At 47.4% G+C, this 144179-nt stretch overlaps 2 protein-coding genes across 2 annotated transcripts in view; one reads left to right on the forward strand and one right to left on the reverse strand.

Annotated features, from left to right (window-relative positions):
• LOC115461785 (left-right determination factor 2-like) overlaps positions 1-10719 on the forward strand; it is a 12320-nt gene extending 1601 nt beyond the window's left edge. The window contains exons 2-4 of the mRNA XM_030191830.1: positions 2668-2911; positions 4660-4899; positions 10380-10719. Coding sequence (XP_030047690.1) covers positions 2668-2911; positions 4660-4899; positions 10380-10719 — 824 coding nt within the window. The remainder of the gene's footprint in view (positions 1-2667; positions 2912-4659; positions 4900-10379) is intronic.
• Positions 10720-40229: 29510 nt separating this feature from the next.
• On the reverse strand, positions 40230-96971 carry TPH1 (tryptophan hydroxylase 1). Its single transcript, XM_030191873.1, has 10 exons — positions 96883-96971; positions 83637-83820; positions 71806-71906; positions 70495-70562; positions 69617-69813; positions 60287-60422; positions 55726-55852; positions 53548-53643; positions 43181-43314; positions 40230-40800 (listed from the first exon to the last, which is right to left on the reverse strand). Exons 1-10 carry the CDS (start codon positions 96919-96921, stop codon positions 40626-40628), a joined length of 1257 nt encoding a protein of 418 aa, XP_030047733.1. The 5' UTR covers positions 96922-96971; the 3' UTR covers positions 40230-40625.
• Positions 96972-144179: the final 47208 nt, after the last annotated feature.

A 144179-nucleotide genomic window follows, 5' to 3' on the forward strand; every position in this document is an offset into this window, starting at 1 on the left:
ATGCAAAATGTTTGTACATCAAAATTCATGGACATTATCTGACCTACTATTCTTATTTACCTTGTTGTTTCATATGTTTCATATATGAGTCTATCCTGCTATTACACTGTTTAATTGCATTGTAATGAACTGTAACATGCCTTATAGTATTGTGTAAGGTTATCTAGATTGTGAGCTCTTTGAGCAGGGACTGTCTTTTTGTGTATTGTGTACAGCGCTGTGTATGCCTTGTAGCGCTATAGAAATGATAAATTGTAGTAGTAGTGTAAGCCACATTGAACCTGCAACTAATGGGAAAATGTGGGATATAAATATGTTAAATAAATAAATATTTGCAGAATATCAAACGATCGACTTATTCAGAGAGATGCAAAATGTTTGGTGAAGGGGGTGGGGGGCTTATTAGGTAGCTGGACAGACAGATATGCAAAATGTTTGGTGAAGGGGGTGGGGGGGCTTATTAGGTAGACGGACAGACAGATATTTGCAGAATATCAAACGATCGACTTATTCAGAGAGATGCAAAATGTTTGGTGAAGGGGGGTGGGGGGTCTTAGCACAAAGACGGACAGACATATATGCAAAATGTTTGGTGAAGGGGGTGGGGGGCTTAGTAGACAGACGGACAGACAGATATGCAAAATGTTTGGTGAAGGGGGTGGGGGGCTTAGTAGATATACAGACAGGCAGATATTTGCAGAATATCTAACATAGTAACATAGTAGATGACGGCAGAAAAAGACTTGCACGGTCCATCCAGTCTGCCCAACAAGATAAACTCATATGTGCTACTTTTTATTCAGAGAGATGCAAAATGTTTGGTGAAAGTGCAAAATGTTTGGTGAAGGGGGTGGGGGGGCTTAGTAGATGGACAGACAGATATGCAAAATGTTTGGTGAAGGGGGTGGGGGGCTTAGTAGATATACAGACAGGCAGATATTTGCAGAATATCTAACATAGTAACATAGTAGATGACGGCAGAAAAAGACTTGCACGGTCCATCCAGTCTGCCCAACAAGATAAACTCATATGTGCTACTTTTTATTCAGAGAGATGCAAAATGTTTGGTGAAAGTGCAAAATGTTTGGTGAAGGGGGTGGGGGGGCTTAGTAGATGGACAGACAGATATGCAAAATGTTTGGTGAAGGGGGTGGGGGGGCTTAGTAGATATACAGACAGGCAGATATTTGCAGAATATCAAACATAGTAACATAGTAGATGACGGCAGAAAAAGACCTGCACGGTCCATCCAGTCTGCCCAACAAGATAAACTCATATGTGCTACTTTTTATTCAGAGAGATGCAAAATGTTTGGTGAAGGGGGTGGGGGGCTTAGTAGACAGACGGACAGACAGATATGCAAAATGTTTGGTGAAGGGGGTGGGGGGGCTTAGTAGATATACAGACAGGCAGATATTTGCAGAATATCAAACATAGTAACATAAACTCATATGTGCTACTTTTTATTCAGAGAGATGCAAAATGTTTGGTGAAGGGGTGGGGGGCTTACTAGATAGACGGACAGACAGATATTTGCAGAATATTGAAGGATCAGAGAGATGCAAAATGTTTGGTGAAGGTGCAAAATGTTTGGTGAAGGGGGTGGGGGTCTTAGTAGACAGACGGACAGACAGACATGCAAAATGTTTGTACATCAAAATTCATGGACATTATCTGACCTACTATTCTTATTTACCTTGTTGTTTCATATATGAGTCTATCCTGCTATTACACTGTTTAATTGCATTGTAATGAACTGTAACATGCCTTATAGTATTGTGTAAGGTTATCTAGATTGTGAGCTCTTTGAGCAGGGACTGTCTTTTTGTGTATGGTGTACAGCGCTGTGTATGCCTTGTAGCGCTATAGAAATGATAAATTGTAGTAGTAGTGTAAGCCACATTGAACCTGCAACTAATGGGAAAATGTGGGATATAAATATTTGCAGAATATCAAACGATCGACTTATTCAGAGAGATGCAAAATGTTTGGTGAAGGGGGTGGGGGGCTTATTAGGTAGATGGACAGACAGATATGCAAAATATTTGGTGATGGGGTGGGGGGCTTACTAGGTAGATGGACAGACAGATATTTGCAGAATATCAAACATAGTAACATAGTAGATGACGGCAGAAAAAGACCTGCAGGGTCCATTCAGTCTGCCCAACAAGGTAAACTCATATGTGCTACTTTTTATTCAGAGAGATGCAAAATGTTTGGTAATTGGGGGGGGGGGCTTATTAGATAGACGGACAGACAGACAGATATTTGCAGAATATTGAAGGATCAGAAAGATGCAAAATGTTTGGTGAAGGGGGGGCTTATTAGATAGATGGACAGATATGCAAAATGTTTGGTGATGGGGTGGGGGGCTTATTAGGTAGACGGACAGACATATTTGCAGAATATTGAAGGATCAGAGAGATGGAAAATTTTTGGTGAAGGGGGGGCTTATTAGATAGACAGACAGATATGCAAAATGTTTGGTGAGGGGGGCCGGGGGCTTATTAGATAGATGGACTGACAGATATTTGCAGGATAGGGTTATTAAGCGGGGTACTGAGGTGGGAAGGGTTTGGGCTGTGGGGACCTCTGAGAGTGCCATGCACAATGCACAGCTCCCAGTAGTGGTGTTCACACCCCCATCTTTCTCCCTTTCTTATTTAGACATTTCCGGAGAAGTGCTTTACTCGGACTCCAGCCGACAGAAGCTCTACTTTGACATGGAGGGGAGGATCCCCGAAAACAGCGAGGTGACCATGGCCGAGCTGAAGCTCTTCAAGAAGCCCCCCCACCGCATGAACCTGCCCGACAGGAGGCACCAGAGACCCGTCAACAACGCCCGGGTCAGCATCTACTGGGTGGAGATCCTGGGGGACGGAGCCAACAAGACATCCCTGATCGACTCCAGGTACCCAGAAACATTTGTGCAGCCAGGAGGCAGGGGTGGAGATAAAGGCACTTCAGGCAGGGATAGGCCTGGAACCCATTTCTGCCAATCAGTGTACATTAGTAGGGGTCTGAACCCTTTCCTTTGCACATGTCCCCAGGAGCTGCCACAAATGCATGGGCATATTTTCTCCGATTATTTTTCTTTTTTCTTTTTACCTCACATCAGGTAGTCAATAGAAATCAAACAAAATAAAACATGGAAAAGAAAATAAGATGATACCTTTTTTATTGGACATAACTTAATACATTTCTTGATTAGCTTTCGAAGGTTGCCCTTCTTCGTCAGATCGGAAATAAGCAAATGTGCTAGCTGACAGTGTATATAAGTGAAAACATTCAAGCATTACTATGACAGTCTGACAGGGTGAGAGAATGGGGGTGGGTCGGAGGTATGCATGGGGACATCAAAGCATATCATTGATATTCTAACAGGATGGGTGTGGATAGGTGAGGGGTGGGGTGATCAACAGAAACATACAGCTTTATGGTTTATAATGCGCTAGGAACCCCAGATCCTTGTTAAGTCCTTTCTGTTGTGTGTTAAAATATTCAATCATTCTGACTTCAAAGGTCTTACGTTCTTGTATGTTTTTAAAGTTACCTTTCAGGATTCTCACCTATCCTGTTAGAATATCAATGATATGCTTTGATGTCCCCATGCATACCTCCGACCCACCCCCATCCTCCCACCCTGTCAGACTGTCATAGTAATGCTTGAATGTTTTCACTTATATACACTGTCAGCTAGCACATTTGCTTATTTCCGATCTGAGGAAGAAGGGCAACCTTCGAAAGCTAATCAAGAAATGTATTAAGTTATGTCCAATAAAAAAGGTATCATCTTATTTTATTTTCCATGTATTTTGTTTGATTTCTATTGATTACCTTTAAGAGTGGACTAACACGGCTACCACACCTCTCTACCTCACATCTGAAACTGGATTTGTTATTGTTTTGTGGAAAGTATCCAGGCTTGTGTGGTTTTCACCTTTGCCTTTCAGTAGCAGCCATCTGCTTGTTTTAGTAAATGTATTTATTTATTTATCACAGTTTCTAGACAGCAATATCCCTGGTTCTAGGTGGTTTACAATATAAAAACATTCAAACCACCCCACCTGCCTCCCCTCACCCTCTGCCTGAGACAGAGTTTGCAAAGGTTATTATTAATTTACACAGGGTTTCCACATCTGAGCAGCACTGGAGCTCAGTCAGAAAGGAGGTGATGGACAAGACACCCCTTGAAATAGCAGGCTTTGAAATATGAACAGAGTCTAGTGTTTATGGTCTGTGACTGTTTTTGAGTGATGGGGGAGGGGGGGGATTGTGCTCTGCCCTTCAAAAGCACTTCAAACTGTGAACTTCCCCTGCTGACCCCTGGATAACTAGACAAAATTGGGTTTCACATGTATTAGTTTAGCCTAATAAGAAGGTTTCATCTTTACTTTTGCTTGTTTAATTAGATTAACTTTGTAAATACACTATATTCAATTTCTCTAAATGGATTTTCATTTCCTTTGTTTTTTTGTCTATATTCAGCGTTGATTCAAATAATTGTTGCTTGATGTTTTTCACCACTATTTTACGACAAAAAATACATTTTAATTCAGTTAAAATCGGAACATCTGTCTGCATGTTGGCAAAGTGGCTGGTTTGTAATGCAGTCATGGCAGAACAGGGTAATGAGGATTCCCCTCCATTCTTCTGCAGGTTGGTTGCAATTATGGAATCTGGCTGGAAGAGCTTTGATGTCACCCAGGCTGTGCATTCCTGGCTGAAGAACAAGCGACAATCTGCCCTGCACCTGGAGGTTAGGATTGAAGGGGAGAGACATGGCAGCTATGCTTCTGACATGGCCAAGTCTGTCCGATTCACATCCCAGGACCCTTCGGATAAAACCCTGGGGAAGCCGGAGCTGGTGCTGTACACCCTCAACCTGGAGGCACACGGGTAGGAATCCAAGTGAAGCCCCGTTTGGTTGGGATGTGCTCAGGGAAAAATAGATTGCAGTTTAGTTTGGGATTTTTCTTCATTTCAAATTTTTGTTTATGTTTGTTTCACACATTCAATATATTGACATGTTAGAGTTTGCAAATTGTACACATGTGAATGCATAGGTTAAACACAAGGTTTCTCAGCCCAGTCCAGTCTGGCTTTCAGGATAGAAAGAATGAATATGCAGGCACTTCCTCCATTATATGCAAATCTCTTGTTGATGTCCTGAAAACCTGACTGACTAGGTGTGTCCCACAGACTGGGTTAGCACCATTAAATCAATTTTGAACATATTCAGGCTTGCAGAGGAACTGAATGTAGCTAAGAGATGCACAACCCTACTGTTTTGTGTGATGTGTTTCAGGGTGGATGTTATCAGCATGGCTTACTGTTGTTATTTTACTGTTAGCCCCAGTGATTAGTAATTAGGTCTCACTGCATTAAATGGAACCTGAGCTACAATAGCACAAGGTAATGGTAAAATAACCTGTCTTAATGGTAGCTCATATTAATCACTTCCCCCCTTATTGTGAAGAGTTTCTGGTAGGCAGAGCTGATATTGTGATGTCATAATGCCTTATTCCACCAATAAGAGCCAACCTCATCAGTGATGTCACAATGGCTTGATTATCCTATACTTGGCTCACTTCTGATATTGTGATGTCATAATGCCTCATTCCACCAATAAGAGCCAACCTCATCACTGATGTCACAATGGCTTGATTGCCCTATACTTGGCTCACTACTGATATTGTGATGTCAGACCACTGACAGACCACAGTGGTGCTGTCCAGACAATATTGTCAAGAAGACAGTATGAGCTGTTCTCCTTACTTTCGTAATCTAATACCACGATACTGGGGAACAGCAAAAAAATGAAACCCAAAGGGTAAGATAATTTACAGATCTTAATGTATATAGGTAAAGCCCTCAGAGACCAAGGATTAACCAAGGTCTGACCTGCAAGACTCTAATATCAACGAGAGATTGTAGTGTCTGCGGTCCTATCTCATTCATAGGGCTGTTTTTTACCCATATTGATTTGCTTATGAACAAAAAAGTCGTTTTAGAAATTATGTCAAAACAATCAGTCTTTTTGCTGAATATTTGCTAAATAATACAGTCTAGATAAACAACAGAAAAAACTTTAAAACTTAGCTTTCACTGAGGTAGTGCAATAACCCCTCTGCTTGAATAAACAACGGGGCCCATATCGTTTCGCCGTGTTACAGGCTTCTTCAGGTTTTGCCTAATAAGGTTATTGAACAGGGGTATCACTTCGCCGTACTAAGACGTTAATCTTGGGACCGATTCTTAACAGGCCCGAAATTTTTCAAAGAAAAATGCACGCTGACTAGGGTTTCATTTTTTTGCTGTTCCCCAGTATTGCTGTCCAGACAATGCCAGAGCAGATTGCCAAGACCTGTCGTTTCTTTCTTTACAACATCCATAAAATCCGCCCCTTTCTTTCCGAGCACTCTACCAAAACCCTCATCCACACCCTTGTCACCTCTCGTTTAGACTACTGCAATCTGCTTCTTGCTGGCCTCCCACTTAGTCACCTCTCCCCTCTCCAGTCGGTTCAAAACTCTGCTGCCCGTCTCATCTTCCGCCAGGGTCGCTTTACTCATACTACCCCTCTCCTCAAGACCCTTCACTGGCTCCCTATCCGTTTTCGCATCCTGTTCAAACTTCTTCTACTAACCTATAAATGTACTCACTCTGCTGCTCCCCAGTATCTCTCCACACTCGTCCTTCCCTAAACCCCTTCCCGTGCACTCCGCTCCATGGATAAATCCTTCTTATCTGTTCCCTTCTCCACTATTGCCAACTCCAGACTTCGCGCCTTCTGTCTCGCTGCACCCTACGCCTGGAATAAACTTCCTGAGCCCCTACGTCTTTCCCCATCCTTGGCCACCTTTAAATCTAGACTGAAAGCCCACCTCTTTAACATTGCTTTTGACTCGTGACCACTTGTAACCACTCGCCTCCACCTACCCTCCTCTCCTCCTTCCCATTCACATTAATTGATTTGATTTGCTTACTTTATTTATTTTTTGTCTATTAGATTGTAAGCTCTTTGAGCAGGGTCTGTCTTTCTTCTATGTTTGTGCAGCGCTGCGTATGCCTTGTAGCGTTATAGAAATGCTAAATAGTAGTAGTAGTAGTAGTAGTAGTAGAGCAGTCCTTGAGCAGCACACGGGCAGTCTCAGGAATTATATGGATAACAGCAATAGTCGCTCTGCTACCTGAACTTATCTGAATAACTTCCGAAACTCACCACCGTTCCGATAATGCTGCTGGTGCCCCTGTATCCAAATTCTTTTATCCACTGGGGCTGGTGCTTTAAAAAAAACGTTGGTCACGGAAGCTGAATAGTGACCTGTATCAGTAGCTAAATGGCTAAGCTGTGCATCTGAAGTTTGGGCTGCTACCCAAAGTGGTCTGTTGCCCTGGCAAACTGAATCCTAGAGGTAACACAGTAAGACTGCTGCTAGGGGTCACCAGCGCCATTTTGAACCCTATGTGGATTTGCTGCTGCCCCATAGACACCAAGAATTTCTACAGGTGGTTCCTGGAGGCGAGTGCCTATGGGAGGGTAGGTCTTTGGGAGAAAGGGGAGGGCTTTTCAGGAGGGGGGGATTTGTGATGGGGCTCTTCAGCAAGGGGGGAGTTTGAGATTTAATATAGGGGAGCCTTGTGGAGAAGGGGAAAATACCTCTCTTATGGGCCGCAGCTCCGCGCTGTTCCAAACAGCGCTCTAAAAATAACGCCAGAACAGCGCGGGGCTATAACGCCTCTATGATCAAAGCTAATAGCATGCAAATTTATGTGTGCTATTAGCTCTGATTATAGGGGTGCTTCTGCGGGAGGTTTCAGCCTGGGAAGGCGCCCAGGGCACAATCCTCCCGCAGTTGTTTGACAGGTCCGGGCTGTCAAAAGCCCGTATCTGTCAAACAGCAGAAGAGGCATTTTTGTTCGATGTGGGAGGGGTTTTTGTGCTTTGGGGGTGGGGGGCGGCAGTGGCGTTCCTAGCCTGGCTGACACCCGGGGCGGATCGCCGATGCGGCCTCCCTCCCGGCGAAACTACACCCCCCCCCGCGTGCAGCGCGACCCTCCCCCCCGGGTGCATTTTTACCTGCTGGGGGGGTGCCACGCGCCTGTTAGCTCTGAGTCCGCTTGTTCCCTCCCTGCTGCTCCCTCTGCCCCGGAAGTAACCTGTTCCGCGCAGAGGGAAAAGCAGGGAGGGAACAAGCGGACTCGGAGCCAACAGGCGCGTGGCACCCCCCCAGTGGCGTGCACCCGGGGCGGACCGCCCCCACCGCCCTCCCCGTTGGTATGCCACTGGGGGGCGGGCTTAGGTTTGACACAAACCTCTTCAGTGGGTCTTCCTCATTCCTCCCTCACTAGCTGCGATCTGGTGTAAGGTATGCTGTGGCAGCAGCGCCCTTGTTTGGCACATTCCCACTGATCATGAGGGATGGATGCGGGAGCCCCTTGTTTTAATGCATTTGCATGCAATTAGTGTTCAGAGCTAGCAAGCGCGTTATTACACGCACTCACCGGCTCTGATCACAGGCACTTCGATGATGCTATTGATCTATAGCGCCCGTGTTGGCTTCTGATCATCGGCCCATTAATGCCCGGCCCCTTGAAGATACATCTGTTGCTCCCAGGCAGTAAGACATTGACTTTATAGAAAATACTACTACTACTACTTAACATTTCTAGAGCGCTACTAGGGTTATGCAGCGCTGTACAATTTAACAAAGAGAGACAGTCCCTGCTCAAAGAGCTTAAAATCTAATAGACAAGTGAACGGTCGGTCCGATAGGGGCAGTCAAATTGGGGCAGTCTGGATTCACTGAACGGTAAGGGTTAGGTGCCGAACGCAGCATTGAAGAAGTGGGCTTTAAGCAAAGAGACGGGCAGGGAGGGGGCTTGGCGTAAGGGCTCAGGAAGGTTGTTCCAAGCATAGGGTGAGGCGAGGCAGAATGAGCAGAGCCATGAGAACATGAGAGCCATGCCTTAAACAGCAAAAAATGCTCCAGCTGCAACATTGATCTTGAAACGGGTGCCTTGAGAGAGGGGAACACCCTGGCAGTCCCAGATATTAAAAATGCAGAGAATAAACCTAGTCTGCAGACATTCAAAGACTCTGGTCCCCAGATAAATGCCACTGCTCAGGGCCTTTATGCAGACAGTAGCTCTGAAAATCATTACAGGAGCCCACATTGATAACTTCCCCCCTTAAAGAAAAAAAGACATTTCTCTAGAAAGTGAAATCACTGCTGTATGTAATAAAAGAAAGCCAAGTGTGGGGCAATCAAGCCATTGTGACATCACTGATGAGGTTGGCTCTTATTGGTGGAATGAGGCATTATGACATCACAATATCAGAAGTGAGCCAAGTATAGGGCAATCAAGCCATTGTGACATCACTGATGAAGTTGGTTCTTATTGGTGGAATGGCATTATGACATCACAGTCTCAGCTCTGCCTACCAGAAACTCTTCACAATAAGGGGGGAAGTTATTAATATGAGCTACCATTAAGACAGGTTATTTTACCATTACCTTGTGCTATTGTAGCTCAGGTTCCATTTTATGCACTGGGCTAACAGTAAAATAACAGGTCTTAACCGTAACCCATGCTAATAACATCCACCCTGAAACACATCACACAAAACAGTAGGGTTGTGCATCTCTTAGCTACATTCAGTTCCTCTGCAAGCCTGAGTATGTTCAAAATTGAACTCTTCAGACTATCAGATAACAGGTGCTGCTCTCGGGTTAAGTGTCTCTGAATATTGACCTGGCAGGCGCTGGTTCTGCCTTCCCTCTGCTTCCATGCCCGCCATTTTTATGTACATTAGATCTGCCCATTATGGCTTATTATAAACTGCTTTTCCTACATTGCATAGCAAGGCGGTGTACAATATTAAAAGTATCAAGAAAAGGAAAGGAACACCATAAATATCAGGAAATGAAGAAAATGAGAGCTAGGGAAAAAATGTACATGCAAGAACCAAACATTGAGACATTCATCATCCGAACATCACTTTTAAAGAACAGGTGAATTGTAAGAGTGACTGGACACTGCCCTTCATCACGTTTAACTAAAGAGCTCACGGTGGATCTTAAAACATAGTGCAAAGAATATTTTTCAACTGTGATGAACACAGCAGTTATCCAAAGCCGATGGTGTGGCCGAGGTTTCAGGACTGCAGAGATTCTTTCTTCTGTGTGGTCTGAGAGGCTCTTATGCATCATTATCTTTCCATAATTCATGTCAGATTGAATGTTGTAAGCTCCTGGAGGCAGGAACACATTGTACTTGACCTATTGCAAACTGAAATGGAAGTTACACATGTCCTGTTGAGCCTTTTCTTCTCCTATTCCAAGGTATTTAATTGCCCTTTTATCTTTCTGCAGCGCTCGTGGAGACTGCGAGGAGAAAACAGCCCAGCAAGACAACATCTGCTGCAGACAGGAGTATTTCATCAATTTTCGGGAGCTGACCTGGACTCAGTACTGGATTATCGAGCCCGCTGGATACCAAGCCTTCCGTTGTGTGGGTAGCTGTAGGCAACCCAAGAGCTCGCTGCGCCATTACGGCTATGGGGAGAGGACCTGTACAATAGTGGAAAGCGCTCCCCTGCCTATGATGTACCTGGTAAAGAAAGGAGACTACACCGAAATCGAAGTGGCTGAGTTCCCAAACATGATTGTAGAAAAGTGTGGCTGTACCATGGACAACATCTCAGTAGTATAACCAGAAGCGAACTCCTAAGTACATCTGCACACAGGACACTGAGCATCAAAAGCTGATGGGACATGGGAGAGAGAGGGAGGGAACACTTGAGGGCCGGTAATCCTGACGGAGGTGAAATCCCATGACTGATGATCATACGGAAGACGTCAGCAGCATTTCCTGCATATGTATCGACCCATAGTACAACAGACTCTTACAAGCACTTACGTGTACAAAGTATAAATAAAAGGTGTATATTATTTTTGCATTAGCCTTTCTTGCTATGTGCGAAAAGCAATTTGCAGAAGCATAATAGTCCAATAGATTTATTTTTTACTTTTATATCATCCCTGCAAGCTGTGACTTTTTTTTTTTTTGATATATGGGGATTATTAGTAAATCAATAAAATGTAATGTTTACATCTTGGCTTTGGCTCCTTTTGTGTTTCCGGATGTGAGGCTGGATTCCGTATATGGCGCCAAAAAATCGGCGCTAAACAGTATTCTATAAAGGCTGCCTAAGGATGGGTGTCCTTTATAGAAAGACGCAGAACACCGGAATCCACGGCCAACTGAACCCAGGGGTAAATCTCATCTCAAGCTATTCTTGATCCACTTCAATCTGGCTTTCGTTCCCTTCATTCAACCGAAACAGCGCTTGCTAAAGTCTCCAATGATCTGTTCCTGGCCAGATCCAAAGGTCTCTATTCTATCCTCATCCTTCTCGATCTGTCTGCTACTTTTAACACTATTGATCACAGCCTACTCCTTGATAACGTTGTCCTCACTTGGATTTCAGGGCTCTGTCCTTTCCTGGTTTTCTTCTTATCTCTCCCAGCGTACCTTTAGTGTATACTCTAGTGGATCCTCCTCTACTTGTATCCCACTGTCAGTTGGTGTACCTCAGGGATCTGTCCTGGGACCTCTTCTTTTCTCCATCTATACTTCTTCCCTTGGTACTCTGATCTCATCCCATGGTTTTCAGTATCATCTTTACACTGATGACTCCCAGATCTACCTCTCCACACCAGAAATCTCAGCCGAAATCCAGGCCAAAGTATCAGCCTGCCTGTCTGACATTGCTGCCTGGATGTCTCAGCACCATCTGAAACTAAACATGACCAAGACTGAGCTTCTCATCTTTCCCCCTAAACCAACCTCTCCTCCTCCCCCATTCTCTATTGCTGTGGTTAACACTCTCATCCTTCCTGTCTCATCAGCTCGTAACCTTGGGGTCATCTTCGACTCCTCCCTCTCCTCCTCTGCACATATTCAGCAGACTGCTAAAACCTGTTGTTTCTTTCTCTATAATATCAGCAAAATTCGCCCTTTCCTTTCTGAGCACACTACCAGAACCCTCATCCACACTCTCATCACCTCTTGCTTAGACTATTGCAACTTGCTTCTCACAGGTCTCCCACTTAGCCATCTCTCTCCTCTTCAATCTGTTCAAAATTCTGCTGCAAGGCTAATATTCCACCAATGTTGTTATGCTCATATTAGCCCTCTCCTCAAGTCACTTCACTGGCTTCCTATCCATTTCTGCATACAGTTCAAACTCCTCTTATTGACCTATAAGTGCATTCACTCTGCAGCTCCTCAGTACCTCTCAACTCTCATCTCTCCCTACATTCCTCCCTGGGAACTCCGTTCACTGGGTAAATCTCTCTTATCTGCACCCTTCTCCTCCACCGCTAACTCCAGACTCCGTTCCTTTTATCTTGCTGCACCATATGCCTGGAATAGACTTCCTGAGCCGGTACGTCAAGCTCCATCTCTGGCCGTCTTCAAATCTAAGCTAAAAGCCCACCTTTTTTATGCAGCTCTTAACTCCTAACCCTTATTCACTTGTTCAGAACCCTTATTTTATCATCCTGACTTTACTATTCCCTTATCTCTTGTTTGTCCTGTTTGTCCTAATTAGATTGTAAGCTCTGTCGAGCAGGGACTGTCTCTTCATGTTCAAGTGTACAGCGCTGCGTACATCTAGTAGCGCTTTAGAAATGATAAGTAGTAGTAGTAGTAGTAAATCCCAGCATCTTAAGGGAACGCCCTGATCCACCCATGTCCCTCCCATCGTTACGCCCCCTTTTCAGATCCACACGGAAACACTTAGGCGCAATTCTGTAACTGGGTGTGGAAGTGTACTTCCATGTGGATCTGCTGGTTTTAGCCATAAGTACATAAGTATTGCCATACTGGGAAAGACCAAAGGTCCATCGAGCCCAGCATCCTGTTTCCAACAGTGGCCAATCCAGGTCACAAATACCTGGCAATATCCCCAAAAGTACAAAACATTTTATACTGCTGATCCCAGAAATAGTGGATTTTCCCCAAGTTCATTTAATAACAGTCTATGGACTTTTTCTTTAGGAAGCCGTCCAAACCTTTTTTAAACTCCGCTAAGCTAACCACCTTTACCCTTCTATTACAGCGCGTTTCCATGCTGAAAAATCAGTGTGAAGACAGTGCATAATGCTAGCACCAAATATAGAATGCTCCAGATGATGTCTTCAGTCATATAACATGGACATCTTTGAGGATGATACCAACAAATGCAATAGGGTAGATATGCTCCTGAAGGTGAGGTAACAGGAGGAAGAACCTAGCAAAGATTAAAGAATTAGTCTGGAATTTGGCAGCTAAGATTTAATGCTACAAAATGCAGGGTCATGCATTTGGACTGAAAAAATCTGATGGCACAGGTGAAGAGAACTGATATGCACGAAAGAAGAGCAGGGCCTGAGTGTGATTGTATGCGACGATCTTAAGGTGGCCAAACGGGTAGAAAAGTTGACGGTGAACGCTAGAAGGATGCTTAGGGAGAGGAATGGCCAGTAGAAAAAAGGAGGTGATTATGCCCCTATATAAGACTCTGCTGAGACATAAGTACATAAGTATTGGCATACTGGGAAACACCAAAGGTCCATCGAGCCCAGCATCCTGTTTCCAACAGCGGCCAATCCAGGTCACAAATACCTGGCAAGATCCCCAAAAAGTACAAAACATTTTATGCTGCTTATCCTAGAAATAATACACAACCACCTAGTGGTAGAACAGATAGTACTATGTGCTTATAATTGTTAATTAGTGATGGGGAAGTCTCATAGGTCACTCAGGCAACTTTTATATCACCAAAAGGTGAGCCTGTACTTCATGCAGTGGCGTTCCTAGGGGCGCTGACACCCGGGGCGGATCGCCGATGCGCCCCGCCCCCCCCCGGGTGCAGCGCCCCCCCCCCCGGAACAGCACGACCCCCCCCCCAATGAAATAACCCCCCGGGTGCAGCGCGACCCCCGGCGAAAGAACCCCCCCCCGGGTGCACGCCGCTGGGGGGGGGGGGTGCCGCGCGCCTGTCGGCTCTTCGTTTCCATGCTCCCTCTGCCTGTTCCGGGGCAGAGGGAGCATGAAAATGAAGAGCCGACAGGCGCGCGGCACCCCCCCAGCGGCGTGCACCCGAGACGGACTGCCCCCACCGCCCCCCCTTGGTACGCCACTGACTTCATGACTATTATAATCATCGACTGCCCCCAGCCTTCCACAGTGCAATTTTAAAGTGCAAAAGTGTCAAGTGCTCTATACTGTATTTGCTTTATATCTCTCTTTTGTTATTCACAAGAAAAAGTATTTAAACATGATTTAGCAATTGTATCTCACGATCCTTGTACTTTTTTCTCATCTTATTGTAACCCACTTAGACTCTTTGCTGTTAGAAGCGGGATATTTTTTTTTTTTTGTTACATTTGTACCCCCGCGCTTTCCCACTCATGGCAGGCTCAATGCGGCTTACATGGGGCAATGGAGGGTTAAGTGACTTGCCCAGAGTCACAAGGAGCTGCCTGTGCCTGAAGTGGGAATCAAACTCAGCTCCTCAGTTCCCCAGGACCAAAGTCCACCACCCTAACCACTAGGCCACTCCTCCACTGTTGCTACTATTTGAGATTCTACATGGAATGTTGCTATTCCACTAGCAACATTCCATGTAGAAGTCGGCCCTTGCAGATCACCAATGTGGCCGCGCAGGCTTCTGCTTCTGTGAGTCTGACGTCCTGACGTCAGACTCACAGAAACAGAAGCCTGCGCAGCCTCCTACATGGAATGTTGCTAGTGGAATAGCAACATTCCATGTAGAATCTCCAATAGTAGCAACATTCCATGTAGAATCTCCAATAGTATCTATTTAATTTTTGTTACATTTGTACCCTGCACTTTCCCACTCATGTCAGGCTCAATGCGGCTTACATGGGGCAATAGAGGGTTAAGTGACTTGCCCAGAGTCACAAGGAGCTGCCTGTGCCTGAAGTGGGAATCAAACTCAGTTCCTCAGGACCAAAGTCCACCACCCTAACCACTAGGCCACTCCTCCACTGTTGCTACTATTTGAGATTCTACATGGAATGTTGCTATTCCACTAGCAACATTCCATGTAGAAGTCGGCCCTTGCAGATCACCAATGTGGCCGTGCAGGACGTCAGACTCACAGAAACAGAAGCCTGCGCAGCCTTCTACATGGAATGTTGCTAGTGGAATAGCAACATTCCATGTAGAATCTCCAATAGTAGCAACATTCCATGTAGAATCTCCAATAGTAGCAACAGAATCTCAATAGTAGCAACATTCCATGTAGAATCTCCAATAGTATCTATTTAATTTTTGTTACATTTGTACCCTGCACTTTCCCACTCATGTCAGGCTCAATGCGGCTTACATGGGGCAATAGAGGGTTAAGTGACTTGCCCAGAGTCACAAGGAGCTGCCTGTGCCTGAAGTGGGAATCGAACTCAGCTCCTCAGTTCCCCAGGACCAAAGTCCACCACCCTAACCACTAGGCCACTCCTCCACTCCATATAAATGCCAAGAATAGAATAGAGGGAATCTTTTACTAAGGTGCGCTATCCTTTTTAGCATGCACTAAACGCTAGAGACATCAATGTATTCCTATGGGCGTCTCTAGCATTTAGCGCATGAAAAACATTAGCGCACTTTAGTAAAAGACCCCCCAGAATCTGCATAAACTGACATTTATATTGCAGAAATATCTAACTCCCAAACTTACAAAGCTGGGATACACACATCTAAAACCTAAAACATGCAAATGGCAAGGTGGTGTGGTGTAGGAGTGGGACTAGGGCAGGGCTGAAGGATAAACATATATTCCGCATTTAGCATCATCATCTTTATTATTATTAGCATTTGTATAGCGCTACCAGACGCACGCACGCAGCGCTGAACACCTGATACAAAGAGACAGTCCCTGCCCAAAAGAGCTTACAATCTAAATAATACAGACAGACAAGACAGTTACGGGTGAGGGAAGTAATGGGTGAGAAGGGAGGAAGGAAGGGACAAGGGGAGGGCAATTAAGTAGTGGCTAGGAGCTAAAAAGCAGCAGTGAAAAGGTGGGTTTTCAGCATAGATTTTTAGGTTTTATACCTCCTACCGGAACATCTAGGTTTCTCAGGAATTGTTCGTAGTGAACAGCATTGGTCTGCAGGGATCAGGGAAGGTCACTTCCTTAGTTCCCTAGAGATGAATGTCCACCTCCGGCTGAGAAAGTGACAAGGGAAATCAGACTCCGTGACTGCTTAGGAAAAATAAAGATTGACGTTGGCATTTTAGAAGGTTTGTGGCTTTACAATTAGGGTTACCATATGGCTCCAGAAAAAGGAGGGCAGACTGAGCCAGTCTGGGTTTTCCTTCCGTTGCTTCCAGTGGAAGCAAAACCCGGACTGGATCAATGTGTCCTCCTTTTTCCCTGCTCCTGTAATAGAGAAATGGCGCATTAAATGTCCATTTCTCTCCACATCAGCAGATCCAGTTCCGACCTGCATTTCTTGATTCTGATTTAAGGCTTCTGGCATTTACTTGTCGAAGCTGCTGAGCGATTCTGTCCTTTTTTCCGTATGCGGCTTTATAAAATATCAGCTCTGGCAGAACATACTGCTACGTACTGTACACGTGTATTGTACTGGTGTCTGCAGTAACGTAAACGAGGAGGCCTTGGGCCAGGACAAACTGGAGCCACACAGCGGGTTAGAGAGAAGAAAATAACATTTATTTTCAAGTGACAGATAGTCACAAACTAGTCCTTTCATAAAAGAGAGTGTCCCCCTAAGGCCTGCTGTAGCATAGCCTGCTGAACCCTGGTCTGGCTCCCCACAGTGTTAGCAGTTCACCTAGACTAGCCTACAATCCAGCTAGGTCAAAAGTTCTCAGCATAGTCTATTTGGATTTCAGCAAGGCCTTTGACACAGTTCCTCATAGGAGGCTCATGAATCAGGGGCGTAGCTACGGGTGGGCCTGGGTGGGCCCAGGCCCACCCAATCACAGCTCAGGCCCACCCAGTTTTCCCTACTCCTCCAACCAATCAGTGCACAGCCAACAGGAAAAAGAGCAGCTCTCGAGAATGCCCAATTGCCCCCCCCCCCTAAACAAACTGAAGCAGCATCCATCTTTCTCTCTTTCCAGCATCGCAGCACCCGGTATTGCTCCCCCCCCCCCCGCCCCCGAATCCTCCAATCCCCTGAGCCGCCGGCAGCCTCAACGAGAAAGCAGTACACACGCTGCTTTAGACCTGCCCCCAGAAGCCTTTCTTTCTGCTTCAACTTCCTGTTCTCGCGTAGGAGGAATCAACTCGGCTTAGGACATAAAGTGGTGAACTGTATTGGAAACTGTGGGAAATGGAAAGTTAAGTAGTAGACTGCAGTTTGAGTAAGTAGAATAGAATCGTCCCCAGTAGCGAGATTTACGTTCCAAGATGTATGAAGAGAGACTTGCAGACCTGAACATGTGTACTCTGGAGGAAAGGAGGAACAGGGGTGATATGATACAGATGTTCAAATATTTGAAAGGTATTAATCCGCAAAAAAATCTTTTCCGGAGATGAGAAGGTGGTAGAACGAGAGGACATGAAATGAGATTGAAGGGGGGCAGACTCAAGAAAAATGTCAGGAAGTATCTTTTCACGGAGAGAGTAGTGGATGCTTGGAACGCCCTCCCACGGGAGGTGGTGGAAATGAAAATGGTAACGGAATTCAAACATGCGTGGGATAAGCATAAAGGAATCCTGTGCCGAAGGAATGGATCCTCAGGAGCTTAGTCAAGATCGGGAGGCGGGGCTGGTGGTTGGGAGGCGGGGATAGTGCTGGGCAGACTTGTACGGTCTGTGCCAGAGCCGGTGGTTGGGAGGCAGGGCTGGTGGTTGGGAGGTGAGGATAGTGCTGGGCAGACTTATACGGTCTGTGCCAGAACCGGTGGTGGGAGGTGGGGCTGGTGGTTGGGAGGCAGGGATAGTGCGGGGCAGACTTATACGGTCTGTGCCCTGAAGAGCACAGGTACAAATCAAAGTAGGGTATACACAAAAAGCAGCAAATATGAGTTATCTTGTTGGGCAGACTGGATGGACCGTGCAGGTCTTTTTCTGCCGTCATCTACTATGTTACTATGAGATCCGTGAGGCAGAGGTCTTTCTTACAAAACAATCCTTGTCCCAGGCTTCACATATCAGAGTACCAAACTTTGGAATTCTCTACCCAAGCAATGAAGGTACTTAGAAGATTATCTGAGATTCCACAAATGACTAAAGTACATATCTTATCAAAAGACAATAAACTAATGTTGCCGTCTCTCTTCTATGTTTCAACATAACCAATACTCTTGCCCGGCTTCATGACAAACACACAATTATTCCCAATATCCTAAATGTTATAATTAATGATCTGACTGTACTGTACTGTATTTTTGATGTTTTTTCTTGAATGTAAGCCATATTGAACCCAGGGGCATATCTGCGTGGGGCCACAGGGGCCTGGCCCCCGCAGATTTCGCCCTGGACCCCCCTACTGCCGCCGTGGGTACCTTTGCTGGCGGGGGACCCCAACCCCCACCAGCCGAGGTCCGCTTCCTCCTGCCGCTGCGAGGTTTTTTAAGTTAATCGGGATTCGTCCTCCGTCACTCTGTGCTGCTGTTCAAAGAAGCTGCTAGCTGAATGCAGTTTCGGTTGAGTCTGACGTCACTGCTGCACGTTGTACATGAGTCTGACGTCCTGCATGTACAACGTGCAGCAGCGACGTCAGACTCAGTCCGAAACTGCATTCAGCTAGCAGCTTCTTTGAACAGCAGCACAGAGTGACGGAGGACGAATCCCGATGAAGAACTCAAAAAACCTCGCAGCGGCAGGAGGAAGCGGACCTCGGCTGGTGGGGGTTGGAGTCCCCCACCAGCAAAGGTACCCACGGCGGCAGGGGGGGGGGGTCGGAAATGGCGGCGGCTGGGGGGGGCTATAATGTGCCCCCTCACTCTGGCTTCGGCCCCCGCTACTGCTGACTTTCAGATACGCCCCTGATTGAACCTGAGCTTGTTTGGGATAATGTGGGATGCAAATGTCATATTTGTGAGTGGTATTACTGAAGGGTTAGAAGGAAACGTTTGCCTTTTTGCACAGGTTTATTGTTTACAAGGTACTTGGGTAAACCATTGGATGAGGGGACGCTCAAAGTGGTTTACAAATCTAAACTAGAGAGGAAAAGAACGCCATCAATTACAAAGGAAAGTTAAAAAAAAACCCAACAGAGAGAGAAAAATAAGTCAGGCCATTGCACCGACACCACTACCACTGGAAACGAGGATCAGTGATTACTTGTGGGGTTCAGGGACCCAAAAGCTTGTTGAAAAAGACACCAACATTTGCAACAGGGAGGAAGTAGACAACGTGAAAAGAGATCTAGAAAAATGAGAAGAATGGTCGTTCTACCGCCTTCCCATCTCTGGAAAAGATTTTTTTACGGATTAATACCTTTCAAGTATTTGAACGTCTGTATCATATCACCCCTGTTCCTCCTTTCCTCCAGGGTATACATGTTCAGGTCAGCAAGTCTTTGCTCATACGTCTTGGAACGCAAATCCCATACCATTCTCGTAGCTTTTCTTTGCACCGCTTCAATTCTTTTTACATCCTTAGCAAGATACGGCCTCCAAAACTGAACACAATACTCCAGGTGGGGCCTCACCAACGACTTGTACAGGGGCATTAAAACCTCCTTTCTTCTGCTGATCACACCTCTCTCTATACAGCCTAGCAACCTTCTCGCTACAGCCACCGCCTTGTCACACTGTTTCGTCGCCTTCAGATCCTCGGATACTATCACCCCAAGATCCCTCTCCCCCTCAGTACCTATCAGACTCTCACCGCCTAACACATAAGTCTCTTGTGGGTTTCTACTCCCTAAATGCATCACTTTGCATTTCTTCGCATTGAATTTTAATTGCCAAACCTTTCTTCTAGCTTCCTCAGATCCTTTTTCATGTTTTCCACTCCCTCCCGGGTTTCCACTCTGTTGCAAATCTTAGTATCATCCGCAAATAGGCAAACTTTACCTTGTAACCCTTCGGCAATGTCACTCACAAATATATTGAACAGAATCGGCCCAGCACCGATCCCTGAGGCACTCCACTACTCACCTTTCCCTCCTCCGAGCGAACTCCATTTACCACCACCCTCTGTCGTCTGTCCGTCAACCAGTTCCTAATCCAGTTCACCACTTCGGGACCTATCTTCAGCCCATCGAGTTTATTTAAGAGCCTCCTGTGGGGAACCGTGTCAAAAGCTTTGCTAAAATCTAAGTAGATTACGTCTATAGCACGTCGATGATTCAATTTTCCAGTTACCCAATCAAAGAATTCAATGAAATTCGTTTGGCACGATTTCCCTCTGGTAGAACCGTGTTGTCTCGGATCTTGCAACTTATTGGCTTCCAGGAGATTCACTATCCTTTCCTTCAGCATCGCTTCCATTACTTTTCCAATAACCGAAGTGAGGCTTACCGGCCTGTAGTTTCCAGCTTCTTCCCTATCACCACTTTTGTGAAGAGGGACCACATCCGCCGTTCTCCAATCCCTCGGAACCTCTCCCGTCTCCAAGGATTTATTAAACAAATCTTTAAGAGGACCCGCCAGAACCTCTCTGAGTTCCCTTAATATTCTGGGGTGGATCCCGTCCGGTCCCATGGCTTTGTCCACCTTTAGCTTTCCAAGTTGTTGATACACACTCTCTTCCGTGAACGGTGCTTTATCCACTCCATTCTCAGGTGTACTTTTGCCAGTCCCTCGCGGTCCTTCTCCAGGATTTTCTTCAGTGAAAACAGAACAAAAGTATCTATTTAGCAAATTGGCTTTTTCTTCATTATTATCTACATAGCGTTTCGCTGTATTTTTTAGTCTCACAATCCCCTTTTTAGTCTTTCTCCTTTCACTAATATACCTGAAGAAGTTTTTGTCACCCCTCCTTACATTTCTAGCCATTTGTTCTTCCGCTTGCGCCTTCGCCAGACGTACCTCTCTCTTGGCTTCTTTCAGTTTCATCCGGTATTCCTCCCCGTGTTCCTGTTCTTGAGATTTTCTATATTTCTGGAACGCCAAAGCTTTAGCCTTTATTTTCTCAGCCACTTGTTTGGAGAACCATATCGGTTTCCTTTTTCTCTTGCTTTTATTTACTCTCCTTACATAAAGGTCTGTGGCCCTATTTATTACTTCTTTCAGCCTGGACCACTGCCCTTCCACTTCATGTTCGTCCTCCCAGCCCATGGGCCTGGGTCCGCCTGCCTGAGGTATACTGCACCCACTAAACCTACTCCAGGGACCTGCATACTGCTGTCATGGACCGGAGTATGACATTTGAGGCTAGCATAGAAGCTGGCAAAAAAAGTTCTTAAAGTTATTTTTTTGAGGGTGGGAGGGGTTAGTGACCACTGGGGGAGTCAGGAGAGGTCATCCCTGATTCCCGCCGGTGGTCATCTGAGCAGTTCGGGCACTTTTTTGTGACTTGGACCTAAAAAAAAGGGACCAAAAAAAGCGGACCAAATTCTCGCCAGAGACGCCCATTTTTTTCCATTATCGGCCCCAGCCGGCCATCTCTTAACTACGCCCCGGCACACCCGCCTTCGCTACCCTTCCGACATGCCCCTGGGAACTTCAGCCGTCCCAGCGACAGAAAGCAGTTGGGGACACCCAAAATCGGCTTTTGATTATGCCGATTCTGGCGCCCCTGAGAGAAGGGCGCTCATCTCCCGATTTGTGTCGAAAGATGGGCGCCCTTCTCTTTCGAAAATGAGCTGGATATTGTCCCAAGAATGCATCATATTTGCATGTATGTGGTTAGCATGATGGAAAATTGCCAACCAGTGTTGAAGCATGAACAACTATAACCTGCACAGAGTGGTGGGTATGGCTCTGGCTGCCTTGTTGGTCAGACTGGATGGACCGCGCAGGTGTTTACCTGCCGTCATTTACTGTGATATGATAGATCTCTACCAAATCACAAATGAGACAGGTTACTTATGCTGTCAAAGTACACCAGGACTATGGGACACACCATGAAATCAACAGGTAGCAGATAGAAAAACAGAAAATAAATCACTGGATGAAAAATCAAGCTGGGAGTTTGTTGCCAGAGGAGGTGGTCCGTGGATTAAGCATAAGTGGGTTTAGAATGGGTTTGGACACATTCCTAGAGGAGACGTCCATAAACAATCAGCCAAGTAGATCTTGGAAAGAAACTGAAGCGAGTGGATCTATTTTATGGGATCTGTGTGCTCTTCCTAATGATCCATATTGGCCACTGTTGGATGCTGGGTTTGATGGACTTTGTCCTGACCCAGATTGCCATATCTTACCTTCTGAAATGGGAGTGAGAGCACAGGCTCAAGTCAGGAGGTTCGGGACATGCTGGGTCATGTTCTGGGGACCAGAAGCTGTGAGGTGCCTGCAAATAATTGAAGGGAGAAGAATGAATGGAAGTGACAGAAGGGCAGAGTCTGAGAAGCAGGCGTTAAAAATGATTAAATGGACCTACTCCCTGCATCAGTGTTTCCATTTCTTTAGCTAGAGGCACTTGTATGAATATTTCCGCCTACACAAGAGAGGAACTATATTCCTGCAAACCATGGTTGCTTCAGATGTTTCCTTTGACTGGGGCTGTACTATGGATTTTTATGTGCTGGCACAGAAACTTCAGGATGCCCCATTTGGCATCACTTCCTTCCCTCTCCCACCTGCCTCTTGATGCTCTCTGCTACCACCCTGTATCTCCCGATTCTGGGACTGCAGAAACACTAAGGGGTCCTTTTAACAAGGTCCTACGCCAGCGGCCGTTTTTCCCGCATGCCAGGGGGTAAAAAGCCCCCAGACAAACGTAGCCATGCGGGAACAGAACTCTTACAGTGTGGCCATGAGGCAGGGAGCCCTCACCGCCACCCATCGAGGTAACTGGGCAGTGCACAGTGATGCCCGATTTCTGCCGCGCTGGTCATTACTGTGGGTTTTCCATTTCCCCTGGAAACAGCGCCCTCTGGTGGCCGCATTGGGCTGGTGGTAGTCCTGATTTAGCATTCGGTAAGCCTGCATTGGTGTGTCCTCACAGCTTCTTCATTCACAAGCTTTATTTCTGAACCTGCAGCTTCCTCTTGGAACTAAGGCTGGGACATGCCACCATGAACTTCAATCCCACCTATCCAGGGATTTATCCCCTTATCATGCTTTCAGTGGGGAGCCATGAACCCTGCAATCACAGGTCCTAATCAGACCACTAGGTGTCACTATTGTACAATGGCTGGAGCCTCTCATTTTGTAGGTGTTAAGGTCCCTTGTATTTTACTGTTTTCTTCATGTTCTAACTCATTTTGATTTTTGCCTTTTCCCTGCATTTCCCCCCCCCCCCCCCCCCAGTTCTTCCTTCTTATCCTAATCAAGTTTCTCCTCTACTCTTTTCTCAGTGGCCAGATCTTCAAACACACATGAGGAAGTGTTGTCGATGCACAACTGGAACATAAGTGAAATTGGGCTGCGATAAACTGAAGCCGGTGCTTGAGGAGGGGGAGACTCCTAAACTGAGAAGCATAAAAGCTGCATCACCCCACAAGGGAAATTCCACAGTAGGGGGAAGGGGATAGGTAAACCTTAAACTGTATTTCCTAATCATTTCTAATTATTATAATAGGACTAAACACAGATGGTAACAGAATTCTGAAAATAAACACGGTATTAAGTGTGGATTCGGTTGGATATGCTTTTCTCTATACAATGAAGTTCTTTTCTGGCTTTATTATTATTATGCTGTAAACCGCCTGGGCCATTTTTGATAGGTGGTATATCAAGTTTATTAAATCGTAATTGTAGAGAGGATCCCTAGGGGCAAACAAATGCGAAGGGAAAGCCAGCTGGAGTCTGTGGTTGCCTTGTACCAGGAATGGAAATGGGCGTTCCAGATGTGCCCAGTGCTTCTTATCCGTCCTGGGAGGCTGCAGTCTTGCAGGGAGCTGGCACTTCACTCTTTAATGAGCAGAGGCAAAGGAAAAGAGAATCCAAAGGGATGAGACTGGAAGCAGGATGCTCTAACGTGAACAGAGTGAGAGGGGTTAGATACCAGCCAGGAATGACACAGGGACTATGGAGGTCAGATGTTTGAACGGTAACTTCATGAATTTAGGTAGCTGTTTGGATAATTTCCGGAATTGGTGGTGGGACATATGGGGGAGGGGGGGGAAGGCAGAGCTGGGTGTGAAAATAAATTCCTGAGAGAGGGAAATGTGAGGTCATTTACCTAAAACGGTGGAGAATGTACAAGGAGGTGATTCTATCACAGCTCACGTAAATATCGTGCCTAAACGCACACCTGGATAGATGGCAGTGTCACATGTACAATTGGGGGGGGGGGGGGGTTAAATGTAAGCAACCTGTCATGAAATGAGGGGTGATATGGATAAAGCGAAGTTACTTACCTGTAGCAGGTGTTCTTCGAGGACAGCAGGCCAAGTATTTTCACACTAGGGTGAAGTACCAGTCAGAGCCCGGTGCGGATACAGCTAATAGAAAGTTCTAGCAGCGTCCCACCACTCATGCACGGGTGCCTTCCCACCCAACTTGCAAGCGCAAGTTCCTCAGTACAGTAATATAGCTGAAGGAATACAGCTCCTAGGGAAGGTGGGAGGGTATGCAAGAATATTTGGCCTGCTGTCCTCAGAGAAAACACCAGCTATGAGTAACTGGACGGAGGAGTGGCCTAGTGGTTAGGGTGGTGGACTTTGGTCCTGGGGAACTGAGGAACTGAGTTCGATTCCCGGCACAGGCAGCTCCTTGTGACTCTGAGCAAGTCACTTAACCCTCCATTGCCCCATGTAAGCCGCACTGAGCCTGCCATGAGTGGGAAAGCGCAGGGTACAAATTAAAAAAAATAAAAAAAAAGCAGGCCATTCGTATTCTCACATCTGGGAAAACCTAACTACCAGGTTCACCAAAACCAATAATGCTAGAATAATAGGGACTCAAAAGATCGAGGCCTTAAAGTCAACCAACCTTAAACTATATACATAGTAGTTGTGAAGGTGCAGCCTGGAACACATCAAAACTGGGCCTAGGAGGGTGGAGTTGGATTCTAGACACCAAATTCTGCAGGACTGCCTGACTGAACCGCCTGTCACGTCAGATATTCTGCTCAAGACATTTGTTGTCAACACCTTATGAGTAGATGGGAAGCCAGAGTCCATTGGGCACCTCTCAAATGGAGGCAAGCCATGGGAATGACATGCACCGTGGAGGCCATGTGGCCTAATAACCTCAATATCTGCCAAGCTGTAACCTCCTTGCTGCTTCGGACTTGCAGGGCAAGCAAGCACTATCAAGGTATCTACTCTCGTTAGGTGCAGAAAAGCCCCAGCTTGCACCATATCAAGCAAAGCTCCTCTGTATGCCAGTTGTTGAAGTGGGAGAAGGTGAGACTTGACTAGGAAATCCAGCACCCGAATAGTTCTCCGCACTGACTCTTGCGATGTGCTCTTGACCAGCCAATTGTCCAGGTAGGGGAAAGACAAACCCCCATGCTCCTGCAACTACTGCTAGACACTTGGTGAAGACCCTGGGAGCTGATACAAGGCTGAAAGGCAGAATGCAATACTGGTAGTGGTGTTTCCTTACTCGGAATCTGAGATACTTCCTGTGGCTAGGAAGTATTGAAATGTGGGTATAGGCATCCTTCAAGTCCAGACAGCATAGCCAATCTTTTTCCTGAATCATGGGAAGGAAGGTGCTCATGGAAATCATTCAATGTTTCTTTGACCAGGAATTTGTTCAGGGCCTTTAGGTCTAGGATGGGACAGAATCTCCATGGTTTTTTTTGGGCACAAGGAAGTACCTGGAATAGAATCCCTTCCCTTCCTCCCCTGGTGGAATGGGTTCAACCATATTGGCCTGTAGAATGGTGGAGATTTCCTCTACAAGTACCTGCTTGTGCTGAGAGTTGATGGAAGATGCTGTCGGTAGGCAATTTGGTGACACCAAGAATTCTGATGCCAATGAAGAGCGTAACCGAGATTAACTATTCAGCCTTTCTGCCACTGGTAGGCTGACCAGGGTGGATACTTGGATTGCAGTTATACTCTCCTGGAGCCAGTCGAAAGCTCATCCTATGCTTTGACTGGGGAGCCGGCTGGGGCTTCTATGGACAGGAATGACTTGGCTGGGAACATTGGGGCTAGGGCTGCTGGGTAGAGCGGGAAGGCTTCAGAAACCTATGCCTTTGAGATTAATAGGCCCACTCGAAAATCTCCTAGTAGAGGACATAGCTGGAGCTGCCAAGAGAGGGACTGAATGGTGTCAGTGTGTTTCTTGATGAGATCCGCGACTTACTCCACCTTGTCCCCCAAAAGATTGCCACCTCAACATGGTATGTTCACCAACGTCTCTTGAACCGCTGTTTCTAGGTCAGAGACATGCAGTCATGAGAGTCTACGCATCCCCACACCCATGGCAGAAAGCCTGGATGCAATATCAAAGGTGTCATAGGTGCCCCTGGCCACATATGGCCTACACTCCAGTTGCTTTTTGGCCAACTGGCAAAGCTCTGCTCCTGAGGGAAGGAGTCCATTAAACTAAGTGTACTGCGCACCAGAGACTTCAAGTATATGTTCATGTAGAGCTGGTAGGTCTGGATGCAGTTAATGAGCATCGAGGCCTGAAAAACATTCCTCACAAATGAGTCCAGGGTCCGAGCCTCTCTAGCCCAGGGAGCCGAGGCATGAGTCCTGGAACTTTTGGCTCGTTTGAGGGCAGAGGTGAAGTAATTGCACCCTCTAGAACTCAGGAGCCTTCTGGATATGATATTGAGTATCCACCTTCTTTGGAACAACCTGCACTGAGAGGGGAGAATCCCAATTCATCATCAGCGCATCTTTAAGGATAAGGTGTAATGGAACCATGACCTCTTCCTTGGGAAGAGATTCATAGTCCAGGACAGATAACATCTCTGCCCCCCCAAGGTCGCCGCCGCCCCTCCCGCCCCGGATTCGCTGCCACCGCCCCCCTCCACCTGGGCCGGGCCCTGTGTTCACCATTGAATTTACAGCGCAGAAACCACAGCAGGCAGATCAGCTCCCGTCGGCCTTCCTTCCCTGCCTGTGTCCCGCCCTCGTGTGACATAACGTTGGCGAGGGCGGGACACAGGCAGGGAAGGAAGGCCGACGGGAGCTGATCTGCCTGCTGCGGTTTCGGCGCTGTAAGTTCAATAGCGAAGAGAGGGCCTGGCCCGGGTGGTGGGGGGGGCGGCGACTCCAGGGGGGAGCGGTAGCGGCGACCTCAGGGGGGGGAGCGGTAGCGACCTCGGTGGTTCCCTCCCTCCCCTTCTGCGCAGTTTCCCTCTCTGTTCCATCATCACGTCTTGACGCGGGGGCGGGACAGAGAGGGAAGTCTCTACTGCGCATTTGCAGGTGAGTCGGTCACTTTCCATTTATATGTTTGATGTGATCATTCATTTAGGGCCCTATAAGAATAGCCATACTGGGTCAGACCAATGGTCCATCTAGCCCAGTATCCTGCTTCTAGCAGTGGCCACCAATTCAGGTCACAAGTACCTGACAGAAACTGAGATAGTAGCAAGATTCATGCTACTGATCCCAGGCACAAGCAGTAGCTTTTTCCTATGTCTGTCTCAATAACAGACTATGTACTTTTCCTCCAGGAACTTGTCCAAACTTTTTTTTTAAACCCAGATACACTAACTGCTGATACCACATCCTCTGGAACGAGTTCCAGAACTTAACTATTCCTTGAGTGAAAAACTATTTCCTCCTGTTAACTTCCTTGAGTTAGTCTTTGTGCCGAGCTCTTTTGCGCCAGCACAGAAAAGACCTACAGACTTCGAGCCTGCTGACTTTGGTCTGCAAGCTAACCTCAGTTAGGAATCCCTTTCACAGCCCCTCATATGTATCTGCAGAGGCCAGACTGTTCCCATTTACTACCTCTGACCTCTCAGATTCAAGAAACTTTATTGCCACAGGCACACACAGAAAGTGGATCTCACACAGGGGTGCAAAGAGTGTCTGACAGGAGGTTTTCAAACCCCTCTGCTAATAATGTCTGTGATTGGGAAAGTAAACCTGCAATCCACATGGAAAGAAAGGGAGGCATCTGCAGAAACAGCTGGAGGTCGGCTTTTGGGAAAAGGAGCCACAGGGCAGGGAGAGGAACACCCGCCCTGGTAGTTGTGAGAGTGCAGGTGAAAGGGGATCCGGGAAGGCACGAAGAAAGGGGGTACAGGGAGCCGGGGAATCCCAACGGGGCAGATTTCACGTGCACAACACCCACATTCAGAAAGCTGGGCTACCGGAGGCAGAGAGGTTGGCTGGGTTAAGGAAGAAGGGGAGGAACTACCAGTTCCAGAATCCTTCTCTTCCCCACCCGGCTGTGCAAGAGTTAGGGGAGGAGATAGAAGATTGGGAAATGGTCTCTGAGGAAGGTGATGAGGGCCAGCTGGAGAGATTGGGGGCGGGGGAAGTTGGAGAGGAGGATAAAATGGAGATTACTGAAGGGCTAGGGGGGGAACAGATGGAGATTGGAGCCCTGGCTCAAACCCAAAAAGCTGCTGTAAGAGGGTGACTAGCTGTACCTTGGAGAGACTGGTGGAAGACCGGAGGAGAGAGGCTGAGGCACTGGGGGAAATCTCTACTAAAGAGGAAACAGGTGCAGCCTGTGGGAGAGAAAGAGAGCTGGGCACAATTGAAACCCCAGCCTGAACCAGGTGGGAATAAAGCTGTGTAACCGTGCTGTAAGAAGGTGCAAGAAAGACTGTGTAGACTGTTGCATACTAAAAAGGTCTGGGCTGCAGCCTACTAAGCTATTGGGTTTTTCCCTCTGATAATGTACTGTTCCCTAAGTGACGTAATCTGAGCTAAAGTGAAGTGAAGTTATATGGACTGTTTTTGAACCTGAATTTGAAGTTATATGGACTGTTTTGGAGCCTGAATTTGACTGTGTTGAATCTGAATTGGACTCTGGGCTGCTGGCCTAAACAACCTGGAGTGAAGGGTGTTTTGTTGATTTGAAGCAAGAAAATAAAAGCTCTTACTTATAAACAGTGGGCTTTGAATATGCCTCTGTGAAAGGAACGGAGGGAGGAGGAAGTCCTGGGAGTTCGCAGGGCCTGGAGCCAAAGCTCAGAGGAGCCAGATTGCTGTGGAGTGAAGGCAACAGTTGTGTGGAGGAAGAGGCAGCTAAGCAGGGTCAAGCCTGGCTGGGTCCTGGATGGGTGACCCAGCTACATAGTGTAGTCTCCCTGAAACAACCCCCACCCGTACCCTGTAGTGATGAAGAAGGGAATAGCACTCCCTCCTTCCAGTGCCACTTCCAAAATGGGATACACTGGGTGGGACTTAAGCCCCCTAATTCTGTATATGGTGAGCAAAATTGCAAATGCAAATTTGAGCACATACCAATTTGCACATGTAATTTAATTGCTTAATGGTCCAATTATTATTATTATTATTATTTATTACATTTGTACCCCACGCTTTCCCACATAATGCAGGCTCAATGCGGCTTAGATAGTAATACTCCCATCTGGAGTATTGTGTTCAGTTTTGGAGGCCGTATCTTGCTAAGGATGTAAAAAGAATCGAAGCGGTGCAAAGAAAAGCTACGAGAATGGTATGGGATTTGAGTAACAAGACGTATGAGGAGAGACTTGCTGACCTGAACATGTATACCCTGGAGGAAAGGAGAAACAGGGGTGATATGATACAGACGTTCAAATATTTGAAAGGTATTAATCCGCAAACGAACCTTTTCCAGAGATACGAAGGCGGTAGAACGAGAGGAAATGAAATGAGATTGAAGGGGGGCAGACTCAAGAAAAATGTCAGGAAGTATTTTTTCACGGAGAGAGTGGTGGATGCTTGGAATGCCCTCCCGCGGGAGGTGGTGGAGATGAAAACGGTAACGGAATTCAAACATGCGTGGGATAAACATAAAGGAATCCTGTTCAGAAGGAATGGATCCTCAGGAGCTTAACCAAGATTGGATAGCAGAGCCGGTAGTGGGAGGCGGGGCTGGAGGTTGGGAGGCGGGGATAGTGCGGGGCAGACTTATACGGTCTGTGCCAGAGCCAGTGGTGGGAGGCGGGACTGGAGGTTGGGAGGCAGGGATAGTGCTGGGCAGACTTATACGGTCTGTGCCAGAGCCAGTGGTGGGAGGAGGGACTGGAGGTTGGGAGGCGGGGATAGTGCTGGGCAGACTTATACGGTCTGTGCCCTGAAAAGGGCAGGTACAAATCAAAGTAGGGTATACACAAAAAGTAGCACACATGAGTTGTCTTGTTGGGCAGACTGGATGGACCGTGCAGGTCTTTTTCTGCCGTCATCATCTACTATTTGAAATACAAAGTTAATAGAATTTTAATAAAACAGTAGTAAAACAATGTAAAGTTGGGCTCAGTAGTGTATGATAAGTTGAGCTAGATAATATATGACTAGGCAGTGGGGGTTGGGCGTCCAGGAACACCATGTGCTTTCAGTGTTCTCTATCTCCACCTGCTGGTAGGCGGATACAACCCCTAGAGCATTCCTGGAAATTTGCAGGCTGTGTTACAGAATAAGGTTGATCCACACCTAATGGAGACACTTGGTGTAAATTCTCACGCCTAAAATTCGGCGCAGATCCTGGTGCCAACTGCTGTTCTGCATGGATTGCCCTTTATAGAATGGCGCTTGGTGCTCATTTTTTCGGTGACAGTTTTTTGGCGCCATATACAGAATCTAGCCCAATATGTTTGAATGTAAGTATCGATGCAGATTGAGAAGAGATGGAAACATTGCAAGTTGTTTACCTTATTTATTTATTTCTCATTTAATTAACTGTTTTATTGACATATTTATAGTCCATGCAGGAACGAAGGATTATTTCACAGGTGCATGGAAAATTAAATACAACCCATCGTATAAACAAAGCAACAAATTCTCAGAAACTTAATACACAGAAAGGAAGTATTTCTTTACCTAACAATATACTCTCATAGGAGGCCATTATCTAATGTAATAATTTGCAGCTCCAACGTTCTATTTGAGGCTGCGTCGGTTCGTAACATCTCCTGACGTCAGCTAGTTTCCAGCGTTCCAATCCCCCTCACTGCCCCGCCCTCGTGTCAAGGCGTAATGACGTCAGAGGGTGGAACAGTGAGAGGGAAGGGAACGCTGGAGGCGAGCTGACGTCAGGAGGGATGTTACGAACGGAACGGAAGCCAGACCCTTCCAGCCAGAGAACGTTCAGGTACAAATCGAGGGGAGGAGAGAATCACGGGACATCGAGGGGAGGGCAGGGCAGAGGAGAATTGATGGACATGGATGGGATGGGAGGACAGTAGAGGAGAAAATCGCGGGACACAGAGTGGAGGGCAGGGAAGAGGAAAATCGTTGGACAGGGAGGGGGGAGGCAGGGCCGGTCTTAGGCCGAGGCAGCCGCATAGGGCCTCGCGCTTAAGGGGGCCCCGCGTGGCGTGCCTCAACTCTGCCTCCTCTGCTCCATCCCCATGGGTGATATACTCCGTGTCAGCAAACAAGATATTTTGTTTTTGTTGTCGCATTTTTGGAAATGATGTGAAAAGTGCCTTGACTAGTACTGGAGTCAACCAGTGGTCCAATGTCAATATAAGATTGGCAGAACACGAAAAATCAAAAGGACATTTAGTGGCAATGCTAAATTGAACTGAACTTCAGAGACGACTCAGTGCTGAAGAAACTATTGACAAGGTTCAACGGAAACTGATGAATGTAGTAGTAAAGAGAAAAAGCGATGGCACCAAGTTATGGAAAGACTAGTAGCTCTAGTTCACTTTTTATCAGAGCGTAATTTATTTATTTATTATTTATTTGTAGCATTTGTAGCCCACATTTTCCCAACAATTTGCAGGCTCAATGTGGCTTACATTTGCCGTAATGGCGGTTGCCATTTCCGGGTAACAGAATTACAAATGGTAATGTGTTAAGTAACATACATGTAACATAACATACGTGAACAGATCATGGTATAGATATATATGATGTGCATATATATGTTAAGGAAGAATAAATTATGGTAATACATGAACGTTCGAAATTGGGTTGTATCATTCTTTAGGTCATCGACTATGGAGAGACCATGTTTGGCATAGAGACTGAAGTGGTTATGCTTATTCATGAGTGGTAAGGAGGTTGATCAGTCAAGTGATAAGATTTCAATTACGTCTATATCGTGTAAAGTCTTATTTTTTGGTGTTTAAGATGGGTGTTTTTGGTATGCCTTCTTGAACAGATCTGTTTTCAGTAGCCTTCGGAAGATAGTTAGGTCTTGCGTTATTTTTATGGCCTTCGGTAGTGCGTTCCATAGCATTTCGTGGCTCTGTTGAACAGTTAGGAAGTTAACACAATGGCAACTTCCTGGGATTTATAGAATTGTTGGGAAAATTTGACCCAGTAATTCAAGAGCATCTTCGAAGAATTTCCTGTAAAGAAATTCATGATCACTACCTTGGCAAACATTTTCAAAATGAGCTAATCCGAATCATGGGAAATGCAGTTCTGGATAACATAATTCATCGAATAAAAGCAGCAAAGTATTTTGCTGTAATTCTTGATTGCACTCCAGATATCAGCCATCAAGAGCAATGTCCTTGATAACTAGATACGTGTCTGATGGTACATTACCCAGTGGAGAAAATTTGTACAATGTACTAAAGCATAAACTTGAAAAAATTAGGATTAGACCAGTGGCGTTCCTAGGGGGACGGACACCCGGGGCGGCGCCCCGCCCCCCGGGTGCAGCACCCCCCCCCCCGGGTGCACGCCGCTGGGGGGGGGGTGCTGCAGCACGCGCCTGCTTAGAGTTCCCTGACTTCGCGCGTTCGCTGCAGCTCCCTCTGACCCGGAACAGGAAGTAACCTGTTCCAAGGCAGAGCAGAGGGAGCTGCAGCGAACGCGCGGTCAGGGAACTCAGAGCAGGCGCGCGCCACGGCACCCCCCAGCAGCGTGCACCCGGGGCGGACCGCCCCCCCCCCCTTGGTACGCCACTGGATTAGACATTAGTCACTTCAGTGGCTCCCTATCTGTTTCCACATTAAATTCAAGCTTCTCTTATTGACCTACAAGTGCATTCACTCTGCCGCTCCCCAGTACCTCTCCACTCTTGTCTCTCCCTGCGCCCCCCCTCGGGTACTCCATTCTGTAGATAAATCTCTCTTATCCGTCCCCTTTTCCTCTACTGCTAATTCCAGACTCCGTTCCTTTTATCTTGCTGTACCTCACACCTGGAATAGACTTCCCGAGCCTGTACGTCTAGCCCCGTCTTTGGCCGTTTTCAAGTCCAGACTAAAAGCCCACCTCTTTACCACTGCTTTTGACTCCTAACTCACTTGCCCTGTCCTTTATCCTCACCTCTTCATTCTTCTGTCTGTTTCCCTGTCTTATCTAGATTGTAAGCTCTTTGAGCAGGGACTGGCTCTTTTGTGTATGGCGTACAGTGCTGCGTATGCCTTGTAGCGCTATAGAAATGATAAATAGTAGTAGTAGTAGTAGGATATGATAATGGAGCTAAAATGAGAGGAAAGGAATCGGGTGTTCAGGCTCGACTTTTACAAGAAAATCCAAGAGCATTTTTTCCACCATGTGCTTGTCACAATTACAATCTAATCCTAGGAGATACGGCTAAAACCTGTCCTGATGCAATCACCTTTTTTGGAACACTGCAGCGTCTTAATGTGATTTTCTCTGCATCCACGAAGAGGTGGGCAGTTTTTCACAAGCATGTGAGGAGTCTGCAAAGCCTCTCTCTGACACAAGGTGGCAGTGTCGAATACAAAGTGTAAGGGCTGCAAAGGCATCAAGCTGGCAATTTCTATGATGCACTGACAGAAATAGCTGAAGCATCAGAGGACCCACAGGCAAGGAGTGAAGCTGAATCATTAGCTAACCAAATGAAAGATTACAAATTCATTGTTTCTTTGGCTTTCTGGTATGACTTGTTGTTTCAAGTTAATCTTGTTGGGCAGACTGGATGGACCGTGCAGGTCTTTTTCTGCCGTCATCTACTACGTTAATTTTGTCAGCAAAGAGCTACAGAGTAAAACAGTAGATCTTGTCAAGCTCTTTCTTCATTTGAAAAGCTCTTGCAATGGCTGAAACAGTATAGAGAAACCGGCTTTGAACAAGTCTTGGTTGGTGCAACTGAGCTTGCAAATGACTTGGAGGTAACTCCAGAATTCCAAACAAACCGACTGCGGAAAAAGAAAACGACACTTTATGTATGAGTCTGCTGATAATCCCATTACTGATCCCAAGGAAGCTTACAAGGTAAATTGCATAGCTTTGTCTAAGACTTGGTTGAAGCAGTCTTTGGAGCCACGGTTTAAGCAACTGAAAAAAAATGTCGATTTATTTGGCTTTTTAAATACATTTCAACAAATTCCAAAACAGGAATTACAAAAATATGCTGCGGAACTGGAAATTGTGCTAACTGATGTCAAACTCATTCAGGAAAATGATGATGATGTCAATTCATAAGTACACAAGTAATGCCACACTGGGAAAAGACCAAGGGTCCATCGAGCCCAGCATCCTGTCCACGACAGCGGCCAATCCAGGCCAAGGGCACCTGGCAAGCTTCCCAAACGTACAAACATTCTATACAATCAAGCCATTGTGACATCACTAATGAGGTTGGCTCTTATTGGTGGAATGAGCCACTATGACATCACAATAGGTTAAATCACTGCTCTATGTAATAAAAGTGAGCCAAGTAGAGGACATAAGTACATAAGTAATGCCACACTGGGAAAAGACCAAGGGTCCATCGAGCCCAGCATCCTGTCCACGACAGCGGCCAATCCAGGCCAAGGGCACCTGGCGAGCTTCCCAAACGTACAAACATTCTATACAATCAAGCCATTGTGACATCACTAATGAGGTTGGCTCTTATTGGTGGAATGAGCCACTATGACATCACAATAGGTTAAATCACTGCTCTATGTAATAAAAGTGAGCCAAGTAGAGGACATAAGTACATAAGTAATGCCACACTGGGAAAAGACCAAGGGTCCATCGAGCCCAGCATCCTGTCCACGACAGCGGCCAATCCAGGCCAAGGGCACCTGGCGAGCTTCCCAAACGTACAAACATTCTATACAATCAAGCCATTGTGACATCACTAATGAGGTTGGCTCTTATTGGTGGAATGAGCCACTATGACATCACAATAGGTTAAATCACTGCTCTATGTAATAAAAGTGAGCCAAGTAGAAGACATAAGTACATAAGTAATGCCACACTGGGAAAAGACCAAGGGTCCATCGAGCCCAGCATCCTGTCCATGACAGCGGCCAATCCAGGCCAAGGGCACCTGGCAAGCTTCCCAAACGTACAAACATTCTATACATGTTATTCCTGGAATTGTGGATTTTTCCCAAGTCCATTTAGCAGTTGTTTATGGACTTGTCCTTTAGGAAACCGTCTAACCCCTTTTAAAACTCTGCCAAGCTAACCTCCTTCACCACGTTCTCCGGCAACGAATTCCAGAGTTTAATTATGCGTTGGGTGAAGAAATCTTTTCTCCGATTTGTTTTAAATTTACTACACTGTAGTTTCATCGCATGCCCCCTAGTCCTAGTATTTTTGGAAAGCGTGAACAGACGCTTCACACCCACCTGTTCCACTCCACTCATTATTTTATATACCTCTATCATGTCTCCCCTCAGCCGTCTCTTCTCCAAGCTGTATAGCCCTAGCCTCCTTAGTCTTTCTTCATAGGGAAGTCGTCCCATCCCCGCTAACATTTTAGTCGCCCTTCGCTGCACCTTTTCCAATTCTACTATATCTTTCTTGAGATGCGGCAGATTTAGATGGTCATATGCTGGTTGAGGAAATGGAAGCACTAAAGCCAATTCTTCCTTCTTCGTCTTTTGGAAAAGCCATTGAAAATATTGGAATTCCTTGCAGTGAATGAGAGAGCGACTGGATTTCCACACTTATTTTATTGCTCTACGCATATTTTTGACTATTCCAGTCACAGTGGCATCAGGGGAAAGGAGCTTTTCCAAATTAAAAGTGATCAAATCATATCTAAGGTCATACGTGCTCCAAGATAGACTGAACAGCCTTGCAATATTATCCATAGAAAGTGAAGAAGCTAAAAAATTAAAGTTCAACAAAATATTGAGGGCCTTTGCAGAAGAGAGAGCAAGAAAGGTTACTGTATAAGTATTGTTTTGTTGTTTTAACGTTCTGTAGGCCAGCAGAGACTTCTGTTTCAGCTGGTATATTTCCTCCAGTGGCGTAGCAAGGGGGGCTGCCACCCGGGGCGGTTCGCCGTTGCACCCCCCCCCCAGGTGCAGCACGATAACATCCCCCCCCATCAGCACATCAACACCCCCCCAACCCAGTCCCTACCCTCCTCAACTCCGTCCAACCAGCTCCCGCACCCTACCTTTAAAGAAATCTCAGAAGCCGTGGCGAGGCGCAGCGCCTCGCGCCTGCATGTAAAAGAAGTGTGGATCGTCTCATCGGGCCTTCCCTCACTCTGTCTGTCCCGCCCTTGCAGAAATAGGAAGTTGCGTCAGCGGAGGGCGGGACAGACAGAGTGAGGGAAGGCCCGACGAGACGATCCACACTTCTTTTACATGCAGGCGCGAGGCGCTGCGCCTCGCCACGGCTTCTGAGATTTCTTTAAAGGTAGGGTGCGGGAGCTGGTTGGATGGAGCTGAGGGTAGGCACTGAGTCTGGGGGTGTTGATGCGCCGAGGGGGGGAGTGTCATCGTGCTGCACCCGGGGGGGGGGGGGGAGCTGGTAGGGAGCACCCCCCTTGAGCTGACACCCGGAGCGGACCGCCCCCCGCCCCCCTTGCTACACCACTGATTTCCTCTCACAATTGGAATTTGGGAATCGGAAGGGAAGACAGTCCCTGTTAGACCTCTGAGGAGACAGACGGTGGACCCTTTTGACTCTTTTTTCTTCTCAGGAGCAGTATGCAGAGAGAGAATGGGACAGGAGCAGTGCCTGCAGGGACCGAAGATAATATGAAGCCCTGACCCAAGGCCCTCACCCTTGCAGCCGTGGGCCTCAAGTTCTCCTAACCCATGGAGTAAATAGCTCTCTGGCTGAAGGCCAGCCAGAACCATCCGTGATAGTCCTTTTTTCACTAGACACACTAATGGGTATTTTTTTTTTTTCAATAACAGTCCTTCAGATGTTGGCCAATTTACTTGGTCATATGCTGGTTGAGGAAATGGAAGCACAAAAGTCAATTTTTCCTTCTTCATGGAAGATTCGCGGCAGCAGGGGGAGCTGATTTCAAAGCAGCACACCCAGGAGCACGAGGACTAGCTTTATGACAGTCAGTCAGTCCATCTCTAATATAGCTGATTTATGGAAACATTTGGTACTGAAAATGTGTTGTGGTTTTGTCTTTAATGGGAACCTTGCACTTACTTACATCTTTTTTGGCTACTTTGGGTTGGTGATCTCTGTGTTGCCTCTCTGGTTTGATGGGTTACAGAGTAATAGGGGAATTTGAAAGTACTGGATCTTTTCTTAATTAATATTTTTCCTTTATTCTCCTTTGTTATGAGAATTGGAACTACTAATTGCAGTGGTGTTCCTAGCCTGGATGACACCTGGGGCGGATCGCCGATGCGCCCCCCCCCCTGGGTGCAGCGCGCCCCCCCCTGCGAAATGACACCTCCCCCCAGCGAAATGACACCCCCCTCTGGTGCACGCCGCTGTGGGGGGGTGCCGCAGCGCGCGCCTGTCAGCTCCGAGTTCGCTAACTTCACTCATTTGCTGCCGCTCCCTCTGCCCCGGAACATGAACCTGTTCCAGGGCAGAGGGAGCTGCAGTGAACGAGCGAAGTTAGCGAACTCGGAGCCGACAGGCGCGCGCCGCGGCACCCTCCAGTGGCGTGCACCCGGGGCGGACCGCCCCCACCGCTCCCCCTTTGTACGCCACTGACTAATTGTAGTGGACTTGAACTGAATAATTTCGGGGAGAGGGGGGTTTCATGATAGCATTGTTATTTCAATCAGTTTTTTTGTACAAGTTTAGCTTCATTTGTCTTTATTTGACATTTCATAAATAAAACATTTTCTGAACATTTAATAATCTTATCAATGGGGTGGAGCTAGGGTGGGGGCGGGGCTTGGATGGGGCCCCACCAAATTGGTCTGCACAGGGCCCCACACTTGCTAAGACCGGCCCTGAGGGGAGGGGAGGGGAGAATCGCAGGATATGGAGGGGAGGCAGGGGAAAGAGAAAAAAAACAACTTACATGACAGCCTTCCTAGCGCCCGTTTCATTGTTGAGGAAATGGGGCATGGTCCACTAGTTCATGGAATATATATAATACTATAAATTTTCAGGAATGAAAGTTTCATGCTTTGAACAATAGAAGGACTAGATAATCTACTACTACTACTATTTAACATTTCTATAGCGCTACAAGGCGTACGCAGTGCTGCACAAACATAGAAGAAAGACAGTCCCTGCTCAAAGAGCTATGTAATAAAAGTGAGCCAAGTATAGGACAATCAAGCCATTGTGACATCACTGATGAGGTTGGCTCTTATTGGTGGACTGAGGCATTATGACATCACAATATCACCTCTGATTACAAGAAACTACTACTACTACTATTTATCACTTCTATAGCGCTACAAGGCGTACGCAGCGCTGCACAAACATAGAAGAAAGACAGTCCCTGCTCAAAGAGCTTACAATCTAATAGACAAAAAATAAAGTAAGCAAATCAAATCAATTAATGTGTACAGGAAGGAGGAGAGGAGGTTACAAGTGGTTACGAGTCAAAAGCAATGTTAAAGAGGTGGGTTTTCAGTCTAGATTTAAAGGTGGCCAAGGATGGGGCAAGACGTAGGGGCTCAGGAAGTTTATTCCAGGCGTAGGGTACAGCGAGACAGAAGGCGCGAAGTCTGGAGTTGGCAGTAGTGGAGAAGGGAACAGAAAAGAAGGATTTATCCATGGAGCGGAGTGCACGGGAAGGGGTGTAGGGAAGGACGAGTGTGGAGAGATACTGGGGAGCAGCAGAGTGAGTAGAAGAAGTTTGAACAGGATGATCATTTAACAAAACAATTTAGGCCGCAGTAAATCAAATAAGTGGAACATCACCTGGTTTGTATCTAGAGTTAATTCCACAGGCAAAACAGATTTTGCTCATCTCTTTGAATTATAACATGTTAGATTAGAAGAACTGACCTTTCTGATCAGGCATAGAGGTCTCCCTATGTCTTAATGCAACAGTAACTCTCAAACATAGAGATGAAAATGGAAGCAAATAGGTTGCAGTCACTAATACCCCTGTTTACTAAGCTGCCCGGTAGTGCTGACAGAGTTCATTCAAAGTGAACGGACTGTGTGGGCAGCACACAGTAAATCAAATAAGTGGCGTAGCCAAGGGTGGGCCCAGGCCCACCCACTTTGGGCTTAGGCCCACCCAGTAGCAGCACACCTATGATGTGGCTGGCAGGGATCCCCTAGCCCCACCAGCCGAAAACTCCCAACTGTCCCTCCTGCTTACCTTGTAAATAGCAGACCTTCGCCTGCAGCGAGCAGCGACTGATACATACTGTTTGCACCGGCCCCTCAGTCTTCCCTCTGATGTGTTCCCACCTATGCGGAAACAGGAAGTTGCATCAGAGGGAAGGTTGTGGGGCCAACACGAGCAGTGTGTATTAGTTGCTGCTCGCTGCCAGTGAAAGTCTGCTATTTAAAAGGTTAGGGGGGGTGTCTGAGAGACCACATAGTATAAAGGCGAGAGAGGGAGAGACCAAGGCACTTGTGGGATAGGGCAGAGCAGTGGCGTAGGAAGGGGGGGGCGGGAGGGGCGGTCTGCCCCGGGTGCACGCGCTCGGGGGGTAACGGCCCCGCTGGTTCCCTGCTCCCTCTGCCCCGGAACAGGTTACTTCCTGTTCCGGGGCAGAGAGAGCAGGGAACCAGCGGGGCCGACGCAGCTCCGAGTGACGTGCACTCGGGGTAGATCGGCCCTCCCGCAGGTAAGAATGCGGTCCAGGGGGGTGGTGCACCGCAGAGGGGGGGGATCGCGCCGTGCTGCACCCGGGGGGGGGGAGGTGCGCAGCGGCGACCCGCCCCGTGTGCCATTAGCCCTCGCTACGGCACTGGGGCAGAGTTCTTCTGCCCACCCATACTGGGCCAAAATTGGGTGTCTGGCTACGCCCCTGCACAGCGGGCCTGCTAGCACAGCTTAGTAAACAAGGGGATATAAGCTTGTTCTCGCAAAACTCAAATTATCAGCCTTTAGTAAAAAGATCCCCATTTCTTCCCAATTCTACTAAGTTGCAAAAGAATATTAGACTGTAAAATTCTTTGAGATCTGGACCACTTGGTTTTGGTATTCAAAACTGCCGGGCTTTATGTTCACGTACAATGAAGAGTTTTAGACGTGACGCTTGAAATCAATAACAAATCAATGTCCTTCCCAAGAATGCGCCATGAATCAATTTGTACGGACCGATACATTGTAGTAAATAGATGCCACCAGCCTCCTTCCTTAAAGGCTTCAGTTTTAACGGGACATTGTCTCTCGGACTTTTAGAAGGACGGTGAAAGCGTCGATGAAGAAAGTCAGACCCCCAGCCGCTTGTTCATTTTACTAAGGGCATCACTGACGATGTCCAGTTCATGGCGCAGCTCGCTCACCACGCTAGAGATGCTCTTCGTATCCTTTAGGATTTGCATGCTCTGTGTGTACGGATTATACTTCAGGCCGAAAGGACGCTTAATTGTTTTTGCAAACTCCCTGTAGGAAAAAATAAAAACAAAGAATGAAACAGAAATCTAACGGATCGTAAATAACAGCAATAAAGTCCTAAGCTCTTGCAACATTTCTTTACGAGGTAAGGTGGTTAGGTGAATAATCTCAATCAATGCCCCATACCCTTTTTAGAGCTCAGATACTTTTCAGACAATGGTTCTCAACCTAGTCCTTGGGATTACGCCTAGCAAGTCAGATTTTCAGGATATGCACAGTGGATATACACAAGAAAGATTTGCAAACCCAGGAGGCATTGCCATGGAAATCTATCTCATATGTCTTCATTCTCTATATATACTCGGGTCTAAACAATTACAATAACTGTATTTTATATTTATCATATATTCATCCAAACAGTTATAATGAGTGTTATTCTTTATTTATCCAAATATTTAACAAATTCACAAACTCATAAAACCCTAGGTCTCTCAACCACACTCACGCATACACATACACATGTACATATACATACCCTGACTAATACATCAAATCCTGACTACCATTTAACACATCTGAACAGCCTGCCCGCCTCAACGATTCCATAACATTCAAATCTGTTCACAACAGCATCAATTTTGGATCGGAAGACTCTCCTACTGCAGTCACAAGCCCTTCTTGTCCTCAGTGCTCCTGAGGCCTTCACCCCTTAGAGCTATGGTAGTGTTGTACATTTGTGGGTAGTGGGTTTTGGGGGAGGGGGATTGGGGATTGGGGGCTCAGAACCCGTGGTAAGGGAGCTATGTATGTGGGAGCGTTGTCTGAAGTCCACCGCACTGACCTCTAGGGTGCCCAGTTGGTGTCCTGGCATGTCAGGGGGGCCAGTGTACTACGAATCGTGGCCCCTCCCACGACCAAGTGGCTCGGATTAGGACGTTTTTGAGCTGGGCGTTTTTAGTTTCCATTATCGCTAAAAAAAACAAACGCACGTCAGACTCACAGAAACAGAACAAAGCCTTGCGCCGGAAGAAGAGGACCTCGCTGCAACAAAGCCTTGCAGATCAGCCAGCGAGGTCCTCTTCTTCCGGTGCAAGGCTTTGTTCTGTTTCTGTGAGTCTGACGTCCTGCACGTAAAATGTGCAGGACGTCAGAAACGGAACGAAGAAGCCCTGCGCGGGAAGCAAGAGGGCCTCGGCCGCTGGGGAGGTGTCGACTCCTCTGGTTCCCTGCTCCCTCTGCCCCGGAACAGGTTACTTCCTGTTCCGGGGCAGAGAGAGCAGGGAACCAGCAGGAACCGACGCAGCTCCCAGCAGGTAAGTGCACTCCCGAGGGGGTGGTGGTGGTGGTGTCATGCTGCACCCAGGGGGGGTGTCGTGCTGCACCCGGGGGGGGGGGGGGTGCGCAGCAGCGAACCGCCCTAGGTGGCAGCCGCCCTTGCTACGGCACTGCAGGCCAGCAGAGCCTGGCTGTGAGTGTTGCAGCACACGGCTCTGTACCGGCAGATAGGTTGATAGAGATTGACTGCAAGGCCTTATTTTTAAATGAATTCTTCCCCATTCTGTGCTTACGGAAAAATATATTCTTACATTTATGTTTCAACTGAGTTGGGTTCCACTTTGATTTTTTTGACATTTCTTTCTTTCCACACCTCTGCTTCCTGGATTTTCTTCGTGTTATTTTGGAGAAGACATGACCAGGCAGTGTTTAGAGCCAACAGCTTCACGTGCAACCTAACTGGTAGGGTTACCATATGTCCGGATTTACCCAAACATGTCCTCTTTTTGAGGACATGTCCGGGCAACCGGGCAGATTGCTAGCTTCCCCTCCCCTTACTTACTACTGCCCTGGTGGTCTAGTGACCTCTTCCGCCTTCGGGGCAGGAAAGAGCCCCCTCTTTCCTGCCCAGAGCGCTGCCCTGCATGCATCTTTCCTGTTGCTGATGGCGGAGCCGATTCAAAATGGCCGCTGTGAGTTGACGTGGCCCCGCGAGACTTCAACTCTCGGCGGCCATTTTGAATTGGCTCCGCGATTAGCAACAGGAAGGAAGCATGCAGGGCAGCGCTCCGGGCAGGAAAGAGGGGGCTCTTTCCTGCCCCGAAGAGGTCACTAGACCACCAGGGCAGTAGTAAGGTAAGGGGAGGGGGGGTGACGGGGTGTGTGAGAGGGGGAAGGGGAAAATGTGACAGGGGGCGGAGCGAGGGCGTGACGGGGCGGGGCGTGACAGGGGCGGGGCATGTGTCCTCCTTTTTGGGGGACAAAATATGGTAACCCTACTAACGGGTCCTGCTGCACAATCCGGCAAATACATATGTGCCCCCTGCAGGTATTTTAGATCCGTTTCTAAAATACCATCGGAAATGAGCATGTCCTGACCTGGATATCTCGATTCTGATCTCTACTTTCTATGTAAAACAGTGTTTTCACATACCTCATCTTCTCCTTGGCCTCTTCAAAGCTTTCCGAAACAAAGTAAACGTCCTGGAAAGTTGTAATGAGGCATTCCTGCTTGCAGGTGATGTTAGGATCAAAGGGCTTTACTTTGGCACTGCCAGAGATAGCGTGCTGTATACAAAGAGCAAAAGAGTTATGAGGGAGCTCAGTGGAATCACATCTAAAGCACTCAGGGGCCCTTTTATTAAGTCACAGCAAAATCTGGGCCTACTACTACTACTTATCACTTCTATAGCGCTACAAAGCATACGCAGCGCTTCACACCATACACAAAAAGACAGTCCCTGCTCAAAGAGCTCACAATCTAAAAATGGAATGTTACTACTGGAATAGCAACGTTCCATGTAGAATCTCAAATAGTAGCAACATTCCATGTTCCACTGCACTAACCACTAGGCTACTCCTCCACTAGCAACATTCCATGTAGAAACACATTACTACTACTACTACTTATCACTTCTATAGCGCTACAAGGCATATGCAGCGCTGTACAACAAACACACAAAGACAGTCCCTGCTCAAAGAGCTTACAATCTAGATAAGACAGGCAGACAGACAGAACAATTAAGGGTAAGGGAATAAAGAGGTGAGGATAAAGGACAGGGCAAGTAAGTTAGGAGTCAAAAGCAGTGGTAAAGAGGTGGGTTTTGAGTTTGGACTTGAAAACGGCCAAAGACAGGGCTAGACGTAGAGGCTCGGGTAGTCTATTCCAGGCGACTATTGCCTATTGGAGATTCTAGATGGAATGTTGCTACTATTGAGATTCTGGTGCTACTATTGAGATTCTACATGGAATGTTGATGTTGCTATTCCACTAGCAACATTCCACGTAGAAGCCTGCCCTTGCAGATCAGCAACGCGGCCGCGCAGGCTTCTGTTTCTGTGAGTCTGACGTCCTGCACGTACGCGCAGGACGTCAGACTCACAGAAACAGAAGCCTGCGTGACCGCGTTGCTGATCTGCAAGGGAAGGCTTCTACTACTACTACTTATCATTTCTATAGCGCTACAAGGCATACGCAGCGCTGTACACCATACACAAAGACAGTCCCTGCTCAAAGAGCTTACAATCTAGATAAGACAGGTAAACAGGCAGAACAATTAAGGGTAAAGGAATAGAGAGGTGAGGATAAAGGACAGGGCAAGTAAGTTAGGAGTCAAAAGCAGTGGTAAAGAGGTGGGCTTTAAGTTTGGACTTGAAAACGGCCAAAGACGGGGCTAGACGTACAGGCTCGGGAAGTGTATTCCAGGCGTGAGGTGCAGCAAGATAAAAGGAACGGAGTCTGGAATTAGCAGTAGAGGAGAAGGGGACGGATAGAGAATTGTCTACAGAACGGAGTACCTGAGGGGGGGGGGGGGGCGTAGGGAAAGACAAGAGTGGAGAGGTACTGGGGAGCGGCAGAGTGAATGCACTTATAGGTCAGTAAGAGAACTTTGAATTGAATGGGGAAACGGATAGGGAGCCTGTGAAGTGACTTAAGCAGGGGGCTAATGTGAGCATAGCGACTTTGGCGGAAAATGAGTCACACAGCAGAGTTTTGGACTGATTGAAGGGGAGAGAGATGGCTAAGAGGGAGGCCGGTGTGTGCTAATGCAGGACTTTCCCATGCGCTAAGCCAAGATGCACTGCGGCATATTTTAAAGGCTTTTTTAGTTTTTTAAAAACTTTCTGTTAACACGTGTTATTAACAAAAAATTAATGCAGGTATCACTAAAGTCCCCTTTTATCAAGCCGAACTAGCGGCTACGGTAATGCCGACAAAGTCCATTCAGTTTGAATGGGTTCCATCGTCATTGCCACGAGGTTTGTCCGCTATACTGCAGGGCCAGCGCAACATATTAAATGGGCTAAGAATGAAAGGGGAGCACAGACATTTGGGGGGCGCCAGAAACTGCCGATGCTTAACTGGTGCACCGACCCTGGATCGTGACACTCCACTGGCTTTATTTTTTTTTAATTTTTGTTTCATTTGTACCCCGCACTTTCCCACTCATGGCAGGCTCAATGCAGCTTACATATTGTATACAGGTACTTATTCGTACCTCTCTTTGGACTCTTTGGAGTCCTTAGCAGAGCGACAGAACAGTCTCTTTACTGCTTCCGCTCCTGCCTCTAGCCAAATAGGTCTGGACTGGTGCTACACAGATTAACTACTTCTGGGGCTAGTAGATGGTCTGATACTGGGGGTAGATGCCAGAAGGAGACTGATGCTAGGGTTGGAGCAGGAAGAAGCGGGAGGGGGGGGGGGAGGGACTTAGAGTTATCAGACTTGGGATGAGATGAGAGAACAGATCCAATGCTAGGCCTGAGAGAGGGGGCTGGGAGAATGGAGAAGCAGGGAAAGGTGAAGATGGAGTAGATGAATGGTACTGAGGTGGAGGAAAGACAGAGTAAAGGAATATTGGAGAAGGAGGCAGATGGACATATGCCGGAGAAGTTGAGAAGGAGGTATGGGAGAAGAGGCAGAGGCCAAAGATGATGGAGAAAGAAAAAAAAAAAAAGGAGAGCTATGAAAAGGGTGAAGGACAAAGATCTTTGAAGAAAGTGAAGAAGGGTGGACATAGGGAAGGTAGAAAGGGAAATGGGAGCCTGAATGTTGGTGTAAGACATGGTCAGGCTCATGAGAGAAGGACGCCCATCTTTCGACACAAATCGGAAGATGGGCGTCCTCACAGGGTCGCCCAAATCGGTATAATCGAAAGCCGATTTTGGGCGTCCCCAACTGCTTTCCGTCGCGGGGACGACCAAAGTTCACGGGGGCGTGTCAGAGGTGTAGCAAACTCGGGACTTGGGCGTGCCTAACACATGGACGTCCTCTACCCATAATGGAAAAAAAAGGGCGTCCCTGATGAGCACTTGGACGACTTTACCTGGTCCTGTTTTTTTTACGACCAAGGCACAAAAAGGTGCCCGACCTGACCAGATGACCACCGGAGAGAATCGGGGATGACCTCCCTTTACTCCCCCAGTGGTCACTAACCCCCTCCCACCCTAAAAAAATATCTTTAAAAATATTTTTTGCCAGCCTCAAATGTCATACTCAGGTCCATGACCGCAGTATGCAGGTCCCTAGAGCAGTTTTATTGGGTGCAGTGCACTTCAGGCAAGCGGACCCAGGCCCATCCCCCTCCCTACCTGTTACACTTGTGGTGGTAAATGTGAGCCCTCCAAAACCCACCACAAACCCATTGTACCCACATGTAGGTGCCCCCCTTCACCCTTAGGGCTATGGTAGTGGTGTACAGTTGTGGGGAGTGGGTTTTGGGGGCCTCAACACACAAGGTAAGGGAGCTATGTACCTGGGAGCAATTTATGAAGTCCACTGCAGTGCCCCCTAGGGTGTCCAGTTGGTGTCCTGGAATGTGAGGGGGACCAGTGCACTACGAATGCTGGCTCCTCCCACGACCAAAGGCCTTGCATTTGGTCGTTTCTGAGATGGGTGTCCTTGGTTTCCATTATCGCCGAAAATCAGAAACGACCAAGTCTAGGGACGACCATCTGTAAGGACGACCTAAATTTCAGGATTTGGGCGTCCCCGACTGTATTATCGAAACGAAAGATGGACGTTCATCTTGTTTCGATAATACGGGTGGACGTCCATCTTGTTTCGATAATACGGGTTTCCCCACCCCTCCACCGGGACGTCTTGCGAGGACGTCCTCAGCAAAACTTGGGCGCCCCTTTCGAATATGCTCCCCAAAGTGCTGAAGCTAGAGAAGGAATAAGTGACAGGGAAGTAACTGGGATTGGTGAAGGGATGAGAGGCAGAGCCACGTAAGCTGGGGAGGCAATTAATACAAGGAGTGGAAATGGGAGACTAGAAAATGGATGAAAGACAGGAAATAGGGGACTGGGGGAAGAACAGGACAAGAATGGAAGACCTAGGGAGGTAAAAGTGAAAAGCTAATAAGCAGGCGAATGAGAGAGACAGGATTACAGGTGGGTAGGGGGAGAGCAGAAGTAGCTAGATAAAAAAATAAAAAAGCAAATGAGAGAAATGGAGAATAAATGAAACAAGGATTACAGTCCGAGCTAGATATAAGGGAGGAAGGGAAACAGATGGACAGTGAAAAGCAGAAACTGGAAATTAGATCTTGGAAAAGGATTTAGGAGAAAATCAGCAAGCGGCTGTAGGTAAAGAGAGATCAAGAACAACCCACAGCGAAAAATAAAATGATCGGACAACAAAAGTCCACAAAATTGTGATTTGTAATATGTTGTTCTATACAGGAGAAAATCTCTTTTTATCCCTCTTTTTTCAATATTCTGAAGTATATACTACTACTACTACTATTTAGCATTTCTATAGCGCTACAAGGCGTACGCAGCGCTGCACAAACATAGAAGAAAGACAGTCCCTGCTCAAAGAGCTTACAATCTAATAGACAAAAAAATAAATAAAGTAAGCAAATCAAATCAATTAATGTGAACGGGAAGGAAGAGAGGAGGGTAGGTGGAGGCGAGTGGTTACAAGTGGTTACGAGTCAAAAGCAATGTTAAAGAGGTGGGCTTTCAGTCTAGATTTAAAGGTGGCCAAGGATGGGGCAAGACGTAGGGGCTCAGGAAGTTTATTCCAAGCGTAGGGTGCAGCGAGACAGAAGGCGCAAAGTCTACTACTATTGGAGATTCTAGATGGAATGTTGCTACTACTACTACTATTTAGCATTTCTATAGCACTACAAGGCGTACGCAGCGCTGCACAAACATAGAAGAAAGACAGTCCCTGCTCAAAGAGCTATGTAATAAAAGTGAGCCAAGTATAGGACAATCAAGCCATTGTGACATCACTGATGAGGTTGGCTCTTATTGGTGGCCTGAGGCATTATGACATCACAATATTAGCTCTGGTTACTACTACTATTTAGCATTTCTATAGCGCTACAAGGCGTACGCAGCGCTGCACAAACATAGAAGAAAGACAGTCCCTGCTCAAAGAGCTATGTAATAAAAGTGAGCCAAGTATAGGACAATCAAGCCATTGTGACATCACTGATGAGGTTGGCTCTTATTGGTGGCCTGAGGCATTATGACATCACAATATTAGCTCTGGTTACTACTACTATTTAGCATTTCTATAGCGCTACAAGGCGTACGCAGCGCTGCACAAACATAGAAGAAAGACAGTCCCTGCTCAAAGAGCTATGTAATAAAAGTGAGCCAAGTATAGGACAATCAAGCCATTGTGACATCACTGATGAGGTTGGCTCTTATTGGTGGCCTGAGGCATTATGACATCACAATATTAGCTCTGGTTACTACTACTATTTAGCATTTCTATAGCGCTACAAGGCGTACGCAGCGCTGCACAAACATAGAAGAAAGACAGTCCCTGCTCAAAGAGCTTACAATCTAATAGACAAAAAAATAAATAAAGTAAGCAAATCAAATCAATTAATGTGAACGGGAAGGAAGAGAGGAGGGTAGGTGGAGGCGAGTGGTTACAAGTGGTTACGAGTCAAAAGCAATGTTAAAGAGGTGGGCTTTCAGTCTAGATTTAAAGGTGGCCAAGGATGGGGCAAGACGTAGGGGCTCAGGAAGTTTATTCCAAGCGTAGGGTGCAGCGAGACAGAAGGCGCAAAGTCTACTACTATTGGAGATTCTAGATGGAATGTTGCTACTACTACTACTATTTAGCATTTCTATAGCACTACAAGGCGTACGCAGCGCTGCACAAACATAGAAGAAAGACAGTCCCTGCTCAAAGAGCTATGTAATAAAAGTGAGCCAAGTATAGGACAATCAAGCCATTGTGACATCACTGATGAGGTTGGCTCTTATTGGTGGCCTGAGGCATTATGACATCACAATATTAGCTCTGGTTACTACTACTATTTAGCATTTCTATAGCGCTACAAGGCGTACGCAGCGCTGCACAAACATAGAAGAAAGACAGTCCCTGCTCAAAGAGCTATGTAATAAAAGTGAGCCAAGTATAGGACAATCAAGCCATTGTGACATCACTGATGAGGTTGGCTCTTATTGGTGGCCTGAGGCATTATGACATCACAATATTAGCTCTGGTTACTACTACTATTTAGCATTTCTATAGCGCTACAAGGCGTACGCAGCGCTGCACAAACATAGAAGAAAGACAGTCCCTGCTCAAAGAGCTATGTAATAAAAGTGAGCCAAGTATAGGACAATCAAGCCATTGTGACATCACTGATGAGGTTGGCTCTTATTGGTGGCCTGAGGCATTATGACATCACAATATTAGCTCTGGTTACTACTACTATTTAGCATTTCTATAGCGCTACAAGGCGTACGCAGCGCTGCACAAACATAGAAGAAAGACAGTCCCTGCTCAAAGAGCTTATAGTTTGATTTCTTGGTTTTTCAATTTGCTTTTTTTTTTGTCTAGGTATTTGTTTCTAATCTGTAGTCTCTCTTTTTCTTTTTTTTTTAACTAGGTGATGGTTTGTGTTTTCCTTTTGCAAATTCAGAGGAGGATTCTAGAATATTAGCAGTGCTGACTTTTCGTAGGTAGGATTCGTGCAGTATAATGGAGAGAGTTTCTGTTGCTCTCACTGATGTGACACCAGAGTTTGAAGGGATGTTATTCCAATTCTACTTCTGTTCTGTATCTGTTCCTGGAAGTTTTATTGATTGATTTGGGAATATTCCATATGAATGAAAAGGATACTTTACGGGAGCAATTTTATAACTGGGTGTCATAATTTAGGTGCACCAATTCTATAAGACATTATAGGATATTAGAGTAAGTTGGCATTGATATGCCTAGGCACAGTTATGCCAGGTCTACGGCAGATGTAACTGGCTGGGCCTAAATGCAGAATTTTAGTGTGCAACTTACAGTAAATTCTAGAACAGCACTCTAGCACTTATGCATGTAAGCAATGGCATAGCGAGGGCGGCTGCCACCTGGGGTGGTTCGCCGCTGTGCATCCCCCCACGCCCGGATGCAGCATGACACACACCCTCGGCACATCACCCAAGCCCCCCCTCGGCGCATCACCCAAGCCCCCCCCCCCTCCGAGTGCATTCTTGCCTGCCGTGTGCACGCTGCTGGGGGGGGGGGTGTCAGTTCCGCTGGTTCCCTGCGCCCTCTGCTCCGGAACAGGAAATAACCTGTTCCGGGGCAGAGGGAGCAGGGAACCAGCGGAGCCGACACCCCCCCCAGCAGCGTGCACCCGTGGCGGACCGCCCTGCCCTTGCTACGCCACTGCATGTAAGTGTGCAATAAATGAACACATGGCTTTCCGGAAATCACTGTTATCCCAACGATCCAAATTAGCTCACGAACCGGCTTCTTTACACTCAGATGATCAACAAGGACACGAACTTACCATATGTCCCTTCTACTTACCCCTCTTACCTGTCCACCCTGTTACACCCTACGTCTTACCTTTCTCATGTTCCCAAATTAAACCTACTCGTCATTATTAATGTTTCTCCATATTGTTACCTGTATTGTACCATGATACTATGTAAGCCGCACTGAGCCTGTACACCCATGTGACAAAGACATTGACCCAAACGATATCTCCCAACCGACTCCCTTATCCATTACCTGTCTCTCCTCTACTCTATTTTTCTGATATACTTAACCTTACTTTCTCTTACAATATTCTGTATTCCTTATTACTATGTAAGCCGCATTGAGCCTGCTTTGAGTGGGAAAGCGCGGGATACAAGTGTAATAATAATAATAATAACTACCAAAACCCACAAGAAGCATCAACAAACTATCTTCAGTTCAGAAAAGAACTGAAAACTTACCTTTTCAAAATGTTTTTATAAATACCTGCAAAAGTTAACGACGCCCTCTCCCCAAGCACCATTATAATTCCACCAACAGACCCCTCCCCCCAATATGCTAATCTTTAATAAAACAGCCCCTTCGTTATTTATTTATTAACTAACTACCTATCTGATAGAAAATGTGTCTGCATCTCTTTTTATGATCAATGAGCTTTAAATGCATCCATTCTGCAGCCCCCCATTACCTCTCCACTCTCATCTCTCCCTACATTCCTCCCCGTGAACTCCACTCACTGGACAAATCTCTCGTCATCCCCCTTCTCCTCTACTACTAACTCCAGGCTTCACTCCTTTTCTCTCGCGGCACCTTATGCCTGGAATAGACTTCCTGGATCTATACGTCTAGCCCCATCTCTACCTGTTTTCAAATCTATGCTGAAAACCCACCTTTTCACTGCTGCTTTTGGCTCCTAGCCACTACTCATTTGCCTCCCCCTTGTTCCTTCTCACCCAGTACTTCCCTCGCCCTTAATTGTCTCGTCCGTCTGTATTATTTTAGATTGTAAGCTCTATTGAGCAGGGACTGTCTCTCTGTGTCAGGTGTTCAGTGCTGCGTGCGTCTGGTAGCGCTATACAAATGCTAATAATAATAATCTAATATAATAATTTGCTCCTCCAACGTTCCAATGTGTTTCACTGGGATCATAACCACCTGCTGACGTCACTCCTCCAACGTTCTCCGTCCCCCCTCCCTCCCAGTTCCATGGGACCCTGGAACTTGGAGGAGGGACGGAGGGACAGAGGAAGGGGGGACCCTGGAAATGGGAGGGAGGGAGGGGGACACTGGAACTTGGAGGGGGGAGGGAGAGAGGGGGGCCTGGAACTCGGAGGGAGGTGGAGGGGGCAGGGGAGAGATGCTGCACATGGATGGATGGAGGGGGCAGGGCACAGAGGACGTTGCCTGCATATGGATGAATGCAGGGGAGAGAGCATAATGCAGGGGAGGGAGGGGACCCTGAAATTCAGAGGGAGGCAGGGAGGGGACAACCCTGGAACTTGGAGGGAGGGAGGGGGACAACAACCCTTGAACTGGGAGGGAGGGGGGACGACCCTGGAACTGGGAGGGGGGGCACCTTGGCACACACTCTCATGCTCACACACACACTCTCTCTCTCACAGACACACTCGCACCCAGTCTCACTCTCTCTCTCTGTCACACACACACACTCGCACATTCACTCTCTCTCTCTCTCTCTCTCACACAGTCACTCTCACACACACTCTCTCAAACATACACACTCCGAGGAAAACCTTGCTAGCGCCCGTTTCATTTGTGTCAGAAACGGGCCTTTTTTTACTAGTAATAATAATAATGAGCTGAGTGTCAGTGAGTTTGTTGTAAGGAGGCCCGCCTGCTACAGGTTTGTCCCACCTCAGTCCTTGAGGGCCACAATCCAGTCAGGTTTTCAGGATTTCCCCAATGAATATGCATGCGATCTATTTACACGCACTGCCTCCATTTTATGCAAGTAGATTTCACGCATATTCATTGGGGAAATCCTGAAAACTCGACCTGGTGAGGGCCAAGGTTGGACAGCCCTGCCCTAGTAGAATTTGACTAATACTGCAACATCATTTATATACGGATGAAATACAATGAAATAAAATAAAACTGAACTCCTTGTCTTTCCACCCAAACCCTCTTCTCCTCTTCCCCCACTTTCCGTCTCTGTTGACAACGCCCTCATCCTCCCCGTCGCTTCAGCCCGCAATCTCGGAGTCATTTTCGACTCCTCCCTCTCCTTCTCTGCCCATATCCAGCAGACAGCTAAGACCTGTCGCTTCTTCCTCTATAATATTAGCAAAATCCGCCCATTCCTCTCTGAACAGACCACCCGAACCCTCGTCCACTCGCTCGTTACCTCTCGTCTTGACTATTGCAACCTTCTCCTCGCTGGCCTCCTGCTTAGCCACCTATCCCCCCTTCAATCTTTCCAAAATTCTGTCGCACGTCTTATCTACCGCGTGAACCGATACTCTCATATCACCCCTCTCCTCAAGTCGCTTCACTGGCTCCCGATCCGCTACCATATACAGTTCAAGCTTCTCCTATTGACCTTCAAGTGCACTCAATCTGCAGCCCCCCACTACCTCTCTACCCTCCTCTCCCCGTATGTTCCCACCCATAACCTCCGCTCTCAGGACAAATCACTCCTATCTGTACCCTTCTCCACCACCGCTAACTCCAGACTCCGCCCCTTCTGCCTCGCATCACCTTATGCCTGGAACAGACTTCCTGAGCCCATACGCCGTGCACCCTCCTGCCCATTTTCAAGTCCTTACTCAAGGCCCATCTCTTCTCCCTTGCTTTTGGCGCCTAACCACCTTCCCCTTTCCTGATACCTACACTGGCTACATAGCTTGTTACCGTTAGATTGTAAGCTCTCTTGAGCAGGGACTGTCCTTCCCCATGTCTAAACTTGTACAGCGCTGCGTAACCCTGGCAGCGCTATAGAAATGCTAAGTAGTAGTAGTAGTATATTTGGCTAAACTTTTTTTTTCAGACAAAACAAAGTGAAGGAAAAACTGGGGATTGTAATTCAAAGAGTCAAGATGGCTTACCTTGAGTTCACTGATAGAAGAAAGTAATCCGGCTCCATAAACTCTCAGCTTTCCATCCTGCTTACACAAACCAAACTCGATGGTGAAAAAATAACACTAAAGAAAAAAATTCAAAAAATCAGTACTCACTTCATTACTCTCAAGCTGAGTAATTTGGGCATGATACAATGTGTTCACAGAATAGAATATGATTTTGAGGATACACCTTGCTAGGGCTTAAATTGCCTTAATCTGGGTTGATTATCAATCGTTATTGCTACTTCTGTTAATCAGTATCTGATTGGCTGAGCGGGGTTTGGAACATTGTGAAGGTGGCCAACATTCACATTTCATGCACTTGCAGCCATGTTAATACTCATCGCCATTTTATGCCATCATCATGCTTATTTTCGAAAGTGATCGCCGGCCATCTTCCAACACAAATCGGGAGATGGCCAGCTATCTCCTGAACCCGGCCAAATCGGTATAATCGAAAGCCGATTTTCGCCGGGTTCAACTGCTTTCCGTTGCGGAGCCGGCGAAACATCAAGTGGGCGTGTCGGTAGGGTAGTGAAGGCAGGACGGGGGGCGGGACGGGGGCGTGCTCGCAAAATGGCCGGCTTCGCCTGATAATGGAAAAAAAAAGTCAGGCTTGACGAGCATTTCGCCGGCTTTACTTGGTCCCTTTTTTTTCCACGACCAAGCTTCAAAAAGGGGCCCCAACTGACCAAATGACCACCGGAGGGAACCGGGGATGACCTCCCCTTACTTCCCCAGTGGCCACCAACCCCCTCCCACCCAAAAAAAACAAACAAAAAAACCCTTTTTTGCCAGCCTCAAATGTCATACCCAGCTCCCTGATAGCAGTATGCAAGTCCCTGGAGCAGTTTTTAGTGGGTGTAGTGCACTTCAGACAGTTGGACCCAGGCCCATCCCCCCCACCTGTTACACTTGTGGTGGTAAATGGGAACCCTCCAAAACCCACTGTACCCACATGTAGGTGCCCCCTTCACCCCTTAGGGCTATGGTAATGGTGTAGAGTTGTGGGGAGTGGGTTTGGGGGGGGTTGGGGGGGCTAAACAACCAAGGGAAGGGAGCTATGCACCTGGGAGCTATTATTTTTTTTTTAATTTTTAGAAGTGCCCCCTAGGGTGCCCGGTTGATGTCCTGGCATGTGAGGGGGGGCCAGTGCACTACAAATTCTGGGTCCTCCCTTGGCCTGGATTGGCCGCTGTCGTGGACAGGATGCTGGGCTCGATGGACCCTTGGTCTTTTCCCAGTGTGGCATTACTTATGTACTTATGTCCTCTACTTGGCTCACTTTTATTACATAGAGTAGTGATTTAACCTATTGTGATGTCATAGTGGCTCATTCCACCAATAAGAGCCAACCTCATTAGTGATGTCACAATGGCTTGATTGTATAGAATGTTTGTACGTTTGGGAAGCTTGCCAGGTGCCCTTGGCCTGGATTGGCCGCTGTCGTGGACAGGATGCTGGGCTTGATGGACCCTTGGTCTTTTCCCAGTGCGGCATTACTTATGTACTTATGTACAAATATCTGGCGTAGACAGTGAAATTTGCTCAAAACATATCAGCCCCAGCGGAGCTACATGATCAGGCAGCCATCTCGGACCGTCACATCACTTCCTCCCCTATTTGAGGATTTTTTAATATCCTAAAGTTGTAAACATTTACATATTACAGTAATACCTTGGTTTTTGTTGATGTCGGTTTTCGTCGGTTTCGGATTTTGTTGATTTTTTCGACGAGAAATTTGTCTCGGTTTTCGTCAGTTGCCTTGGATTTCGTCGAAAAAGGAGGTCGTCCATCTCCCAATTTGTATTGGAAGATGGACTTCCTTCTGCCGAGGACACCCAAAATCGGCTTATTTTCGAAAGAGAAGGATACAAATCGGGAGACGGGCATCCGTCTCCCGAGGATGCCCAAATCGGCATAATCGAAAGCCGATTTTGGGCGTCCTCGTTAATTGCCTCGGTTTTCGTCGGTTTCGGATTTCGCCGATTGTTTTCGGACGGATTATTGACGAAAACCGAGGTATTACTATATAGACTATATAAATCAGTAGAGTTCTTGAAAAAGTCAAGCAACACCTTTCTGTTGTCGGCTAATTGAAAAGCCTCCTGGTAGAGAACTAAGTTAGAGACCTAAATCCTTTTCACACACCGAAATACTTACTGTGGCCAATTTCTGAACAGCTTCATCTGATGCCCCGAGGGATGCCAAACCAATTTCCTGGGAGAACTGGGCAAAACTAGGTTCAGCTAAGAGAGGGACATGTCCCAGCAACTCGTGACATGTGTCTCTGGAAATGAAATTTTGAATTAATTTCAGAATATAGTTTCAGAACTTTTTTTTCTTTTGAGAAAGTAAAATGACTGATCAAAATAATTATGTATTTTGAAAATAAAAAAAGAAGAGGCAATTAATGTGAGAATGATTTGGAGACATCCACTCAAGAGTGACAAAACATTTGGGCTCTTGTTACTAAGATAAAGCAAAAACTGGTCTAAACCTGCCCCTCCCCCCCCCCCCCCCCCCCCCCCCCCCCCCCCGCTAAAGCCATTCATGCAACTGTAAAATGGCCTATATTCTATTTTTTTTAATTAATGGCTATACGCTAATAAGTACATAAGTAATGCCATACTGGGAAAAGACCAAGGGTCCATCGAGCCCAGCATCTTGTCCACGACAGCGGCCAATCCAGAGAGGGGGGGGGTATCTCTGTCACACACACACTCTCTCTCTCATTCTGAAGCTGACTGCATGGCTGAGGCATTCCTGCTCTCTGTATCCATCTCCTGAATTGACATCACGGACTTCCGGGTTCGTCACAAGCAGAAGTGACCAACCACACGAGGTTTCTCGGCTTCAGAATGTTGGAGGTGCATTCTATTAAATAGGATTGGTCAGTTCCTTGAAGCACAGCCGGAGCTCAGCGTCCTGCACAGTAACGCTCAGACACCAGAGAGAGAGAGGGAGGGGGGGCCTGACACCAGAGAGGGGGGGTATCTCTGTCACACACACACTCTCTCACAGTCAATGTCTTTCTCTCTCTCACTCTCTCTCTCTCACTCACTGTCTCTCACACACTCTATGTCTCACACTTACCACACTCACTCTCCATGTGTCACAGAGTCACTCACACACTCTCTTGGTCTCATACACTCAGTCTCACAGAGAGTCTGTGTCTCACACACACTCTCTCTGTCGCACACACTGTATCCGGGTGAAACACACTCTCTCTCTCACACACTGTGTCTCATATACGCACTTGCACACACTCTCATTCTCACACACACACTCTCTCTCTCACAGACACACTCGCACCCAGACTCACTCTCTATCTCACACACACTCGCACATTCACTCTCTCTCTCTCTCACAGTCACTCTCACATACACTCTCTCAAACATACACACTCCGAGGAAAACCTTGCTAGCGCCCATTTCATTTGTGTCAGAAACGGGCCTTTTTTACTAGTTTAAACATAAATGAGACTGATTGGCCAGCTTCCCCTGGGAACACCCGACACCGCGGGTTTCAAGAAATCTTTCAACAGGGACTTGGGAGCTGAAGAGAGAGGAAGTGACGTCAGAAGTATTTCCGGTTTACGCCAGAGAAGGGGCGCCTTTAAAAAGCTGCATTCATGCAATATAAGATCTGTGAAGAGAAGCGATGTGAGGAGAAGACGGCTCCACGCTGAGTTTCATGTTTGGCTTTAACCCAAGTCCCTGATGAAAGATTTCTTTTTGAAATCCGCGGTTTCGGGCGTTCCCAGGGGAAGCTGGCCAATCGGTCTCATTTATGTTTAAATGAGCGTGAAGACAATCGTCAATGATGTTTTTCAGATACGTTTTGTGTTTTTTATTCTGGTTAATTGAGTAGTAGCACTAAGCACATCAAGTATAGCACGTTTGAAAAAAAAAATATGAGAGTAGCCCAATGAAAGAGGTGCTATGCCACTTGGCAAGAAAACAGCATTGCCTAAAAAACAGTGGTTATTGCTGAGGGTACTCTCAAAAAATTAAAAAACACAAATAAACCCTTGTGAAATAATATTTTGAAAACAGAGACACAATTTCGAGCTCATTGTTTGGGTTTCTAGTATTAATAGATATGTTTTACCAGCAGTTAATAGTCTTGGTTCTATTTTGTTGTACTATTACTATATACCATTGACTGCAACCACCCATGTCCACCGACCCTCCTCTCCCCCTGCCCCTCTCCAGCCACCCATGTCCTGCGACCCTCCTCTCCCCCTGCCCCCCTTGCAGCCATGCATGTCCAATGGTGACCCTCCTCTCCCCCTGCCCCCCCTGCAGCCACCCATGTCCAGCGACCCTCCTCTCCCCTGCCCCCCCATTCACCCATGTACTGCGACCCCCCTCTCCCCCTACCCCCCTTGCAGCCACCCATGTCCAATGGTGACCCTCCTCTCCCCCTGCCCCCCCTGCAGCCACGCATGTCCAATGGTGACCCTCCTCTCCCCCTGCCCCCCCCCCGCAGCCACCCATGTCCAGCGACCCTCCTCTCCCCTGCCCCCCCAGTCACCCATGTCCTGCGACCCTCCTCTCCCCCTACCCCCCTTGCAGCCACCCATGTCCAATGGTGACCCTCCTCTCCCCCTGCCCCCCCTGCAGCCACCCATGTCCAGCGACCTTCTTCTCCCCTGCCCCCCTCCCGCCACCCATGTCCTGCGACCCTCCTCTCCCCCTGCCCCCCCTGCAGCCACCCATGTCCAGCGACCCTCCTCTCCCCCTGCCCCCCTTGCAGCCACCCATGTCCAATGGTGACCCTCCTCTCCCCCTGCCCCCCCTGCAGCCACCCATGTCCAGCGACCCTGCTCTCCCCCTGCCCCCCCTCCAGCCAGCCATGCCCAGCGACCCTGCTCTCCCCCTGCCCCCCCCTCCAGCCACCCATGTCCAGCGACCCTGCTCTCTCACCTGCCCCTCCTTCGTCCACCCAGGTTGTGTAACGAAATCTTTGGGGCAGGCAGGAAAGATCCACGGTCCTGCCTGCTGCTGGCGCTCCCCCACTGCCGGATCGCTGTTCAAAATGGCCGCCGAAACTTCCAATGGCGGTCTCACAAGACTTCTGCTGAAGTCATGGAAGCCACCCTTGTAAGTATCTGCGGCCATTTTGAACAGCGATCCGGCAGCCGGGGAGCATCAGCGCCAGCACCAGCAGCGGGCAGGCAGGACTGGGGATCTTTCCTGCCTGCCCCAAAGAATTCGTATCACAATATGGGTGGATGAAGGAGGGGCAGGTGAGAGATCAGGGTCGCTGGACATGGGTGGCTGGGGGGGGGGAGGAGGGTCGCCGCTGGACATGGGTGGCTGCAGGGGGGGCAGGGGAGAGGAGGGTCGTTGTTTGATGCTCCGCTCCCTGCCACTTGGAATCAGCTGTTAGTGACGTCAGCCTGGCTACGGAGCCTAGCTCAAGAAGGAGGCATGGACACAGGCAGTTCCCGATTAGAACGTTGGTGGTGAGAATTATTATATAGGATGTGTATGCAATGTGATGCACCTCTCGTTGGGGCTGCTGTGAGGGAATCAGAAGGGAAAAAAAAAGTCCAAGTGCTCTTCAGGGACGTCCTTCACTCAAAAACAAAAAAGGACGTCCCTGACGAGCACTTGGACTTTTTTCCTCTTTAGATGGGCATCCTTCTCTTGCACTTACCCAAAATGACCAATGCCGGGGAGAATCGGGAATCGCGATGTAGGAGGAGGACGTCCAAATTAAAAAAAAACTATTTGGACGTCCCTTTCGATTATGCCCCTCCTCCAGGTCTAAACGCGCTGTGATTGGCTGAGAGAGACCTGGAGGAGGGGTATAATCGAAAGGGACGTCCAAATAGTTTTTTCTTTTTGGATTTGGACATCCGTCCGGTACATCCCGATCCCCGATTCTCCCCTGTGGTGGTCATTTTGGGTAAGTGCAAGAGAAGGACACCTTTCTGAAGAGGAAAAACGTCCAAGTGCACATCAGGGACGTCCTTTTTTAGGCCGTCCAAGTTTTAAGTACTATAAGGACGTCCCTGACGAGCACTTGGACGTCTTTGGCATGCGCAGAGCAGCCAGCATAACGCTTAGCTGCTAAGCTGGCCAACTGGCTTCCGAGGAAATCATGTGCAAATGAGCTAGCAGCGAGCAGCTCATTTGCATACGATTTCCTTCACGCATGCCTGTTCCTTACCGATTCGCTAAGGAATCGGTAAGGGAAGGGCTGTTCTGTGGAGTTTAGTGCATCTGCCCCTCAGTTTAGTAAAAGAACCATTTCAAAGCACTTAAACTTCCAAAGTTCCAAAGTGCTTTGAAAATATGCCTCACTTTGTGATGTATAATATCAGCAAACCCTGATGAAGCTTTCTATCAAAACATGGCCATGATTTAATTTGTAGGGTTTTTTTTTATATCTTTGTTTTAGGGGGCTGTTTACTAAAGCTTAGCTCGAGTTATCTGCCTCAGGGTCCATAGGAATAAAACGGGCCCTGCTGCAGATAACGCGAGTTAAGCTTTAGTAAACCAATCCCCTTATTTTGGTATTATTTGTTTTTGTTTTATGTTGTTGTTATGTACTTTGAGAGATGATTATTTTCACAGCATCAGTTAATTGGATATAATTAAAATAGTTTGACTCTATGGTGCTCGATACAATATTAGTGGAAACTGAAATCTCTAGATATAAGCATAGGCCAAATATTCCCTGTACACACACAGTACGTAAAAGTACTTACGGCTCTGGAGTGTAAAGTGGGTCAGAGCTGTGTCTGACATATTGGGTGCAGTGGAAAACCCTGAATGCCAAGCCAGCCAAGAAATCTCTGGGAGACAGGTAACCAGCAACTGGACGGATAGTGAAGCCTGAGCGCTCTGAAAATCAATGCACAAATCATGTATCAGCCTGGAACATAGAGGGGCATTTTCGAACGGGGACGCCCATCTCTGGGGATGCCCATCTCGGGGGCGCCTCCGACCGTATTATCGAACAAGATGGACGTCCATCTTTCGTTTCGATAATACGGTCGGGGACGCCCAAATCTCGGTGAGATCGCCGGCCTTAGAGATGGGCGAGCTCGTTTTTTGCCGATAATGGAAACCGAGGACGCCCATCTCAAAAATGACCAAATCCAAGGCATTTGGTCGTGGGAGGGGTCAGCATTCGTAGTGCACTGGTCCCCCTCACATGCCAGGACACCAACCGGGCACCCTAGGGGGCACTGCACTGGACTTCATAAATTGTTCCCAAGTCCATAGCTCCCTTACCTTCGGTGCTGAGCCCCCCAACCCCCACTCCCCACACCTGTACACCACTACCATAGCCCTTATGGGTGAAGGGGGGCACCTACATGTGGGTACAGTGGGTTTCAGGTGAGTTTTGGAGGGCTCACATTTACCACCACAAGTGTAACAGGTAGGGGGGGATGGGCCTGGGTCCGCCTGTCTGAAGTCCACTTCACCCACTAAAAGTGCTCCAGGGACCTGCATACTGCTGTCATGGACCTGAGTATGGCATTTGAGGCTGGCAAAAAAAGTTTTTAAAGTTGTTTTTTTTTAGTGGGAGGGGGTTAGTGACCACTGGGGGAGTCAGGGGAGGCCATCCCCGATTCCCTCCGGTGGTCACCTGGTCAGATCGAGTACCTTTTTGAGGCTTGGTCGTGAAAAAAAACAGGTCCAAATAAAGCGGACCAAATCCTCGTCAGGGAAGCCCTTCTTTTTTCCATTATCGGCCGAGGATGCCCATTTCTTCTCGGCCGATAAACACGCCACAGTCACACCTTCGGTATGCCTCCGACATGCCCCCGGGAACTTTGGGCGTCCCCGCGATGGAAAGCAATCGAGGACACCCAAAATCGGCTTTCAATTATGCCGATTTGGGCGCCCTTGGGAGAAGGACGCTCATCTCCCGATTTGTGTCGAAAGATGGGCGTCCTTCTCTTTCGAAAATAAGCCAGCTAGTACAACCGCTCAGCTAACTTTCCAGTGTGTCCATTTTTCATGTTATCATGCCTTCTGACTCACAACAGATGTCACATTTTCATGCTTGAAACTTCTATCTCCATGTTACTTATTGGGTCTATATACAGCATACCATGTGTTAGTTCTTAGCATAACGTTGCTCACACAAAACTTAAACTTGAAACTTCTACATTTATGTTGCGTATTCATCTTTTAGTATGCTTTTAAACGATAAAAAGAAAATATAATCCAGTGGGAATTCCTTTCAGGTGCTGTGGAGGACTTGCAGCTTATCTGCATATCCTTACAGACTTCTCCGGGGTGACTCCCAGTCCGATCTACTCAGGGCCTCTGCTCTAGGTGCCCAGCGCTCCCACCAGGTGCTGTGGAGGACTTGAAGCCCTTCTGCATATCCTCTCAGCTGTATCCGGGGTGACTCCCAGGTCCACCCCGATCTTCCCAGGGTCCTCGCTCCAGGTGCCCAGGGTTTCCATGTGCTTTCTGGCTAAGGTCAGGTAACCCTCAGGGGGAGGAATGCTGGCTTCGGCCTAACCCCTGGTAAGCCTTTCCTCAGCTGAGAGGTGCCCAGCTCTACCACCGGCTGCCTTTCAGGTGCTGTGGAGGACTTGCAGCTCATCTGCATATCCTTACAGCCTTCTCTGGGGTGACACTCAGGTCCACTCCTATCCACTCAGGGCCTCCATTCTAGGTGCCGCGCACTGGGGCATTTTCTCTTTACATTTATTTTTCTCCCAGTTACTACTTATGGCTCCAGTACACATTTTCTTCTTGGTACTCTCCCTTCCTAATCTGTTTCTCCATCTGAAACCACTGTACATTGCAGGAACGCATTGTCCACCCTCTGTATTTGTCATCTCACCATCTCTTTTTTCCTCTTCCTTTTTCTCAACATTTCCTTCCTTCCATTCATCCATCTCCTTTCTATCTGAGTACATCTCGCCTTCGTAGCTGTCGTCATATCTCTCCTACTCTTATCCGTACTCTCTTGCTCCTTCTCCTGCTCTCCGCTGGGGACATTAATCCCAATCCTGGTCCTCCAAATCAGCTCTCATCCTATTTGTGCAGGTCACACCGTGATATCTCCAATCTAATTTCTGTTCCTCTCCTCCTCCCTTCTTCCCTGCCATTCTCTTGCGCTCTGTGGAATGCCCGCACTCTCCATCTGCTTGCCCTAACTGAAACTTGGCTTTACCCTGAAGACTCTGCTTCAGTCGCGGCCCTATGCCATGGAGGTTATCTTTTCTCCCATACTCCTCGCCCAGTTGGCCGCAGAGGTGGTGTCAGGCTACTACTTTCACCCTCTTGTAGATTTCAACCTCTTCTTCCACCTCAGTCTCACTCAATCTGCTTCTCTGCCTCTCCGAGTAGCAGTCATTTATCGACCCCCCTGATAAGTCCCTTTCTTCCTTTCTCACTGACTTTGATGCTTGGTTTTCCTTCTTTCTTGAACCTTCATCTCCTTCCCTCATTCTTGGGGATTTTAACATTCATGCTAATGATCCCTCTGACTCTTATGCTTCTCAGTTTCTTGCTTTAACATCCTCTTTCAATCTTCAACTGTGCTCCACTCACCAGAATAGCCACTGTCTTGATCTTATCTTCTTCTCAAACTGCTCACTCTTTAATTTCTGTGCCTCAACTCTTCCCCTCTCTGACCATCATCTGATAACTTTCACACTTAAACACCCTCCTCCCCAGTCCTGACCAATCTTAACCAATACATTTAGGAATCTTCAGGCTATTGACCCTTCTGCTCTGTCCTCCAATGTTTCAAATCTCTTCTCTACCACTATGTTATCCAAGTCTGTCAATGAGGCTGTCTCTTCCCATAATACTATTCTCTCCTCTGCTCTGGATACTCTCGCTCCTCCCATTCCCCGTTCTGTAAAATATACCAAACCCCAGCCTTGGCTGACCTCTAGAATCCGCTACCTATGTTCCTGTGCCCACTCTGCCGAATGCCTTTGGCTGAAATCCCGTGCCCATGCTGACTTCATACATTTCGAATTTTTGCTGACCTCCTTCCAGTCTGCTCTTTTACTTGCCAAACAGGACTATTACATCCAGTTGACAAATTCTCTTGGCTCAAACCCTTGACGTCTCTTTGCCACACTGAACTCTCTCCTCAAAGTTCCTTCACCTCCAACTCCCCCTTCACTTTCCCCCCAGACTCTGGCTGAGTACTTTCATGATAAGGTTCACAAGATTAAACTTGAATTCTCAACCAAGTCACCTCCACCTCTCCTTCCCTTAGTCCATTCTCTCAACCCTCCAACCCCTGCCTCCTTTTCTTCCTTTTCTGAAATCACTGAAGAGGAAACTATACATCTTCTTTCCTCCTCGAAACTAACTACCTGTTCCTCTGATCCTATTCCCACCCATCTACTTAGCTCCTACTGTCATCCCTTTTATCTGTCATATCCTCAATGTTTCACTTTCCACTGCGACTGTTCCTGATGCCTTCAAACATGCCGTAGTCACACCACTCCTTAAAATACCTTCATTGGACCCTACCTGTCCTTCCAACTATCGCCCCGTTTCCCTCCTCCCTTTCCTATCCAAGATACTTGAACGTGCTGTTCACTGCCGTTGCCTTGACTTTCTTTCATCTCAAGCTATTCTTGATCCACTTCAATCTGGCTTTCGCCCCCTTCATTCAACTGAAACAGCGCTTGCTAAAGTCTTCAATGATCTGTACCTGGTCAGATCCAAAGGTCTCTATTCTATCCTCATCCTTCTCGATCTATCTGCTGCTTTTGACACTGTTGATCACAGCCTACTCCTTGATACGCTGTCCTCACTTGGATTTCAGGGCTCTGTTCTTTCCTGCTTTTCTTCTTATCTCTCCCATCGTACTTTTAGTGTATACTCTAGTGGATCCTCTTCTACTTCTATCCCACTGTCAGTTGGTGTAACTCAGGGATCTGTCCTGGGACCTCTTCTTTTCTCCATCTATACTTCTTCCCTTTGTACTCTGATCTCATCCCATGGTTTTCAGTATCATCTTTACGCTGATGACTCCCAGATCTACCTCTCCACACCAGAAATCTCAGCTGAAATCCAGGCCAAAGTATCAGCCTGCCTGACTGACATTGCTGCCTGGATGTCTCAGCGCCATCTGAAACTAAACATGACCAAGACTGAGCTTCTTATCTTTCCCCCTAAACCAACCTCTCCTCTTCCCCCATTCTCTATTTCTGTGGATAACACTCTCATCCTTCCTGTCTCATCAGCTCTTAGCCTTGGGGTCATCTTCGACTCCTCCCTCTCCTTCTCTGCACATATTCAACAGACTGCTAAAACATGTCGTTTCTTTCTCTATAATATCAGCAAAATTCACCATTTCCTTTCTGAGCACACTACCAGAACCCTCATCCACGCTCTTATCACCTCTCGCTTAGACTATTGCAACTTGCTACTCACAGGTCTCTCACTTAGCCATCTCTCTCCTCTTCAATCTGTTCAAAATTCTGCTGCACAACTAATATTCCGCCACTGTCGTTATGCTCATATTAGCCCTCTCCTCAAGTCACTTCACTGGCTTCCTATCCGTTTCCGCATACAATTCAAACTCCTCTTATTGACCTATAAGTGCATTCACTCTACAGCTCCTCAGTACCTCTCCACTCTCATCTCTCCCTACATTCCTCCCATGTAACTCCGTTCACTGGGTAAAACTCTCTTATCTGCACCCTTCTCCTCCACCGCTAACTCCAGACTCCGTTCCTTTTATCTTGCTGCACCATATGCCTGGAATAGACTTTCTGAGCCGGCACGTCAAGCTCCATCTCTGGCCGTCTTCAAATCTAAGCTAAAAGCCCACCTTTTTGATGCTGCTTTTAACTCCTAACCCATATTCACTTGTTCAGAACCCTTATTTTATCATCCTCACTTTCTTATTTGTCCTGTTTGTCTGTCCTAATTAGATTGTAAGCTCTGTCAAGCAGGAACTGTCTCTTCATGTTCAAGTGTGCAGCGCTGCGTATGTCTAGTAGCGCTATAGAAATGAGAAGTAGTAGTAATAGTCTTTGGGATTCCGGAATCTTGCAACTCCTTGGGATTCCGGAATGTTGCTACTCCTTGTCCTTATCCCTTATTTGTCCTGTTTGTCTGTCCTAATTAGATTGTAAGCTCTGTCAAGCAGGGACTGTCTCCTCATGTTCAAGTGTGCAGAGCTGCGTACGTCTAGTAGCGCTATAGAAATGAGAAGTAGTAGTAATAGTCTTTGGGATTCCGGAATCTTGCAACTCCTTGGGATTCCGGAATGTTGCTACTCCTTGTCCTTATCCCTTATTTGTCCTGTTTGTCTGTCCTAATTAGATTGTAAGCTGTCAAGCAGGGACTGTCTCTTCATGTTCAAGTGTGCAGCGCTGCGTACGTCTAGTAGCGCTATAGAAATGAGAAGTAGTAGTAATAGTCTTTGGGATTCCGGAATCTTGCAACTCCTTGGGATTCCGGAATGTTGCTACTCCTTGTCCTTATCCCTTATTTGTCCTGTTTGTCTGTCCTAATTAGATGGAAAGCTCTGTCAAGCAGGGACTGTCTCTTCATGTTCAAGTGTGCAGCGCTGCGTACGTCTAGTAGCGCTATAGAAATGAGAAGTAGTAGTAATAGTCTTTGGGATTCCGGAATCTTGCAACTCCTTGGGATTCCGGAATGTTGCTACTCCTTGTCCTTATCCCTTATTTGTCCTGTTTGTCTGTCCTAATTAGATTGTAAGCTCTGTCAAGCAGGGACTGTCTCCTCATGTTCAAGTGTGCAGAGCTGCGTACGTCTAGTAGCGCTATAGAAATGAGAAGTAGTAGTAATAGTCTTTGGGATTCCGGAATCTTGCAACTCCTTGGGATTCCGGAATGTTGCTACTCCTTGTCCTTATCCCTTATTTGTCCTGTTTGTCTGTCCTAATTAGATTGTAAGCTGTCAAGCAGGGACTGTCTCTTCATGTTCAAGTGTGCAGCGCTGCGTACGTCTAGTAGCGCTATAGAAATGAGAAGTAGTAGTAATAGTCTTTGGGATTCCGGAATCTTGCAACTCCTTGGGATTCCGGAATGTTGCTACTCCTTGTCCTTATCCCTTATTTGTCCTGTTTGTCTGTCCTAATTAGATGGAAAGCTCTGTCAAGCAGGGACTGTCTCTTCATGTTCAAGTGTGCAGCGCTGCGTACATCTAGTAGCGCTATAGAAATGAGAAGTAGTAGTAGTAGTAATATAGGGGTCGATTTTCACATCAATTTAAGCAGCCACGAGAGGCTCCTGGCCAGTTCAATCACGTACAGGACTATCTGCTGATATTCGAGAGCTTTGAGGTCTGCACAGGGTTGTAAAATTGAATGAGTACAGAGTTACTATTTTTTTATGTAGCAGACCCCATTATTTGGAATAGCTTAAAAAGATCCAGGAAGTAAAACTGTTTAATCAAGAATTCAAGGCTTATCTCTTTATACAAGCGTATGGGATAGTAGAAGATCAATGTTGAATCGGCAGAAATTATTCTTTTTGAAAGATCAGAATGAAGCCTGAATTTTAAACGTTATTTTGGACTGTTCAATTTGTTTCAGCTTGTTTATGTTTGTAAGAATATATGTTTTTGATTTTATGTAAGTACACTCTGTTAACTGCTGAGAACTTTTGGATTGTGGGGTATAGAAATGTCTAAATAAATAAATAAATTCAGCGGCACTTAACTGGACAGTGCAGCTGAATATCAGCACTGACTCTAAACCTAAAATCGGGGGCAGCACTTATGTGGTTAAGTGCTGATCAACACTTAACTATCTAAGTTAAGCGGCCAAATCAGACAGCGTAAAACACAGTTCCTACCTTTATGCAGTGTCACTTAGGCGGTGAATTGCTGAACATTGCACTTAACCATGTAAGAGATAACCAATATTCAATGCCGGTGCCCAGACATGCCCTGACATTGAATATTGGGGCATAAAGCCGGAGATGACTACAAAAAACGCTCACCACACCTGAATATTTACCCCATAATTTAAGTACATAAGTATCGCCATGCTGGGACAGACCAAAGGTCCATCGAGCTCAGCACCCTGTCTGTGACAGCGGCCAATCCAGGTCACAAGCATCTGTCAAGACCCAAAAGAACAAAGCATTCCGTCTCGCCTATCCCAGAAATAGTGGAATATTCCACGTCCATTCAATAACATTCTATGGCCTTTCCCTTCAGGAAAGCGTCTGTTAAACTGTACAGCGCTGCGTAACCCTAGTAGCGCTTTAGAAATGTTAAGTAGTAGTAGTAGTAAACCTTTTAAAACTCCGCTAAGCCAACTGCCTGAACCACATTTTCTGGCAATGAATTCCAGAGTCTAACCACGCGTTGAGTGAAGAAACATTTTTCTGCGATTTGTTTTAAATTTACTACACTGCATCTTCATCACATGCCCCCTAGTCCTAGTATTTTTGGAAAGTGTAAACAGGCGCTTCACATCAACCCGTTTCATTCCACTCATTACTTTACAGACCTCTATCATATCTCCCCTCAGCCGCCTTTTCTCCAAGCTGAAGAGCCCCAGCCGCTTTAGCCTTTCATCATAGGGAAGTCGTCCCATCCCCTTTACCATCTTCGTCGCCCTTCTCTGCACCTTTTATTGAATATTAAATGCAGTAGAATAACAAGGCAAAGTATTATGGTAAGTTGAGATGTGGCAAGGTCAGATGGGGACTGGTGAGTACAGTGTGCTGTGTGAACAACTTTTTTTATTTGTTACATTTTTACCCCGCGCTTTCCCACTCATGGCAGGCTCAATGCGGCTTACATGGGGCAATGGAGGGTTAAGTGACTTGCCCAGGGTCACAAGGAGCTGCCTGTGCCAGGAATCAAACTCAGTTCCTCAGTTCCCCAGGACCAAAGTCCACCACCCTAACCACTAGGCCACTCCTCCACTCCAATTCTAAAGGTCTAGAATACAGTGCCATCACCTGATCCCAGTACAGCATGTTTCTCAGTCTTGTTCTTTTATGTGTTTCCATCAAGATATTTTGGAGCCATAATCATAGAGAAAAAAATCCGCCAGAAGGCGACAAACTCTAGACACCCCACGGACAACAACAAGAAATGAGATAAAACTGGGAGGACGACCAAGGATTCCAAAGACTGAAAGGATGTATAATAATAAAGATGTTTATTGAGGTTTAAAGACTCATATATATATATGGAGTGGAGGAGTGGCCTAGTGGTTAGGGTGGTGGACTTTGGTCCTGGGGAACTGAGTTGGATTCCCACTTCAGGCACAGGCAGCTCCTTGTGACTCTGGGCAAGTCACTTAACCCTCCATTGCCCCATGTAAGCCGCATTGAGCCTGCCATGAGTGGGAAAGCGCAGGGTACAAATGTAACAAAAATAAAATAGATACTATTGGAGATTCTACATGGAATGTTGCTACTATTGGAGATTCTACATGGAATGTTGCTATTCCACTAGCAACATTCCATGTAGAAGGCTGCGCAGGCTTCTGTTTCTGTGAGTCTGACGATGTCCTGCACGTCAGACTCACAGAAGCAGAAGCCTGTGCGGCCACATTGGTGATCTGCAAGGGCCGACTTCTACATGGAATGTTGCTAGTGGAATAGCAACATTCCATGTAGAATCTCAAATAGTAGCAACAGTGGAGGAGTGGCCTAGTGGTTAGGGTGGTGGACTTTGGTCCTGAGGAACTGAGTTCGATTCCCACTTGAGGCACAGGCAGCTCCTTGTGACTCTGGGCAAGTCACTTAACCCTCCATTGCCCCATGTAAGCTGCATTGAGCCTGCCATGAGTGGGAAAGCGCGGGGTACAAATGTAACAAAAATAAAACAGATATATATGTTGTCTACTTTTATATTGATTTTATAATCTATGTATTCAAAATTTGATTCTAGAGTCCTGATGCAGGCCTAACGGCCGAAACACGACGTTGTGTTGAGTCTTTACGCCTCAATAAAAATCTTTATTATTATACATCCTTTCAGTCTTTGGAATCCTTGGTCGTCCTCCCACTTTTATCTCATTTCTTATTGTTGTCCGCGGAGCCATAATCATGACATTGTCTCACTGCCAAACATGCAAGACAATGACATGTTTACTGTACCTTTCAAGAAGCGTGACACATCTTCCAGTTGTGGAATGTTATCTTCCCGGTAGCCACAGTGCTTGGAGAGTAGAGGTAAGTTTTTCAGGTACTCTCTGCAAGCATGGGTTGGGTAGAGCTTGTTAAGTTCTCGGAACACAGTCCCCCAGGTTGTGATCTCCTCCTCTGTGAATTCAACGCACGGGATAGCATCACCACTAAGCAAGAAGGACAAGATGGGGTTATATACACATTTAAAAGTAAAAACAACTCTTGCTGTAATTATCAGATACCCTGTTGTAGTAGAAATGTCAAATCATTTTCTCAATTCAAATGCTCCAATAAAAGCCAGTGGAGGGAATTCTGTTTGCGGCACCAGGATGATGCACACCAAGTACGATTTCTATAAAAGAAGTGTGCCGGGGGGGGGGGGGGGGCTTGGGTGATGCACCGAGGGGGTGTTTGAGCAGCGTACTCACAGCTGATTCCCAGGCAGGGGGAGGAGTAGGGAAACACACGGAGCAAGTTGCTCCACGTGTTTCCCTATTCCTCCCCCTGCTTGGGAATCAGCTGTGAGTGACGTCAGCCTGGCTACGGAGCCTAGCTCAGCAACTCCAGGAGCCACGGACACAGGCAGAAACTTTAGAACGTACGGCAATACTGATGTACTTATAAGCACTAATTCAAGTTAAGTGCATAATTAGTGAACAGGTTCCATCGAGAATACTGGGGTTTGCGTTATTGTTGTGAAGAAACAGCACAAGTACACAGATTCCAAAATGTTAAACAAACTGAGAACATGACACAGAGCAAAGGCAGCTTGTGAAAATGATGCATCAGTTCCATAAATATGAAATGATTTATAGTAAGTAGTAGGTTAAGGGAAAAGTGTAACTTACTATTTGTAGCTCATGGCTAAATCCGCAAAATACTTTCGCCTCTTCTGATAAACGTTGTCTCTGAAACCCTGTTGAATTACATCAACACAACGATAAGCTCTCTTTGCAAAGGAATAGCAACTTGCACAATTGAGTCATCTCGCTGTGCTTCCTGTGCTTAAGGGGTCCTTTTACTACTACTACTACTACTTAACATTTCTAAAGCGCTACTAGGGTTACGCAGCGCTGTACAATTTAACATAGAAGGACAGTCCCTGCTCAAAGGAGCTTACAATCTAAAGGACAAATGTACAGTCAGTCAAATTGAGGCAGTCTGGATTTCCTGAAAGGTAAGCGTTAGGTGCCGAAAGCAGCATTGACGAGGTGGGCTTTAAGCAAAGACTTGAAGATGGGCAGGGAGGGGGCTTGGCGTAAGGGCTCAGGAAGGTTGTTCCAAGCATAGGGTGAGGTGAGGCAGAATGAGCGGAGCCTGGAGTTGGCGGTGGTGGAGAAGGGTACTGAGAGGAGGGATTTGTCCTGTGAACGGAGGTTACGGGCGGGAACTTAAGGGGAGATGAGGGTAGAAAGATAGTGAGGGGCAGCAGACTGAGTGCATTTGTAGGTAAGAAGGAGAAGCTTGAATTATATGCGGTATCTGATCGGAAGCCAGTGAAGTGACTTGAGGAGAGGGGTGATATGAGTATATCGGTTCTGGCGGAATATAAGACGTGCAGCAGCGTTCTGAACGGATTGAAGGGGGGATAGATGGCTAAGTGGGAGGCCGGTGAGGAGTAAGTTGCAGTAGTCAAGGCGAGAGGTAATGACAGCGTGGACGAGAGTTCGGGTAGTGTGTTCAGAGAGGAAAGGGCGAATTTTGCTGATGTGAAAGAGAAAGAAGCGACAGGTCTTGGCTATCTGCTGGATATCTGCTGCGGTAAAAAGGGGGGGGGCCTGAGCTAGTGTCAACATATATTTTTGATGCACGTTGAGGCCCCCCTTTTACTGCAGCGGGTAAAAGGCTGGTCATTTCGGTGGGAGCCCTGACCGCCACCGTTGAGATGGCGGTAAGGGCTCCCGTACTAACCCAGCGGTAACTGAGCAGCAGGCGGTTAAGTTCCAGTTCTACAAAAATCAAGAAAACGACTGTAACACTGGAAATGGCATATGCTGGGCACAGGCAGTTTCCGGATTGGCACGCTTTCACCTGCTTCCTGGGTTAGACATCGCCCCTCTTATGTTTACAGACGTTAAAACCACCTGGAAATTTTGGCTAGGTGGCCTATGAATGATATTAAATTAATAATTAATTTTGAGTTTGAAAGATAAACTTACCGGGTGATCCGCGTCCAGGTCAGATCCATACATCAGAACGCGGTTTGCGCATTTATCCAAATCTGAGATCTTTTTAGGGAACCATGGAACGTTCTCCATGTCTAGAAAAGGTACATAACACAAATAAAATTATGGAAGGAAGGCTCAGAATACATAATTTATTTATTTATTTGTTACATTTGTATCCCACATTTTCCCACCTATTTGTAGGCTCAATGTGGCTTACATAGTACCGGTGAGGCCTTTGCAGGCTCCGGTGTGAACAAATACAAAGTGATGTTGTGGTAAGATAAAGTTCATGTGGCACAGCCACACTAGGGAATCGTACAACGGAAGAGTTGTGTCATGTCCATTACGTTCTTTAGTTTGTTGTGTTACGGAGATCAGGCATTTAAGTTGGATCGGTAGGGTATGCCTTTTTAAGCAGGTTAGTTTTTTTCGGAAGTTTTGGTGGTCGTACCTTGTTTTCAAGGCTTTTGGTAATGCGTTCCACAGTTGTGTGCTTATGTAGGAAAAACTGGATGCATAAGTTGATTTGTATTTAAGAACTTTGCAGCTTGGGTGGTGGAGATTTAGATAATGCACATAGATTTTAGAAATTCCCATTCCATGCCCATAACCATGCCACCCTTTCAACTCTGTGAGTTGGAATTTACATAATGGGCTGGATTCTATATGCTGCCAAAGCACTGTTCTATAAGCCATGCTTAAAGTTAGACGCGCTTTATAGAATACTACTACTACTATTTAGCATTTCTATAGCGCTACAAGGCGTACGCAGCGCTGCACAAACATAGAAGAAAGACAGTCCCTGCTCAAAGAGCTTACAATCTAATAGACAAAAAATAAATAAAGTAAGCAAATCAAATCAATTAATGTGAACGGGAAGGAGGAGAGGAGGGTAGGTGGAGGCGAGTGGTCAAAAGCAATGTTAAAGAGGTGGGCTTTCAGTCTAGATTTAAAGGTGGCCAAGGATGGGGCAAGACGTAGGGACTCAGGAAGTTTATTCCAGGCGTAGGGTGCAGCGAGACAGAAGGCGCGGTCTGGAGTTGGCAGTAGTGGAGAAGGGAACAGATAAGAAGGATTTATCCATGGAGCGGAGTGCACGGGAAGGGGTGTAGGGAAGGACGAGTGTGGAGAGATACTGGGGAGCAGCAGAGTGAGTACATTTATAGGTTAGTAGAAGAAGTTTGAACAGGATGCGAAAATGGATAGGGAGCCAGTGAAGTGACTTGAGGAGAGGGGTAGTATGAGTAAAGCGACCCTGGCGGAAGACGAGACGGGCAGCAGAGTTTTGAACCGACTGGAGAGGGGAGAGGTGACTAAGTGGGAGGCCAGCAAGAAGCAGATTGCAGTAGTCTAATAGCGCTTATGCCCAGGAATTGCCCTAACTTTAGAACAAGGTGGGGGGGGGGGGGGGCAACCACAAACAGGCTGAAGGCCACCCCCAATTCTGTTCTGACTTAAATACCAACCTCCCATCCTTCTCTTACCATCTCTCCTTAATTTTATCCCTCCTTACCCCTTTTCTCCCAAATTACACTATCCTATCCTGTCTACCCTCTTTTATCCTAGTCATATATTATCTAGCTGAACTTATCATACACTACTAAGCCCGACTTTACGTTGTTTTACTACTGTTTTATTGAAAATTCTATTCTTAACTTTGTATTTCAAATTACTGTGTAAGCCGCATTGAGCCTGCATTGTGTGGGAAAGCGCGGGGTACAAATGTAATATAATAATAATAATAATAATAATAACGAAGGATTAAAGATAGGGAGAACAAGGAGAGGAGAGGAAAAGGTTAAAAGAAAACCAAGGAGAAAAGGAAGGGCAAGTGGAGGGGGGAAAAGGTTAAGAAAGAGAGGAAGTAAGTAGGAAAATTAGAGTTCAGAAGACAAGGCAGGAGGGCAGCCCTTGCAGGGAGACAAAAAAAGCTGAAGAGATCTTTAAGATACTGATATAGAGATACTGAAAAGAAGGCTTACTGATCGAGCAGACCTGCACGTCCACGAGCACGGGCAGTTCAAATCCTTTCCAGCACGCCGGTCGTAGAGTGGGGGCCAACCGTCATCGGGAGAACGAGAGCAACGAGCTGAGCGTGGTCAGCTGCACCGCAACTGACTGTCAGCCTTTGTTTCCCATCTCTTCCTCCTGTGCTTTGTTGAAGCGGACAGTAACTGATCATCAGGGACAAAGCGCACAGGATAAAAAGTTGTTCCAGGGTAAGTCCCGGCCGGTGAAGAGGGAGGCTGAGCATGGAAACATTATTCAAAATATACCCTGAGCAGCCACCGTGGACATGCGGGGTCTGCTGGCAGAGGAGATTTTTTCGCTGCGCTGATGAGCAGCTATAGGTGGGGGGGAGCAGCAGGAGTTCTTAATCTGCTACAGAAACGCCTCATGTCTTGTGCTGGGGGATTTTGGTGGCCACAAGGCAGCTGTGATTGTTTGGTTGAACGTTCTGCTACAGCGCAAGGGGATGTCAGCGTCGGTGGCCGCGTGTGCACTGCAAGCAGGCAGAATCCTGGGGAAGGGATCTTGACGCTTTTTGGTGGAAGTCACATATGAGGGGGGGGGGGAGTTGAAGTTTGGGGGCGCTTGTTAACGCGCCGGCAAATTTTGAAGTAGTTCAGGCAGAGGGGCCACTTTGGGGCATTCGTAGTGGAGGGGGTCTCTGGTAGGGTAGAAAAGAGGGCACATCTGAACATGTGGCGGCCATTTTAGTTCAGCATAGCAAAAAAACATGCATGCAACCATTTTACCTCCTAGGAGGTGAGCCGGCAGTGTGATCTCCTTACAGTATAACTCTGCTAGAAACAGTTTAAATTACATTTTCCCCTCAGGATAGTTCTCCCATAAACAAGTTGGTCCCACGACCAATACAATTCTTTCTGGGTTTGTTGGCAATCAGTGTAGGCAGCAACACACAGCCTCAGTGTTTTACAACACTGTGAAGTCCAATGTTGCTGCCTCACGTTGTTCCACGCAACACGTGTGTGAAATGGATTTGAATGACACATTGTCTGATACCCAGTGGTCTCGTATCTGGTCGACTGGCCCTAGGGCGTCATTGTCGGCTGCAATAACACAATCTCTTTTCTTTATGTACCACAGGGCTCTCTGGACGCCTAGAAACTGCCGCCAACTGATAGTCTGCAGGGGGGCACCAGAGACCCTAGGCACGGCCCTGCCAATTCCACAGGACCAAAGTCCACCACACTAACCACTAGGCCACTCTTTACAGAACATAAGTTATTGTTTGACTTTTTGGTAAACAATAACTTATGTTTACCAAAGTTATTGGTTGAAAAGTGAGGTGAAGGAAGCTATTAGGGCTAAAAGAAATGCCTTCAGAAAATGGAAGAAGGAACCATCTGAAAATAACAAGAAGCAGCATAAGGAGTGTCAATGCAAATGCAAGGCGCAGAAAAAGAAGGCCAAGAGGGATTACGAAAAAAAGATAGCATTAGAGGCAAAAAAAACATAGTAAAAATTTTTTTCGGTATATTAAAAGTAGGAAGCTGGCAAAAGAATCGGTTAGGCCGCTGGATGACCGAGGGGTAAAAGGGGCAATCAAGGAAGACAAAGACGTAGCAGAGAGACTGAATGAATTCTTTGCTTCGGTCTTCACCGAGGAAGATTTGGGTGGGATACCGGTGTCGGAAATGGTATTTCAAGCGGACAAGTCGGAGAAACTTACTGACTTCACGGTAAACCTGGAGGACGTAATGGGGCAGTTCAGCAAACTAAAGAGTAGCAAATCTCCTGGACCGGATGGTATTCATCCTAGAGTACTGATAGAACTGAAAAATGAGCTTGCAGAGCTACTGCTAATGATATGCAACTTATCCTTAAAATCGAGTGTGGTACCGGAAGATTGGAGGGTGGCCAATGTAACGCCGATTTTCAAAAAAGGCTCCAGGGGAGATCCGGGAAATTATAGACCGGTGAGTCTGACGTCAGTGCCTGGGAAAATGGTAGAGGCTATTATTAAAAACAAAATTACGGAGCACATCCGAGGACATGGATTACTGAGACCGAGTCAGCACGGCTTTTGTGTGGGGAAATCTTGCATGACCAATTTACTTCAATTCTTTGAAGGAGTAAACAAACATGTGGACAAAGGGGAACCGGTTGATATTGTGTATCTGGATTTCCAAAAGGAGTTTGACAAGGTACCTCATGAAAGGCTACAGAGGAAATTGGAGGGTCATGGCATAGGAGGAAAAGTCCTATTGTGGATTAAAAACTGGTTGAAGGATAGGAAACAGAGAGTGGGGTTAAATGGGCAGTATTCACAATGGAGAAGGGTAGTTAGTGGGGTTCCTCAGGGGTCCGTGCTAGGACCGCTGCTTTTTAATATATTTATAAATGATTTAGAGATGGGAGTAACTAGCGAGGTAATTAAATTTGCTGATGACACAAAGTTATTCAAAGTCGTTAACTCGCGACAGGATTGTGAAAAATTACAAGAGGACCTTACGAGACTGGGAGACTGGGCAGCTAAATGCAGATGACGTTTAATGTGAGCAAGTGCAAGGTGATGCATGTGGGAAAAAAGAACCCGAATTATAGCTACGTCATGCAAGGTTGCACGTTAGGAGTTACGGACCAAGAAAGGGATCTGGGTGTCGTCGTCGATAACACACTGAAACCTTCTGCTCAGTGTGCTGCTGCGGCTAGGAAAGCGAATAGAATGTTGGATATTAGTAGGAAAGGTATGGAGAACAGATGTGAGGATGTTATAATGCCATTGTATCGCTCCATGGTGCGACCGCACCTTGAGTATTGTGTTCAATTCTGGTCGCTGCATCTCAAGAAAGATATAGTGGAATTGGAAAAGGTGCAGCGAAGGGCAACTAAAATGATAGCGGGGATGGGACGACTTCCCTATGAAGAAAGACTAAGGAGGCTAGGGCTATACAGCTTGGAGAAGAGACGGCTGAGGGGAGACATGATAGAGGTAAATAAAATAATGAGTGGAGTGGAACAGGTGGATGTGAAGCGTCTGTTCACGCTTTCCAAAAATACTAGGACTAGGGGGCATGCGATGAAACTACAGTGTAGTAAATTTAAAACAAATCGGAGAAAATTTTTCTTCACCCAACGTATAATTAAACTCTGGAATTAGTTGTCGGAGAAAGTGGTGAAGGCGGTTAGCTTAGCAGAGTTTAAAAAGGGGTTGGACGGTTTCCTAAAGGACAAGTCCATAAACCGCTACTAAATGGACTTGGGAAAAATCCACAATTCCAGGAATAACATGTATAGAATGTTTGTACGTTTGGGAAGTTCGCCAGGTGCCCTTGGCCTGGATTGGCCGCTGTCGTGGACAGGATGCTGGGCTCGATGGACCCTTGGTCTTTTCCCAGTATGGCATTACTTATGTACTTAACAGTTGCACTGAAACTGATCATCTCACACTGGAACGATAATTCCTACATAAAAGTGGTGGTTTGGTGGAATTGGATTCTGTTATACAAAAAGTATGAGCAATCTCCAGTCATTTCCATGCTTGGTCATAAAACTGCTCTTCAAAAATGGAAATCTTTAGACCCTTTTCTCTCCACTACGGACTCATTTTCTGACTTGAATTCGGCTTTGTGTATTGTATTGTGTGTTTTATTTTGTTGCACTGCCTTTTTGTATGGCTGTATTTTTAAAATCTAATTAAAAGAAAAAAGAAATAAGGTACTTGCCTTTAAAAAAAAAGCCAATTATTGGTGCTAATTGTTCAATTAAATTGCCTGCACAAATTGGGCACACATCCAAATTTTCACATGCAATTTTGGTGACTTTTATAGAATTAGGGGGACTGCGCATCAAGAATTATGTTTTCCATTGTAGATTTCAGTCTCGGAGGGAGGTGAAGGGGGGACGAGGGGGAGGGGGGAATGCACCACCTGTAAAAAAAAAAAAAATTCAGCACACCCAATCATTTTTAAAAGTTGGCTCCTATGACTACTGCTGCCAGTAGTAGTTCCAGCTCGACCGTGTGCCATTTCCGGCACTCGGGGAAATTTTATTTTTGTAGCGCAGCGATAATGCAGGAGCCCTTACCGTCACCTCAGTGGGTGGTGGTAAGTGCTCCCTGCTGCATGGCCACAAGGTAAGAATTATCTTACTGCGTGGCCATTTTTTTCGGGGGGGGGGGGGGGGGGTGGCGGTGGTGATATTTTATCCGCTGCAGTAAAAAGGGCCGTGGCGCATGGGAGAAACAACCCCCGCTGCTACCGCAGGGCCTTTTTCCCACAGCTTAGTAAAAGGACCCCTAAATACTACTACTTATCATTTCTAAAGCGCTACTAGACGTACGCAGCGCTGTACACTTGAACATGAAGAGACAGTCCCTGCTCGACAGAGCTTACAATCTAATCAGGACAGACAAACAGCACACATAAGGGATAAGGACAAAGGGTAGCAAGATTCTGTGCGGAATCCCAAAGAGTTGCGAGATTCCGGAATCCCACAGAATAGCAAGATTCCGGAATCCCAAAGACTACTACTACTAATCATTTCTATAGCGCTACTAGACGTACGCAGCGCTGTACACTTGAACATGAAGAGACAGTCCCTGCTCGACAGAGCTTACAATCTAATTAGGACAGACAAACAGGACAAATAAGAGATAAGGGAATATTAAAGTGAGGATGATAAAATAAGGGTTCTGAACATAGTGAATAAGGGTTAGGAGTTAAAAGCAGCATCAAAAAGGTGGGCTTTTAGCTTAGATTTGAAAACAGCCAGAGATGGAGCTTGACGTACCAGCTCAGGAAGTCTATTCCAGGCATATGATAAAACCGGTGGTGTGGGAGCGGGCCTGGTGGTTGGGAGGCAGGGATAGTGCTGGGCAGACTTATACAGTCTGTGCCAGAGCTGGTGGTTGGGAGGCGGGGATAGTGCTGGGCAGACTTAAATGGTCTGTGCCCTGAAGAGCACAGGTACAAATCAAAGTAGGGTATACACAAAAAGTAGCACACATGAGTTGTCTTGTTGGGCAGGTCTTTTTTCTGCCCTCATCTACTATGTTACTATTTTATAATTATTTGTTAGAAGATTTATAATCTGCTCTTACAAAGATTACCCAGAGCGGCACACATTCAAAATATAAAAGACAATAATAAACCATAGAACATAAAAACCTTACAAGCTCACTCACTACAATACAACAAAAAAAAACCAAAAACAAAACCACAAGAAAATGGCCTCCTAAACAGAAGCAAATACACTTACAAAGATTACCCAGAGCGGCACACATTCAAAATACAAAAGACAATAATAAACCATAGAACATAAAAACCTTACAAGCTCACTCACTACAATACAACAAAAAAAACCCAAAACAAAACCACAAGAAAATGGCCTCCTAAACAGAAGCAAATACTCAAGTTATAGGAACAACCATAATTTCACTTGCTTGTAAAAATGTAAATAACAGTGGTGTTGCCTAATAGCACCCAGGAGCTCATGTAGCAGGAGAACTGCAAACTGGGCTTACTAGTCCAGGAGTGTAGCCAGACACCCAATTTTGGGTGGGCCTGGGCACAAGATGGGTGGGCAGAAGTACTCCGCAAGTACTCCCTCTGTCAACTGCATGCCATATGGTTTCTCAAACGTCACCCCCTCCACTGCATACCTTTTAAATAGCAGATTTTCACCGACAGCGAGCAGCAACTAATACACGCTGCTCATGTTGGCCCCACCGCCTTCCCTCTGATGTAACTTCCTGATTCTGCACAGGCGGGAATACATCAGAGGGAAGGCTGTGGGGCTGGTGCGAGCAGTATGTATCCGTCGCTGCTCACTGCAGGCATCTGGTATTTACAAGGTATGCAGGAGGGACAGTTGTTGGGAGTTTTCGGCTGGTGGGGCTTGGGGAATCCCTACCAGCCACATCATAGATGTGCTGCTACTGGGTGGGCCTGAGCCCAAAATGGGTGGGCCCGGGCCCACCCATGGCTACACCACTGTAACTAGTCACCAATTAAGAATTCTTCTGGTGTCTAGAAAGTTAATGGAATATAAAGACTGATCCATTCATACAATGAAAACTTGGGAGCCATCTCACTTCAGCAACAAGAGACAGAAAGAGGGGATTGGCAAGAACTACTACTAATCATTTCTATAGTGCTACTAGACATACACGGTTCTGTACACATTGTATGCAGTTACTTTCTGTGTCCCTGGAGGGCTCAGAGTCTAAGTTTTTGAACTTGGGATAATGGATGGTTAAGTGACTTGCCCAAGGTCACAATAAACTGAAGTGGGAATTGAACCCAGATCACCAGGATCAAAGCCTGCTGGACTAACCATTAGGCTACTTCTCCACTCGAGAACTATATGGTATTGATCAAATCAACAAGCCAGGGTCATTCATTCCACTAGGAAATATGTGTCTTGAGTCAGAGCTGCCAAGGGGGCTGACCCAGGCAGCGGGAGGGGTAGGGTCCTCCCCACTCTACCCCCAAGCTCCGCCCCACCCATTGCTCTGCCCACAGCTCCGCCCATTGTTCTGCCCATCCTGAGATATGAAACAAAAAAAGTGAGGAAAAACCAAGTGAGGATACCAAAAAACACTTTATTGTATTAAAAACTGACCCGACACGGCCGTGTTTCGGCCCTAAGGCCTGCCTCAGGGGTCTTGAACATATGATATTTTAGAAGAGAGGAGGCTTTTTTTGGCATCGCCATTTCAAAATCAGTTGGTAACTGAATATATGATATTCTAGAAGACAGGAGACCAAAGAAGTCTTCATTGAAGTAAAATTTCACCAGTGTATGTTCATACACTAGATCATCCGAGATTGTTCAAGACCCCTGAGGCAGGCCTTAGGGCCGAAACACGGCCGTGTCGGGTCGGTTTTTAATACAATAAAGTGTTTTTTGGTATCTTCACTTGGTTTTTCCTCACTTTTTTTGTTTCATATCTCACGGTATCGTGAGGGTTTTTACCTCCTTTTTTTTTGTTTATCTGCCCATCCTGACCCATTTCTCCACCCCAGCACAGTTGATTCACGGCCAGTGGCAAAAAGAGTGGCCTCCCCATCCAGCAGCAGCAGAAAACCCTTTCATAAAACATCATCTCCTGCTACCGTGGGATCAGACACAGAATGAGATGGTGCTTTTGTGAAGGCATTTCCTGCTGCCGTTGGACGAGGAGGCCACTCAGCGGGAGATCCCTGCTCAGCGGGAGTACATGATTTCTTTTTTTTGATTTTCCCATATAAACAAAGCTAAGATGAGCAAGACGATGAGACTGGATAAAGATACGAAGGGGTCCTTCTATTAAGCTGCGGTAAGTGTAGTTGCATGTTTACCGCGGGACACGCCGAGGCGACCTGTGGTAAGCTCCTAATCTGCACTCTCTACCTGCGTGCTAAAAAAATATTTTAACTTTTTTTTTTACATAGGGAAGCATCTGGGCAGTGGCGTAGCCACAGGTGGGCCTGGGTGGGCCAGGGCCCACCCACTTAGAGCTCAGGCCCACCCAGCAGTAGCACACGTTTAGCGGTAGCTGGTGGGGATCCCAAGCTTCCCCCTGATGGTAATGAAAACGCTACTCTCCATGATACCGGCACCTGCGCATGCTCAGTTTTCAACGCATGCCTGCTGCAGACTGCCAAGGTGGAAAGAAGCGTTTTCCCGCCAGCTGAGATATTTTTTTGGCGGTGGGGGGAGTGGGGGGGGGGGAGAGAACACTTGGTGCCCACCCACTTCTTGCCTAGGCCCACCCAAAATCTGTTGTCTAGCTACGCCCCTGCATCTGGGGATGGAGAGTGGGCGTTTCTGCACTAATCAGTTAAGGCATCTATATTATCATGCACTAACTGATCACAGGATTAGCATATGAGCCCTTACCGCCTACAAATGGGTGGCAGTATTGTGATCCCACTTCAATTTCTGTTAATGGCTGAGCACTAATAGCAACATTAGCACATGGCCGTTAATTCCAAAAATAGAAAATTCTGCAGTATAAATGGCCTACCTAAGGGCATGCTATGGCCACCGTTTACCGCAGGTTACTGAAAGGACCCCTACTACTACTACTTCTCATTTCTATAGCGCTACAAGGCATACGCAGCGCTCTACACCATACACAAAGACAGTCCCTGCTCAAAGAGCTTACAATCTAGATAAGACAGTTAAACAGAACAATTAAGGGTAAGGGAATAGAGAGGTGAGGATAAAGGACAGGGCAAGTGAGTTAGGAGTCAAAAGCAGTGGTAAAGAGGTGGGTTTTGAGTTTGGACTTGAAAACGGCCAAAGACAGGGCTAGACGTAGAGGCTCGGGTAGTCTATTCCAGGCGACTATTGCCTATTGGAGATTCTAGATGGAATGTTGCTACTATTGAGATTCTGGTGCTACTATTGGAGATTCTACATGGAATGTTGATGTTGCTATTCCACTAGCAACATTCCACGTAGAAGCCTGCCCTTGCAGATCTGCAACGCAGCCACGCAGGCTTCTGTTTCTGTGAGTCTGACGTCCTGCACGTACGTGCAGGACGTCAGACTCACAGAAACAGAAGCCTGCGTGACCGCGTTGCTGATCTGTAAGGGAAGGCTTCTACTACTACTACTTATCATTTCTATAGCGCTACAAGGCATACGCAGCGCTGTACACCATACACAAAGACAGTCCCTGCTCAAAGAGCTTACAATCTAGATAAGACAGGTAAACAGGCAGAACAATTAAGGGTAAAGGAATAAAGAGGTGAGGATAAAGGACAGGGCAAGTAAGTTAGGAGTCAAAAGCAGTGGTAAAGAGGTGGGTTTTGAGTTTGGACTTGAGAACGGCCAAAGACAGGGCTAGACGTAGAGGCTCGGGTAGTCTATTCCAGGCGACTATTGCCTATTGGAGATTCTAGATGGAATGTTGCTACTATTGAGATTCTGGTGCTACTATTTGAGATTCTACATGGAATGTTGCTACTATTGGAGATTCTAGATGGAATGTTGCTACTATTGAGATTCTGTTGCTACTATTTGAGATTCTACATGGAATGTTGATGTTGCTATTCCACTAGCAACATTCCACATAGAAGCCTGCCCTTGCAGATCAGCAACACGTACGTGCAGGACGTCAGACTCACAGAAACAGAAGCCTGCGTGGCCGTGTTGCTGATCTGCAAGGGCAGGCTTCTACTACTACTACTTCTCATTTCTATAGCGCTACAAGGCATATGCAGCACTGTACACCATACACAAAGACAGTCCCTGCTCAAAGAGCTTACAATCTAGATAAGACAGTTAAACAGAACAATTAAGGGTAAGGGAATAGAGAGGTGAGGATAAAAGGACAGGGCAAGTAAGTTAGTAGTCAAAAGCAGTGGTAAAGAAGTGGGTTTTGAGTTTTGATTTGAAAACGGCCAAAGACGGGGCTAGACGTACAGGCTCAGGAAGTCTATTCCAGGCGTGAGGTGCAGCGAGATAAAAGGAACGGAGTCTGGAATTAGCAGTAGAGGAGAAGGGGACGGATAAGAGAGATTTATCTACAGAACGGAGTACCCGAGAGGGGGCGTAGGGAGAGACAAGAGTGGAGAGGTACTGGGGAGTGGCAGAGTGAATGCACTTGTAGGTCAATAAGAGAAGCTTGACTTGAATGTGGAAACGGATAGGGAGCCAGTGAAGTGACTTAAGGAGAGGGCTAATGTGGGCATAGCAACTTTGGCGGAAAATGAGTCGCGCAACAGAGTTTTGGGTTGATTGAAGAGGAGAGAGGTGGCTAAGTGGGAGGCCGGTGAGAAACAGGTTGCAATAATCAAGACGAGAGGTCAATCATCAGTTCACAGACAATGATTTTTCTTCCTTCTCTCTTTCATACCTACCATCCTCCTGCACACTGCAGTTGTCTGGTGGATTCATGGATACCACGTTGACATAAGACTTCAACAGTAGAAAGATCTCATTCAGTTGTTCACGATTACTGTCGCAATCCAGATAGATCTCAAACTCTGAGTTTCTTCTCTTAGACTTTCTGGACTCAATATGGACAAGATTCTCGTGCTTCTCCTGTTAGTTGAAAACATTTAATATTGATTGATTATAATTTATGTGATAATCTACCACTCACATAAGAGCACTGGATTTTCTAAGTTTAATAAAACAGGGAGGGGCAGGACACCCTAGAGTGCATTTCTTCATGGGATAATTTTTTTGAGACAGCTACTGGTGGCAATGTGGGACCTGTAAGCTGGTGTGCACTCACACACAGTAGCCCTGACTTCTATTCCCATGTGGGCTTCCTGTTGCAAAGGAAACACAGGCCACTATCCAGCTCATTTTCGAAAGTGATCGCCGGCCATCTTCCGACACAAATCAGGAGATGTCCAGCGATCTCCTGAACACGGCCAAATCAGCATAATCGAAAGCCAATTTTGGCCGGGTTCAACTGCTTTCCGTCGCGGAACCGGTGAAACATCAAGGGGGCGTGTCATTAGGGTAGTGAAGGCGGGACGGGGGCGTGCTCACGAGAAGGCCGGCTTCGCCTGATAATGAAAAAAAAAAAGGCAGGCTTGTAGAGCATTTCGCCAGCTGTACTTGGTCCCTTTTTTTTTACGAGCTTCAAAAAGGAGCCCCAACTCACCAAATGACCACCGGAGGGAATCGGGGATGGCCTCCCCTTACTCCCCCAGTGGTCACCAACCCCCTCCCACCCCCCAAAAAATTTTAAAATATTTTTTTTGCCAGCCTGTATGCCAGCCTGAAATGTCATACCCAGCTCAATGACAGCAGTATGCAGGTCCCTGGAGCAGTTGTTAGTGGGTGCAGTGGACTTCAGCCAGGTGGACCCAGGCCCATCCCCCCCTTACCGGTTACACTTCTGGTGGTAAATGGGAGCCCTCCAAAACCCCTCCAAAACCCACTGTACCCACATGTAGGTGCCCCCCTCAGTGGCGTTCCTGGCCTGGATGGCACCTGGGGCGGAGCGCCAATGCGCCCCCCCCCCCAGGTGCAGCGTGCACCCCCCGCTAAATGACACCTTCACCCCTTCTGGCCCAAATGACACCCCCCCGGGTGCACGCCACTGGGGGGGGGGGTGCCGTGGTGCGCGCCTGCTCCGTTCGCTAAACTTCGCTTCGCTGCAGCTCCCTCTGCCCCGGAACAGGAAGTAACCTGTTCCAGGGCAGAGGGAGCTGCAGCGAACAAGCGACGAAGTTTAGCGAACTCGGAGCAGGTGCGCGCCGCGGCACCCCCCAGTGGCGTGCACCCGGAGCGGACCGCCCCCACCCTTGGTACGCCACTGGCCCCCCTTCACCCATAAGGGCTATGGTAATGGTGTAGAGTTGTGGGGAGTGGGTTTGGGGGAGGATTTGGGGGGCTCAGCATTGGCTGGGTTTGAGATTGCCGGCATTATTTTCCATTATGGCCGAAAATCGATGCCGGCCATCTGAAACCCGGCAATCTCTGACATTTGGCTGGGCCCAACCATATTAGCAAAGAAAAAGATGGCCGGCCATCTTTTTCGAAAACACGGTTGGCTCCGTCCACTTGCGGCGCCAGCTCCAGGGATGGCCGGTGCCGTTCGATTATGCCCCTCTATAGGACCTGCGAGTGCATGCCAGCTCACAGGCCTCACACTGATTCTATCACTGACTGCTGCTTGCAGCTCAGTCCTGACTAGCCCCAGCAACACCCCTTGTTCTTGGACATACGAGACAATGTAAATGAAGTAGAGGTTTACCAAGGAAGGACAAAACATGTTAATCCAGTGAATAAGTGTTTGGAGGATTATTTTTGATGCCCTTTGGAAGCTCCAGCGTTTACATTGCGGAAATGATATCCTTGTATAAATAGCTTTTGTTCAAAGGCCTCAGTTACACATGGATGTCAATAATATATAGAAATTGTAAGGGGTGTATTAGCAGGGCTTTATTTTGAGGGGGTACTTGGGGGTACTGAGTACCGGCACCTTTTCCATTGTCTGCTAACATTGACCCAAGGACCCCAAGTTTTAATGAAAGAGCTCAGGCTCTACACACCAATTCTGCCTTGTCATAGGTTCTGTGACTGGTTGCAGGGGGCCTGGCTATTGTGGGGTGGATCCCTCAGTGATCACCCCACCCTTGAAGGGTGGCCTAGCATTCGAGTACCGGCACCTTTTTTGCTAGAAAAGATGCACTGTGTATTATGGACGTGTTTTGGGTCAGTCACAAATTTACATATATATTATCCATTTCATGAAGGGAATGTATGTGTATGACTTAATAGTTCCACACTAGGTTATAAGTACATATAAGTACATAAGTATTGCCATACTGGGAAAGACCAAAGGTCCATCAAGCCCAGAATCCTGTTTCCAACAGTTGGCAATGCAGATCACAAATACCTGGCAAGATCCCCAAAAAGTACAAAACATTTTATACTGCTTAGCCCAGAAATAGATTTTCCCCAAGTCCTTTTAATAACGGTCTATGGACTTTTCCTTTAGGAAGCCGTCCAAACCTTTTTAAAACTCCGCTAAGCTAACCGCCTTTACCACATTCTCTGGCAACGAATTCCAGAGTTTAATTACACGTTGAGTGAAGAAACCTTTTCTCCGATTCGTTCTAAATTTACTACATTGTAGCTTCATCGCATGCCCCCTAGTCCTAGTATTTTTGGAAAGCGTGAACAGACGCTTCACATCTACCCGTTCAACTCCACCCCACACAACTGCTCCCTGACAAATATAGATGTTTTGGCCAGCCCTTTACAGGAGAGATTTAGAGAAGTATCCTCCTTAATCCACACTTGTTTATTTCCCCCTCAAAAATTGAAATATGTAAAGATATAGCAGAATTTATATGTATATGTTTCAAAAGGACTCATATATATTATAAACTTAAGAACTAGGGCACTAAATTCTTTTTTCAATACTTTTTATTTATATACATATCCTATATAATAAAAAGCACCTCCAACGTTCTGAAGCTGGCAGCGTGGACAAAAACACTGAAGCATTCGTGCTTCTGTATCTATCTCCAGACACGACGATGCCTCCCTCTCACTGACGCGTCACCAACGACTGTGCCCAATCACAGCACAGCAGCGCGAGTCAACGTCAGCTACAACGTATTTTAAAAACAAAACTGCCAACAGCGCGATAAATTCTTCAGACAGACAAAGAAGTCGAGCATCAGCACTTTCGGTAACATCAGGTTAACCACCACACCCGCAACAACCAAAAGCCTCCACCCCCCCTTCCCCCCACCCACGGGGAAAAAACCCAACGCACACCCAAACTGAACACAAGACCACGACAACCGGACACAGCCCCCCTCACACACCCCACTCCCCAAAACGCTACCGCCTAACTCCCTCACTAATACAAACTAACAAACCCGAAACACCGCCCTCCAACTCCTCCACAACCGAAAACCTCCGGACTCCCCGTTTAAAAAGCACATAATCGCAAGACTCCCGTCAGCAAACGCATCTGCACCGAAAGACCCCCCCCCACACTAAAGCCCTCCTACATGTACAAGATCCAGGCACCCTACCACCGAAGCCGCAAACAACAACAACAAAAAAAACCAGGCTCTGCCCTTCTCACACACGCAACAACCTCCACCCCCCCCAGCCACAGGATAAAATCCAAAGCCCATCAAAAGTGAACACAACACCACATCAAAAGCCCTCCTACATGTACAAAGCCCCCTCCCACGGAAGACGTCAAGAAAAACAGTGCAAGCTCTGCCCTTCTCTATCTCAGCTCTCAACACGCCCTTGCTAAAACAGAACAACATAGAGAAAAGGGCACAGTAAGCACGTTTAGCATCACGAATGCTGCACACCATAACACACCTCCACCACACACGCTAACCCACAATCAAAAAACACAGACACAACATAGAGAAAAGGCCAGAATAAACACACTAAGCACCACCAATGCTGCACACCGTAAATCCACAGCACCACACACACTAACCCCCACTGACAAAACACACTGCCACACATTGACAGTACAACAACACCCTCCAAGCCACCTACCACTCCATCAAACTTTGCAAGCAAGGGACATTCACCAACCTCCACCCCTAAAAAACAAACAAACCACACAATACGGGAAAAACCCAGTCCACCCACCCCTAAAAAAAAACACAAAACCCTCCAAGCCCCCTTCAAACAACCTACACGCCCTCGTGCTCCAATTCTGACCCAACCTCTTTCACCTCCCAACAACAAAAAAAAACTATCTTACACAAAAAATAACAAACGAAATGGCACATAACACCAAAATGTCAAATATTCATTACCAACACAACACAATTATAAAAAAAACCACTTGCAACACAATCATTGCAGAAATCAAATACCTTGCTAGCGCCCATTTCATCGCTCACCGAAACGGGCCTTTTTTTTACTAGTACTCTCATAAATTTTTACATTGTGCTCAGAAATTAAATTGTGCACAAATTCATCACTGAGATAGAATGCACTCAATTTCCATCATCGCATAGAAGAAAGAAGAATTTAGTGCCCTAGTTCTTAGGTTTATGAACTTAGTGTTCTGGGGGTTAATATTTAGTTGAATGTGATAGCTATTTATTGATTTATCATATATATATTGTAATAACCAGAGTAGGAAGTGCAGTACTTTGCCCCAAACACAGGCCGGTACGCAAGAAAGATCAGAAGCCTTGCCCTCAGGGAAAGATTTAGGGGCAAGTTAGGACTCCAAGGAAGCACAGCCGTCAACCTTCTAGAAAGGGGTGGAATTCAGATGAGTCCTAGTTTCCATAAGCACATAAGCACTGCCACGCTGGGAAAAGACCAAAGGTCCATCAAGCCCAGCACTCTGTCTCCGACAGCGGCCAATCCAGTCCCCAAGAACCTGGCAAAAAACCCTAAATTTAATAACGATCAATGGACTTTTCCTTTAGAAATCTGTCCAGACCCCCTTTAAACTCAGCAAGGCCAGCTGCCATCACTACCTTCTCTGGCAATAAGTTCGAGTCTAACTACGCGCTGAGTAAAGAAAACCTTTCTCCGATTTGTTTTAAACCTATCACATTCTAATTTCATCTTGTGTCCCCTGGTTCTATTATTGTTAGAAAGCGTAAACAAATGCTTCACATCTGTCCGCTCTATCCCGCTCATTATTTTGTAAACCTCTATCATATCACCTCTCAGCCGCCTTCTCTCCAGGCTAAAGAGTCCTAGCCGTCTTAACCTCTCCTCATAGGGTAGTCGTCCCATCCCCTTTATCATTTTTGTCGCCCTTCTCTGCACCTTCTCCAATTCCTTTATATCTTTTTTGAGATCAGGCGACCAGAACTGGGTTACCAAGCGATATGTGCTAGAAAGCAAGACTGGAAGGGATGCCCTCACCCACGGAGAAGGAGGGCAGTCTGGAGCCATTGTCCATGAACAGGCAATGCTTGAGGAACCTGGGGATCAGCCACTGTCTGATTCTGAATACACAGACTGCACTTATACAGGAGCTCGTGCAGTCCCACATGAAAGACTACAGAGGAAATTAGAGGGTCATGGGATCGGAGGTAGTGTCTTATTATGGATTAAAAACTGGTTGAAGTATAGGAAACAGAGAGTAGGGTTAAATGGTTAATATTCTCAATGGAGAAGGGTAGTTAGTGGGGTTCCCCAGGGGTCTGTGCTGGGACCGCTGCTTTTTAACATATATATAAATGACCTAGAGATGGAGGTAACTAGTGAGGTAATCAAATTTGCTGATGACACAAAGTTATTCAAAGTCGTCAAATCACAGGAAGATTGTGAAAAATTACAAGAGGACCTTACGAGACTGGGAGACTGGGCGTCTAAATGGCAGATGACGTTTAATGTGAGCAAGTGCAAAGTGATGCTTGTGGGAAAGAGGAACCCCAACTATAACTATGTAATGCAAGGTTCCGCGTTAGGGTCACAGACAAGGAAAGGGATCACAGGCAGAAAAAAGAAAACCGAAGACAGCGTAATCAGCTCACGAAAGTGGGAAGTTGCAGAATGCTTAAGACCAGGGACACAGGATGATCATCGTCAGTAGTAAAAAAAACCACTTTATTGTTGTTGCATATAAGGCCTGACACAGTACTGTGTTTCGGTACTATGTAATAGTACTTAGTCTGCCTCTGGGGTCATGAGCGGTTTTATCAAAAACAAATGTTTGCATCAAACATTTTAGGATTCGCCTATTGTTAATGTTGCGTCTGGCAACGCAAAGGTCTTTTTGAAGACCAATGTGCTTCTGACAAGATACAGTGTGAGCGAATCCTAAAGTGGTTGATGCAAACATTGTTTTTGATATAACCGCTGAGTATTCTACTACTACTACTTATCATTTCTATAGCGCTACTAGACTTACGCAGCACTGTACACTTGAACATGAAGAGGCAGTCCCTGCTCGACAGAGCTTACAATCTAATTAGGACAAACAGGACAAATAAGGGATAAGAACAAAGAGTAGCAAGATTACGGAATCCCAAAGAGCAGCAAGATTCCGGAATCTCAAAGACTACTACTACTACTTATCATTTCTATAGCGCTACTAGACGTACGCAGCGCTGTACACTTGAACATGAAGAGACAGTCCCTGCTCGACAGAGCTTACAATCTAATTAGGACAGACAAACAGGGCAAACAAGAGATAAGGGAATATTAAAGTGAGGATGATAAAATAAGGGTTCTGAACAAGTGAATAAGGGTTAGGAGTTAAAAGCAGCATCAAAAAGGTGGGCTTTTAGCTTAGATTTGAAGACGGCCAGAGATGGAGCTTGACGTACCGGCTCAGGAAGTCTATTCCAGGCATATGGTGCAGCAAGATAAAAGGAACAGAGTATTCAGCAAGCAACAGTGTTCAAACTATCAGTTTTGTACTTTTTGTCCCTCCTTCCTTTTCTCTCCAAATTACTTGAGCATGCTGTTCACCGCCGCTGCCTTGATTTTCTCTCCTCACATGCTATTCTTGACCCACTACAATCTGGTTTTCGCCTGGAATAAACTTCCTGAGCCCCTACGTCTTGCCCCATCCTTGGCCACCTTTAAATCTAGACTGAAAGCCCACCTCTTTAACATTGCTTTTGACTCGTAACCACTTATAACCACTCGCCTCCACCTACCCTCCTCTCTTCCTTCCCGTTCACATTAATTGATTTGATTTGCTTACTTTATTTATTTTTTGTCTATTAGATTGTAAGCTCTTTGAGCAGGGACTGTCTTTCTTCTATGTTTGTGCAGCGCTGCGTACGCCTTGTAGCGCTATAGAAATGCTAAATAGTAGTAGTAGTAGTAGTACTTGTGACCTGGATTGGCCACTGTTGGAAACGGGATGAAGGGCTTGATGGACCTTCGGTCTGTCCCAGTATGGCAATACTTATGTACTTAGGATTCTGAATGGAATCTTGCTAGTCTTTGGGATTCTATATAGAATGTTGCTACACTTTGAAATTCTGCATGGAATCTTGTTATTCTTTAGAATTCTAGAATCTTGCTACTCTTTGGGGTTCTACATGGAATGTTGCTACTATTTGGGTTTCTGCCAGGTACTTGCCCCTACGTCTTGCCCCATCCTTGGCCACCTTTAAATCTAGACTGAAAGCCCACCTCTTTAACATTGCTTTTGACTCGTAACCACTTGTAACCACTTGCCTCCACCTACCCTCCTCTCCTCCTTCCTGTACACATTAATTGATTTGATTTGCTTACTTTATTTTTTGTCTATTAGATTGTAAGCTCTTTGAGCAGGGACTGTCTTTCTTCTATGTTTGTGCAGCGCTGCGTACGCCTTGTAGCGCTATAGAAATGCTAAATAGTAGTAGTAGTAGTAACTAATGAAGTGCCTTCCTCTAAAAGCTGGATTTTGTACAGGATCTAGAGTATGAACCTCCTTTTGTCTTCAGATGGTGATACATAAGACCCTTTGTCATCCCACAGTTCTTGGCTCCTACCAGCACAGAAGTCAGTATCTGTAAACAGAACTCATCGCAACCAGCACGGAGCCCCTGCACATTGTCAAGACCTACTTACGTCCCACCCCTCTGAACTTCCTGTTTCATAGGATGCAGCAGACCTTGAGCTATGCAGGTAATTAAGGCCTGACTGCCATGTTGGTGCCACTCAAATTTTGCCACCCCTGGAGAACACTGTCCACTTAGTGGTCAGGCCAGCCCTAATACTACTTATCATTTCTATAGCGCTACAAGGCATACGCAGCGCTGTACACCATACATGAAAAGACAGTCCCTGCTCAAAGAGCTTACAATCTAGATAAGACAGGTAAACAGACCAAACAATTAAGGGTAAGGGTAAGGGAATAAAAAGGTGAGGATAAAAGGACAGGGCAAGTGAGTTAAGAGTCAAAAGCAGTGGTAAAGAGGTGGGCTTTAAGTTTGGACTTGAAAACGGCCAAAGACGGGGCTAGACGCACAGCCAGGCTTGAGGTGCAGCAAGATAAAAGGAACGGAGTATTGAATTAGCAGTAGAGGAGAAGGGGACAGATAAGAGAGATTTATCTACAGAACGGAGTACCCGAGGGGGGGCGCAGGGAGAGACAAGAGTGGAGAGGTACTGGGGAGCGGCAGAGTGAATGCACTTATAGGTCAATTGAAGAAGTTTGAATTGAATACGGAAACGGATAGGGAGCCAGTGAAGTGACTTGAGGAGGGGGCTAATGTGAGCATAGCGACTTTGGCGGAAAATGAGTCGTGCAGCAGAGTTTTGGACTGATTGAAGAGGAGAGAGATGGCTACGTGGGAGGCCGGTGAGAATCAGGTTGCAATAATCTAGGTGAGAGGTGATAAGACTGTGGCTAAGGGTTCTGGTAGAGTGCTCAGAGATGAAGGGACGGATTTTGCTGACGTTATAGAGAAAGAAACGACAGGTTTTGGCAATCTGCTGAATGTGAGCAGAGAAGGAGAGAGAGGAGTCAAAGATGACCCCAAGGTTACGAGCTGATGAGACAGGGAGAATGAGAGTGCCATCCACAGAAATAGAGAAAGGGGGGAGAGGAGAGGTAGGTTTAGGGGGGAAGATGAGAAGCTCGGTTTTGGCCCTGACCTGAGAATGGGTAAATGAATGTGAGGATAAGGAACCAAAGGAGGCGGCAATTAGAGGGTCCACGTAACTGGAGCTTAGTAAAGGGTCAATGAATCAACTATTCATTACATCACATAGAAACTGCCTACTGTGGAAAATAATGGGTAGCTGGGGATGGCAGATAAAGCCCAACAGTCACATTCATTATCAATCTAAGATTAAATCAACAGTGAATGTGATATATTCTTAATCATGGTCTTTCTTTGGTCCACCCGGCTCTGCCCTTATGTTCCAACTACTGGGAGTTGCCATCAAATCTCACTCCAGCCTATCCGAATCCATCTTGTCATTTGTGGGACAGAGACCGTAAATGTCCGCCTGGCACTGTACTCACATTCCAAATAATTGGAGTTTCCATCATCCGAAACTGGATCGCTATATGTGGAACTCAGACCGCACAAGCCAACCCAGCCAGCCTTTAGTTGATGCAGCCAACCAAAATTTAGAGGGTTGCATATCATTCATTTTCTAAATTATTGATATGCAACCCTTTAAATTTTGTTGTTTTTTTTAAATATGTGTTTGCATTTAAGGTAGACTTAGGGGTATGCAGCATGTAATCTAAAATACCAGTCACCTGGATTGGCCTCTATTGGAAACAGGATACTGAGCTTGATGTTATTTTTGATTAGACCTAATATGGTAGTTCTACATTCTTATTATTTTTTAAAAGTTTAAATTTTTATTGACAAATTTAATTTTGTACTACAAACAGACACTTACAAAGTCTTTTATAACCCCGTTCCACCCTCCCCTCCCCTCTCCCTCCCCCACCCCCTTTTCATTTGTATACTAAGTCATTTGGGTCAGTTCCCTTAGTTGAGTCCATAATTCAGATGTCATACTGTATCTTCCCACCCTCTTGTCCATGAGCTTCTCCATTTCCCCAGTAAGGGATCATTTTAAAATCCAGTCTTGCTCAGATGGCGCCTCCTCCTGTTTCCAATGTTTTGCGATAACACTCTTAGCCGCCGCTAAACACAGTCTCTTAAAGCGTCTCTGCCACTTTACTCCACGTCTATTGCCCAAGCCTAGCAGGCACCACTGGGGCTCACATCATGTTCTTATTTTCTTGACGCATTTTGCCCACGCATGAAGCCCCCATGTGTTGATGTAAAGTAGGAGAAATTCAGTGTTTCTCTATGATATTCTGCTAATCTCACTTCTGTAATCAGTTCAGCCACCAGATTAGCAAAAAGAAATCTGTTCTTTGTTCCTAATCCAGTTGACCCACATGCAGCCTTTTCCTATATTGCTCCAAAAAGTCATGTCCTGTTTCCCAGGGACCCTCAAGAACGATCCTACCGTTAAAACCAACAGGGGCTTCTCCTTTTAAGTCTTGGCTGCATAGCAATCAAGCATGAGAACCGTGATAAGTAGGCAGGTTATACATTTTATACATCCTATATAACGTTCTGAGGCTGCCTGGGTTCCTGGCATCTCCTGACGTCAGCCTGAGCCTGCCTCTAGCGTTCCATTCCCCCTCACTGCCCCGCCCTCGCAGGGAACGCTGGAGGCCAGCATAGCTGACGTCTGAAGCCTGACGCCAGCTGTCGTCCAGCGTTCCATTCCCGGTCACTGCCCCGCCCTGTTTCATTCCCTGCCCAGAGTCATAGGCGCCGACTCCGTGGGTGCTGTGGGTGCTCGAGCTCCCCCAATCGGCCGTCAGTCATCCGAAGTTCCGGTTCCAACGTCCTCAGCCCGACCTACCTGCCCTCTTCTCCCTCAACAGCCCTCCTTGCTTTCCTGCCGCCCAGCCAGCGCTTAAAACTCATTTTACCTGACTGAAGTCGTGACTGCAAAAGAAGCAGAGTAGAGCAGGCTCGCCTTCATCCTTCCCGTTCCCCTTCTCTCACTGCGTCCCGCCCTTGCGGAAACAGGAAATGAGGGCGGGACGCTGAGAGAGAAGGGGAAGGGGAAGGATGAAGGCAAGCCTGCTCTACTCTGCTTCTTTTGCAGTCACGACTTCAGTCAGGTAAAATGAGTTTTAAGTGCTGGCTGGGTGGCAGGAAGGCAAGGAGGGCTGTTGAAGGAAAAGAAGGTGGCTAGGGGGTGTTGGAACTGGAACTCGGGGGCAGGTGGGGTTTGGGGCGTCACTGGACATGGAGGGGAGGGCAGGGGAGAGAGGAGAATTGCTGGATATGGATGGGGGAGAGAGGACAGTTGCTGGACATGAATGGATGGAGGGGAGGGCAGGGGAGAGAGGAGAGTTGCTGGACATGGATGCAGGGGAGGGGGGCAAGCTACTCCCAGATAGTAAAAGTATACAAGCGTACTTCAATTTGTGCTCCCCTTGCAAGGGATGTAGTTTAGGCCTTTTTCAGCTGAAGCTCAAGACCCGTTACATTCAGGGTATAGCAGACATTTTCCTGAACCCAGAGAGCTCAAAATCCCACATTTGTAGCTGAGCCAATGGAGGTACAAATCCTTGTGCAGTAAATGCCATTTCCTTTAACCTCAACCATGTGTAATTAGTTTATTATATACTAGTATGAGAAATGTGAACATTCAGCCCACCATCCTGTTTCCAACAGTGGCCAATCCAGGTTACAAGTACCTGGCAAGACCAGGGGCGTAGCCAGAATTCGGCACGGGAGGGGGGTCCAGAGCCCGAGGTGAGAGGGCACATTTTAGCCCCCCCGGCGCCGCCAACTGACGACCCCTGCCGCCGACCCTCTCGATTCCCCCCTCCCGCCGCCAATCCTCCCCGCCGCCGCCACCTACCTTTGCTGGCGAGGGACCCCAATTCCCGCCAGCCGAGGCCCTCTTGCTTCCCGCGCAGGGCTTCTTCGTTCTGTTTCTGACGTCCTGCACATTGTACGTGCAGGACGTCAGACTCACAGAAACAGAACGAAGCCTTGCAGATCAGCCAGTGAGGTTCTCTTCTTCCAGCGCAAGGCTTCGTTCTGTTTCTGTGAGTCTGACGTCCTGCAGGACGTCAGATTCACAGAAACAGAATGAAGCCTTGCAGGCGGTGCAAGGCTTCGTTCTGTTTCTGACGTCCTGCACATTGTACGGGGCCCTTTTACTATGCCACAGCAAAAAGTGGCCTGTGGCAGTGTGAGCATGTCTTTTGGGTGTGCACTGGGCCAGTTTTCTGCTGTGTCCTGGATAACGGACCGTTTTTTTTAAGGGGCTGGAAAATGGACGTGCAGCGAAATAAAAACCAGTGCGTGTCCATTTTCAGCCCGAGACCTTCCTGCCAGTAGTTAAGGTCTCATGCACTACACAGGCAGCAGGCATGCAGTGTGCGTCCACTGCCGTTTACTGCCAGGTAAGTGCCACGCAATAGACAATATTTTCTACCGTGTGTTTTTGGCGTGCACCAAATTCAGAATTAGCAGCAGGGCACGTGGTAGCCAGAGTAAATGCTGATTAGGTGGACTCTGGATGCACATAGGCACTTAAGCGCCTCTGCTGCTCATCCTAGAAATAAGCAGTGGATTTCCCCCCTCCATCTTAACAATGGTTTATGGATTATTCTTTTAGAAAGCTAGCCAAACCTTTTTTAAACCTCGCTAAGCTAACTGCTTTTACCACATTCTCTGGCAACCAATTCCAGAGTTTAAATACACATATCTCTATCTATGAATGAAATTACTCAAATTGTAAACTGATTGCATGTCTAACCATCCTTAATTTGTCTGGGTCAGAGCTCATAAATAATCCTCTTTCTAAATTAGATATTGTCAGCATCAGAAACCTGCATTCCCCATGTTTCTTTACAAGAAATCGCAATTCTGAGATTAGCTGTTGCACCACTAACCAAATACTAGGACAGGATTTCAGTATATAAGGAGAGACATCGCAAAAACAAAAAAATTCGTTTGAATGGCTAATTTAAATCAGTCATTGCATTAATATTGTGTAAAAAAAAATTGACCACCAGTAGCCCAGAACGTAGCTATTTCTTCTTAGCGTTTTTGTGTTTGAACAGCAAACAAGTCATCCGGCACAAGAAATGTTTCTCCTGGATTAATTTAGTTTCCTGGAACCCTAAACAAGTTAAAAAAGAAAAAGCTGAATCCCTAGGGTGCCTACCTCTTTATTCAGACGGTTCTCTTGGAAGTTAATGTTCATGGAGTCAAAGGACCTTCCTCTTTTCGGTCCCTCAATTCTACTGGAGTGCATGCTGACTCTCTCCTTTGGTGAGTGTGACTCCCTTCCTCTTGACTTTCAGAAGACCAGGTTTCTGTGCAGAGGCAGAGGCTGTATTTAAGCCCTAGGGAGGGGGAAATGGAGCCCAGGAATCAGACTCAGAATCTCATCCCAAAAGCCTATGGGGTGGGGGGGGGGGGGGGGGGGGAAGCTTACAGACGTCAGAAAATTTAACCCTGTCCTTTCAATTCGTTCAACTTAAAAAAAAAAAAAGAGATCAAACTGTCTCTTCTATTTCGCAGGACCACATGAATGGTTCACAGAAACTTAAAATGCTTGTGATATATTATTAAACGTCCTTGCAGTAACCCCACGCTTCTCCTTATTACCTTTTTCCTGACTTTACAGGGAGGTGTTTCATGGGCTTAAGATTTCAGAAATCAGACGTAATTGCTGCTAAAAGCATGGTTTAATAGATCTTGCAACAAAGCAGTGGAGTTTAGAACTCTTAAAGGATTGTTTTATATATGTTGAATTTCTTTTTTTAAATAATTGTCTTTTATTAGTTGAATCATGCTTATGACATTGTTAACATGTATGGTTATACATGTTTTTATACTTGTGTTTTGTTTTTATAGTTTATACCCCTGACGCAGCCTGAGGGCGAAACGTGGCCACGTCGGGTATTGTTCCAATAAATGCATTTGATTCCACTGCTTTGTTGGTTTTTATCTACTGTTTTGTAAGCAGTTGTGTGCCTTTTTGTTTTTTTTTGTTTAATAGATCTTGCTACATTAAATCAGATTACATTAATTTAGGACATCAGTAAATTATTGGTTAGCAGAGAGTTTTCGTTAGGCTAAAGGGAATGGTTTGAGAAAATATCTTCTAAAGGCGTTTTTTTAATCAAAAATACACTTTCATTTAATAATTGCCTTTTAAAATTTGCATGGCCTTCGTTTTCAGCAATGTAGGATTCCAAAAAAAATCTTTTTTTTCCCCCCCTGATTTTCTTATTCAGGAAAGCTGTCTAATTTTAAATATCCATTCCCAACCAGAGAGCATGTTTGGTAATATCCATAAATATTGGGCATTGGTTTCTGCTATGCATATTTTCACAAAGAAAATAGGGTTTTCCTGTGCAGAGAAACGTCCTTCGGTTTTCTGTTCCCTACCACAGTTAGCGCAGAATGTGCTCCGTCACATTAAACAATATACAGACAATGTGGTCTGAAAGTTGTACTTATTATAGCGATGAGACACGAGGGAAAACTGCACGAAAAAGTTTCCTAATCATGATTCTGTTATCTGTTCAGCGAACAGATTAGTTTCGGTCAACAAATATTCGGATTCTAAAGTGTACTCAGAATACTTATTTTGAGGGGAGAAGGGGGGAGGGGAGGGTGGGAGATGGAGATTAGCAAAATGATGTTAATAGCTGAAGAGATATGGAATTGTAAAAAGCAATCATTCCAAAAGTTATTTAATTTGTGAAAGGTAACTGTTTAATGTTGATGTTATATGGTTATGGAAAAACTATAAATAAAAAACTAAAAAAAAAAGAATACTTATTTTGAAAAGTATTTTATTTTGTATACAGTTACATGTCTAGACATAATTGAATGCAACCTCCTATACAAATTTCACTTTGGCATGTAAAAATGGCAAGATTTTCTTTTTCTTCTAAGCATTTTACAGAGGCGTTTCACAATGGTTATTACATATTCAAATTCTCCAACTCGGCAAGATTGCATTTAAAACCTGCTAACTTCAGATTTACATGTTTGCTGCAAGGGCTTCTTTAAACCCTAAACTAATTTTGCCTACGATTTCCTAGTTTTGTTGACTAATTAAAAAATGACGCCAATGTATGATTCAACTTTATGTTTACAGTGAAGGGGAAAAAAAAAAGCCTTGCGTCATTCGTGCAACCTGTGCAACCAGGAAGAATTGTTTGTTTGCCGTATCTGGGGATTTCCCTGCCCCCCCCCCCCTTTCCAAATATAGCATACGTTGGAATCAATGTAAACGTTATCAAGTGTTTACTGTATCATCAGCATGCTGCTATGGGCTGTCCGTTGTCCTGACTGCCAAAATTTCTTGCCAAGCAAATGATGAAGTCAAGCACAGCCACCTCTGATTGCCTGAATACACTAGGTTTGCCTCCAGCAAATATGGGGAAAAAATGTTCACGTTTATTTGTTTACAGAGTTATGCATTTTATTAGAAAAACATGCAATGTATTTACCCTTTCCAAGAGCCTGTGTATTGCATATTTCGTTTCTACAGGCTTAATTTGTGTGCAAAAAGGAAGTGGAACTTTATTTATTTATTGCATTTGTATCCCACATTTTCCCACCTATTTGCGGGCTCAGTGTGGCTTACAAGACATTGTGAATGATGGAAATACAATTTGTTACAGTACGATTATGGGTTACGTTGTGAAGAGTTATGGGAAGACAAAGTGAAGGTCAAAATATCATTGGGGGAATAAAACAATGGAATGTAACAATGGGGAAATGATAGGGCGATAGAACAATAGCAAGAGAACATTAGGGTATAACAATTTTATCTGTGGGTAGAGTTTTAAGTGTGGTGAAAATACGGGGGAAGAGAATTCGGAAGAGAGTGTATTAATGCATTTCTATTAGTGTGTATGGACTTCATGTGTTTTGATCCTTGCAATAAATTTTCTCAAAGAGATGAGTTTTCAATAGTTTGCGGAAGTCGGTTAATTCGTAGATCGTTTTTAGGTTGCGTGGTACTGTGTTCCAGAATCACGTGCTCATATAAGAGAAGGTTGATGCATGCAGTACTTTGTATTTTATGCCTGTGGGTCTGGGGCAAGAATTAAGTGGATCAGGGGAAGGAACAACAGGAGAAGAAGAGCTGGATTAGAGATTTCTGTTCCTTTTCAGGCTCACTCCTCTCCTCCGTTTCCCTGGGGAAGGGCTGGAGCAGAACAGTTTGTTGCTCTGAAGTCTGAACCGAAGTAGTGGCACTGGGTTCCAGACCATTCCCACAAACGTTAGACACTGGGTTTCGTATATTATGAAGGAGTAAACAAACATGTGGACAAAGGGGAGCCGGTTGATATTGTGTATCTGGATTTTCAAAAGGCGTTTGACAAGGTACCTCATGAAAGGCTACAGAGGAAATTGGAGGGTCATGGGATAGGAGGAAATGTCCTATTGTGGATTAAAAACTGGTTGAAGGATAGGAAACAGAGTGGGGTTAAATGGGCAGTATTCACAGTGGAGAAGGGTAGTTAGTGGAGTTCCTCAGGGGTCTGTGCTAGGACCGCTGCTTTTTAATATATTTATAAATGATTTAGAGATGGGAGTAACTAGTGAGGTAATTAAATTTGCTGATGACACAAAGTTATTCAAAGTCGTTAACTTGCGACAGGATTGTGAAAAATTACAGAAGGACCTTACGAGACTGGGAGACTGGGCAGCTAGATGGCAGATGACTTTTAATGTGAGCAAGTGCAAGGTGATGCATGTGGGAAAAAATAACCCGAATTATAGCTACGTCATGCAAGGCTCCACGTGAGGATGTTATAATGCCATTATATCGCTCCATGGTGCGACCGCACCTTGAGTATTGTGTTCAATTCTAGTCGCCGCATCTCAAGAAATATATAGTGGAATTGGAAAAGGTGCAGCGAAGGGCGACTAAAATGATAGCGGGGATGGGACGACTTCCCTATGAAGAAAGACTAAGGAGGCTAGGGCTATTCAGCTTGGAGAAGAGACGGCTGAGGGGAGACATGATAGAGGTATATAAAATAATGAGTGGAGTGGAGCAGGTGGATGTGAAGCGTCTGTTCACGCTTTCCAAAAATACTAGGACTAGGGGGCATGCGATTAAACTACAGTGTAGTAAATTTAAAACAAATCGGAGAAAATTTTTCTTCACCCAACGTGTAATTAAACTCTGGAATTCATTGCCGGAAAATGTGGTGAAGGCGGTTAGCTTAGCAGAGTTTAAAAAGGGGTTGGACGGTTTCCTAAAGGACAAGTCCATAAACCGCTACTAAACGGACTTGGAAAAATCCAAAATCCCAGGAATAACATGTATAGAATGTTTGTACGTTTGGGAAGCTTGCCAGGTGCCCTTGGCCTGGATTGGCCGCTGTCGTGGACAAGATGCTGGGCTCGATGGACCCTTGGTCTTTTCCCAGTATGGCATTACTTATGTACTTATGTACTTAAGAAAGGACAAAATATCCTATATAATAATTCTCACCACCAACGTTCTAATGTGGGACTGCCTGTGTCCGTGGCTCCTGGAGTTGCTGAGCTAGGCTCCGTAGCCAGGATGACGTCACTAACAGCTGATTCCCAGGCAAGGGAATCTGCTGTCAGTGCGCCGCTCCCTGCCACTTCGGGAGTGGCGCATTAAAAAACTACAAGCGCGGCACCACAGAAACCCCACCCCTCAGCGCATCACCCAAGCCCCCCCCCCCCCGTTACATCAAACACCCCCTCCCCCCCCCGAAGCACATCAACACCCCCCCCCCCGGGCACATCAACCCCCTCGCCACCCGCAGCTGCCACTGGTAATGCTGTCCGGCTGCTGCTGCTTCTTCTGTTGAGCAGCAGCGGCTGCTACAAAAAGAAAAAAAACCCATAAATGTTTTAAAACCCAGCCCAAATGATTCGCAAATGCCCGAGTCTTAAAACGCAGTCTCTGCAGCCGCTCCTCCTCTCGCCTCTACGCCACTGCCCCTGGAGTAAGACCCCGGAGGAGTGCAGCGACGTCACAGGCGAGAGAAGGAGCAGATGCAGAGACTGCGTTTTAAGACTCGGGCATTAGCGAATGATTTGGGCTGAGTTTAAAAACATTTATCGCTTCTTTTCTTTTTGTAGCGGCCGCTGCTGCTCAACAGAAGAAGCAGCAGCAGCCGGACAGCGTTACCACTGGCAGATGCGGGTGGCGAGGGGGTTTGATGCGCTGGGGGGGAGGGTCTCTGGACAAGGGTGGCTGCAGGGGGGGCAGGGGGAGAGGAGGGTCGCTGGACATGGATTGCTGGAGGGGGGCAGAGGAGAGGGAGGTGGGGAGGGGGTCCTGAGATCTGAGAGGTGGGGGTGGGGCTCACACTCACTCACTCATTCTCTCACATACACAAATCGAGCTTAAGATCTGTACCTTGGCTTATAGAATACTAGTAAAAGAGGCCCGTTTCTGGAGCCCTTGCGGAAACAGGAAATGAGGGCGGAATCTGAGAGAGAAGGGGAAGGCTGAAGGCGAGCCTGCTCTACTCTGCTTCAAATGCGTTTTAAGCACTGGCTGGGTGGCAGGAAGGCAAGGAGGGCTATTGAGGGAGAAGAGGGCGGCCAGGGGGGGTTGGAACTAGAACCCGGGGGGCAGGTGGGGTTTGGGGCGTCACTGGACATGGAAGGGAGGGCAGGGGAGAGAGGAGAAAAGGGGAGGGCAGAGGAGAATCGCTGTACATGGATGGGAGGGCAGGGGAGAGAGAAGAAATCGCTAGACATGGAGAGGAGGGCAGGGGAGAGAGAATTGCTGGATATGGATGGGGGAGAAAGGAGAGTTGCTGGACATGAATGGATGGAGGGGAGGGCAGGGGAGAGAGGAGAGTTGCTGGACATGGATGGAGCGGAGGGCAGGGGAGAGAGGAGAGTTGCTGGGCATGAATGGAGGGGAGGGCAGGAGAGAGAGGAGAGTTGCTGGACATGGATGGAGCGGAGGGAAGGGCAGAGAGGATACAAATCATTACAAAACACAGATACAAACAAAAATACATACAGAAAAAAATCCAGCTCTCATTCCAGTGCAGGATATTACTCATTATACACCCTTCATAATTAGTCAATAAGGCTCCATCTCCTCAACTGACGACACATAGTTCCGGAACATTGCAGGAATGCTTCAAGGCTTGAAGGCTTCACTTTCTCGGCTTCAGAACGTTGGAGGTGTGTTTTATTATATAGGATGTGCACCAAACTTCTAACATTTGCAAGCAAAAAGGAGCCTGGTTATAGGTGGGGAAATGGGTGTTTCATGGGCGCAGGGTCGAGGGGGGCGGGGAGCAAATTTCCCTGGGTCTGGGCCTCCAAGGGGCGCCTGAAGCCGGGGCCTCACTCTCTCTCTTGCTCCTGACGGGATCCGGGAGATCGTGTCCCGACAGGCGCAGGAGAGAGAAATCTCTGGCGCCGGGCCCCCCCCTTGCAGGCTAGGGAAGACCTGGAGGAACAGACACAGCATCTGCCACATTGTCTCCCCTGGTTGCTTTTCCCCTCAGGCCGCGCATGCACTGCCCGAGAGAAAAAGCAGCCGCAGGGGAAGGCCCGGCAGCGCCGATGATCCTGGGGGGGGGGGGGGGGCAGCAAGAGCAATGATCCTGGGGGAGGCCCAGCAGGGGTGATGATCCTGGGGGGGGGGGGGGCCCAGAGGCAGCCTTGCCCTGGGCCCAGTGTGTCTAAATCTTCACGCTGAGATTTACGCCATGTTTTTCTTGGTGCAAATGGATGCACGTAGATTTAGGCACTGAAATATCGAATAAGCATATTCTATAACTGGTGTTTAAATTTAGGTGCTGATTATAGAATACTCGTAAAAAAGGCCTGTTTCTGAAAGAAATGACACGGGCGCTAGCAAGGTTTTCCTCGGAGTGTGTATGTTTGAGAGAGTGTGTGTGAGAGTGACTGTGTGTGTGAGAGAGAGAGTGAATGTGCGAGTGTGTGTGTGACAGACAGTGAGACTGGGTGCGAGTGTGTCTGTGAGAGAGTGTGTGTTTGTGAGAGTGTGTGTCAGGGGGTCCCCCCGTCCTCCCCCGTCTCCCTCCCCTCCCAGTTCCAGGGTCGCCCCCCTCCCTCACTACCTCCCAGTTCCAGGAAGACCAACTTGCGCTTCCAGAGCTCGGCTGTCATGGCCCTGCAGGAGGCTAGCGAGGCTTACCTGGTGGGTCTCTTCGAGGATACCAATCTGTGCGCTACCCATGCCAAGAGAGTCACCATCATGCCCAAAGATATCCAGCTAGCCCGTCGTATTCATGGTGAGAGGGCTTAGAAAGCATTATACTCCATCTACACACAACCAAAAGCCTCTTTTAAGAGCCATCACATCCCTACACAAAAAGAGCTGCTCTATGGTTACTACTTAGCTCCCGATTTCCAGGCTGTTGGAGGTTTAAGGATTGTAGGTGGCATCTTGCAGTCTTTCTTCCCGGCTCCCCCCCCCCCCCCCCCCCTCCAAACTACAGTATCGAACAACCCGTGCTCTCTCCCTTGGCGTTGTTCTCGTCTACTGAATTGTGGCAACGCCGGCTCCCCTCCCCCCGCCCAAACCGCTATTCAGGCTGATGCAGTATTGAAACACCCATCCTCCCTTGGCTTGTTCTCGTCTGCTGAATTGCGGCAATGGGTTTTTTTATCACTGCCCCTCCGCCAACCGGCCAACCTCCACTGCCATGCACAGCACAGCGTGCACGCCCGCTGAACGATAGACCCAATCGCCGCCTTGCGCCCGCCCTCCCACCTGTGGTTGGCCAGTGCTGTTTCTGACGAACCCGGAAGCACGCTGACGTCAATTCAGGAGATGGCTACAGCCTTACAGAGAGCACGAAAGCTTCAAGGCTTCACTTTCTCAGCTTCAGAACGTTGGAGGTGCTTTTTATTATATAGGATGCTTAGTCGGCGCTGATTTCAGTTGCCAATTGTATAGGCACCATATATATAGAATTTTCCCCTTAGCGGCTAACTGCTAACCACAAATATTCAGCAGGAGTTCGCCGGTTATCTCCCACTGAATATCCATAGTTAGGCGCTAAAACGCTATTTAACTAGTCAGGAGCCATAATACCACTGCATTGACCCTGCCATCTTAGGCCCATATCAAACGGCTCCCTCACTGATAGTGCTACTACTTATCATTTCTATGGCGCTACAAGGCATACGCAGCGCTGTACACCATACACAAAAAAGCCAGTCCCTGCTCAAAGAGCTTACAATCGAGATAAGACAGGTAAACAGACAGAACAATAAGGGTAAGGGAATAAAGAGGTGAGGATAAAAGGATAGGGCAAGTAGGTTAGGAGTCAAAAGCAGTGGTAAAGAGGTGGGTTTTGAGTTTGGACTTGAAAACGGCCAAAGACAGGGCTAGACGCAGAGGCTCGGGTAGTCTATTCCAGGCGACTATTGCCTATTGGACATTCTATATGGAATGTTGCTACTATTGAGATTCTGGTGCTACTATTTGAGATTCTACATGGAATGTTGCTATTCCACTAGCAACATTCCATGTAGAAGTCGGCCCTTGCAGATCACCAATGTGGCCGCGCAGGCTTCTGCTTCTGTGAGTCTGACGTCCTGCACGTACGTGCTATTTATCATTTCTATAGCGCTACAAGGCATATGCAGCGCTGTACACCATACACAAAGACAGTCCCTGCTCAAAGAGCTTACAATCTAGATAAGACAGGTAAACAATTAAGGGTAAGGGAATAAAGAGGTGAGGATAAAGGACGTGGCAAGTGAGTTAGGAGTCAAAAGCAGTGGTAAAGAGGTGGGTTTTGAGTTTGGACTTGAAAACGGCCAAAGACAGGGCTAGACGTAGAGGCTCTGGTAGTCTATTCCAGGCGACTATTGCCTATTGGAGATTCTAGATGGAATGTTGCTACTATTGAGATTCTGGTGCTACTATTGGAGATTCTACATGGAATGTTGATGTTGCTATTCCACTAGCAACATTCCACGTAGAAGCCTGCCCTTGCAGATCACCAACACGTACGTGCAGGACGTCAGACTCACAGAAACAGAAGCCTGCGTGGCCGCGTTGCTGATCTGCAAGGGCAGGCTTCTACTACTACTACTTATCATTTCTATAGCACTACAAGGCATATGCAGCGCTGTACACCATACACAAAGACAGTCCCTGCTCAAAGAGCTTACAATCGAGATAAGACAGGCAAACAGACAGAACAATAAGGGTAAGGGAATAAAGAGGTGAGGATAAAAGGATAGGGCAAGTAGGTTAGGAGTCAAAAGCAGTGGTAAAGAGGTGGGTTTTGAGTTTGGACTTGAAAACGGCCAAAGACGGGGCTAGACGTACAGGCTCGGGTATATTCCAGGCGTGAGGTGCAGCAAGATAAAAGGAACGGAGCCTGGAATTAGCAGTAGAGGAGAAGGGGACAGATATTTTACTTTTATACTTAGTCTAACAAATGCCCTGATACCCCGTTCAAAACTGCCAAAAAAGGTTTTACAGAAGTGTAAAGAGGAGTTTGCATAAATCTTCTAAATATAGTCATTCCTTTCATGCATTATTCAACACCAGAATGGCGTGGGCAAAGTAGAGATAATTAAATGCATAAATAAACTAGAGAGTAATGAAAGATGAATGCTTTGTTGTCTTGATAAAGGCAAATAGGTAGGAAGCTGTGGAAATAAAAGCATCGCAGCGCTGGTGCAAGCTTTGTACTTTTCAATGATATGAGTAACTACAAATTGGGCAGAGCAAGCTCTGAGCCATTCTCAGGTGCTGCTGAGAGCTCTTCAGACCTTTAGTACAGACGCAGACTTCATCCACATGCCATAAACATGGAACTCCGCATCCTCACTGCTATTCCATCTTGCAGATGGCTAACTTTAGGATCTGTTTTCAAATAATGTGTTCTTGTTTAAACGCCCACCTTTCCCACAGTGCCATCTACTATAATAAAACTCACCCTCAACGTTCTGAGGACACTGACGTCAGTGAAGCCAAGCCCTGACTTCCTTCAAAAGGTTCGAAGGTTCGTGGTGGTGAAGCCACCAAAATCGCTCCGGGCCCCGCCCTCAAGGGCGCAGCAATGGCAGAACAATGAAGGGGTTGGCAGGGAGGCATGGGGGGGTGGGAAATCGCTCCGGGCCCCGCCCTCGAGGGCGGAGCAATGGCAGAACAACGAAGGGGTTGGCAGGGAGGGAGGCGGGGGGGGGGGGGGAAATCGCTCCGGGCCCCACCCTCGCGTCAAACGTCATGACATTGGGGGCGGAGCAATGGCAGAACTACGAAGGGGTTGGCCAGGGAGGGAGGGTGTTGGCGACGAAAACCTTGCTAGCGCCCATTTCATTTGCTCAGAAACGGGCCTCTTTTACTAGTAAGTACATAAGTAATGCCACACTGGGAAAAGACCAAGGGTCCATCGAGCCCAGCATCCTGTCCACGACAGCGGCCAATCCAGGCCAAGGGCACCTGGCGAGCTTCCCAAATGTACAAACATTCTATACATGTTATTCCTGGAATTGTGCATTTTTCCCAAGTCCATTTAGAAGTGGTTTATGGACTTGTCCTTTAGGAAACCATCCAACCCCTTTTTAAACTCTGCCAAGTTAACCGCCTTCACCACGTTCTCTGGCAACAAATTCCAGAGTTTAATTATGCGTTGGCTGTTTTAAATTTACTACACTGTAGTTTCATCACATGCCCCCTAGTCCTAGTATTTTTGGAAAGCGTGAACAGACGCTTCACATCCACCTGTTCCACTCCACTCATTATTTTATATACCTCTATCATGTCTCCCCTCAGCCGTCTCTTCTCCAAGCTGTATAGCCCTAGCCTCCTTAGTCTTTCTTCATAGGGAAGGCGTCCCATCCCCGCTAATTTTAGTCGCCCTTCGCTGCACCTTTTCCAATTCTACTATATCTTTCTTGAGATGCGGCGACCAGAATTGAACACAATACTCAAGGTGCGGTCGCACCATGGAGCGACATAACGGCATTATAACATCCTCACACCTGTTTTCCATACCTTTCCTAATAATACCCAACATTTTATTCGCTTTCCTAAATGGACTTGGGGAAAATCCACTGCTTATTTCCGGGATAAGCAGTATAGAATGTTTTGTACTTTTTTGGGATCTTGCCAGGTATTTGTGACCTGGGTTGGCCACTGTTGGAAACAGGATGCTGGGCTTGATGGACCTTTGGTCTGTCCCAGTGTGGCAATACTTATGTAGTTATGTACTTGGGATTCTGAATGGAATGTTGCTACTCTTTGGGGTTCTACATGGAATCTTGTTACTCTTTAGGATTCCGGAATCTTGCTATTCTTTGCAGTTCTACATAGAATGTTGCTACTCTTTGGGGATCTTGCCAGGTATTTGTGACCTGCATTGGCCACTGTTGGAAACAGGATGCTGGACTTGATGGACCGTTGGTCTGTCCCAATGTGACAATATTTATGTACTTATGCATGCATTAGAAATTAGGTGCAGTTTATAACAGAAGACGCTTAGCAAGTTGTGCACATAAATTCTAATTATTGCCAATAAGTGGTTATTATTGCTTGCTAAGTGCTGTTATCAATGCTGATTAGCTTGTTAAGCCAATTACGTTACATGCATTGTTATAGAATACACTTGAATTTTGTCACAGAATGCCAGGCACGATATATATAATCTGGAGGATAATTCTTTAAACATTGGATCAAAATGACAGAAGAACAGCATATGCAGTTGAGAAAGTTATATGCATTCAGCTAGTCAAGCTTCTGAGGATCCTCAACAAAAACTTTAAAATGTGTTAAAGATTTTCATAAATTTTGGGGCACTGGTGATAATTGCTAAGTAGCATGTAGATGCTGGGATAGGCCTTTTTTACTAGTAAGTCATAGAAACACTGTTTCAGAAAGAAATGAAACGAGCGCTAGCAAGGTTTTCCTCGGAGTGTGTATGTGTGTGAGAGTGACTGTGTGAGAGAGAGAGAGAGAGTGAATGTGCAAGTGTGTGTGTGTGACAAAGAGAGATTGAGACTGGGTGCGAGTGTGTCTCCTCTCTCCCCTGCTCCCCTCCAGCCACCCAGCGATTCTCTCTCTCCCCTGCCCCCCTCCAGCCACCCAGCGATTTTCCTCGCTCCCCTGCCCCCCCCCTCCAGCCACTCAGCGATTCTCCTCTCCCCTGCCCCCCTCCAGCCACTCAGCAATTCTCCTTGCCCCCCTGATTACCTCCGTCGAAGCGGCCGCATTATGAACGATTCTTTGAGGCCGTTGTTTGGTTGCCTTGTGCTGGTGTCGTCCCGTTTCTTTCCCTCTATAGGTCCCTCATGCGTGTGACGTCGCTTTCCGCCCTCGACATCATCACGTTTTGACGCGAGGGCGGGACAGAGAGAGATGGTGACAGACTGACGAACCTTATGAACCCTTCACTTCAGTGAAGCCACGGAGTCAGCTTCAGAACGTCGGAGGTGCTTTTTATTATTGCAGATGTTTCCCTGCACATTGAGTTGGTCCTTCTGATTTGAACCATCTTTATTTGGTGTGCAAGTACTAGCAGTTGGGAGTACATGACCCTATTTTACAACATAGTACTTGTTTTAGGAACGCCCCTGACCTGTTCATAAGTACATAAGTAATGCCACACTAGGAAAAGACCAAGGGTCCATCGAGCCCAGCATCCTGTCCACGACAGCGGCCAATCCAGGCCAAGGGCACCTGGCAAGCTTCCCAAACGTACAAACATTCTATACAATCAAGCCATTGTGACATCACTAATGAGGTTGGCTCTTATTGGTGGAATGAGCCACTATGACATCACAATAGGTTAAATCACTGCTCTATGTAATAAAAGTGAGCCAAGTAGAGGACATAAGTACATAAGTAATGCCACACTGGGAAAAGACCAAGGGTCCATCGAGCCCAGCATCCTGTCCACGACAGCGGCCAATCCAGGCCAAGGGCACCTGGCGAGCTTCCCAAACGTACAAACATTCTATACATGTTATTCCTCCCATGACCATAATATAGATTAATACATGCATCCAGCTTTTCATACTTTTTTTTTTTGTTACATTTGTACCCTGCGCTTTCCCACTCATGGCAGGCTCGATGCGGCTTACATGGAGCAATGGAGGGTTAACTTGCCCAGAGTCACAAGGAGCTGCCTGTGCCTGAAGTGGGAATCATCGAACTCAGTTCCTCAGGACCAAAGTCCACCACCCTAACCACTAGGCCACTCCTCCACTGTTGCTACTATTTGAGATTCTACATGGAATGTTGCTATTCCACTAGCAACATTCCATGTAGAAGTCGGCCCTTGCAGATCACCAATGTGGCTGTGCAGGCTTCTTCTTCTGTGAGTCTGACGTCCTGCACGTATGTGCAGGACGTCAGACTCACAGAAACAGAAGCCTGCGCAGCCTTCTACATGGAATGTTGCTAGTGGAATAGCTGTTACCAGAGACATTGATATTGTGAACTCGTTTTCTGCTAGTGGAATAGCAACATTCCATGTAGAATCTCCAATAGTAGCAACATTCCATATAGAATCTCCAACAGTAGCAACATTCCATGTAGAATCTCCAATAGTAGCAACAGAACCTCCAATAGTAGCAACATTCCATGTAGAATCTCCAATACTAGCAACATTCCATGTAGAATCTCCAATAGTAGCAACAGAACCTCCAATAGTAGTAACATTCCATGTAGAATCTCCAATAGTATCTATTTTATTTTTGTTACATTTGTACCCTGCGCTTTCCCACTCATGGCAGGCTCAATGCGGCTTACATGGGGCAATGGAGGGTTAAGTGACTTGCCCAGAGTCACAAGGAGCTGCCTGTGCCTGAAGTGGGAAATGGGAATCGAACTCAGTTCCCCAGGACCTGCGAGTCCACCACTCTAACCACTAGGCCACTCCTCCACTGTTGCTACTATTTGAAGTCGGCCCTTGCAGATCACCAATGTGGCCGCGCAGGCTTCTGCTTCTGTGAGTCTGACGTCCTGCACGTACGTGCAGGACGTCAGACTCACAGAAACAGAAGCCTGCGCAGCCTTCTACATGGAATGTTGCTAGTGGAATAGCAACATTCCATGTAGAATCTCCAATAGAAGCAACATTCCATGTAGAATCTCCAATAGTATCTATTTTATTTTTGTTACATTTGTACCCTGCGCTTTCCCACTCACGGCAGGCTCAATGCGGCTTACATGGGGCAATGGAGGGTTAAGTGACTTGCCCAGAGTCACAAGGAGCTGCCTGTGCCTGAAGTGGGAATCCAACTCAGTTCCTCAGGACCAGAGTCCACCACCCTAACCACTAGGCCACTCCTTCCAGAAATGTGGAATGCTTTACCATTTGGACCTGAAAATAATTCGTAACCTAATTAACTTCCGTGAGGCACTGAAAACACATCTCTAATAAGACATACCATAATGACTTATAATTGGAACTGTAATTCACCATCATTTACTTAACACTCGGATTATGTTGTCCCTATATCCTGTTGTTTAATTTTAATATGCAATCCGTGTTCAATATGTGATACCAACTGTATATTTTCCCTTTTTTACCTGACTGTTCATTTAGCATTCATGTTCTATATATATTACCAATTGTATCTGTATTCTGAAATGACATAAGTCATGAGGGAAAACTGTAAGCCACATTGAGCCTGCAAATAGGTGGGAAAATGTGGGATACAAATGCAACAAATAAATAATAAATATCCCCTTTTGAGTTTCACACTATAAATAATCTCAAATATTAAGAAACTAGTAAACAAAGGCCCGTTTCTGAGCGCAATGAAACGGGCCCTAGCAAGGGTTTCATGGCTGCATGGCTCGTCGCGGTTTTACCTGGTTCGTGGCGTGCAGCGCTGCTGTTTCCGTTGTAGCTCTGTGTGGGTGGCGGTTTTTGTGTCCCGCCCTCGACGTCTTCGCGTTTTGACGCGAGGGCGGAGCAGAGCTACAGTGTGGAAATCCGGAGTTTGTGGCCTGAGTAGATCGTTGGAGGTGAGAATCTGCTCCGCCCTCAACGTCATAACGTTTGATGCGAGGGCGGGGCCCACAGACTGTGATTTTCGTGGCTTCAGAGCTTCGAACATACGAACTGGCTTTAGTGACGTCAGCAGACAATAGAACGTTGAGGGTGAGTTTTATATATATAGATGCTGTCCTGTGGTTTACATTTTCCAGCAAAAACATTGAACATATCTTCTTTAGCTAGAGCAACCAAGAAGCTGAGCTAATAAAAGAACCCATATAATTCTGCTTCACATCTAAGCTTAATGCATTTGTACTACTTTTCCATTCATCTAATCAAGCTGTGACGCTGCTAATACCCTCTTTTTGTGTGTGTGCTCATTAATTTTCCTACATTAAAGGTAGAATGTCTTTGATGCTGAATAATCACATCTACCCTCCTTCAAAGAACATCACTCTTCATGTGTCTGGAAATGAACTCCAGCTGCCTGAATCAGGGGTCTGCCTTTAATGAATCTTTGGCCTGGTCCTTTAAACAGTTTGGAAGATGAGTCAACAGGGAAGCTAGATAACGCCCAATCCAAATGTTAATCCAACTTCTCTGTAATAGGCAGTCAAATATGGAATACCTTACCAAGATCTATTCGAATAGTCAATGACCTTCTATCTTTCCGGAAATTGCTAAAAACTTACCTCTTCAATCAAGCTTACACAAATAACCTGAATTAAATAATAAGTCATTATGTACCACTAGACCAATCCAAGAATTCAGAACCGGAAGGCAGGCATTGGAGCTGGGTGGGAGGCAGGGAGGCCTTGAAGCTGGGTGGGAAGCAGGGAGGCCTTGGAGCTGGCAGGGAGGGAGGCCTTGCAGCTGGGTGGGGGGCCTTGGAGCTTGGAGGAGGGTGGGCCGCCCTGGAGCTCAGAGGGAAGGGTGGCTGGCCCTGGAGCTAGGGTGGGGCGGGGCTAGGGTGGGGCCCCATCAAATTGGTCTGCATAGAGCCCCGCACTTGCTAAGACCGGCCCTGCTAGCCTCCTTAGTCTTTCTTCATAGGGAAGCCGTCCCATCCCCGCTATAATTTTTGTCGCCCTTCGCTGCACCTTTTCCAATTCTACTATATCTTTCTTGAGATGCGGCGACCAGAATTGAACACAATACCAAGGTGCGGTCGCACCATGGAGCGATACAACGGCATTATAACATCCTCACACCTGTTTTCCATACCTTTCCTAATAATACCCACTTTCTATCTATTTTTGTGGTGCTGGGGGTAGTTCCTGTTTGGTTTGTGGTAAAGCCTGAGGTGGGCTTAGTATAAGGGCCCCGAAAAATGGCCTTAGCACACAGGAAAGACCCGCATAACGGCACACTGAGGCCACCATTTTGTCAGAGCTTAGTAAAATCACCCCCTTTATTAGTCACTAAGGGACCCCTTTTATGAAGCCCAACATGGGATTACCACTCACTAAGAGCAGCAGGCCCAGCAGTAGTTCCCTCCTCCAGCACACACCATTTCTGGCACTGCAAAATCTTTCAATTTTTGTAGCATTGGTGTGTACCCAGCAGTAATCAGTTACCGCTGGGTTGAGTGACGGTAAGTGCTCCCTCCCCCTCCCCCCGAAATTGGAACATGTGCTAAGTGGTAGCGTAGATTAGAAATTCTAGCTGTACGGGTATACAATAATAATTTTTGGCTTGTACCTAAAAACAAATTAAAAGAGAAACAATTGTCTGCCCCTCTCCGAGCCACTGCTGATGTGCTTAAATTGTTTTTTTTTTTTAAAACCCCTCCCAGAAGATGATCTGCTATGTTTGTGGGAGAGATTAAAAGTTGGAATAACTAATAAAAACTTGCCTTTTGAATGATGGTGTCTGATCAAGATGGGGATTGACGTCATTAAGTACTATCAGACTCCCCAAGTCCAAATCAATTTTTAAGGAAGCCTCAATTTTTGGCCATCAGGACACCCTTGGTGCAAGCTGGTTCATGGAAGCATTAGACTACATAGATAGGGGCATAATCGAAAAGCGCCGGCCAAATAGCCGCAAGTGGGCGGAGCCAACCGTATTTTCGAAAAAGATGGCCGGCCATCTCTTTCTTCGCTAATACGGTTGGGCCCGGCCAAATGTCAGAGTTCGCCGGGGTTGAGATGGCCGGCCTCACTTTTCGGCCATAATGGGAAAAAATGCTGGCGATCTCAAACCCGGCAAAATCCAAGGTGTTTGGTCGTGGGAGGAGCCAGCATTTGTAGTGCACTGGTCCCCCTCACATGCCAGGACACCAACCGGGCACCCTAGGGGGCACTTCTAAAAAAAAAAAAAAATAGCTCCCAGGTGCATAGCCTCCCTTCCTTGGCTGTTTAGCCCCCAACCCCCCCCCCCCAAACCCAATCCCCACTACTCTACACCATTACCATAGCCCTAAGGGGTGAAGGGGGGCACCTACATGTGGGTACAGTGGGTTTGGGGTGGGTTTTGGAGGGCTCCCATTTACCACCACAAGTGTAACAGGTGGGGGGGGGGGGGGGTGGGCCTGGGTCCACCTGTCTGAAGTGCACTGCACCCACTAAAAACTGCTCCAGGGACCTGCATATCAGGGAGCTGGGTATGACATTTGAGGCTGGCATACAGACTGGCAAAAAAGTTTTTTTGTGTGTGTGTGGGATGGGGTTGGTGACCACTGGGAGAGTAAGGGGAGGTCATCCCCAATTCCCTCCGGTGGTCATTTGGTCAGTTGGGGCCCCTTTTTGAAGCTTGGTCGTGAAAAAAAAGGGACCAAGTAAAGCCAGCGAAATGCTCGTCAAGCCTGGCTTTTTTCCCCATTATCAGGCGAAGCTGTCCATCTCGTGAGAACGCCCCTGTCCCACCTTCACTACCCTGCTGACATGCCCCCTTGATGTTTCGCCAGCTCCGCAACGGAAAGCAGTTGAACCCGGCCAAAATCGGCTTTTGATTATACCGATTTCGCTGGGTTCAGGAGATCGCCAGCCATCTCCCGATTTGTGTCGGAAGATGGCCGACGATCACTTTCGAAAATAAGCCTGAAAGGATCAATGTTCTCAAGGTCAACAGTACTATTTAAGCAGTCACTGCATTGGAAATGTCTGCAGAATGGGATAGAGAATGGGTGCGGACTGCGCCTTACAGTTAACAAAAAGATCATATAAAACCAAAGATTAAATTCCACTGCTCCTACTGACATCCCAAATCTCCCATTAACTCAGCTATCCACCTAGCCAATAGACTCTTTGAGGCAGACAATCTTCATACTTAGACATTTATTATCACTACACTGCACACATTAAGCACACATATCATAATATGTAATAATTTCCAAATTGAATATGCTCATATTAATTTGATTTGATTGTTTATTGTCCTCCACCTAATTACATATGTTATTTTGTAAGCTGCCTAGAATTGCTTAGATACAGTGGGTTATAAATGGTTAAAATTAATGAATAAATAAATATGTAATAAATTGTGAGCTCTCTCACTAACCAACGATAAGGATAATTTGAAAGATGAAGTTTTACATCAGATTTTGAGACCACATACCGTCCAGTACCAGTCAGAGAAAGGATCCATGTGACCTCAAAAGTAACATATTCCTTGCATAGAGTTTTTCATCAGTCCAACCTGCTAAGGATCTAGCTTTATTCAAGAACAGTACAGAGGAAAAGAAATACTTTCATTACTTCTTTCATTTAGGTATTTTTCATTTCATATTTTTGTATCATTTTTATTTTGATGTAATGTGCATTAAAAGCTTTTAGCACATTTTAATACAGACCAAAATGAACAAAACCGAAAATAGGTTGCGTTTTCTGTCATTTGATTTTTATTTATTTGTTTATTGCATTTGTATCCCACATTTTCCCACCTATTTGCAGGCTCAATGTAGCTTACAGTATTCCGCTCTAGTTATCGCCACAGCGGAGTAAAGATACAATTAATAATAATTACACAAGAACATGAGTAACATTAAGAGTAACATTAAAGAGGTTTTAATGCCCCTGTATAAGTCGTTGGTGAGGCCCCACCTAGAGTATTGTGTTCAGTTTTGGAGGCCGTACCTTGCGAAGGATGTAAAAAGACGTCGAAGCGGTGCAAAGAAAAGCTACGAGAATGGTAAGGGATTTGCATTCCAAGACGTATGAGGGAGAGACTTGATGACCTGAACATGTATACCCTGGAGGAAAGGAGAAACAGGGGTGATATGATACAGACGTTCAAATATTGAAAGTATTAATCCGCAATGAACCTTTTCCGAGATGGGGAAGGTGGTAGAACTAGAGGACATGAAATGAGATTGAAGGGGGGCAGACTCAGGAAAAATGTCAGGAAGTACTTTTCACGGAGAGAGTGGTGGATACTTGGAATGCCCTCCCGCGGGAGGTGGTGGAGATGAAAAACGGTAACAGAATTCAAACATGCATGGGATAAACATAAAGGAATCCTGTTCGGAAGGAAGGAATCCTCAGGAGCTTAGCGGAGATTGGATGGCAGAGGCGGGGCTGGTGGTTGGCAGGCAGGGTTAGTGCTGGGCAGACTTATACGGTCTGTGCCCTGAAAAAGACAGATACAAATCAAGGTAAGGTATACACAAAAAGTAGCACATATGAGTTATCTTGTTGGGCAGACTGGATGGACCGTGCAGGTCTTTTTCTGCCGTCATCTACTATGTTACTATAATGGGATAAAGCATTAGGTATAACGAAAGTAACACAAATCAACAAATGTTCTGATGGTTTCATGTAGCTTCAAAACAAAAGCACATCCCTAAACGCCAATGGAGTGGAGGAGTGGCCTAGTGGTTAGGGTGGTGGACTTTGGTCCTGGGGAACGAGGAACTGAGTTTGATTCCCACTTCAGGCACAGGCAGCTCCTTGTGACTCTGGGCAAGTCACTTAACCCTCCATTGCCCCATGTAAGCCACATTGAGCCTGCCATGAGTGAGAAAGTGCGGGGTACAATGTAACAAAAAAAAATGTAGTCTTCTTTCTCATAGAACCCTAGGATTTGAGATGTCTTCCATAAAGCCTATCTAATAAAAAGCTTCTATGCAATAACTACACAGTAACAAAACACAGGGTATTCATATGATTTCCAACCTGATTGGTTGGGACAATACTTATCAAAAGAAGCATTACAATCAAAGCAAAAACAGGCCAATATAACCTTTAAAGGTCAATGAAATGGCATTAGGAGAATGAGCACCTCAGTTCTCAATACCCACCGACTTACAGGATTCTATAGCGATAATGTCACAGTGATGAGTGCTAGGGATTATTATATGAATGTCACGCAAAGGAAAAGAAAATTAACCATATCTCTTATTTTGATATAACTGATACAGAAATTAGTCATGGAACTGAAACCATTGCTAGTGAGCAGACTACCTTGACATACCCAGTTTCTGGAATCTGTTTTCATAGGACACCAATTCTCTTCCCCGTGTAGTGCTTTGCTTTTTGAGCTACCAAGTGCATTGAGATGGCTACTGAAAGTCATTGGCTCATATTGACTTCTGCTCAATGTGCTGCTGCGGCTAGGAAAGCGAATAGAATGCCCATCTGTCCTCAGCCGATAAACACACCCCCATGCCGCCCTCGGTACGCTGCCGACACGCCTCCGGGAACTTTGGTCGTCCCCGCGATGGAAAGCAGTGAGGACGCCCAAAATCGGCTTTCGATTATACCAATTTGGGCGCCCTCGGGAGGACGCCCATCTCCCGATTTGTGTCGAAAGATGGGCGTCCTTCTCTTTCGAAATAAGCCTGTTAGTCAATTATCAACAATGTTCTGGGAGATCAGTGAATTGTAGCTAAATGGGGTCATCAAAGATTTAGAATACATCAAAGATAGCAAAATAAAACTGCGAGATTGGGTAAATGCTCACACAAAAAAAAGGTAAAGACCTATTTTAACTGCTAATAAATAGGAAAAAAATGTTTGGTAGAACCTCTATTAAACCACAAAGAAAAATCATTATAAAAATACACATTGGAACCAGTAGTTTGCACTGAGGGGTTTATTGTAGGCTGTTATGATAAATAAAGCTACATCTAATATTTTTCTTCAAATACCAATCTTAACAAATGCTAAATGAAATACAGTTTGTATCTGAAACAACTGCATATTCTTTCAGTACTCAGAAGTCCATTAAAACCTGTCAAGTTATTGTTATTATCATGATTTGTGTAACACATACAGCTGTAAAAAAAAACCACATAATATGAAATCCATACTCCTTGCAGCATACAATCTTGTAAAGACAGACAGGACACATTATTAAGAGGCTTTGAGTTAAGACAGTAGTGACGTGACTGAGAATTATTAAGGCAGATGGGACTTTACTGAGACAGGATAACTCAGTGGTTCCCAAACCTAGTCCTGCAGGCACCCCAGCCAGTCAGGGTTTTAGGTTACCCACAATGAATATTCATGAGAGAGATTTGCATGCACGGCCTCCACTGCATGCAAATCTATCTCATGAATCTATCTCAGGTCCAGGTTTGGGAACCACTTTTAACTTTTACGCTCTGGACGTGTTTTAGGAAGGGTTACCTAAGTTGTCGATCAGCATTTTCTCATATAGAATGAAGCAGGTATAGAAATTCTGAATGGAATATCAAAAGACATCTAGGTAGGTTGAAACAAAAACTAAGTGAGTTAGAAGTGGTATCGATTAAAAAAAAGAGCCATCTTTTTAATTTGTGTCCCACATAACGGAAAGAGTTTAAAAATGAGCTATAACCAAAAGCCAAAGCTCTGACACTGGATTCATTGAAACATTTTTTATGCAATGGGCTACATATTGGAATCTCCGATCTCCCATGTACTAAACAAACTTCAATAATCTACTCTATCTATTTATTTATTGCATTTGTATCCCACATTTTCCCACCTCTTTGGTTTTTTTTTTGTTACATTTGTACCCTACGCTTTCCCACTCATGGCAGGCTCAATGCAGCTTACATGGGGCAATGGAGGGTTAAGTGACTTGCCCAGAGTCACAAGGAGCTGCCTCTGCCTGAAGTGGGAATTGAACTCAGTTCCTCAGGACCAAAGTCCACCACCCTAACCACTAGGCCACTCCTCCACTGTTGCTACTATTTGAGATTCTACATGGAATGTTGCTATTCCAACATTCCGTGTAGAAGTCGGCCCTTGCAGATCACCAATGTGGCCGCGCAGGCTTCTGCTTCTATGAGTCTGACGTCCTGCACGTACGTGCAGGACGTCAGACTCACAGAAACAGAAGCCTGCGCAGCCTTCTACATGGAATGTTGCTAGTGGAATAGCAACATTCCATGTAGAATCTCCAACAGTAGCAACATTCCATGTAGAATCTCCAATAGTATCTATTTTATTGTTTGTTACATTTGTACCCTGCACTTTCCCACTCATGGCAGGCTCAATGCGGCTTACATGGGGCAATGGAGGGTTAAGTGACTTGCCCAGAGTCACAAGGAGCTGCCTGTGCCTGAAGTGGGAATCATCGAACTCAGTTCCCCAGGACCAAAATCCACCACCCTAACCACTAGGCCACTCCATGTGGCTTACAATACATCATGAATAGTGGAATATATAAGAAAATAAACATTTAGTATTACAGAAGGATCTAGGGTAACATTATAATGATAAAGCATGATAGTAGTAAAACAAGCAGATATTATAATACAATTCTGGATGTATGTGGAGGAGTTCACATTTGTTTATCTTTGTGGTATATATTTTCACCCATCAGGGCTGACCACTCAACTGTTCTACAGCACTGCAAATGTGACCCAATTTCCTACCCTTTCTCTCAATTGTGTCTTGCTGGAAATCTCTAGTACTCTTGTCTACTTCTGTCTTTGCCTCTGAGACAGGAATAACTTTCTGGAGGTCTCCTGGAGGGTGGACCCTCGCCCCCTAGGCAAGAAAAACTCTGGCTACTAAGTAAGTGTTAGACATAATAAATGTTTATTCAAATTGTCAAAGAAGCCAATCAGTAACTATTGAAATATCAACAAATAAAATCCCAATACAGTATAATATGTAGCAAATAAAATGTGTTTTCTCTAGGAGCTGTCAATATCAGTCGCGTACCAAGGGGGGGGGGGGGCAGTAGCCGCTGGGGGGGGGTGGTGCCGCGGCGCGCGCCTGCTGCGAGAGTTCGCTAACTTCTCTCGTTCGCTGCAGCTCCCTCTGCCCCGGAACAGGTTACTTCCTGTTCCGGGGCAGAGGGAGCTGCAGCGAACGAGCAAAGTTAGTAAACTCGCAGCAGGCGCGCGCTGCGGCACCCCCCCCCAGCGGCATGCACCCGGGGGGGGGGGCTCTTTCGTGGGGGGGGGGTGTCTTTCGCCGGGGGGGTCCGCGCTGCACCGGGGGGGCGGGGCACCGCCCCCCTAGGAACGCCACTGGTCAATATGTCCAACTGCTAGTGGACACACTGAGGCTCACCATCCTATTTCCTCTTACATACTTTTTTTTTCCTTTCTTCATTATCTTAATTATAATTACCCTTCCTACCTAATGAATATGCATCTTTCCAGCATATTGTATTTCCTGTTATGACGAGTCCTATTCCAGCACATTCTATCATCTTCTATCACTTATTCCTTCACATTCTTTGACAGTTAGGGCCTGTCATGCACATAAGCATAAGTTTTCATTAGATAATGGTTAAAGTTACCATGTTACTGCCCTCACCCTCTTGCTAAGCCTACAATTTTACAGATAATCAGAAAATATAAGTTTTCAACCACCACATTCCATTCGTGTGCAACAGAAAAAAATTTATGTTTATTCCCTCCCTCCCATACCAACCCCCTCCGGCCCCCCCCCCCCCCAATCCTCCCACCCTCCCCCCTCCAAAGTAGAATCCCCTAAAAGAATATTACTTACGATATTGCAAGATATCATAAACATCTGTCATCAAATTGACTAACGACCATACGCAGGAAGGAGGGGAAAAGGGAAAGAGGACACTTAGGTGCAGAGTCAGAGACTATTCAATATAAAGCTACGAGCTTTAGGGGATCACGACTGTATGTAGGAGTCCCAAATCTCCAAAAATGCTTTCTTTCTCTTGGGGGAGGACCCCACCACCCTTCGTTCCTGCAATAACATATCATATAGTCGGTTTCTCCAGTTTGTTAGACTGTTTTTATATGTCCTTACAGTTCTATTTCTTACAATTACATTTTCTTTTTTTTTTTTTTGTAAATATTTTTATTGAATTTTTAATAATACATCAATCAGAAAAAAACCCCCAAAACAAAACAACAACAATGTGTACTATACTACAATACAATGGTATACATTAAGCTGGTGGAGATGAAAACGCTAACAGAATTCAAACATGCGTGGGATAAACATAAAGGAATCCTATTCGAAAGGAAGGGATCCTCAGGAGCTTAGCGGAGGCTGGATGGCAGAGGCGGGGCTGGTGGTTGGGAGGCGGGGCTAGTGCTGGGCAGACTTCTACGGTCTGTGCCCTGAAAAAGACAGATACAAATCAAGGGGCTGGTGGTTGGGAGGCGGGGCTAGTGCTGGGCAGACTTCTACGGTCTGTGCCCTGAAAAAGACAGATACAAATCAAGGGGCTGGTGGTTAGGAGGCGGGGCTAGTGCTGGGCAGACTTCTACGGTCTGTGCCCTGAAAAAGACAGATACAAATCAAGGGGCTGGTGTTTGGGTGGCGGGGCTAGTGCTGGGCAGACTTCTACGGTCTGTGCCCTGAAAAAGACAGATACAAATCAAGGGGCTGGTGGTTGGGAGGCGGGGCTAGTGCTGGGCAGAATTCTATGGTCTGTGCCCTGAAAAAGACAGATACAAATCAAGGGGCTGGTGGTTGGGAGGCGGGGCTAGTGCTGGGCAGACTTCTATGGTCTGTGCCCTGAAAAGGACAGATACAAATCAAGGTAAGGTATACACAAAAAGTAGCACATATGAGTTATCTTGTTGGGCAGACTGGATGGACCGTGCTGGTCTTTTTCTGCTGTCATCTACTATGTTATTGGTCAGTACCTAAGCCATAGATAATAGAAAGAGATCCAAGTTTTCCACTTGCAATTACATTTTCAATGGAAGAAAAAAGAAAAACAACCTTTGGCCACAGCACTTCTCATTCTGAAGTTTCAACGTCTGAAAAAGGCACAGAAAGTAAAAAAAAACCAAGAGAACACCATGTTCCTGCTTTGGAGCTGTGTGACGACAGACCCTTGTTTGATGTAAGTGGATTGTATTTTAACAATTTTGTGGCTATATTGTACTGTTGGCTAAAAAGTGTGTGCGCTCTTTCCTGTGGCTTTCAATATCCCCTTATTGACAAAAGATAGAGGAGTGTGCTGGGACTGAAAATCAGGAAATGATTTTTGTGATTTCATTAAAGTAATTACAAAAGCGCTTCCTAACCACAGAAGGTTAGCAGATGGCCAGTTAAAATTACAGTTCCCTAGTTAAACATTACTGCAGCCCAAAACTGCCCTGCCCAGCAATATGGATAATATTGATTCAGGCTTAGGCTTCAATAGACTGTCTATGTAAGCTATGCACCGCAGTAAAAATAACATGGTATTTACTTGGGGAGGACCCTAGACGACACCGTCAACAGAAATATTGCGTTAATCTTAAAATTCCATGCAGGAATCAGTTTCTAAATGGTCTCCTTTGTCCCTTAGTTGGTGGGGAAGATTAGATACCATCAAAATGACTCCTGGCTCCCCGAATCAACTGTGGGTTAAGCATGCTTCCAGTTACATTTCCAGTAACTTTCTTCGAACAAATTGATAGGATTCTTCTTACACAGTTTTTATGGAAGTCCAAGCCTCCCCGAATCTCAATTCGCACATTGAAATTGCCTAAGCAGAAAGGTGGAGTCGATTATCCAGACTTTGCTGCATATCACAATTCCTTTATTCTGTCCAAAGGGTATAATTGGTTTTTACAGGAATACTCTTTTTGCAATCCTTCATGGTTGTCGGTGGAAAGGTCCTTATCCCACCATTTGTCACTTTAGATTTTGGCCGAAATGGGTCTTAAAAGCTGCAGAAGTTTACTTCCAAGTAGCAGCTCAGTAATAATTGCAACGATTACAGCTTTTGGGGCACTGACAAAGTCTCTGCCGACACCTGCTGGTTTCAAATTACTACTACTTATCATTTCTATAGCGTTACTAGACATACGCAGCGCTGTACACTTGAACATGAAGAGACAGTCCCTGCTCCACAGAGCTTACAATCTAATTAGGACAGACAAACAGGACAAACAAGAGATAAGGGAATAGTAAAGTCAGGATGACAAAATAAGGGTTCTGAACAAGTGAACAAGGGTTAGGAGTTAAAAGCAGCATCAAAAAGGTGGGCTTTTAGCTTAGATTTGAAGACGGCCAGAGATGGAGCTTGACGTACCGGCTCAGGAAGTCTATTCCAGGCATATGGTGCAGCAAGATAAAAGGAACGGAGTCTGGAGTTAGCAGTGGAGGAGAAGGGTGCAGATAAGAGAGATTTTTCCCAGTGAACGGAGTTCCCAGGGAGGAATGTAGGGAGAGATGAGAGTGGAGAGGTACTGAGGAGCTGCAGAGTGAATGCACTTATAGGTCAATAAGAGGAGTTTGAACTGTATGCGGAAACAGATAGGAAGCCAGTGAAGTGACTTGAGGAGAGGGCTAATATGAGCATAATGACCCTGGCGGAATATTAGTCGTGCAGCAGAATTTTGAACAGATTGAAGAGGAGAGAGATGGCTAAGTGGGAGACCTGTGAGAAGGAAGTTGCAATAGTCTAAACGAGAGGTGATGAGAGTGTGGATGAAGGTTCTGGTAGTGTGCTCAGAAAGGAAAGGGCGAATTTTGCTGTTACTATAGAGAAAGAAAAGACAGGTTTTAGCAGTCTGTTGAATATGTGCAGAGAAGGAGAGGGAGGAGTCGAAGATGACCCCAAGGTTACCGAGCTGATGAGACAGGAAGGACGAGAGTGTTAACCACAGAAATAGAGAATGGGGGAGGAGGAGAGGTTGGTTTAGGGAGAGAGATAAGAAGCTCAGTCTTGGTCATGTTTAGTTTCAGATGGCGCTGAGACATCCAGGCAGCAGGCTGATACTTTGGCCTGGATTTCGGCTGAGATTTCTGGTGTGGAGAGGTAGATCTGGGAGTCATCAGCGTAAAGATGATACTGAAAACCATGGGATGAGATCAGAGTACCAAGGGAAGAAGTATAGATGGAGAAAAGAAGAGGTCCCAGGACAGATCCCTGAGGTACACCAACTGACAGTGGGATAGAAGTAGAGGAGGATCCACTAGAGTATACACTAAAGGTACGCTAGGAGAGAGGAGTGGCCTAGTGGTTAGGGTGGTGGACTTTGGTCCTGGGGAACTGAGTTCGATTCCCACTTCAGGCACAGGCAGCTCCTTGTGACTCTGGGCAAGTCACTTAACCCTCCATTGCCCCATGTAAGCCGCATTGAGCCTGCCATGAGTGGGAAAGCGCAGGGTGCAAATGTAACAAAAATAAATAAAATAGACACTCAGTTTTTCCAATGGCTACAGCTCAATTCAATGCTCAAAAAAAAGCAAAACTGCAAATTCGTAGGTTACATCGAACCCCTGAGCTCATAAATGTGGCTAAGATATTCCAGTCCACAAAACATGTCGCATCACACGTTTATACTTTTTATCTGAGAAAACTGCCTATTAAATGTACTGGCTTACGTAAGTGCTGGGAAGAGGATATCCAGCAACCCATTTCAGACGCTACATAAGTACATAACTATTGCCATACTGGGAAAGACGAAAGGTCCATCGAGCCCAGCATCCTGTTTCCAACAGTGGTCAATCCAGGTCACAAATACCCGGCAAGATCCCCAAAAAGTACAAAACATTTTTATACTGCTTATCCCAGAAATAGTGGATTTTCCCCAAGTCCATTTAATAACAGTCTATGGACTTTTCCTTTAGGAAGCCGTCCAAACCTTTTTAAAACTCCGCTAAGCTAACCGCCTTTACCACATTCTCTGGCAACAAATTCCAGAGTTTAATTACACGTTGAGTGAAGAAAACGTTTCTCCGATTCGTTTTAAATTTACTACATTGTAGCTTCATCGCATGCCCCCTAGCCCTAGTATTTTTGGAAAGCGTGAACAGACGCTTCACATCTACCCGTTCAACTCCACTCATTATTTTATAGACCTCTATCATATCTCCTTTCAGCTGCCTTTTCTCTAAGCTGAAGAGCCCCAGCCGCTTTAGTCTCTCCTCTGGGAACAGATATGGAGATCATTGTTCAACTGTTCCAAGTCCTCTAGGGTCGTACAATTTCTCTATTTCTTTACACATAGATCATTGTGGATGCCTCTCAGGTCACGTAGTAACATAGTAGATGACGGCGGAAAAAGACCTGCATGGTCCATCCAGTCTGCCCAACAAGATAAACTCATATGTGCTACTTTTTGTGTATACCTTACCTTGATTTGTACCTGTCCTTTTCAGGGCACAGACTGTGTAAGTCTGCCCAGCACTATCCCCACCTCCCAACCACCAGCCCCGCCTCCCACCACTGGCTCTGGCACAGACCGTGTAAGTCTGCCCAGCACTATCCCCGCCTCCCAACCACCAGCCCCGCCTCCCACCACCGGCTCTGGCACAGACCGTATAAGTCTGCCCAGCACTATCCCCGCCTCCCAACCACCAGCCCCGCCTCCCACCACTGGCTCTGGCACAGACCGTGTAAGTCTGCCCAGCACTATCCCCGCCTCCCAACCACCAGCCCCGCCTCCCACCACCGGCTCTGGCACAGACCGTATAAGTCTGCCCAGCACTATCCCCGCCTCCCGCCACCGGCTCTGGCACAGACCGTATAAGTCTGCCCAGCACTATCCCCGCCTCCCATCTACCAGTCCCGTCTCCCACCACCGGCTCTGGCACAGACCGTATAAGTCTGCCCAGCACTATCCCCACCTCCCAACCACCAGCCCCGCCTCCCACCACTGGCTCTGGCACAGACCGTGTAAGTCTGCCCAGCACTATCCCCGCCTCCCAACCACCAGCCCCGCCTCCCACCACCGGCTCTGGCACAGACCGTATAAGTCTGCCCAGCACTATCCCCCGCCTCCCGCCACCGGCTCTGGCACAGACCGTATAAGTCTGCCCAGCACTATCCCCGCCTCCCAACTACCAGTCCCGTCTCCCACCACCGGCTCTGGCACAGACCGTATAAGTCTGCCCAGCACTATCCCCGCCTCCCATCCACCAGCCCCGCCTCCCACCACCGGCTCCGGCACAGACCGTATAAGTCTGCCCAGCACTATCCCCGCCTCCCAACCACCAGCCCCGCCTCCCACCACCGGCTCTGCCACCTAATCTCAGCTAAGCTTCTGAGGATCCATTCCCTCGGAACAGGATTCCTTTATGTTTATCCCACGCATGTTTGAATTCCGTTGCCGTTTTCCTCTCCACCACCTCCCGCGGGAGAGCATTCCAAGCATCCACCACTCTCTCCGTCAAAAAATACTTCCTGACATTTTTCTTGAGTCTGCCCCCCTTCAATCTCGTATCGTGCCCTCTAGTTCTACCGCCTTTCCATCTACGGAAAAGGTTCGTTTGCGGATTAATACCTTTCAGATATTTGAACGTCTGTATCATATCACCCCTGTTTCTCCTTTCCTCCAGGGTATATATGTTCAGTTCAGCAAGTCTGTCCTCATACGTCTTGTAACGTATAATCAACCCTTGTATTCCCAATCTGTGCTGGTCCTGCCAGGGTCACTAAGGTACTTTTAAGCATCTCGTGTTTGACTGTGTGTGCATTAGAGTGTTCTGGGATGACATTTGGCTTACTCTGACGAAAGTGTTTCATATTAATGGCCCTATGCTGTACAAGTATGTGTTGCTTAAAGATCAATGTTTTAAATCCTTATCGAAACCAAGAGATTGTATGCTTATTAATACCCTGCTCACTTTAGCTTTAAAGACAATTTTCACACACTGGAAAGCTCTGCACCAAGTCTCGTACCATGATTGGTGGAGCCTAGTGTTTCAAACCTACAAATATGAATCATTTTTGGCTAAAAAGCTGTCCTATTTGCTATCTTATAAGGAGAAATGGACTTACTTACTTTAATGATACAGGTTGAGATATTGTAGGAATATGTGAAAGACAAGTGCTGCATGCATTAACTGTCAACAATTCTATGAGCTATGATGTCATTGGATATAGTGTAATGTCTTGTGGGTGTGTCCGACTCACTCTAGTTGCTCCGAGAGTGAGTCAGTCTGTGTCAGCATAAGATGGTGTTAGCAATCTCTCTTCAAGCTGTATGATAACCAACTGACAGAATTTTTGTATTCAGTAGTTTTACCATGTCTACTGCAAGTATGATGTAAATAGTTATCTGAAGAAACTGTAAGTAAACATCATTTTTGTTTGGAAGTTAAAGAAGAGAGAGTAATCGAATCTTTTTTATTCAAGAGTCTGTGTGAGAGAGAGAGAGAGAGAGAACAAAAAAATGGGAGTTAACACTTCTAAAGCTCTGCTGCGTATGGGCTAAATCTGCTGAAGTAAGTGTCTATTTTTTCATTTCTCCCCATCAGATATAACTTGTTTTTATAATCTGCGACTGACATGGAATCCTTTCCTCCCCCCTTCTCTTTTTTTTCTCTCTCCCCCTTTTCCTCCTGTTAATTGTACATGTATCACTTTCATGGACTGTACTCAGTGGTGTGCTGGTAACTTTTTAACAACAGGCTCTCTCCCCGGTCCACCTTGGCGCCCCCCTGTCCACCACTGCACCCCCCCCCCATCCATCTCTGCGCCCCCGTCCACCTCTGCGCCCCCCCCCCCCCCCAAAATTGCAGAGCTGGCTATAGCTGGTGGGGGGGGCAATGCATTACTCTCTCCAGGAAAAAAAAAAAAATGATCCCAGGTTCCAATCTAATTCATGTTTAATATGGATAAATGCCATAAATAAGTAAATAAATATAAACTTTTAACGTTCAGCACCTGATTCTCAAAGTGGACATATTCCAAACACTATAATGAAAATAAAAAAAAATTTTCTACCTTTGTTGTCTGGTGACTTTGTTTCTCTGATCATGCTGGTCCAGTATCTGATTCTGCTGCTCTCTATCTGTTCCCGTGACTCCATTTCCAGGGCTTCCTTTCCATTTATTTCTTTTCTTTCCTCCTTTCTTCTTCATTTCTGGTCCTCCGCAGACTTGACTGTACAGTGGATCCAGCTTCTGCCTATTTTCTCCATCCATGTGCAGTTTCTCTCCTCACTTCCTTTTCCCTCATCTAATCTCCTTCCTCTATCTTCCCTCCGTGACCAGCATTTCTTCTCTCTCCCTTGTCCCTTCCCTCCATCCATGTCCAGAATTTCTCTTGCCCTCCCCTCCATCCATGTCCTGAAACTCTCCTCTCTCCCCTGCATCAGAAGGCAGGACTAAGGGCACGACGAACGAACTCATCGAAGCAAGCAGGGAGGGAAGGCTGCAGATGCAGCAGGGCTTAAATAAAGCGGCGCTTCAACGGAGAGGTACTAAACCAGATGGATGGGAGCGGGAGGGGACGGTGGGGGGGGGGGGGGCGAAGGAAAATCGCTGCACATGTTTGGGAGCGGGAGGGGAGGTAAGCATGGCACCCTCCTGCCATGCTTACCTCTGTAATGGAGCCGGCTCACCTCAAACAACAACCGGCTCGCAAGAGCTGTCAAAAAAAAACAAGCGGCTCTTGTGAGCCGGACAGAGCCGGCTCCAGCACACCACTGACTGTATTATACTTTGGTTATTTGTTTTTGTTATATTGAAAATTAATAAAATACTCAGACAAAAAAAAAAAAAAAAGGTCAATTTTCCAATCTTTCGTATTAATGGCCACTTGTTAGTTTTGCACTAAAACCACAGCAAGAGGTGATCTCCTTAACCAGTATACTGAATGTTTTAGAAAATCATACAGAGTATAGGTTCGCTGAGCAAGAACATTTATAGTAACGTGGAAGGGAATAATCGAACGGCGCCAGCGAAATAGATCGCCGGCGATCTATTTTGGTGGTGGCGCAACAGCTGGCCGGAACCGTATTATCAAAAGGATGGCCGGCCATCTTTTTTTTTCGATAATACGGTTTAGACTGGCCAAATGCCTTGGATGTCGCCGGGTTTCAGGTGGCCGGTTTTGTTTTTCAGCGATAATGGAAAAAAATGTCGGCCATCTCCAACCCGGCGACATCCAAGGCATTTGGTCGTGGGAGGAGCCAGCATTTGTAGTGCACTGGTCCCCCTTACATGCCAGGACACTAACTGGGCACCCTAGGGGTCAGTGTGGTGGACTTCAGAAACAGCTCCCACATGCATAGCTCCCTTACTGTAGGTGCTGAGCCCCCCCTAAACCCCCTACCCACAAATGTGCACCCACTAAAAGTGCTGCAGCTGGACAAACAGCAGGTGAAAGGAGGGGTTCTCGATGAAGAAGGCACAGGAGGATCAGGAGTGTTTGCAACAAACCGGCCTGGCAGCAGAGGCTCCAGCCAATCGGGCTGTGGGAGCAGGAAAGACTGCAGAACAGCTACAAAGGCTGGCAGGGGAAATAGCTGCAGCGCCAGAGGATTCCCCATGTGTGAGAGGGCAGGCACTTCTGGAGTGAGGGAAGCCCCGCCCGCTTGGCGAAACGGCGGGGCTGGAGGATCCGATGGAGCAGAACGTTGGGGGAAAAAGGGACCCGGTCCAGAGAGCAGGTTTTTGGCGGGAGGGAGGGGTGCTTGCCTTGCCATGCGCACCAGACATAAACTTAACAGGTGGTACCAGGGATTCTGATTCCGGCCAGGCAGCGGGGTGGTTGGCTCTGGGGGGGAGGGGTTGGTTCGACGGGAGGGGGAGGGGGCAGGGGCACTGGGAGGGGACCAGTTATATAGGGGAACCTGCTCTCAAAGTTCATACGGACCAAATCGATGGGGAGACAGGCAGGGTTTCTGTTGCAAGAGGCATTGAACTGATGGACACTGTGACTGCAGGGGATACGAGTGCTCGGGGGGTGAGGGGTGCAGGGGACCAAGGTTTGCTGGTTGAAGGGATACAAGGCATGTTGGGGGAGGGATAGGGAGGGAGGCTGAGAAACGGGGAAGGCAAGAGAAATCAGCAGACCCGACCTGGTGCAGGTAACCCTTCTGGTTCGAAATGAGTCTCTATCAGGGGCGGACCTGGCCTTCTAGCTAGAACGGTACGCAGAATTGCGTACCCCCTTGTCCAAACTCCCGGACCCCAGTAGGGTGTGGGCGGGAGGTTGGGGTGCGCAGGTTAGGCTGAGGCAGGCAGGGCATGTCACCCAGCACATTCCCTCCTCGGTGTTCATCGGCAGGGATCAGATTCTCTGCTTTTATAAGGGGCAGCCACGGCAGTGTCACAAGTGCGGGTCGTTTGCACAACCGGGCATGACATACTAAATGTCTAGTGTGGAAAGTGCGGGTCTAAGGAGCATCCCACGGAGTCCTGTATGTCTATTCGGTGCAACTTGTGTGGGGGTCTGGAGCATGCATTTCGAGCCTGCCCTTGGGCCTCCCATAATGGGGGTGAGGAGGAGATAGATAGGGATGGTTCAGGTCAGGGAGAGGGGGGAGGGGAAGCAGACCATGATCAGGTTCCCTGGGCGGGGGGGATAGGGTCCAGGGAAGGACAGGGACAGGTAGGGGGGGGGGCTTGGGGGAGGGTCGGAAGCGGCAGGAAGGGGAGGATGAGGGCTGGACGCGGGTGTCCAAGAAACAGCGGAGAGGAAAGGGGGGAGGGGGGTGGGAATGGGGATAGAAGTAGGGAATAGATTCAGGGGTTTGGAAGAGGAGGGAGGGGTTGAGGAACTGGCTGGTGAGGAGGTAGAGGATGGGGGTAGCCGGCAGGACGGGTTGGGAGGTAAGGGAGAAGGAGTGAGGGGAACAGCGGGTAAGAGGAAAGAGAAAAGGGGGGGGGGGAGGGTTTTGAGGGACAGAGAGGGGGGAAGGGTAGGGGGGATGTGGGTGGATCGGGGGAGGCGAAGGCTGATGCAGGGAGGGCGGGAGAGGAAAGGAAGGTAAGAAAGGATGAAGTAATGCAGGCCCGTGAGGGGAGGGAGGAAGGGTCGGAGGCGGGATTGATGGGAAGGGTGGAAGAAGAGGAGGTAGTAGGGGTGGAAGAGGGGGGGAGAGGAGGGGGGCAGGTCGTTGATGATCCCCAGGGAGGGAGGGAGGTGGGTGAAGACAAAAAGAAGATAGGGAGGAAGAAAGCAAGGGTGGGGGAAGGGATGTTTAAGCTAGGGGTCCGGGATTGGACAGAGGAGGAAGAAGAGGGTGGAGGGGAAGGGACCACGGATGATGGTGTGGAGAGAAGGGAAGGCAGCCAGGAAGGCGGGGGGTGTGGTTGCGAGGACTGATGGCGGGACTGCTATTGGTGTTCGCCACACTTAATGTGGCTAGTGTCGCCTCCCAGAGGGCAAGAAGCTTGGCATTTGATGGCCTCTCTGCTGTGGAGGCGGACTGTTTCCTCCTCCAGGAGACCCGGTTGCAGACGCTGGAGGACATCCGGCGGGCAAAGAGGGCCTGGAGATGGGGACCCTCTATCTGGGGTCTGGCCGGGGAGAGGTATGGGGGGATAGGCATCCTCTTTAAAACCAATAAAGTAGAGATTCAGAGGGTGGGGCGGGCAACACAAGTACGTTATGATGGGGTTCGACTAGCGGGGATTATGAAAGGAGCAGGGCTGGTGGATGTACATATTGCACTTGGTGGTGGGAATCAGGGTTTCACCTTTTCACGGGGCATGTAGGCAGGCACCTAAGGTGGTGGAAGTAGATTTCTCCGACCACAGGATGGTGATGATAGAGTTGGGGGGGGGGGGGGGGCGTGCAAGCTAGGGAAAGGGTTGTGGAGATTGAATCTCAAATGGTTGAAGGAGGGGGTGTTGCACCAGGAGTACCTGGAATTCCTAGCAGACCAGGTGTCCATTCAGGGTGTCTTCCCTTCCCTCAGGGACTGGTGGGAAGTACTGAAACACCGCACCAGAGGGTTTTTTCTCCGTCAGGCAAGGCGGCAGGGAAGGGAGGCCACCCGGTTGGGGATCGCCCTGAGAAAGCGACGGGATAATCTAATTTCCCGGGGGGGTGGGGGGAGGAGGGAGGATATTGAGGTACTGCAGCAGGAGGTTGAAAGAGTACAGTACAACCGCTACTCTTCCCTCGTCTACGAGCGGGACTTCGGGAAGCTGCTTGGTCCGGACCCGTATGACTGCTGCAAGGAACGAAGGGACAGGAGGGTGGTGGTGGGGTTTAGGGATGAGGGGGGGTGCTCCAAGAGTCCAGGGAAGGTATTTTGCGGGTGGTGGGGACGCATTTTGGGCGGGTTTTCTCGGACCTACAGTTGGGGACAGAGGCCATGGGAAGATATATTGATGGGACCCCGGGGGTGGGTAACTGGGGGCCCCATCTTCAGGTCTTAACGCAGCCGTGGACACTGGGTGAGGTGGAGGAGGCCATTGGGGCTTTGCGGCGCAGAACAGCGCTGGGGCCGGATGGACTTCCGGCGGAGTTTTACCAACGGTTCAGGGACCAGCTGGCGCCGCTCTTGCTGGAACTCTGGGAGGAGGCGCGAACAGGAGGATCCTTGCCGGAGTCTATGGGAAGATCAGCATTGGTCCTCCTTAGCAAAGGCAAGGATCCTCAAGACGTGGCGAACTGGCGACCAATAGCACTATTGAACAGCGACCGGAAGATCTTCGCCCACATGCTTCATGCTCGCATGAGGAAGGTCTCCGGTGAAGTGCTAGCAGTCCCGCAGAGGTGTGGGGTCCCCAGGAAGGGGGGTGCTGGAGGCAGTAGCCTGGGTGAGGGAGGGCTTGGAACATAGTTGGGTGGGAGATGGTAGGTTGGTCATGGCCTTGGACCAGGACAAGGCTTTCGACCGAGTGCAGTGGGAGTTCTTGTGGAAGGTCCTGGATCACTATGGCTTCCCGGGGGAGTGGATCGCACAACTGCAACTGTTGTATGCTGGGGTGCGATTTTTTCCCCTGGTGAATGGATGGAGGGGGGCAGAGGTGGGGGTCACGGCAGGGGTACGGCAGGGGTGCCCATTGAGCCCCCCTGCTGTACGCTTTCGCCATAGATCCCCTGGTGCGGAGGCTGGGAGGGGGGGGAGGGAGGGCTCAGAGGGGTAGAGGTTGGCAAAGGGAACGTATTGAGAGTCATCGCTTATGCAGACGATGTCACCGTTTGGGTGGCAGACCAGAGGGAGGGGAGGATGCTGCGGGAGACCCTTGAAGAATATTCCAAGGCATCGGGGTCACGGGTAAACCTGGGTAAGTGTACTAGCTTGTGGGTGGGTCCAGAGGAACGGCGATTTAACCTAGGGGGCGGGTTTCCTGCAGGGATTGAAAGAATGAGGGTGTTGGGAGTGTATTTGGGGGGGGGGGGATTACGGGCGGGAGAGTTGGGAGCAAAAGATATCGGAGGCAAGGGAAAAGGTGGATCGTTGGAAGGGGTGGTGGATGTCCATGGCAGACAGGGTCCGGTTGTTGAAGACCCAGATAGTCCCCATGTTTCTCTCTTCTTGAGTTACATCTGCCTTTTGCCGGAATGCTGTTTCACTTCATTGTACAGCGTGTTTTTTCAACTTTTGTGGGGCAACAGGATGAACTCGGTAAAACGCAATATTACTTACCGGTCGCGGGAGGAAGGGGGGTGGGGATGGTAAACCCTGTCTTGCTATTCTCCTCCCTGTTCATCCAGTTTAACCTTGGGCGGGGGGGGCGGGCCGGAGGCCCCAGGGTGGGCACAAAGTGTTGTGCAGTGGTGGGAGGGATTTTGGGGCCCTTGGTGGGGGGGGGGGGGGGGGGGGGAAGGTGGGGAGGTTGCGGAAGGTTTTCCCGGAGGGGGTAGGCTACTACAAATCCTTAGTAAAGTTGGTCCGGTTGTGGGACATTACATGGGAGGAAATAAGGGCGGGGCAGAGGGAGAGCTGGGTGGAGCGGGTTCGCTCCCAGCATTTCTCATCTCCCCTGACTCTTAGGGATGCTCCAGGGCCCGTGCTGAGGCAGGGCCTGCGCTTTATTTCATCTAGACGACTCCCGAACAAGTACAGGGACATTGCCTGGCTGTCCCTTCACGGTAAATTATATGTTAGGACAAATATGCACCGAAGCATGCAGGACCGAAACTGCCGAGGGGGGAGTGTGCTGGTCAGCTGGAGACGATGGACCACTTCCTTATGGAGTGTCCATTCTCCAGAGCAGTTTGTGGAAGAGTGGCCGCCTTGTTGGCCATCCCCAGCTTCACGTCCTACACCTATGCAGACTGGGTGTACGGGAGGCAGCAGGGGACGGGGCGGCTGGAGCCAGGTACCGCCTTCCTCATATCAGTTATTATCAGGTACTGCCTGTGGGTGGCCCGATGCGGGGTGTGTCTATTGCGCCAGGAGTGCAGGTCGGCTGAGCAGGTTTCCTGGGACGTTGTCCGAGCCGTCCAGGAATTGGCACGCTGGGAAAAGGTGGTGGGGGGGGGGGGGTACATAATTTGGGGTTTGGTGGAAGCATGTACGCTTGAAGTTGATTTGAATGTATGGTGTGGGGGGGCTTTGGGGGGGGACGGGTTTGTCGGGTTTGTATTTTTTGTATAAAAGTGTAGTGGGGCTGGTTTTACAACGGCATGATGTAATGTCTTGAATACTGGTTTTTTCCGTTTTATTTAATAAAGGAATTCTCTAAGTTAGTTGCTGTTTACACTTGGAAGGAGGAGGAGGTGCTGCCAGAGGCTCTGCAGGTCTCCGGGGGGGGGGGGGGAGGGAGTGAGGCTAGCTCCTTCCCCGAGGATGAGGAGGGGCCCTGGGGAGAGGTCGTCAGGAAAGCCCCAGGCCATGGGGCCTCCTGGGGCCAGGGACCAGAGGGCCCATGAGAAGTGGTCCCCTCTCTGGCGGTGCTTCAGGGAGGAGAGAAAGAAGTCCTGTGGACCGAAGGGAGCAGGCCTCCAAGGGAGAAACCCCAGATGGTACCCCCCTCACAGCTGCACGCCATTTGGCGAATGAGGGGGGAGAGAGAGCTGGTGGAGGGCCCAGAGAAGAGCTGTCGGAGAAGGAGAGGTAATGGAGATCTGCCGGGAGGCCCTACCAGTGTCAGAGGAGGAAGGCAGCGAGGACAGTGACTTCTCAGAGGAGGAAGATCTCGTAGACTGCTGCCAGGATCCAGAGGGACCCAGCCAGCGACCTGATTATGTTCAACTGCTTTATTGACACTGCAAACTTTAGTACAACTCATTAAACGCAATGTTTACATGTCATAAACACGAACAGTATCTGAACGTCTGAGCACTGAAGCGATGCCAAACTTTTATTGATACTCTCCTCACTCAACCCCTCCAGCCCCCCCCTCCCAGCGCCTCCCTCCCCATACTTCTATTCATTTACGGAAGCGTGTTGGTGGTTCACATAACAGGCGGATTCATAAGTCCACTCTCTTGCCTCCACATGTCTGGAGTACCACCCTTCTCCACATTGTCCATTCTTGTTCTTGGGCCTACGCCTAACCAGGGCCCCGTACAAAGCAGAGACCGACTGTCTCTCTATCTGTAACTCTTCAAAGAAGCCTCAAAGTGTTTCCCCCCATCCGCCCCTTCAAGGTTACCTGGTTCAAAGATTTCATATAATGGTGGACCTGTGCATAGGCAAACCTACGTATTACCCCAAGCTGACCCCACTTTATCCTGAAGAACATCAAATGTCATCATTTCCCCATTTTCCAATAGCAAGTGCTCCAATCTGTGATGCCCAACCCTTGCCATCTACCAAAGGTCGGGTTGTCTAACCCCGCCTCAAATACTGGGTTACCTACAATTGGAATTTGATCCGTAACGTGCGGTTGACCCCCCCATCTGCCGCATCCACCACTGCCACACCTCACGAAGAGGCTGAAGTATTATGCTTTTTTTAAATTTAGAAGGGGGCAAATGGAACAGTGACTAATACATCATAGGAGGCAAAAAAGGCTTGTCTAGGGCTGTAGGTGTGTAATATTGCGTGGCATTAAACACGTCTCCCAGGTGGCGTAGCAAGCACGCTTATTATAAGGAACACGTCCGGAATGCCTATTCCCCCTGCCTCCAGCTCCCAATTAACATGTCCTGGCTAACTTTAGGCTTCTTACCTGCCACCAAAACCGACTAAAAAGTCGCGTAATCCGTTTCAAAGCAATCGCCAACAGGCGTATGGGCAGGGTCTGTAGGACGTACAAACCAGCGAGGAAACAACACCATATGGATTAGATGTATACATCCATTACAGCGCTAAAATGTTTCTAGTTCCTCCCCGGGGAGTGAGTAATTTTGACATCAACTTGCCTGTTTTGTTACCATGCTATAAAGCATGTATCGATAGTAGAGCTGTGATTTGTGTGCCTCTCCTGCAAGAGTTCATCAAGGTGGTCTGAAGCTCTAACACTTGCTGTTTATCGCCTACCCACGTCTTACAAAGTTGGTTGCTTAAACGCAAGATCTTTCTGTCGCGTGCCTTCCTCACGAAGTGTGCTGTGGCTCATGACTTCGCCCCTGAGAACCGCCTTAGCCGCTTCCCAAAATAAAACGGGGTCTTCTAGATGATCTTGGTTATGGGTGTTATATTCTGCCCAGCTTGCTTGTAAGCGGCCCTTAAGCACTGGGTCTGAACTTAACTCCAGGGGGAATTGCCATTTATGCATCTGTTGGGTCGTACCTCTTGGTATCCACTCTATCTTGACCCAGGCATGGTCAGACACCGCCGTACGGCCCTATTTCCGCCCTGTCACCTCCCCAAACATCTGACGCGATGTTAGGATAAAGTCGATTCGCGGACTGAATCGAATGAGCCCGTGACAGATGGGTGTAGTCTTTCTCACCTGGGTGCACGCACCCGCAGGCATCAATTAGGTCTAACATCTGGCTCAACTGCAAAGGCCTCTATTATATAATATGAAAAGGCTGTTCCCGGGCTGATCTGTCCAAAGAGGTGTTCCCAAGCTGCATAAAATCACCCCCCCACTACTATGGCTGTGTGCGATTGCTTGAGCAGAAAATTAAATCAAGGTTTGGAAAAACCTCCGGTCGTATCTATTTGGAGCATAGACATTACAGATTAGCAGTTTCTGTCGCCCAACAACCACTTCCAAATAACACTAACGGCCTGCGGCATCAATCAGAAGTGAGTTGATTGCGGAGGCTACTGCCCTTTCTGAATATATCGCTACTCCTCCCTTTTTTGCCTTGTGACATTCGCCGCTATACAGTCCCCGACCCACCAAGTGCTGAGTTTGGCATGCTCAATCTGGTTCAGGTGCGTCTCCTGTAAGAGTGCTATGTCGTTTTCCGCCTATTTAATTGTTGTAGAATCTTAGAGCGTTTATCGGCGAATTTAACTCCGCCTACATTCCAGGATATTATTCTTACTATCTGGACTCGCAGATGTGTGACTAATTCCGTAGATGTCCTCTTTTGTAAGTGAGGGGAACAGCCCAGCCCCTGCCCCCCCCCCCCGATCCTTGTACCCCCACCTTATCAGCATCAGTTCTATACCCTGACCTCCATAACCTGCCTCCTGCACTTCAACCCTCCTTCCATAGAAAAACTTGGGAGATAAAGCCCCCAGAAGACCTCCACTACCTTCCCTACATATGTCCTTTTTAAAACACGTTTCCTGCTTGCATCCCCCCTCCCTCCCCCTTCCCCCCAAACCCTGTACCCCCTGTTCCCAGGTCCACAAATTGGGACCATCACTTCCTTACGTCCCTCCCTTCCCCCCCTCCATATTTGAACAGTGTAACAGTAAACCAAATCCCTCAAGAATTAAACTGATCAGGCACTTTCAGGGTCTCACCCCTCTCACCAGGGGTTGAACCGCTCCACACGCTGTCCACATCCTCCTCAGAGGCCTCATCCAAAAAAACCACAAAACCACACAAAACAGATGAAGCGTTAACTTCTCAACTGCAGCCATCCTGTCAACACCATCCTGCTTACTATCGAGTAGTCCATCTCTGTAGTTGGCTGGGATGTTGCTGCATTAATGTGAACTAACCAATTCAGGTCTCCTCTGACCTCTTAACACGGAATTTCCTCGAGGCTCTCAGATTGTTCCGTTTCCCATGGGCTGCTCAACGTGCGTCCGGAGATGCTGTTCCCAGCTGCTGTAGAAATTCTTTAGCTGCCCCCGCCGTCTCGTAAGTCTTGGTGGTGCCATTATGCGTAACCCGCAGCCTGGCGGGGTATTGCAGCGCAAATCTAATTTTCTTTGGAAGAGTGCTGAGCAAACCTCCGAAAACTGGCGCCGTATTGCTGCTACCCCCAGCTGAGTAATTCTGGAAGCACCGTACTGGGATTCCATCATGTGTCAACGTTTTCCCCGCTCTAAGCAGCTGCTCACCTCTTGCTTCTGAGCGTAGTTCAGGAATCTATGATACCACTCTTGGTTTATTGGCAACCGGCCATTTTCATCCCTAAGCGATGGGCCCTTCTATCTGTATTGGCCCCGAGGCTTCTGGGACATTGTAGTTCGTTGGTAAACCAGCGGGCCAAGAAAGCCTCCAGGCCCCGCTCAGGTACCGTTTCTGGCAGTCCCACCACTCGAATATTATTTTGCCTGGACCTGTTTTCCAGGTCCTCGATCTTTTCCTCCATCGCCTGTAACTTTTTCTGGGTTATATCCTGTACGGTCTCTACCTCCGTTACTCTGTCCGTCGATTTCACTCACCCGCGTTTGAAATGCTGCGCAATCACCGGGAAAGATCGGTGAGCTGTTCTTTTACCTTTTCCAGGTTAGAGTTTATAGGGGAGAGTCGGCGCTCCAGCATGTCCTCCAGCACTGAGGACATTTCCATTGTAATTCGCGGCGATCCAGGCCGATGACACTATCGGACCAGGCGGGCTTGCGGGCGGCGCCATCTTGTCATCTGTTCCCCTGCCTCGGAGCTTGTCTTTGTGGACGTTTTAGCTGCCATCGCGCCACCAGTGGATTGAAAATTATATTTAGCCGGCCGCTCCGGGAGTTCAGGCTGCAGCGGAGATTAATTGTATCTCGGGTTTTTGTGAGTTTATAGATACTGGAGGGAGAATCAGAGCCGGAGAGATCGCTGTCTTCAACCCCTCGCGGTCATGACGTCAGCAGAAGTCCTCCAGCGGCGCTGATTAAAGTGGTGAGGAAATAAAGAGCACAGAAAAGCAGGTGATGGAGCTGGGGAAGCGTGTTAAAATGGCGAGAAGGCCTTGTGCAAACTGGCCCCAGCACAGCACCTGCAAGAACTATATGAAAGAGGTAACCTGGTTACTTAAGCTTCTCCAGAAAAAAGAACAGCTGCTGGGGGTACTGAAAAAGGGCCCTGGGCAACCCTCTGAGAGAAGTATACATCAACAGAGAAAAGGATGGCCTCAGGGGGACAGGCCCCGTCAGCCTCTGTTCAGTGGCAGCAGCATACAGAGCAGGAGGGACTCAGCTCAGGCTTTGGGACCCCAGAACCTCAAGCATCAGGGGAGCTCCCTGGGCCCAGCACCCAACGTACATTGAACTCAATGCAGTACCTGGCTAGCCAGTCCGGGTCTCTCCTGGCGGCTGCCGGCGCAGACGGGGTTGGAGGTGCTCCGTGGAGGCGGTACAGTCCATCAAATCTGTGACAGAGAAAGGCCATATGGAGAGAAGGTCAGGCAAAGACTTTTCAATTGTAGAAACAGAAACCGGGAGTTTCAGGAGTTACAGTGTTTTCTGCAGAAATCATGGTGGAGGCGTGTGAGGACAAAGAGGGCAGCTTACCGGATCAGAAGAACATTTGGCAAGTGGCATGGACAAGCCGTTGCAGCATGGGTGGTCCCTCGCATCCCTCGACTGCACAGGATCGGGTGGCAGTGCTGAAAATGCCACCGCCAGCTCAACTGGGAGGTCCACGCTCACAAAAGTCCGTGAAAGCAGGAGGTTCCAGCAATGGGGGGCCAGTAGCACTAAGAGAGAATGATAGCGGTCTCCTAGCGGGAAGTGGCAAAGGGAAGAGCATTCCGGGATACCGAGAGAAGGTCAAGACTGCAACGGAGGGCAGAGATGGCCAGTGCAGTGATAGAACTGGAAAATTCATTTGCATGAGGTAGGGAAAGCCCTGGAACAACCTAAGAAGGGCAACCTTCGAAAGCTAATCAAGAAATGTATTGTTATGTCCAATAAAAAAGGTATCATCTGATTTTCTTTTCCATGTTTTATTTGTTTGATTTCTATTGATAACCTACAAGAGAGTAGTAATGTTATCAACCTATCTAGAAGGAATTTGAATCAATATGAACATGTAGTTTTGGATAAGGGTCTATCTTTTGTACCAACAACCATGTTATAATGCTATGAACACACGGATTGATCTTTTTAACTAACCAGAAATGGGGGGGGTCACATGTATGGTGAACGAGGGTGGACGTGTGTTACACCGCGGGACCAGAGGGCTGCCCTTAACAAGAGGAATCATAACTATACTAGACCCGGTACAAACCGTGTAAACCTCATATAATAGCGGAGAGACTGGTATGGATAACGTTATCCTTCATGAGGCAGCTGGCCACACAGTCCGGTGTGGGGGAGCAAGGAACAAGTAAGAAGGAAAAACAGCCAAGTCCAGATACTGAGAGTAGCAGATGGGAACATGGAGTGTGCCCTTTACACAGCGGAGGTGGAGGTACCTGGAGATGATGATGGGCGTGGGGGACCAGGCGGCATGAAGAGGCACCACTTGAGGGGACGTGCAGGTGAGCCACGGACGGCAGAAGCCATCATTGCTGTTGGTGGAGGAGTCCGGACGGATTGCTGAGCAGCTGGAGTTGACTGGCATCAGAATCCTCGCCCACTACACGCGGAGGAGAGAGCGGTTGATGCTGGGAAGGCAGAGGATGGAGGCCTTCAGGGCAAGTGGACACGGAGAAGGCGGACTGGTCACCAGTCGGCGAGGGATGATTCCTCACCGGGTGCAGAGCAGGCTGGGAGGGCAATACCCTAGCGACACGTCCCCAGGCATGGAGACGGAGGTAGCAGGCCAGGAGAGCTTGGCGGTGGAGAACCCGAGGGGGAGCAGGAGAGCCCGAGGAAGGAACAGGAGGAGCTGGCCTATGGGAACAGTGGAGTGTCTGAGGCCCCGCCCCGAGGATTGGACGTCAGAAGGAGTTCGGGGGCAGGTGCCTGGAAGCTCCGGTACTGGACAGCATTGCACAGCTGACGAGGGACAGTTCGGCCCCAGAGCGGACCCTGGTTATCGCAGGGACAAGTGTGGACGCTTTGGGGGCAAGTCTGGACGCTGTGGGGACGATGTTCGGGTAGTAGAGACACGGGAAGGGGCTGTAATAAGGGGAGAGGGGGGAATGGAAGGGGGGCAGGGAGGGGGGATGGGGTTGGGTGGGAGAGAAAGGGGGAGGGGGGGTAGGGTGGGAAGTAGTATGGGGGGGGGAGGGGGGCGTTGGGGGCAGGGGTCTCGGTCTTTTGCAGCAGTGGTTCAGGGGAGGGGGGGGAGGACAGAGTGTAATTGGGAATATGGGCAGGGGTTTTGAGGGGTGGGAGGGGGTCTGGTCAGCTGCCAAAAAGGCGTAATGTGGTGCAGTTGAAGTGGGTAGGGGAGGGGGCGATGCCATCCCGGGAGTTGGTTCTGCGGCAGGTGATGGGGCTGGGATTTATCCCGGAGGATTTCTATGCCTGCATCCACCCCGTCAATGTCCCAGAATATGATTTAAGTTTCCTGACCCAGAGGGGCTTGGAGGAGTTTTGGGAAAGGTATGAGGGAGTGAGGGGGGTGGGGGAATGGAGGGGTTTTAAGGCTATCCCGATTAGTCAGCCGGACCTGGTGCAGGTGACCCTGCTGGTACGTAATGAATCCCTGTCCAGGGCTGACTTGGAGTATTGGCTGCAACGGTATGCAGAGCTGCGATCCCCGTTATCCAAGTTGCCGGATCCTAGTCGGGTTTGGGCAGGGGGATGGGGAGCTGGTCAGGTTGCGGCAGGTAGGGCACGTAGTGCAGCATCCCCTCGGCGGCTTTCCTGGCCGTGATAGAATACTATGCTTCTATAAAGGACAGCCACGACAATGTTTTAAATGTGGTTCGTTCAGACATTTTAGTATGTCGTGTCCTGTGTTAAAGTGTGGGAGGTGTGGGGATATTCGACATGCCACAGAGGATTGCATTTTGATTCGCTGCAATCTGTGGTAACCTGGGACATGTATTTAGGGACTGTCCACAGGCATCTCATAATGGGGAGGGGGAGGTAGGGAGTGAGGAGAGCGATGGGGGGGTGGACGGGGAAGGGGTGGGGGTTTGGCAGGGGCCGGAGGCAGGGGGGAGGGGGGGCAGGGGAAGGGGGGAGGGGATTGGGTGCAAGTGGTACGGAAGAAGGGGAAGGTAGGGAAGGTGGGGGGTCGGGAACTGAAGGAGAAGGGGCAGAAGGGGTCGGGGGGGAATAGGTATCAAGTGCTGGGGGAGGAGGCAGAAGAGGAGGAGATGCGGGAGGAAGGGGAGCAGATAGGGGGGAGGGTGGAACGGAAACGGAAGTTGGGGAAGGCACGGGAGGGACGGGTGGGGGTAGGAAGAAGGGGTTCAGGAGGGAGGAGGAGAGGGGAAGGAAAGGAGGAGGGAAGGGGGGAAGGAAGGGATGGAGGGCAGGATGGGAGAAGGGGAGTAAAAGGAAGGCGGAGGAGCGGAGGAAAGTAGGGTTCGGGACCCTCCGAGGAGTTGGGGGGAGCGAGTGGAAGTGGAGGAGGGTTTGGGAGAGGTTGTGGAGGGGGGGTGGGGGGGAGGGGAGGGGACGGGGGGTGAGGGTTGGGGGTGATGAGGAGGATGAACAGGAGGATGGAAGGGGGCGAGCTTGAAGGGGGGGAGGGGGGTGGGAGGGGGATTGAGGATGCAGGGGGTGGTGTGCAAGTGGCCCTGGATCCGGGGGGGGGAAGGGGGCGGTCTGGGGGTGGTGGTACAGTGGAGGAAGGAGGGTTCGAGGGGCTGACGGCTTCTACGGCTGACAATGGCAGGGCTTCTTCTGACGTTTGCCTCGCTTAATGTAGCGAGTATCGCCTCGGCTAAGGCACAGTGTCTGGCGTATGATACGTTTGCTCGGGTGCGGGCTGATTGTTTTCTGCTGCAGGAGACGCGGCTGAGGTCGCTGGAAGAGATTCGGCGAGCAAAACGGGCCTGGAGGTGGGGACCCTCGGTATGGGGGATAGCGGGGGAAAGGTAGGGGGGGTCGGGATTCTGTTTAAATCCCAGGAGGTTAACATCCAAAGAGTGGTGGAATTGGGGGTGGGAAGATGTCTGGTAGTAGATGTGATTTGGGGGGGAAGGGCTTTGAGAGTGGTGAATAGATATGGGCCCCAGAGTAAGAAGGAGAGGGTGGGTTTGTTTGGGAAAATCAGGCCCTATCTCTGCACATCCCGCCAGATTCTTTGGGGGGGGGATTTCAATACCATTCTTCGAAAACAGGATAGCGGGGGTAGATCGGCGCAGGTACGGTATGACGGAGTACGATTGGCGGGATTATGAGGGAAGCAGGGTTGATCGATGCACATATGGAGTTTTGTGGGGAGGCGGAGGGGTTCACGTTCTTTCGAGGGCAGTGTAGGAGCAGAATAGATCGGTTTTTAGTGCGGCGGGGGGGGTGTTGGGGGGCCGTGGGTAATGAATGTGGACTTCTCGGATCATCGTATGGTCCTCCTCCGGGTTGGGGGGGGGGCAGCCAATAGGCCGGGAAGGGGGTTATGGCGGTTGAATCTGAAGTGGTTGCAAGATGAGAGGATACGGGAGGATTTTTTGGGGTTTTTGGAAGACCAAGTTACGGTGCAGGGAGCCTTTCGGTCGCTTGGGGGATGGTGGGATGAGGTGAAACGACGGGCACGGGGGTTTTTCTTACGGCAGGCCAGGAAGGATGGTAGGAGCGGACGAGGTTGGGACTAGCAGTTAAACAGAGGAGGGATAAGCTGATTTCCCAGGGGGGACGGGAGGAGGAGATCAGGGAATTGCAGGACCTCTTGGAGCAAGTGCAATACAACCGGTATGCCTCCTTGGTGTACGAACGGGACTTCGGGAAGCTAGTTAACCCGGATCCCTTTGCCTGTTGTAGGGAACGACGGGAGCACAGGGTGGTGGAAAAGGTGAGGGATGCTGGAGGGATTTTGCAGGAGTCTAAGGAAGGGATCCTGGGGCAGTGGGGGCTCATTTTTCGGATGTTTTGCTGCCCAGGGCTAGATGAGGAATGATGGAACATTACGTGACAGGTACCCCGGGGATAGGGAACTGGGGTCCTCAGCTTCAGGTCTTATTACGGCCTTGGACATTGGGGGAAGTGGAGGAGGCCATTGGGGCACTTCACAAGCGGTCATCGCCGGGGCCGGACGGCCTGCCGGCTGAGTTTTACCAGGCTTTCCGGGCCCGGTTGGGGCCGATTTTGTTGCAGGTGTGGGAGGCAGCCCGCGTGGAGGGGTCCCTTCCGAAGTCTTTGACGGAGTCGGCCCTGGTCCTGCTCAGCAAGGGGAAGGACCCTACGGAATTGGCCAATTGGCGGCCCATCGCATTACTCAATACAGATCGTAAGATT

This window comes from Microcaecilia unicolor, chromosome 2 (genome assembly GCF_901765095.1).
Source record: "Microcaecilia unicolor chromosome 2, aMicUni1.1, whole genome shotgun sequence".
Taxonomy (NCBI): domain Eukaryota; kingdom Metazoa; phylum Chordata; class Amphibia; order Gymnophiona; family Siphonopidae; genus Microcaecilia; species Microcaecilia unicolor.

Bases quoted from the DNA above. Each gene is read 5' to 3' on its own strand.
- TPH1 (XM_030191873.1), bottom strand. From the start codon at position 96,921: ATGAACATTAACTTCCAAGAGAACCGTCTGAATAAAGAG. The intron at 60,423-69,616 runs GTACAGTAAACA...ATTGATTTTCAG, and splicing joins TGTGTCACGCTTCTTGAAAG to AGCGCTCAGGCTTCACTATC. The intron at 55,853-60,286 runs GTAAGTACTTTT...TTTCATTTCCAG, and splicing joins CCACTTTACACTCCAGAGCC to AGACACATGTCACGAGTTGC.